The sequence below is a fragment of the Lynx canadensis genome, chromosome B4, assembly GCF_007474595.2.
Source record: "Lynx canadensis isolate LIC74 chromosome B4, mLynCan4.pri.v2, whole genome shotgun sequence".
Taxonomy (NCBI): domain Eukaryota; kingdom Metazoa; phylum Chordata; class Mammalia; order Carnivora; family Felidae; genus Lynx; species Lynx canadensis.
In genome coordinates this window covers 21,232,350-21,376,528 of record NC_044309.1, presented here as the reverse complement: position 1 = coordinate 21,376,528, position 144,179 = coordinate 21,232,350, and the positions used below count along the sequence as shown (strand labels likewise).

At 42.9% G+C, this 144,179-nt stretch overlaps 1 protein-coding gene across 1 annotated transcript; it reads right to left on the bottom strand.

Moving 5' to 3' along the window:
* Window positions 1–28,712: 28,712 nt before the first annotated feature.
* ARMC3 (armadillo repeat containing 3) lies at window positions 28,713–129,581 on the bottom strand. The gene is given in 20 exon segments (XM_032593841.1): window positions 28,713–29,951; window positions 34,603–34,765; window positions 37,156–37,356; window positions 45,389–45,484; window positions 46,183–46,284; window positions 46,989–47,089; window positions 50,907–51,075; window positions 52,721–52,857; window positions 56,335–56,422; window positions 56,424–56,572; window positions 74,215–74,321; window positions 74,423–74,575; window positions 85,620–85,803; window positions 89,067–89,261; window positions 93,636–93,811; window positions 94,049–94,117; window positions 100,131–100,256; window positions 111,385–111,502; window positions 125,892–125,940; window positions 129,516–129,581. Coding segments are annotated over 19 exon segments (2,592 nt in total). The 5' UTR covers window position 125,940; window positions 129,516–129,581; the 3' UTR covers window positions 28,713–29,741.
* Window positions 129,582–144,179: the final 14,598 nt, after the last annotated feature.

Sequence of the window (144,179 nt, the reverse complement as noted above, 5' to 3'; positions counted from 1 at the left end):
AAATCATGTGCTAAAGTGGGCAGTCTAGAAAATAAAGCTATCGTCTACTTCTAAATCTCCTTCCTTGCTTTTGAATTGCTGCATTTAGATCTTAACTCTTTGCTTTTCATTCTTTGTCCCAGATATCTTAGCGATTCTGCTGACTGGGAAAATATTCGGTGTATAGAAAAGGAGAGAAAACAGTTGAGTGTGACTTTATTTGGCTCAAATGCCCTCAATGTGGTGACAGCTGTTACTGGAAGGCAACCCATTTCAGAATCTAGTATTTTCCTTATTCCCAGTGATAATCTCTCCGGGGCACGAAGAAGGCTAACAATGGAAACTCCCATAGGTTATAAATGAGGGGTCTCTAGAAATTCTCACAACTGCCTATCTCCTTCAGTTATAAACCAAGATGCTAGTTCCCTCCTCAGGAGAGAGTAGTATCGGCTGTGTGCCTTGATATGCAAAAGTTGGGAAACAAAAGCTAGCCCGAGGGGAAGATTTCTTTAGATTCTAGGTCAGTGGTTCTCCAAGGGTGGCCCCAGACTGGCAGAGTCCGTAGACCCTGGGAACTTGCTGCAAATGCAGATTCTCAGGCCTGACCCCAGACCTACTGAATCGGGCCCTCCGAGAGTGGGGCCGGTCGCGAGCAGAATGCAGGCAGTTCTGATGCCCGCTGAAGTCTGAGACCACCGCTCTCTCAATCCAGTGGGAGAACGAGGGCCTTGAGTAGAATCATGCCGTGCGAGCAATGAACACACTTTAGCTTCCTGTGTCCGAGGCATACCCTGGTTTAGCTAATGCAAGGTGGTAGTTAATGACGGGAACATTAAAGATTGCTTTTCTTTTAAAGTGGCTTGTGGTTTGGGGGGCATAGCTCCTTAGCCCGGTTAATGGTGTAATTACTTGACTGTTTACAATTAGACACTGATGTCAACAAATTGGGTAGTTGGTAGCTAGTCTTCTGGAGAGATGTCTGAATGTGGGCAGAGCCCACAGCTGGTTACCCAACCATGACCAAGGGCGCAATGGAGAAAAAGAAAAAACTAGATCTACGTGGGGTGCATTATTTCTTGAGTTGCAATCAACGGACACTGCAGACAGCAGTGTTTTAGCACTCGAATTACCAATCCTTGCCTCCTCTCTCTTTTTCCATGTGCTTGAGACACAGCCTCGATGGCTCTCGTCTTAAATGTATGTGCGGGTCTGCATTGTTTTTCTTTTTTTTTTAATGTTTATTTGTTTTTGAGAGAGACAGGGACAGAATGAGAGTGGGTTGGGGCAGAGAGAGAGGGAGACACAGAATCCGAGGCAGGCTCCGGGCTCCGAGCTGTCAGCACAGAGCCCGACGCGGGGCTCGAACCCACGAGCCGGGAGATCGTGACCTGAGCCGAAGTCAGACGCCCAACCGACCGAGCCACCCGGACGCCCCATGGCCTGCATTTTACAATGGTTTCTATGAAACTGACAAGAACTTTATATCAGAATGTGCCATTAAAAGAGCAGTGCTGGCCTCAGCGTTCTTAAGAGATCTTTCTGGGTTTAAACCGCTAGGAATGGCCAGGAGAGTGTATATACTCGGCCCGACCAGGAAAGAGTCTTTTCCTTTCGTTGAGCTTTCTTCGGCTAACGAGATGGGTAACTACTGAGGAAAAGGTTGGTGCCAGAGTATAGGAGTCCCTGCCCACCTGCCCCCAGTTCCTCCCTGTGCCTCAAGCAGCCGTCACCACCATATCCTAACCGTGCCCTGTTCTTCCTCTGGAACATGTGTGGGAATTGTTCTTTCTCGGGAAATGTCATTATGTATTCCTCCTAACTTCCCTGCTATCACTGTAAGACCGGGGACCTCAAATCAAATCAGTTCGCACAAGGTAGGAATTAGCATGTGTCAGATAAGACCAAGGGGTAATCACTGCCTGCGTGAACCTGTTAAAAAACAGTCGCACTGGTCACATATTTATGTCCTGCCAATTGTCAGGAACCTCCGCGTGTCTACTAATGTTACCTAAATGGAAATACCATTCCCAGCTGACTGTGAACTTGAGCCTGTAGCTGAGGAGAGGTCTCTCCAATCTCCCAGAACAAGCAGACAGTTATTAATGGAGAGGTTCTCCGAGCTTATGTGTGTACTGAGATCTGTTAAAATTGCATTTGCCCCGGATTGCATGAATGATTGATACACGAACATATCAGTTGGCTAAACACAAGCTTTATGATTTCATGATGATGTCTCCTAGAGTCCCAGGTTATGACAAGCTGACTTTAAAAGTTACAAGTTAGGGGACCCTGGGTGGCTCAGTCGGTTGAGCGTCTGTCTGACTTCCGCTCAGGTCATGATCTCAGGGTTCGTGGGTGCGAGCCCCTCGTGGGGCTCTGTGCTGAGAGCTCAGAGCCTGGAGCCTGCTTCGGATTCTGTGTCTCCGGCTCTCTCTGCCCCTCCCCCACTCACACTCTGTCTCTCTCAAACATGAATACACATTAAGAAACAAATTTTAAGTTACAGGTTAGAGCAATCTGCTTCGATCCTGGGCTAACTGTACAGGAGGGATTTTTTCAGTGGGAACAATCTGCCATTTAAAGAGAATGGGGCGGGGACGCCTGGGTGGCTCCGTGGGTCGAGTGTCTTGACTCTCGACTTCGGCTCAGGTCACGGTCTCACGCAGGGGTTGGTGGGTTCGAACCCGCGTGGGCTCCGTGCTGATAGGGTGGCGCCTGCTTAGGATTCCGTCTCCCTCTCTCTGTCTGCCCCTCTCCTGCTTGTGCGTGCAGGCGCGCTCTCTCTTCCAAAATAAATAAATAACCTTTAAGAAATATAAAGAGAACGGGGTCTCAGCAATGGAGAGAGCAGAGTCTGGGGCCGGGAGTCCTCTGGGACCTCCAGGGGTGGGTGTGGGGCCTGGCACAGTGTGGTTCCTCAAAGGGGGTGTGTTAAGCTCAGAGCAATGTTCCCTATCGGGGTCGGGTCGTAGGTACTGCCTGGGGTGGGCAACCGCGGGCGGGGAGGCGGGATGCCCAGCGAACAGTGACCGGCTCGCTTGCACCCCCCCCCCCAAGGGCACCCTCCGCGCCCCTGCCCTCACATCTGGGTGTAAACCAGCAGGCTCGGAGCGCCCAGGAGTCAAACCCCAGCCACCGCCGGAGCCACGTGACTCCGGCCCGTGGCTCCTTCCAGGCGCGTCCCCGCATCGCGCTTTGACTCCGCGGCGGGCGTTTCGCTGTGTTTCCGTGCGGGGGAGCCTTCCCAGGTGCCCTGGACAAACGGAAGGCTGCAGGAAAGCGCGCGAGCTCCCGGCCTGACAACTTTCCGCTTTGCGCCGCCGTGCACCTTCTTAGGAAACCGTTTTGGCGCGGGAGGGAGCAGAGGTGGTTTTGTCGTGGGCTTAGAACGGGATCCGTATCCTCTGAACCTTCTTTCCCCCGGAGGGAAGGCGTCTTTCCCCTCGGGAGAGCGAGGTTGTGGTGTCTGCGGGGTTGGCGTAACGAAGGGCCCACTAGGGGGCGCCCAGCGCCTCGGAATGGCTCACCTTTCTGCAAGGAGCCGGCCGGCTGCCAGCCCCGGTGTTGGGATGCCCCCCACTCCCCCGGAGGCTCTGGAACTGTTCCTGGAAGGCCTTCATCTGGCGGTGAATGGGTTTGACAGAGAAGAGCCCCGCCAGCCCGCGGATGGGAGGGTGAGGAGGGGGATCAGGGAGAAGGGAGTGGTAGCTGGCGAGCTAGTGAGGGGGAAAGGACAGGAGGAGGAGGAGAAGGAGGAGGAGGAGGGAGAGGAGGAGGAGGAGGATGGGGGGGGAGAGGACAAAGGAGGGGAAAGGAGGGAAGGCTGCATGCTGTGGGACTGGGGAGCTCCAGGGCCATTGGGATATGGTGTTTTTGTGGAGTGAATGGAGGGGCAGTGGGGGCGGGGAGGTTCAAGGAAGGAGCCAGGGTTGGCCTTAATTAGGGGAGCAGGATGTCTCCAGGCCCAGAGGTTGTGGGCATCCGGTGGGCCTGGCCGTCTGGGCCTCTCAGGTCCTCCCGGGCCCCTGTGTCAACCGCAGCCTCACGATTTTTCTCTTGCCTTGGAGTCACGTGTCTTCCTCACATCCTCTTTCGGGAAAACAACGATGATCCACTTTGCCTTCAGGGCCGGACCTGATGGAAGCAGGAGGTGATGATGGTGCGGAAGGCCAGTTCTGCAGTGGCTTTTGGAGTCCCACGTCGTGACTGACAATGTGGAACCGTGAGCTCATGAAAGAGGAAGGAACTTTTCCTGTTGGAAGGTGTTTCAGGCGAGCAAATCGCGGCTGGCATTGACGGGGCTCTTGCTACCCTCTGGGAACAGGTGTAAACACTTGGAAAGGATCGTGCCGTGTAATCCTCAGAGCAATCTGATGAACCAGCATTCTAGTTACCTGGGTTTACCAAAGTGAAACGACTCGGCCAAGGTCACACTGCCAGCACGGGTGGAGCCACATTACGACCCCACACAGTCTGACTCCTACCTCCCTTAGGTATCTTTCCTAAAATCAAATTCAGAGAAGTGACAAAACTGGAACTCGGATTCAGAATCCCCACCTCCAAACCCTGTGGTGCCCTTTTGTCACCGTTCCCAAATCCTCCTGTCTCAGGACCCCTTTATATTCTAATATTTTTTATTAAAAAAAATTTTTTTTAACGTTTATTTATTTTTGAGACAGACAGAGACAGAGCATGAATGGGGAAGGGGCAGAGAGAGAGGGAGACACAGAATCGGAAACAGGCTCCAGGCTGTGAGCCATCAGCCCAGAGCCCGACGCGGGGCTCGAACTCACGGACCGCGAGATCGTGACCTGGCTGAAGTCGGACGCTTAACCGACTGAGCCACCCAGGCGCCCCATAATATTTTTTAAATGTTTATTTATTTTTGGGAGCATGCAAGCAGGGGAAGGGCAGACAGAGAGGGGGGCAGAGGATCTGAGGCAGGCTCTGCACTGACAGCAACGAGCCCAACGTGGGGCTTGAACTCACCAACCTCGAGATCAGGACCCGAGCCAGAGCTGGACGCTCAACCAACTGAGTCCCCCGGGTGCCCCTACATTCTATCATGAAGGACACCAAAGAGTATTGTTTCTGTAGGACATATCTATTATGATTTACTGTATTAGAAATTAAAACGGGGTGCCTGGGTGGCTCAGTCGGCTAAGCGTCCGACTTCGGCTCAGGTCATGATCTCGCAGTTCCTGAGTTCGAGCCCCACGTCAGGATCTGTGCTGACAGCTCAGAGCCTGGAGCCTGCTTCGGATTGTGTGTCTCCCTTTTTCCCTGCCCCCTGCCCACTCACACTCTGTCTCTCAAAAATAAGAATATTTTAAAAAAAAACATTAAAGGGGCGCCTGGGTGGCTCAGTCGGTTAAGCGTCCGACTTCAGCTCAGGTCACGATCTCGCGGTCCGTGAGTTCGAGCCCCGCGTCGGGCTCTGGGCTGATGGCTCGGAGCCTGGAGCCTGTTTCCGATTCTGTGTCTCCCTCTCTCTCTGCCCCTCCCCTGTTCATGCTCTGTCTCTCTCTGTCTCAAAAGTAAATAAAACGTTAAAAAAAAGTTTAAAAAAATAATAAAATAAAAATAAAATAAAATAACATTAAAAACATTAAAAAAAGAAATTAAAACTGAGGAAGTTAAATGTCTGTTAATACATTAAAAATAACAGCAATAAACCCACTCTGTGTTCATAAGTAACACATTTTTATGAAAAATAACTACTTTCCAAAATAATAAAAAATGAACGAGAAAAAGTGTCAATTTTCTACTCAACGTAAATGTAATATTATTTGATACAGAAAAGCACAAAGAAAAGTAGAAACAAAAATCACCTGAAATCCCACTACCTAAGAGAGAACCACTGTGAATATTTTTGTATATTGGTCCAGCCTCCTAGAAAAACTGTATCTCTCAGATGTTGTGCCTTCCAGACACTAAAATAGTAACCTTAAATTGTAGCAATTTACAAATTCCTGCGAAATTAGTGTAGGAGACCTCGAGGCTCAGCTAAGACCTGGAGGGGAAAGTGAGAGACTCTTGACCACATATTTCTAGATGGAATCAAGGACCCCCCCCCCCCCCGCCATTCATTATCCAAGTAACCCTGGGCTTGGACAAGTTCTCCAAATTTCCAGCCTCAGGTTTCATCTCTAAAAGGAAAATAATAATAGCATCTTCAAAGGATTGTAGAGAGAATTAAATGAGCTGTGAATGTGACTACTTGGAACAGTACCTGGAAAGTAAGTATTCAAAATATTATGCTGCCCATTTAAAATGAGTTCTTGGCCCCCTTTATATTCCTTAGTAAATCATATGCCCCCTTTGGCCTTAATATCTATTGTATATTGTTACGTTTAATCTTAAATAATCAGGCAATTCTGGAGACGGAGATAACATCTAACCTGGTACAATGTTCAACTTCAGAAGATCGTGATTTCTATTCGAACTAGTATCATTTGAGGTTGTCTTCCCATACCCAGAGTTTCTGATAAAGTCGTAGCTGCTGTGGATCCTCAGGTTGGGCAGAGAAAACTCTGTTTCTCCTACGATGAATCTGTTATATGTGATACGTAATCTCTGTGTACAGGACGGGGGATAGCACTTGCTCGGCACGGAATACTGGATGCATGCTCATTAAATGGATACGTTAACGGACTTGATCTAGCCCGTGGCTCGATGAGCAGCTTTCTTCAAAATCTGGACGCTGGAGATCATCTAAATGCACTACACAAGGCCAGGACACCGCTGCTGTGGAGAAGCTGTCTTCTTTGCAAGGTGCGCATTCAGCGCGGGTGATGCCGGGGGAATGGAACACCTTCCACAAACAATCCATACACCTCGGCAGGCTGGCGAAGATTCCTGCTTGTGACCTACCCGTGAGACGGGGAAAGAGAAAGCGGGTTTCCCAAGGGTCAGTTACTCTACCTACCAGGGCAAGTAACCATTTTTGGCTCTGGGATATGGACGCACACAATAGATCTCAAAGTTTTGAGTGACGTCGCCAAACATTCCATCATTAGCAAGCCAGTCTCTCTCCCTGAGCACATAGTGTGATACCGCGTATCGTTGTCCCCAGACCGTTCCCCCTCTCTACACTCACTCCTTTCGCCCCGTGACTTTGCGATTTTTTTCCACCAAAGGAGCAGAGTACATTTCCCAACCGCTCGACCTTGTGTTTGGCCGTGGAACTTGTCTTGACCAAAAGAGTGGCGTACAAGTGAGTGTGCAAGTTCCGGACCGAATCCTAAGACATCTTGGGTGTTTCCGCGTGCGGCTCTCGTGAGGTAGCCGTTTCCCGGGGAAGCACAGGCTTGGGCAGGCCCTCTGGGCTGAGAAGGGGCTGAGGGCCACAGAGCACAGCCAGCCCAGGGAAGGCCCGCCTAGATCAGCCGCCCTCAGCATGCCCACCGGCCTGTCAGCTCAGTAAGTGCTCAAAGTTATATGCCGCTAGGATTTATAGTTGCTGGTTACACAGCAATCGCTCGAGGAAACACCAGCTCATCATGAGGCTGGAGTAAAGAAGGCAGATGTGAAAGTCAAAGGAGCATCCATTCTCTCCACTGGTGGAGGGTGGGAGGTCGGAGAATAAGTAAGATGAGAAGGTCAAATGCCAAGCTTCGTGTCCTTTCAGCTCTTGAGTAGGAGGGACAGGGTAGACAAGAGGCGTTCTGTAGATTTTGGAAAACCTGAGCACATCAGGAACCAGCGGCCCGTTTTCCTGGGTACAGGATGGAGGAGGCTGTAAGCCTCCAAAGGACGCCGGCATTTTGCTCAACACCCTGCCAGGGAGCTGTCGTGCAGCTTTGGAGGTGGGGGGACACGCGTGTCTGGGCCAGTGGCCATAGCACTTAGTGCTTCTGGCTTTGCCCAATCTTTTTTTTTTTTTTTTTTTTTTTTAACTTTTGTATTGTTCATTCATTTTTGAGAGACTAGGAGACGCAGAGCATGAGTGGGGGAGGGGCAGAGAGAGGGAGGCCCAGAATCCGAAGCAGCAGGTTCCAGGCTCCGAGCTGTCAGCACAGAGCCCGACGCGGGGCTCGAACTCACGAGCTGCAAGATCATGACCTGCGCCGAACTTGGATGCTCAGCCGACAGAGCCGCTCAGGCACCCCGAAGCTTTGCCCAGTCTTTACAGAGTCTGTGGGGGGATCTAGAACCTACCGCATGCTCCAGCAAGAGGGGCCGGAGGGCGCAATGGCTGACAGAGGCTTGGAACAGAGAAGCCAGAGAACACATGGAATTTGTGGCCAGAGGCTAACGGTTGTGACCCCGGTGACAGCTTAGTGTCCCCACCCCCCCTGCCTTGAAAGGCAGGCCGGGAGCCTGCCGTTCTCCATGATCGATCTCACAGACCCGGTGGCTCTGCAGACCACTGACCTCCCGGATGTCATCTTGGGGAGAAGTGGGACGGGAGGGGATGTGGAAGCGAAATCTGTCACGTCAAGCATTTAACTGAAAGATGCTGGGATTCGCGCCACCCCCCCCCGCCCCCCAAAGTGCCCCATCAAATGGCAAGTGGCAAATCTCAGTTGTTTCTTTGCTGCTCCGGGTGTTGGGGCGAGTGCTCTTCCGAAGTTCAAACCCGCTCCCGAGCGTGGTTTATTCTTTCTTAGAAGCTCTTTCTTTACGATATTGTTTTCTCCAAACGGTAACAAATGTCAGGTTTTAGTTTCCAAAGAGCGTCGAAAATGCCGTCACCCATCTAAGACCCCAGCACACAAACATCTGCTCGCCAGGACCAACCAGTTGAAACGTCCTCCTTCAGCTGTTGGCTGTCAGCAGCTCTTTGCAGGCTGGGTCAAGTTGGACAGGAACAATTGTAAGGGCGGGCCGCGAGGTATTACCCATATGCCATGTAACCCAAACTGTATTTTCACGGCAGAGAGAACAGAAGCAGGACTCCAAGCGGATTTCAGACCCGTTCCTGATTCTCATGCCCGTGTCCCATATCCAGTTTCCCCGCCTCGTTTTACGTTTCGACAAAAGGCAGCGCCTTGCAATCCCAGAGTTTATTTGGCCAGTGTCATCTAAGAATGCAACGGGCTGATTTGTGGTGGTAGCGATGCGTTCACGGGGCCCCAGCCGCTATCCGACACCACCCCCAACGTAAACCTCTTCCTGGGGGCTGAAAGAGGAGCTGGGCCTTTTCGGCCAGTTTACCTTTCATTTTCTGAGGCCTTCCAGTGGCTTGATCGCAGCTGGGTGTGCTCTCAGAGCACAGGAGATGTTCTGGGAAAGAAGAGATCTCCCGGGTGGCGCAGCCCGGCTGGGGGCAGCGAGAGCTGGAGCCTTCCCGGGAGGGGGGGCGGGGGGGACAGTGAGCCTCCGTCCCAGCTTGGCCGCCCACGGAGCCCGGGGGCTCAGCCCGACGTGAAAGAATCCCAGGAAGAGCCTCACACAACAAAATCACCTCATACGACACGATTACCTTTCCACTCCTACGTGTTTTATTTTCCCAGCCAAGCACCCTTCCCCAGGCATTCATTAAGCATGAGGCAGACACCGTGCTCAGAACTCAGGACCCGTGGGCCGGTTATTCCTTCAGAAATAGCTTTCGGGCAAAATGAGATGGTTGATGATTAGCAACAACCCTTCCTTCTGGACCATGCTTCTTGTGATCAGCTCTCGCGTGAAAACTAGTTTTGTGACTTCCAAACCGACGCCCGGGGTTCACAGGTCATGAGTAGAGTGCTTGCTGTGTGTTCCAAATACACTTGAGGGCTGAAGGGATTTGTGGGAAACGTAGCTTCTACTTCTTTAAAAATATATATTTTTTAATGTTTAGTTTGGAGACAGAGAGAGAGAGAGAGAGACAGAGTGTGAACAGGGGAGGGGCAGAGAGAGAGAGAGGGAGACACAGAATCCAAAGCAGGTTCCAGGCTCTGAGCTGTCAGCGCAGAGCCCGACGCGGGGCTCGAACCCAGGAACCGTGAGATGGTGACCTGAGCCGAATTCAGATGCTTAACCAGCCACCCAGGAGCCCCAAAACTATTCTTTTTTTTTTTTTTTAATGTTTATTTATTTTTGAGAGAGACGGAGAGACAGAGCATGAGCAGAGAGAAGGGCAGAAACAGAGCGAGACACAGAATCTGAAGCAGGCTCCAGGCTCTGAGCTGTCAGCGCAGAGCCCGATGCGGGGCTCGAACCTGCAAACCATGAGATCATGACCTGAGCTGAAGTCGGACGCTTAACCAATTTAACTACTGAGCCAGGCGCCCCTGTAGTTTCTACTTTCGATGCTTCCTTCCCCTCGATAACTGGGAAGAAGTTACAACTGGCAAGCGGGAGTCTCCCCAACTGGGAAAGAGATTGCTGGAGGTGGGGGTGGGGAACAAGGCCCAGGTCCTGGCACCCGGGCTTCCCGGGAGGCATTTGGATGACTTACAGCGAGGGGTACCCCGCAGCCAGTGGATGGCTGCAAATTTATCTCCCTGAACCACGGCCTCCCCATCTGTTCCAGCCTCTAATTACAAATGCAAAAAATAGCTAATTTGCAATGGCATCATAAAAAGGGAAAATATAAATGATTTAAGAGCTACTCTACACTATGCTGTTCATGTTTTACACACTCCAGGCAGAGAGAAATCGTTCTCTTCCCACGTCGCGAGAGTGCCCTCACATCAGCCAGTTTCTGATTCGGCCAGACAGTGGGAGTATTCCCATGAAGTTACCAGGAGGAGGGAGGTGTCCCAGGACGGGACATTCCCCAGGGGATTCTGCCAAGGAGGCGGCGGGTCACTGGGGTACTGCTCAAGTCGAGGAATTCATCCTGATTTCTGGATTATTTGAACTCCTTGGGGAAATCTATAATGTGGACACAGTCCTAGGAGTCTAACTATGGTCACTATAAATTATTTTTTTAACTGTACCAGTGATGGAATAAGGAGGGTTTATCATGAATCACTGTGGTAAAAAGATTTAGAAAGGGGACACTCGGTGGTTATGTAAAAACCTCCCCGAGGGGCGCCTGGGTGGCTCAGTCGGTTAAGTGGCCGACTTCGGCTCAGGTCATGATCTCGCGGTCCGTGAGTTCGAGCCCCGCATCGGGCTCTGTGCTGACAGCTCGGAGCCTGGATCCTGTTTCAGATTCTGTGCCTGCCTCTCTCTGACCCTCCCCCTTTCATGCTCTGTCTCTCTCTATCTCAAAAAAAAAATAAACGTTAAAAAAAAATTAAAAAAAAAAAAACCAACAAAAACAAAAACAAAAAAAACAAAAAACCTCCCCGATCCGAGGTTCTCTCTTCGCTTCTCTTAGGTGTGGATGGACCTGCCTCCCAGGTGTCTGTGGCCGTCCTGTGGAGTCCCATGTGACAGTGCTTGGTAAGCCAGAAAGACCTGGTCCGGCCTTTTCATCTCACAGGTGAGACACGAGTCCTCTGCAGAGTGTAGACAAGAGCCTCACCCTTGCACTTGGGCCCAGCACTGACCTCACCAGGGGTGCATTCGACACTCTCTTGGCACCCAGGGCTGGGCTGACTCCTGGAGGAGGGGACTGGGGCCTGGAGACAGGATCTGGTGGAGGCCACAAAAAAGAAGCCATTTTCTTTGCTCTTGAGGGGCCAGTTGGTCGGGTTTCGCACCTCCCTCAGGAATGGAAAGCCAACTTCCCTGGGAGTGCGGAGACCTGTATTCACGACGAGCATTGCCAGGAACTTCTTAAAAACCTTGAGCGAATCACTTTGCTTCTCTGAGTCTTAGTTTTCCCCTGTAAAATAAGAAGGTTGAACAAGATGGTCTCTAGGAATTCTTCAAGCTTTAAATCTCTCTTGTCATTATTGAGTCTAACTAGGGCAGTGGCTTTTATCAAGTGTAGATTTGAAATACTCATTTTCTCTGGCACGCTTTGGTTGCCTTAAAGATGTTACGACTCGTCACTTCCTTTTTTTTTAAATTTTTTAATGTTTATTCATTTTTGAGAGAGAGAGAGAGAGAGACAGAGTGTGAGTGGGGGAGGGGCAGAGAAAGAGGGAGACACAGAATCTGAAGCAGGCCCCAGGCTCCGAGCTGTCAGCACAGAGCCCGACGTGGGGGCTCGAACCCACGAACCGCGAGATCATGACCTGAGCCAAAGTCGGACACTTAACCAACTGAGCCACCCAGGCGCCCTGACGTCACTTCCTTCTTTAACAATGGCATATGTGCAGCCAGAAGGTAATATATAGAAGTTCTTTCAGAAAGAATAAAAACAGAATATCAATGGGCTATTCATATACATAAGGTCTAAATAAGCTTGAAGTACTCAGCTATTTGGGTTGCTAGGAAAAAATCATTCTGGCATTTGTTAAAAGGATAAGAAAAGGTTTATTCGGGACTATTGCAAGGTGTCAAGGCTATCGCTGAGAGGTAGGGGAGAGAAAATCAGGCTGACCTCCAAATACAGTAAAGACAGCTAGAGATTTATAGCCAAGGAACAGAGTGGGGGGGGGGGTCAATGGATGGCAAATCACTAAGAAGAGACATCAAGGGTAGGGGGTGGTAAAAAGCAAAATTCAAATGCATAACTTTTAAAGATCTTATTGGCTTATTGGCTTAATGCAACGATCCATGAATCACATCGCATCCCATCTAGCAGACAGAAACAATCTCCAAGGAGTTGTACAGAATGAAGACTCTCACAGGTTTGGCGACGTGAGTCTTAGCACAAGCAACTCCATTTTGGACCCACTGTCTTGTTTTTAAGAAGGGATTCTTGCTAAACCCATTTGACCGGATGCTCGATGCAGGCAAGATACCAAGGATGGGAGAATCCTTACCAAACCGACTCGGCAGGCTTTTTTGCTACAACTGGACGAGGCAGGTCAAAGACAAGGTCCAAGGATGAGACCTACTTAAAAGAGGGAGCGGAGGGGCGCCTGGGTGGCGCAGTCAGTTAAGCGTCCGACTTCAGCCAGGTCACGATCTCGCGGTCCGGGAGTTCGAGCCCCGTGTCGGGCTCTGGGCTGATGGCTCAGAGCCTGGAGCCTGTTTCCGATTCTGTGTCTCCCTCTCTCTCTGCCCCTCCCCCGTTCATGCTCTGTCTCTCTCTGTCCCAAAAATAAATAAACGTTGAAAAAAAAAAAAATTTAAAAAAAAAAAAAAAAAAAAAAAAAAAGGGAGCGGAGGATCCTGTCCCAAGTTTGGTCAAGGAAAGAATCTTCGTCAGCGGGAGCAGATCTATTTTCTAGGACGGTGGAACCCTTTCTGGGTGAATTTTTAGTATGATTGTTGGATAACAGGTTCTTCATAGTTGTTTTGTGAATGAATTAAATGATGGAGGAGGGGAGGACGGTATAGAGGAAAGATAGGTTCCGCTTTGGTTAGGGAGGCACAGTCCTCCGATCACCAGTGTGGTTGACACTCATCTTGGCAGGAGAGCTTCGTATCTTGGGGGGAAACTGAGTCAACCGCCTCTGAAAATAGCTGCCATTACATTATGTTTACCATGGAGAGATAACTGCTAGACTATTTCTTGGATTTCTCATAATCCCCTCATTTTGTATAGAAAAAAAGGTTTTAATAACCCGGTGTACTCTTGACTGGTGTTCGGAACGTGCTAAGTAAATATCACGGTGTAGACCCATAACACATTGTCTACACTGCATGCTTCTACACCCTGCCCTCTTTGTTACTGTTCCACCCCCACGCACCACTGAGGATCCCTGGTTCTGGGAGGACAATGCAAAAAGGTGAACGAGTCTTTTGGGTCCCAATGCATGATTTTAATTCAAGATTTAAAAGGGTAAATAATTTTGAGAGAGAGATTTTGAACTAAGAGGACAAGAAAGTGGGTAACCTGTGTGCTCCATTCAAGTTACGAGGCTGGTTTGGACTCAGGATTAGGAAGGCAGGCACACTGACCTCTGCCTTGCCGGAGGGAGTTTTTGGTGAATGTGGGAGTGCTGCCCCTCTGACACCACTGGTGTGTGAGAGAACATTCCGAACAGATGAGACATTGGCACAAGTAGGAAACCAAGTCAGAGCATAAAACACCACCGAAGACTTAAGAAAAATGTCCCCTTCTATTTGGCGTTCTTGGGGGTTTCAAAACCTTCCAGAAGGAAAAGAGAAAGAAAAACAAATAGCAAAACAAAAGAAACAGAGCATCCTCCCGCAAAGGGAGAAGGAAAAATGTTTCCCACTCCCCTCAAATATATAGAGAATGGAGAAAATTAAGAAAACCAAAAAGCTTTTTGCTTTTCATTTGTATGTATGAACACTTTGCCGTTTCCAGGGGAAGAAAGCAGTTTTCAAATTGTGTTCGCAGATTGATTTTGCTGAATAGATGTCGCTTCATTTTATTCAATCAGAGAATAATTCTTTTCAATTATCACCCTATTTGAAAACAATGTATTTTTAGCCATCGAACAGAACCTTTGGAGCTGTGACTGAGTGCTTCTTTGCAGCGGTCTGTGAGTTTTGATGTTTGAGTTTTCTCCTATTCAGGCACACAGACTTTGGAGCCTGGGTGAAAAGGCGTCCCTAGGCTGTAAATGGCACAGAAACAAAAGTGAGCTGTTTGCTGCTCACGGTCAAACCAACTTCGAGAGACCGGTCTCTGGTTCATCTGGACACGACGAATCCAACTCAAGCGGATTCTAGAAATGACTTTGAACATAAATCGTACTCCAGTTGTTTCCGTCAAAACCGTTCCCTGTTCCTGGGCTCCTAGAATTCCGATTTAGCATTTCCATAACACCTCGGTGAATTTGAGGGCTTTCTGGGTAATTAGCATGCAAATGTGCATTTCAATGCAAGATCTAGACAAGCTTTCACTCTCCTGCTGGGGGATTGATTTTGTTAGAGGGCCCGAGAAGGTGTGTTTTTCATTTAGACACGCTTGTGTGACTGCGGAAACACAACGGGTAAATTCCACGTAGGCTGTAATGGATAAGGAACCTTATGAGAAATGAGATACATCCCCACAGCAAGTGAAAAACATCCGTGCCCTGTACTGGTCTGCATATACTGGCTGAAAGATGAGGCATCAAGGAGCGTTCATTTCCAGCAATTCCTGCTTTTTCTGGATTTAAAGTGTTGTTGCAAAGGGGCTTTAAAGAAAGCTTCAGTCATTAACTGCAAAATAACTGTATTAGAGGACTTTATTAAGTCTCTCAATCTGACTTCATTTATTATTTCTAAGAATGACTCCCGTAGGAGTGAGGGAGCAAAGCCTTTGTTCGATCTTCTTTTCCTCCCAGGAAGGAGCCCCACTGGAGAGAAGTCTGTAAAGGTTTTCCCCGGGGACAGTCAGGAGAGCGGCTTGTCATTCTCTCTGGCAAACGTCTCCGCCTGGAGCGCCTAAAATGTGTATCTTTAAGATCAGATTTCCAAGTTTTTCGTTTTCTCTTTCTTTCTTTCTCTCTTCTTTTCTTTCTTTCTCTCTTTCTTTCTTTCTCTCTCTTCTTCTTCTCCTTCTTCTTTTTGTAGTGGAATGTTCTTTTCTGCCTGGGTGGACATTTTGGGGGTGGTATGGCACAGCCTGTAGTGTCTGGAATAAGACTGAGCAGGGAGGACTCAGCATGTCAGCCATCAGGGCAGCTCGAAGCTTCTGGAGCCATCTTGTGGCAAGACAGTGAGTGGTTGCCGGACATTTGCACTCCCCGCCTTTTGAACGAGGGAAAGATGAATTGGCCCCCCCCCCGGTGGTGGGGAGGGGAGGGAAGCTTTGTCCTTGAATGGGTGGTGATGGGGCCAGAGGATGAAAATGCACAGCTTTGTAGCATCCAGGATTATGGGTATACCATTTTTTGTAAGCCTGTAAGGGGACAAAATGTTAACAGAGGTTAGTTACCCCTGGTCACGGGACTGTGAGTGACAGTTGCTTCTTTATATATTTGTCTAACCTTTTAACAAGTCTCCACAATGAGACTGTATTACTTTCAGAATCCTGAAACACTAATTACAAAAAAATTTTTTTTTTTTTTTTTTATTTTATTTTTGGGACAGAGAGAGACAGAGCATGAACGGGGGAGGGGCAGAGAGAGAGGGAGACACAGAATCGGAAACAGGCTCCAGGCTCCGAGCCATCAGCCCAGAGCCCGACGCGGGGCTCGAACTCACGGACCGCGAGATCGTGACCTGGCTGAAGTCGGACGCTTAACCGACTGCGCCACCCAGGCGCCCCCCAAAAAAATTTTTTTAATGTTTGTTTATTTTTGAGAGAGAGGGAGAGTCAGAGCGCGAGCTGGGGAAGGGACAGAGAGAGAGGGAGACACAGAATCCGAAGCAGGCTCCAGGCTCTGAGCCGTCAGCACAGACTCCGACACGGGGCTCGAACCCACGCACCGTGTAGATCATGACCTGAGCCGAAGTCGGATGCTTAACCGGCTGAGCCACCCCGGTACCCGCTAATTATTTTTAAACTCCCCATGCAGGAGAAGGTCGCGAGAGATCACGGAGCTGACCATAGCGGGAAGGCACCGAAGCAAGACCTCAGCCCCATTTGGGCTGGAACCCCTCCTGAGGCCGCCCGAACCCTGACCTGGCAGCCGCAGCGTGGCAGGAGCGGGGGGCACCCGCTCCCCACGTAGGAGATCTCCATTCTCCGAAAGGTGCTCCAGAGGGGCCCTGCCTCTGCTCCCCGTCGTCACCTCGCGGGGCTGTGGGGCCTGCATTCGCTGAGAGCTGCCCTTGACTGTGGTACCAGCTTCTAGCGCGGTGATTTATGGAGCTATTTGGTGTCAGGTAATTGCCCATCAATATCCTATTTATCACCCAGCTTGTCACGGGTTGTGGCTGCTATTCCACAAAGCCAAGGCCTTTGAGAAGGGGCCAGTGGCTCAAAGCACAGGAAGAGGAGGCAGGAAACGTACCACGGCCAAGTTCTTTTCTCCCCACTTTGCTTATTGCCGGGCTTTCCCTTGAACAAGGGGAGGGACGATGGCAGGTGTCCGGGGCACGGAGCTGCTGACTGTAGCACGACTTCTGGACGCCAGAAGGATCCCTCTTGTTCCAGCCCTTCTCCCCCAGTGTCCTTCCTAAATAACTGTGATCTATGTTGGATAGGAACAAAATCTGCATATTCAGTAGGTCATTAAGGTTTTTAAAAAGTACAGATTAATAGGCTGGAAAGAAACCGATCAAAACACAAATACTCTTCTTGATAGAAAACTTCTTTGCTCCGTTTTCCGTATCCCCTATCACGAGCACGTATTTCTCAAGAACGAAGGAATGCACTTGAGGACATTCACTGAGACTTGAACTTCCACAATTAAGGAGTCACTCATTTGGCCTCAAGTTTTTTATACGTTTAAAATGCAGATTCTGGGGCACCTGGGTGGCTCAGTTGGTTAAGCTTTTGACTTCGGCTCAGGTCATGATCTTGCCGTTCATGGGTTCCAGCCCCGCGTCGGGCTCTGTGTTGACGGCTCGGAGCCTGGAGCCTGCTTCGGGTTCTGTGTCTCCCTCTCTCTCTGCCCCTCTCCCGCTCACACTCTGTCTCTCTCTCTCTCTCGAAAATAAATCAACGTTAAAAAAAAAAAAAAAAGTAAAACAATGCAGATTCTGAAGAGTTCATCATTCTAGAAAGAAGGCTTTGGAATTAATGGGCCTCCAGAGAGCAGGCTCTGATGAACCTGAGGGTGTGTGGGGGCGGAGGGGGGTGTGCTGGGAGAAAAGGGTGGAAACTGGGCTGGGAAACCAGCTTTTGCCCCCCACGAGGTTTGCCACGGGTGCACCTGGTGAGCCAGCACACTGGGAATCTCAAGTACAGACATGAGGACCCTCCCTGCTTTGCAGGACCGAATTCCTGGAAAGCCCAGCTGTCGTCTGCAGCCCTGGAGATCAGGAAACCCTGGACCTTCCGGGCCCACCCTTGCCCTTGAGTTTCAAGGGCTCTGCCCAGACGCCCTCGCCTCCTCCCACCCGGGGCTCTGCAGGGGGAGCAAAGGAAGCGGGAGCTCGGGTTATTTCACAACAGAAAGTTCCCGGCTCCTGACACTGAGTGATTAAAAGTGATTTTTCTTTTAAGAAAAAAGAAGCCTTTTATCATACTCCTAGGGCTGTCAGAAACCACGCGGGTAGATTTTCCTAGTCTTGTTTTTTCAGATGCAGAAGTGGGAGGGAGTAGCTGTCTTCACCCCAACTCGCCCTTACACACCCCCGGGAAGGAGAGAGAGGTTTTCAGGTTTGGTCAGGGAGGCGATTTGCGCCACGGTCCTCCTTCCATCCAGGGCGGCCCGCACTGAATGAAAGGAGGCTGTGGATTGTTTCAATCCGCAGATTCCCCTTTATGCGGATTATGTCTGAAAATCTGGGTCCCCAGGCATGGTGTGAAGGGGCTGAGGAGAGCGGACATTCACCGGGTTCATTCTCTGTGCCAGGCACCGTTGTTGACAGCTTGGTGTTTATTCATCTGTCCGATTCTCACAACAACCTGATGAGAAGGGATTATGGTCATTGCCATCTTCTGGGCAAAGAAACTGAGAGCCAGAGTCGCCTGCCCAAGACCACTCACTTAGTAGCAGAGCTAGGCAATGAACCTGATGACCACGGTATCAGCCGATACCCCAACACACGTCTCCCACGATGGTCATTTCGGATTTTGCTTACAGCTGTGCATAAAACTTTAAAAAATTATAATGAGATACCTTTCCAGGCGTTATGCTAATTATAATGTGCTCACAATTTACATCCATAATTAGGAGACTGGGGAGTGAGTGATTCTATTGCTCCAAAAGGGAGGGTACAGATATTACTCCCTGTGGAAACCACATACCCAAGTCCCAAGAATAAAAATATCATACCAACGGGCACTGGGAGCCCATCATCTAAATATTCTCAGGGTCCAAGGATTTCAGTGATTACGTGTCTCAATGGCATGAATCTAAAAACACAAGGAGGGGTGCCTGGGTGACTTGGTTGGGTGCCCGACTACTGACTTGGGCTCAGGTCGTGATCTTACCGTTCATGAGATCGAGCTCCGTGTTGGGTCAACAGCGCAGAGCCTGCTTGGGATTCTCTCTCTCTCTCTCTCTCTCTCTCTCTCTCTCAAAATAAATAACCATTTAAAAACAAATAAACAAAAAGACGAGGAGATGAGTCAACCAACTCAAGCCTGTCCCGGTTCAGTGCAGGGGAGGGAAAGGTCTTTGTCCACCTACCCTCGTAGGTTCTCTGGCTGGAGCTCCGTAGATGGGACTCACAAAATTCTGGTTCACCAGACAAAAGGACACAAGTGTATTTAACATAAGCTTTACATGACACGGGAGCTTTCATAAGAAAAAGAAACCCGAGAAAGGTGAACCCTGCGTGTTTTTACACCAGGCTTGGAGGACGGTGGAAAGTTGTGGGAGAACACGATAGGACAAAAGGATACGAGCTAATTGCAGTAAACGTGGAGGAAACTTAGCGAGTCCTCTATGTTTGAATTCCTCTCAGCACCCTGTTCCGTTGTTTTGGGGGCCACCGGGGAGGTCGGGGAGACCTTCCCGCACCTGCCGTTACTCAAATTCCGTCCGCTAAAAATTTTCAGTGTGCCAAGTTGCCGTGAACCCTGTCATCAGCAAACAACGAAACTGGAATAACAAAATGTTAAAGCCAATGGCATCTTGTAACCTAGGCATTCAGCGTAGCGTGGGTGACAAATTTCTTAGACAACTTATTTCTTATATTTTTTAAATTGTCTCCTTATGGAAATGAATCCATTCATTAAAAAAAAAAAAGTTTGGGGGAGGCTGGCTGGTTCTGTCAATAAAGTATGCAACTCACGACCTCTGGGGGGGCATGAGTTCAAGCCCCATGTTAACGGTAGAGCGTACTTAACAAAAAAAGTTCCGTTCTTTTGTTTCTCTTTAACTTTGAAGAACGGTAACTTGCAAATCTCTGCTTGGATTAATGTCTTCGTATCCACACTTAACCCTTGACATTGAAACCTGAGCTGAGGGAACACTTTGGAACACTTGCTAAAGATCCACTCTGACCTTCTCTGTGGAATTTTCTAGTTCGTAGCTGACCTCTGTGGGTTCTTGTGTCCTTTTTACATGGTGTCTCCGACAGAGATGCCAACTGTACGTGAAAAATGATAACAGAACATGTCCTGGGGGAGGCTACTCTCCGAGTGTCCTCTCCCAGGCTCTGAGGCTCGGCCAGCGACAAGCTAAGGCAAGATTTGGTTTCTTCCCTGGAGTGATTTACTTTACGGCTCTGGACTATGTTCCCAGCCAGACGCCATCCCCCAGATGGGGGGATAGAGAGCCCAGGCCTTCGGGACTCTGTCAATAATGGAACGATGAACCCCACACTAAGCCTAAAAGGAATCGGATGGCTAGGATTTAAGAGATATACCAAAGCCTTCCTCATTTCTCCATTTGCTTTCTATGGGATTTCATATCTGTGAGCATATTCTCTGAATGGCGCCACATGGCAATCCTGAGTCCCAGGGCACTCATTTAGTAAAGAACATGAGCAAGAAGGGAGCGTTTGAGTTATCCCATAAATGTTTTTAACTCACCAGTAATGTCTACGTAGCTAGTAATCATGGCTCCCGGGCATGGAGAGGGCTTTCCTGATGCTAAATTTTGTGCTAATCCCTAAAGCCTGCTAGGGTGGGTTCCATATTATTACCTCTGAGTGGGGCACTGATGTCCCTCTCTGGCAATTCTGAGCTCCCTTTTTACGTTTTATTTTATGATTGTCCTACTTAGCCAGGGGAAATTCAAACTGAATAAGGAAAATCTCATCTCATTCAGCCAAGTTTTCTCTCTCATCCTAATTCTTAAAGGAATAAATAATTGCATAGAAGGGATACAAGTCAAGCTTTCTGTTCTGTAAGCGTCTATCCTATGTACCTCTCTTTCCGCATTTCTCTCTTACGCGTATTAAAAAAGTTAAAAGAGGGGCGCCTGGGTGGCTCAGTCGGTTGAGTGTCCGACTTCGGCTCAGGTCATGATCTCACGGTCTGTGAGTTCGAGCCCCACGTCGGGCTCTGGGCTGACGGCTCAGAGCCTGGAGCCTGTTTCGGATTCTGTGTCTCCCTCTCTCTCTGACCCTCCCTTGCTCATGCTCTGTCTCTCTCTGTCTCAAAAATAAATAAACGTTAAAAAAAAATTTTTTTTAAATAAATAAATAAAAAATAAATAAAAAAGTTAAAAGAGATTAAAGATTTTTTTTTTTCTGGGAAGCCAATAAATGAAATCGCTCAGTGATTTAGCAGATAAATGACTTGATAATATAGATATAAATGCATTCGTCTGGGTTTGTCAAGGTTTTTTTTTTTTTTTTTTCCTCTAAAAGTAAAGACTATGGAATAGCAAAAAGGAAAGACAGACATTAAGATTTTTCAAAGAAAGGAACCTATAAATAACTAATTGGACGATCACTTGATTTGTATGTCAGATGTGTAAGTACTTAGAGAGAGCACTGTTTGGTTCAGCTGTTCTCATCAGTATGATTAATGACTACTTAAAAGTGCTTGATTCCATTTGTATGCCAGCTGTTGTTGTGTAAAACAAACTGGGACTTTCTCAAGATAATCAGAGTCCGACTGTCTGCAGGATTTGGGGGCTGATACCTAGGAGCTGGAAAAGGAAATTGATGGCTCTCAGCTCATCGCCCTGAGGTCAGACCCAGACACTCGTGCCTGAAATAGACCCAAAGCAGATGCCGATTACTGGGGACGTGTAAGAACAAGGGCCTTCTCCTGTGCAGGTTTCCGATGACGGAAAAATCTGAGCCAACCTGGAGCTCTACGCACGGTTAGCAAGTTAACAAGGACCTGAGTGGTCCTCACGACGCAAACGGTACGTTGGAAGGGAAACGTGCGAGATGAATCACTCGCAGTCGCAGACGAGCTGGGCCAAGCAGCAATACAAAGTCATTAAGCCGTGGAAGCCACGCTCTGTTCTCTCCCAACGAAGCAGCCACGACAGGTTGCATCCTGCGGGTAGGCAAGGGGCGGGTTACGTGGGAATGCACGCATGCGCGATGAGGATGGTGTGGGGCGGGGGGGGGGGGGGGGGGGGGCCGTTCCAAAGACCGCGAGCCTTTCTGAATTTTCACTCCCTGTTGCACAAATTCACAAGCGGCTGTGCGGTCGTTGCCTCCCCTACACCGAAGGGGAGAAGGCATTTTACCTGGAAATGAGAGTACTCCTCCTGACCGCACCGCTATTTTCGAAGGTATCCAGGGGAAAATGAAAACGGATGAAAAGCCCATTTTTAGTTTTTAAAGTCAGCTCGTTTCAGGCATCAAGACAGTCAACAAATACCGCTCACCTCATCTCGTGCTAGTAAATCTGCCAGTAAGGTGTTTGTCAGACGCGAAATAATCTCCCGTTTCGTTGGGAGAGATCAAAGCATAATAGCTAACAGTTGTCTGCTTACCGTGTTTGGCCCTGCACTGTGCAAGTTACAGGCACTTGCTTATTATTTCTTCCGCAGGGCAACCTGGTGAGGTCGCTGGTGTTATTATATCCTCATTTAAAAATTTTTTAAGTTTATTTACTTTGAGAGAGAGAGGCAGAGCATACAATCGAGGAGGGGCAGAGAGAGAGGGAGAGAGAGAGAGAGAGAGAGAGAGAGAGAGAATCCCAAGCAGCCTCCACAGCACTGTCGGGGCAGAGCCTGCTGTGGGGCTCGAACTCATGAAACCTTGAGATCATGACCTGAGCCCAGACCAAGAGTCGGATGCTTAACCGACTGTGTCGCCCAGGCATCCCTATTACATCCTCATTTTAAAGACAAGAAAACCAAATTTGCTCAACATCCCACAGCTGAGAATGGTAGAAGGAGGGCTCGCACCCAAGTTCCTCTGACTCCCAAGTTTCTCTGTTGCTCGGAAACAGTACCTGATGTTTCTTGCTTTACGAAAATGGTGGGCCCAGGCAGTGAGCATACGGGGAAAAGCCAGAGTGAGTGCCAAAGACAGCGTTATAGAGGTCATCAGAAGAGCAAAAGGCATCCGGGGAAGCTCAGGGGAGAAAGTGAGGCTTCTCTGAATTTGAACTTGTAAACAAAAGATTAGGGGGGATGATATGGAGGATAACTACCACACTCTCTCACCAACACTCCTTTAGAAAGAAAATTGGACTCACGAGTCATCGAGCTGATATATAAGTCATTGAGCTGATATACAATTACGGATACATAATAAAGTTTTATGTATTTATATAAAATGTCATAAAGGGGTGTATCTCAGGGTGTCTGAGTGGCTCAGTCGGTTAAGTGTCCGACTCTTGGTTTTGGCTCGGGTCACGGTCTCACCGTTCGCGAGTTCGAGGCCCGCATCGGGCTCTGTGCTAACAGCGCGGAGCCTGCTTGAAATTCTCTCTCTCCCTCTCTCTCTCTCTCTCTGCCTCTCTTTCTCTCTCTCTGTGCCTCCCCCATTCGCACTCTTTCTCTCTCTCAAAAACAAATAAATAAACTTAAAAAAATTTAAAAAAACATACATATATATATATATATATATATATATATATATAAAACTATAGAGATAATGGCTAGGGTAGGTTTCCATAACCATGTGTCGACTATCTCTCTATTTTATAGATAAGAAATTCCATAATGCCTTCTATACCGTAAGAATTGATCAAGTGCCTGGGAGAGAATTCTCCGTGACTCTCCTTTGTTTCTGCATGTCTTACACTCAGAGGCTTCCTGACTGCCTTTGTTCTGCCTTGACTCTCTTTTCAAGGATGTTGGCACACAGCCTGGGAAGATAGAGATAGCGTCTCCCTCTGGTGAAAGGGCGGCTATGCTTACTGCCCATTACAAAAGACTGGGTTCTGTAAGAGCACGGTCCCTCTCCCGACGCACAATCCACTGCACTTGCCGGCATGCGTCTGGGTCTATCCAGGTCGTCCCCACGAGACCTGGGAGCAGAGAGAATGGACACACTGTGCTTGGCTCATGCTGCTTGCTGTGCGGTGAGTAACGAAGTCCTTTGTCTTTGACCCAGGAGTCTCCTGTCTGATGCCCGCAGCCAAGAAACTGTGGCAGTTAGCTTGCCCCTGGAGTAAACCCTCAGACCCTTCACCCTCCAGAAGTTAGGAACATTTCTTTCCTAGACGGGCCACGTTTGTCCTCATCCTTGTAGAAAAATAAGGCCACTGCTCTGGGGTCCATTGGATTAACATCGAGTAGGTCCATCTTACAGCCTAAAGAAACCAAGGAAGACAAAATGCCAGCGTGAGAGTCTCCCCTAAATTTTGAGCCAGGTGCTCGGAGACTAAGTGAGGTAAAGCATAACTGCTTGCCTGTCCATACCCTCAAAATGCACGTCACTGGAAGTGAGGGCTGACGGACCGGCCCGGGAGCCAAATAGAATAAAGAATTCCCTCAAAATGTGCTAAAGGAAGAGGTGTGAACAGAACACTGTGTGAGCAATGTGAGGAAAACGAGCTATAAACACACCCACGTACACACACGCACGCACACACGGGCGTGTACTCCCATATCCACACCCCTTCCTGCCCCTAATCACACACACATCGGTCATTTGCACCACGGTCGCCTTTCATCTGAACAGCGGGATTATTAGGCACATACTATTGGGAGCGTAGCCTCTGGAAACAAATCAGGTTCAAATTTAAAACTTTGCTGCTTCTTAGCCGAGTGATTTTTGGATGAGTTACTTAGCTTCTCTTGGCGCATAGGAAACGATATGCACATATTTGTTATTGTGTCTCCCCATTTTCCAAAAGAGTAAACTGAGGAACAGAGAGGTTGAGTAACTTTGTCCAGGTCACACAGGTAGAAAAAGACGCACAACTTAACTTCAGCTCTGACCCGAAAATCTGGGCCTTTACCCCCGCTATTATATTGCTTCTCGATAATAAGGGCCTGTTGAATTCATTAGTAAAATCACAGCAGAATTTCTTTACCCTTTCCAACAATACTTAATATTTTAAAAATGGTTATTTGTGGGTTTATTGGCAGATCAGTACAGGTCTCCTGTACTGCCTGAGTTCCGTGAGAGCCTTATTTGAATTCATTATATTAATATATTCCCATCTCACACTTTGATGGCTGTCTTTTGAAGTCAGGTCCACTTTTATTATTAAAATAATTATATTCAGGGTTTTAAGAGTATAAGCCCGAGCAAAGCTTTTGCTAGTTATCAATATAAAAATATTCAGGTAATTTTAAAGAAGAGTACTTTTATTTTTTTTTTAAATTTTTTTTTTTTTCAACATTTATTTATTTTCGGGACAGAGAGAGACAGAGCATGAACAGGGGAGGGGCAGAGAGAGAGGGAGACACAGAATCGGAAACAGGCTCCAGGCTCTGAGCCATCAGCCCAGAGCCCGACGCGGGGCTCGAACTCACGGACCGCGAGATCGTGACCTGGCTGAAGTCGGACGCTTAACCGACTGCGCCACCCAGGCGCCCCAAGAAGAGTACTTTTAAATGTTAAATTGTAGATAAGTGATTTGTTACTATTGTATTGCTTTAAGATTACACCCCAAACAGTGATATTTTCCATGTAATTTTCGTAGAGCCTGTTTATCCTACCTTATTAGTGCTGAGTTAGGAAAAGAAAGAAAGCAACTAGTATATGTATTACAGCGTTTCTTTGAAGAGTTCTAAAGGAGGGGCGCCTGGGTGGCTCAGTGGGTGAAACGTCCGACTTCGGCTCAGGTCATGATCTCACGGTCCGGGTTCAGCCCGCATCGGGCTCTGTGCTGATGGCTCAGAGCCTGGAGCCTGCTTTGGATTCTGTTGTCTCCCTCTCTCTCTGCCCCTCTCCTAGTCATGCTCTGTCTCTTTCTCTCTGTGTCTCTCTGTCTCTCTGTCTCTTTTTCTCTCAAAAATAAAAACATTAAAAAATTAAAAAAAAATGGAGAGTTCTTTTTTTTTTTTTTTTTAATTTTTTTTTCAACGTTTATTTATTTTTGGGACAGAGAGAGACAGAGCATGACGGGGGAGGGGCAGAGAGAGAGGGAGACACAGAATCAGAAACAGGCTCCAGGCTCTGAGCCATCAGCCCAGAGCCCGACGCGGGGCTCGAACTCACGGACCGCGAGATCGTGACCTGGCTGAAGTCGGACGCTTAACCGACTGCACCACCCAGGCGCCCCAAAAAATGGAGAGTTCTAAAGGAAAACACACCATCATCTCCTGATGCATCGTATCTCCAGATTACACCTTCTGCAGAGGAATATCACGGTGATAATCTGGTTGAGAAACAAGTTACCGTATTTGAAGAATTCTGTGGCAATAAAAAGAAAAGGTCAGTATCCATTTGACTTCGCATAGTATTTTGAGCATCTGGAAAAGTATTTTTCATGGACAACAATGGTGCTTCTTTGACAAGGAATTAGTGCATTTGAAATCTGATGCGTACTTCAAAGTGCAGTGTAGACTCGAATCCTCATTTAGGATACCTGCTCAAGAGCCGGGGAGGGAAGCCTGGGGAGAGGATTCTATTTACCTGTCCATTTCTGTATTCAATTAATAGCTGCTTTTAAAAGTTAGGTATTAATTTTAATGAAATGGTTTGACCTCCAGAAGAGAACAACACACTACTTTATAATACATTGTTTTGAAACCTCACAACCACAACGCCTGTGGGGTATTCACAGCTTTTAAGTGACAGAGTAGGATTCCAACTCACATCTCCTTGGTTCCAGATATTTCCCCATATTTCCTGGGTCTAGTTCTGACCAAATAACCTGTTATTTCAGCCCAAAGCACCTAATTCCCGAAAGAGATCCTCAGCACTTTCTGCCCCCACTGCAGTGGCTTAGACAGTCATGTGTTCCGGGTCATACTGCTATAAAGCAGAAGGGCTGCTGTCAGCGTGGGTCCTTGGGTGACTGTGTGAAAACAGAGCCTCCTTTACTGACCTGTGTTTGACATGTAATACGACAAAGGACAGGCTACTGAGATCTGGCGATTGTTTATTACCACTGTATGGATGTCCCTACTTAAACACCGTTGTCTTTGACTATTCTCTGAGTGGATTATCTTTTGCTCATTGGTTTATAGAAGCTCTTTGTTTGTTAAGGACACTGACATGATGTCTGATACATATGCTGCAAATATTTTACTCCCTGACTATGATTTTGCTTACATTTTATTTTGCTGAAGTATTTTTGCTGATGCTGTATTTTTCTACACAGGAATTTGAAAGATTTACAGAGCCAAACTTGTCAGATATTTTCTTCTGTGGCTTCTCATTTATCTGTCATTATAGAAAGGATCTTCCCTTGGGAAAATTATTCCCATTGTCACTTACTGAATAGGCTATCATTGTGCCCTGTTCCTGGTGGAAAAGCGATTTTTATCAATACTAAATCCCTCTCTCTCTCTCTCTCTCTATATATATATATACACACGTATATATATATGTATATATGTATATATATACATATACATACATACATATATATATATATACATATATATGTATCTGTGTCTGTACTCTTAATATTTTTCTATTTTTATGTCCATACCATACTAATTTATTACTGCCTTTTTTTTTTTTTTTAATGGCAGTGGCAACCCTTTTTTAAATTTTTTTTTTTTTAACGTTTATTTATTTTTGGGACAGAGAGAGACAGAGCATGAACGGGGGAGGGGCAGAGAGAGAGGGAGACACAGAATCGGAATCAGGCTCCAGGCTCTGAGCCATCAGCCCAGAGCCTGACGCGGGGCTCGAACTCACGGACCGTGAGATCGTGACCTGAGCCGAAGTCGGATGCCCAACCGACTGAGCCACCCAGGCGCCCCTATTACTGCCTTTTAATATATGTCCTGGTATATGATGAAACCAATTCTTTCTTGTTTTACTTTCAAATATTATTGGCATGCATATGCATTCATTCTTCCAGATAAAGTTTACTATTTGTCAGTTTCCAGAAAAGAAAATGTGTCGGGATTCTAAATGAGATCCTAAATGCATATATTAATATGGGAAGCATTAAAATCTTTGTACTGCTGACTTTCCATCAAGGAAAATGGCGTGTATCTTCATTAATTCAGATCTCGTTAAAATTTTATAGTTTTTCTTGTGTATTTCTTATTAAATCTATTTCTAGGTATTTTATGCCGTGTGTGGCTATTGTGGATGTATTGTCTCGTGGTAACACAAAATAGATAAACTTCAAAGAACTGTCTGAAAATATAATTGAAACTCATTCCTGTTCAGTAATTACCTAGAGCCTCGCTGAGAGAGACATTATACACAAATGTTTCAAAGATGAAAAAAAGGGGAGAGGGGGGTAACCCTTGGCCTGTACCAGGCTGGAAAATGTAATGTCTACCTGGACCGTAGCACAGGGACTCTGAATGGAATCCATTTTGATGTTAGGCCATCGCCTACGAAAACCCTTTTCAGAACTTACTAGGAGGTTGTTTTTCAAAGATGTTATTTTCTATATTACATTTGTCATCTGTATGAAACTCCCAAAGAGGAAATTCCCTGGTCTTTGTTCCTCCTGAGAAACCGCTTTGTGCTTTTAGCGAGCGGACCCTATTATAAATCATGTAACTGATAGCATTTCCCTCTGCATTGTCTGCTGGAGAGCTTAGCGTCAAATTTTCACCCACTGCTAACAAATGCATGGGATTTTCATGGATGCGTTTGAATTCTAAGCTTATTCCTGGCCCTGGTGAACTTTCTTTCCGACACTTAGGCCTGTTTTTCATTTATTTTTACCTTGTTACATCTTATATATCTCTGTAATCCACTTTAAATGCGTTCTGGATCAAAACAGACTTGAAAATGCTTAGACGGGTTTGCATCCTATAATCTATGCTCCAGTTCATGAAATTGCATGATAAATGTAATTGCCCCACCATTTGATATAAAGAGCTTTATTTTGAAATAAGGAAATACAAATTCTTTGAAGTTACACATCGGCTCATACAGAATCATCTCAGCCTTCACTTCTAAAATCAAGCTGACTTTTAAAAACCTTCGAGTAAAACGGTTACAATAAACGTGAGACTCAAAGCCAGACTAAGATATATATATTTGATGAGAGTCATCCCATTACTAGTTTTTATTCATCATTTGAAATGTGTCTGTTCCCCATTTTGTTCTGAATACCGAAAACACAATTTCTGACACAGATTGACTCGATTTCTACATTTAGAAGTTTCTAAAGAAAGAATTTTTAAGCTAAATACATTCAAAATACTCTTTTCGTGACCCAGCATTAAAACGTGTAAAAGGAAATCAGAATTGTTTTGAACTGGAGGTATAGTTTCAAGTAATCCAAGACAGGACAGGAGACAAACAGTTCACGGGAACAGGTTTGAGAAAGGTTTTCGGGTCGGTGAAGGATATTAAATGGTGTTCTTAACAGACATACACTTTAAAACATATGAACACAAATTTTTAGAAAGGAATTTGTAGTACTAAAATCAATCTAGAAATGTTCGAACTATCAATAATCCTACTTTACAAAAGTGAGACAAGGTGACTGAAGACATTGAACACCACTGAGTGTATTTAGCCAAGTGCCCCTGAAGCATTCTGGGCATGAAGAATGACAGTCATGAGGCCCCGGTATTGTCCCGGGAACAGCAGCTGGGTGGTTTTACACATGATTCCCAAAGGGCACAGAGGCTCCTTAGGAAACAGTGGAGAGGATTAATTTTGACAATAATAAACTTTACATGAGGGCCAGGGAGCATAAAATGATCCAATCAGACTGAACTCTTGCCAAGAGACTGAAATCAGAAACACAACCAAGTTCAATCCCAGTGTCCTCATTTCTACGCAGACAGAAAGAACATTTCTCATACTTTTATTTAAAGAAATAAAACCAATTGGTGAACTTCAGAGAAAGCGTATCTAATGGACTTCTCCCGTGAACCCCTGTTTGGTCATTTGATCGTTTAGAGGTATCTGTAAAGATCTGCCTCTCTACTCCTTAACTTCATCAGCCCGCCTGGATGGAACATGAGGTCAACTATGTAGACCTCAGGAGGAGGGAGAGCCCCGATCAGTCCCTTACGAGATTCATTCATCAACTGAACTTCATTCCAAGCTCTGCCATACTCCCCACGAACCAGAGAGCAGCCGATGCCAATTTTATCAGCCAGAGCCTGTGGGAGAAAACACAAGACCGACCAAAAGTGAGGAGGGAGAGGAGGGGAGAAAAAAAATCCTGAGCTCTAAGACCCATCTTGTTGAAGGTGAAATCTACAACTCTTGCAAAGAAGTGCTTAGAAAGGAGGCTGGAAGAAAAAAAAAAACAAAAAACACGTGGAATATTGTGATAGGAGCCAATACAATGTGACAAGTTCCCTTCTTCCTCGAGATCCTGTAGCCTCAACGATCTCTGTGTAGGTCCTGCTGGGAAGTGACATTTTTCAGGCAGTTACACGGCATTGTATCAGCACAAGATTGATAACGTCATTGGAGAAAAGCTATTCCGCGGGTTTTCAACACTAGTGCATCTATCAATCTTTCCGTGCTTCTAGGCTGCTCTGGGGGTGTGATACGCAGTGGGATTGAATGGAGGGATCAAATTGGTGGGAACCTGTTTCTTGCCGATTTGTTCTGTGTGATGGAAATCGTGCCGTGAGCAGGAGGAGCTGGTTGGCCGGGGACGGTCCTGCTCTGCTGGGGCTGTCTGCTGCCACTTCCTGAGTTGTGTAATGTTCCTTGGAAGTGGTCTCTTCAGTTCGTCCTGGTTTTGAGGTTATTTACAAAGTACCTGCAAAATAATCTGGAAACTGGGGCGCCCGGGTGACTCAGTCGGTGAAGCATCCGATTCTTGACCAGGTCACGATCTCACCGTAAGGTGGGTACGAGCCCCACGTTGGACCCTGTGCTGACAGCTCAGAGCCTGGAGCCTGTTTCAGATTCTGTGTCTCCCTCTCTCTCTGCTCCTCCCCTGCTCACACTCTCCATCTCTCTCTCTGTCTCTCTCAAATTAATAAGCAAACGTTAAAAAATAATAATCTGGAAACTTCTTTGCCACATCATGATGGATTGAGAGAGCTGGCTCAGACTTGCGTGGGTTTGAATTTCGGCTCAGCCACTCCCTGGCTGCTGTCACCGCAAAGGACTCAGCCTCTCTGTGCTTCCGTTTCTTCGTCTGGGAAATGAGGATAACGGTAGAACCTCCTGCTTAGCAGGTTGTAAGGATGAAGTGGATTAAAACGTGTCAAGTGCTTAGGGCTGTGAGCCCCGCACAGAGCAGGTGCTCAATAAATGCTCCTAGCCAGAGGAGGCAGGAATCGCGTTGTTTTAATCACCTGTTTATATATTCATGTGACTTACCGATTACGTACTGTGTCGTGATGGCACCAGGCAGTCTTGGGTGGACCAAGACGATTAAGACATGGTCGTCATTCTTCGGGCCTTACCTCCTATCTAGGCTGAGCCTGCCTGGGAAACCGTCAACTCTCACGTAACAGTATCCAAATGTATGGCACTCCGTGGTGTTGTCATTTATGATACGAAATACATGTTTGGTCTTCGCCCATTTCCGCGCTGAACTCCTAAACCCTTGGGATTTCCTAAGTGATGAGCGCCATAAAAGTGTCTTTTCTCAATGAGGTGGCTTTTGGACCACACCTAAGGGTGGGGATGGTTTGGCAGGCGAACCAATCTTGCAACTGGAGGGTTAGAACTTTCAGCCCCACCTCCCGACCTCTGGGGAGGTGAGGGGGTTGCAGGTTGAATCAGCCCCTGGTGGCCAATGACTTCATCAATCATGACTATGTAATGAAGCCTCCATAAAAATCCAAAAGGAGAGGTTCTGGAGAAGTGCCGGGTTGGTGACCACATGGAGATTGGGGAGAGTGGTGTGCCTGGAGGGGACACGGAGGCTCCAAGCCCTCTCCCCATACCATTCTTTTTTTTTTTTTTTTGAGATTTTTTTTTTCAACGTTTATTTATTTTTGGGGGGGACAGAGAGAGACAGAGCATGAACGGGGGAGGGGCAGAGAGAGAGGGAGACACAGAATCGGAAACAGGCTCCAGGCTCTGAGCCATCAGCCCAGAGCCCGACGCGGGGCTCGAACTCACGGACCGCGAGATCGTGACCTGGCTGAAGTTGGACGCTTAACCGACTGCGTCACCCAGGTGCCCCTCTTTTTTTTTTTTTTTAATGTTTATTTTTGACAGAGAGAGAGAGAGAGACAGAGCATGAGTGGGGGAGGGGCAGAGAGAAAGGGAGACACAGAATCCGAAGCAGGCTCCAGGCTCCGAGCTGTCAGCACAGAGCCCAACACGGGGCTCGAACCCACGAACTGCAAGATCATGACCTGAGCCGAAGTCAGATGCTCAACCGACTGAGCCACCCAGGCGCCCCAACCCCATACCATTCTTCATGCGATTCTTCCCTCTGGCTGTTCCTGAGTTACATCCTTTTCTAATAAACTGCCGATCAAGTCAGGAAAATGTGTCTGAGTTCTGGGAGCCGCTCTAACAAATTAATCAACCCTGAGGGGGCTGTGTCCAGGGGAACCTCCAATCTGTTGGTCAGAGGCACAGATGACAACCTGGGTGAAGCGTGTGTGGCCGGGAGGGGACAGTCTTGTAGGACTGAGCCCTTAACCTGTGGGATCTGACATCATCTCCAGGCAGGTAGTGTCAGAATCGAGTTGAACTGACCCAGCTGAGGTCGGAGGATTACCTGAATGCATAGGAACTGCCCACCCCGATCCCCGCCACCCCTCCCCCATTGGAATTGGTACCAGAATCATCTTACATTCACTGTCTTGCAGGGTAGAGAGCCAAAAATAAACATGCTTTCCAAAATAATAGTTACTGATCTCTTAAACTCCACGGCAAGGCACTTTAAATCATCACAATAATCCTGTGAAATAGATACTATTGCATTTCCCATTTTATGGAGAGTAAAACCAAGGTCGGATAATTTTCCCCAAGGAGGTCACAGTAAGTGGTGACCTAACGTGGAAGGCAGGGGATCTGTCTCCAGAGTCTGAGTCCTAACCTCAGGGTGACACTGCCTCCCACTGAGTTGAATGAGTTCTCATCTGAAAGTCTGGATTTTCTTTGTGAGGTGGGAAACAAGGTTGTCTGCTCAGAGAAAGAGGTAGAGATGAAAAGTGTTAGTAGGAGGAAAGACAGATGCGGGGGCACAGCTGCTGAGGAAAAAAGAGAAAAGCCTGTGACCAGGAGATGGAAAAGGGTGACACCTGAATGTCCACCTGAGTTGGGCACCCTGAGGTGGCTGTGGCGTCCCCCCACTGTCCTGTTCCACAGCCTGGGTGGCACAGTGGAAAGGGCAAGCCATCAGACTGGCCCAGGGTGGACTGGCGAGGCAGGGGAGAGGAAGGATGGGGTCAAGAAGATGAGGGAAGTTAGCGAATTCTAAGGTCTATGGATGATTTCTCTAGGCTGCTGTTCTTCTCATGCAGTCCCTCACACCGCCCCTAGGCAGACGCCAATTGCTTTCAGTTTCGCTCTTAAATCTCTGTAAGTTCACACCTCCTTTCACATCTTCATGGCTATGGCTATGGCTTTAGTAGAGGTCACCTGTATTTCTTGCTCCACTGACCTTCCAACTGGTCCTCCTGTCTCCAGTCCTGCCCCTGCTCTAATTCATTCCCCATTCGGCTGCCTGAATGGTCTTTCAGAATCACGTTACTGCGGGGTACCTGGGTGGTTCAGTTGGTTAAGTGACTTTGGCTCAGGGTTCGTGGGTTCAAGCCCCGCATCCGGCTCTGCACTGACAGTGTGGAGACTGCTTGGGATTCTCTCTCTCCCCCTCTCTCTCTACTCCCCCCGCCTCCACTTGCTCATTCTCTCTAAAAATAAATAAACTTGAAATATATACATATACATACACATATATACACATATATGTATTTTTTATTGATTGATTGATTGACTTAAAAAAATTTTTTTAACGTTTATTTTTGAGACAGAGACAGAGCATGAACAGGGGAGGGGCAGAGAGAGAGGGGGACACAGAATCTGAAACAGGCTCCAGGCTCTGAGCTGTCAGCACAAAGCCCAACGCGGGGCTCGAACTCACGGACCGTGAGATCATGACCTGAGCGGAAGTCGGACGCTTAACCGACCGAGCCACCCAGGTGCCCCTATATAAGTATTTTTTAAATCATGCTCTCCCTTTAACAACTTTCAGTGGCCACTCATAGATTTTAGATCAAGTGCAAACTCACAAGGAGCTTTATACTCTGGCCCTTTAGCTGCATCTGACCCGTCCTCTTTCCTTTTTCCAGACAAACTATGCTACATTCCTCAAGTCGACCATGGACTCTCCTTCCTGTCATCTTGTATAAAATGTTTGCTTTGTTTAGAATGTTCTTGTCTTCCTTCTTTACCCGATGAAATCCTATGTATTCTCTAATACTCAGGCTACACATCACTTCCTCCCCTGAAACTTTCCCTGACATCACCTGAGAACCCACAAGTCTAGCCCTTGTGTGTATGCAGGGGTTATCGCTTTAGGAGATCCATATTCCCAGACCTTAGAAGAGCTCTTGACCTGTAGTAGGTGTATGATAAATATTGAATGAATATGCTTCCGGTAGTCTGACAAATATATACGCGTGTGTGCGTGTGTGTGTGTGTGTGTGTGTGCGTGTACACACACAAAACTAAGTGTGTGTATACACACACACACACACAAATAAGTAAATCTAGGTGGCAGGATTAATATTAGCCAGTTAAATGTTAGCAAGTGGCTCACACTATTATGAGAAAGACAAACATCTTTACCTAAAGGCAAATGAGGCAAAATATCTCAAATACCTTGAAAAGCAACGCTCGATGATAGAAGATTCCTTTTTTGATCTGTCCAATTGGCACAACATTGGATTTAAGTTGAAATTTTAGTTCACTGATATGGAGTTCCCAGCTGAAATTATGGAGTTTCTCCTTTGACATTTTACCACCCATTTTTTCTGCCACGTACCTGTGTCAATGACATTGAGATCAAATCGATCGAGTTTCATATCCCATTTTAGACGCTTTGGGTGTAACTCTATGTACAGTTGTATGTGTAAAAGCTGCATTTCCTCTGGCTTTCTTATTTGCTTTACTTTTTAAACTTATTATAAGTGGGTTAACATTAGGCTCACTGTATTCAAACTATCATATAGAGACTGAAACTCTCACAATTTCATTCAACACAAAGGAAGAAATGAATGCTAATCTTCACAATATTTATAACAAGAAACAAATCATATCACACAAAGTTCCTATCAACACAGTTTTAAAGCTTTATCTTGCCCTTGAAAAAATATTCACAAATGCTTCAATCTGAAATCCAAGGCATCGTGCTAACATACACGGTCCTTCTTTTAACGAATTTGAACTTAGAGATAACATGCACACATTGGAAATTTTTCCTTTGGATTCCCAAATATTTTCAAGTTTTCTAATTTTTCCCTGTTAAATTTTATTATTTTGGGGGGCGCCTGGGTGGCTCAGTCGGTCAAGCGTCTGACTCTTGGTTTTCTGCTCAGGTCACGGTCCCACAGTTCATGGGTTTGAGCCTTGCACTGGGCTCTGAGCACTGACAGCGCAGAGCCTGCTTGGGATTCTCTCTCCCTCCCTCTCTCTACCCCTGCCCTGGTGGGGCTCTCTCTCTCTCTCTCTCTCTCTCAAAATAAAAACATAACCTTAAAAATATAGATGTATTTGATTAAATTTTTTTTTGATTTAGAGAAAGATGGCGTTTAGGTAACACTAAAGTGAGAGGAAGAGAGGAAGAAGGCAGAAGGAAAAATAAGTTGGGTGAGGAGTTGGAATGGATGTGCCGGGGCGTTTCTCCTCATTGGAGGCTCTCCCTGAAGAGGTCAGTAAACACGTCTACAAAAATCCTGTCAACTAAGGCTATACTGCATCTTGGAGTAGAGGCAGAGTTGCACATTTTAAGAAAAACTTTCGTCTTGGCGTGCAGAGAACCAAGCGAGGAAGGACAACGGCCGAAAACAGGAGGAAAGGTGGGGGAGAAAGCTGTCGCACGACCCAGCCAGGCAGACCGTGCTCAGTGTTGGGGACCAACAGCTCGGGGGCAAATCTCAGCATCCCCGTCTTGGTGCGGGCTCAGGTTTAAAAAAAAAAACAACAACGAAAAACCCACAATTATTTGGGAGTGATGAAAAGTATTCCCGATAGGAACAAAGCACGAGGACGTTTGGCAAACGCTGAAATGAGCTAGATCAGAGTTCTGCTTGAGTCATCACTTCTCAAGGACACCCGAAAAACGCCAGCAGCCAAAAATGTTCTCTTCCGGTTCTGGCTGACGAGAAGTCAACGATCTGGCGGCTGTTGTTTCTTGCGGTTGTCACATCCAGGTTTGATGAGTGCAGTGCACTTCAACTTGGAGAGGGTACAAGCTCCCGCGGAGGCCCCAGCTGTTGCAGGATCCACCTGCTCACCTAACTCACCTGCTCCTTCTTGGTGCCAGTGGCGAAGGCCACCCTCCACTTGAAGTGATTCCTAACCCCTCACAGCTACCACGTCAAGTTCTCAGGTTTCTCTTAGCGGACTCACACTAAATGCTCCAATTAAGAAGGCAAGATCGGGGCGCCTGGGTGGCTCAGTCGGTTGGGCGCCCGACTCCGGCTCAGGTCACGATCTCACAGTTCATGAGTTCGAGCCCAGCGTCAGGCTCCGTGCTGACAGCTCGGAGCCTGGAGCCTGCCTCGGATTCTGTGTCTCCCTTGATCTCTGCCCCCTCCCCGCTCCTGCTCTGTGTCTCTCTTTCTCTCAAAAATAAATGAACATTAAAAAAAATTTTTTTAAGGAAAAGAAGGCAGCCTCACTGGCGTCTGCAGGGTGTTGAGCCTGCCCAAATAGCCATCCCTCAGAACACTCACACCCCCACGTTAGAGCAACGTGCAGTGCAAAATATCAGACATAGGACATAAAAATCAGTGATGGTTGTTTGTATTAGAACATAATTTTTGAGTCTACAAATAATTCACAATACGATTCCTTTAAATTGTGAGCACCCCATCTACCTACGGAGTCATTTAATTTTCACACTTGATTCATTCCTTAGGATCACATTGAAGGATGGCTTTAGTGGTTTCGCTGGAGAAAATGACAAAAGCAAAAGCATTTTTCTTGAAGCAATTTCCAGCTCCTAGCTCTGATTCTTGGTGGAAATAGGACGTAAAATAGAAATGGAGCGTTTTTTCAATTGATTGTGTTTCTGCTTCAGAGTCAGCGGTGGGGTGCAGTTATTATGACGGAGTCGCCTGAAAACTGGCTAAAAAATGCAAACCGCTAACATCAGAAACTTTTTCTCAGAAACTGAAAATGTGCATGCATAGACAGAGACAACTGACTTACCTTGCAAGGACCTCAATCTGTTCCTTAATATTGGTTATGGGAAATATTGATTTGGTCACTTCATACACGTAAACACGGAAGTCAGGATCGAAGGGAGGATACCATTCTTTCTCGGGGCTTCCTTCTCCCATCAATTTTGGTAATGTCGAAACCTCTTCTTCCTCCTTCATTTTTTCCTCCTCTTTTTTCCCTCGGCCTTTCCTTTGAGGGTACACAGCAGCAATCAACGTCACAAAATGAACCACACCAACTGTGCTCTGAGTAATCTAAAGAACCCCACAGAAATAGATTATTTTAAACCTCAATGACCATATCATATGCCGTTTTCAAATTTTCGATGACAGGGATGGAGTTTTATAGCCTCTACATTATGCAGGAGAAATTAACTTTCAAGGTAACACTGCCTGATTGGTACATACGAAAATCGTACGTTGGTCTTCCGTATAATTGCTTAGCAAGATGTCTGGTGCACAGTAGGTATGCAAGAAGCATTTATTGAATTGGGAGAAAATAGGTTGCTTCCTCAGGGAGTCGAAGCCAGTCTTACATCATCTCTTGCTTCAGTTGGGCCCTTCAGCAAGAAGAGTTTGCATCACCATTTTTAAGAAAAATTCCCCAGGGGTACCTGGGTGGCCCAGTCCCTTAAGCGTCCGACTTCAGCTCAGGTCAAGATCTCACGGTTTGTGAGTTCAAGCCCCGCGTAGGATTCTGTGCTGACAGCTCAGAGCCTAAGCCTGCTTTGGATTCTATGTCTCCCTCTCTCTCTCCGCCCCTCCCCTGTTCACACTCCCGTGTGTGTGTCTCTCTCTCAAAAGTAAATAAACTTTAAAAATTTTTTTTAAAAAATTACCCAAAACATGGAAAAAAGCAAACCAAAATACGGATAGCACAGAATTTCCATGTCATGCAGGGGTGAAGACTTACCTGAAGTTTATCTAAAGAAATGTACTTAGTTCTGCACTTACGAAAACTGAAATGTACTTAATAAACAGTAAAGATACTGCTTAATTAAAATCTACTCTTAATTAATAGTTTCCACCCGAGAGAATTTGCTAGTTAACGTGTGTAGCAGAGATGCAAATGATTCCTGTCAGTGGAAAAGGCATTGCCAGCGGTCACAGCTTATTGTCCTGGAGGCTGTTAACCAGTTTTTGAAACGTAATTCTTTGTGTTCCTTCACTGGGGAATGTCTTTACCTCCCCCTCTTCATTGTTAAAGGATAGTTTCAGCCGAGAGAGATCACGTGGTTGATGCCTTTGGCAGTTGAGACACGTTGTGCCACTTCCTTGTGGCCTCTGAGAAATGCACCGTCATTCAAATTGCAATTTCCCGATATGAATTCAGATCCCACGATTCAGGTGCACTTCCTCGGGTGGAGCTACCTCACAAGAAAATTGCAGCCCTTGTTACGCTAGCAGAAGTGGAGGAGGGGACGAGGAAACCTCCATGTGAACTTCTATAGCCTTTGCTTACGTCTATTTTTTTCCTGCTGTTCCTGCATTGTATCTTTTACTAAAATAAACCTTAGCCATAATTATATTATATTATATTATACATAACATATATTATACATAACATATATTATACATAACATATATTATACATAACATATATTATATATAACATATTATATAACATTATATATAGACAATATATTACATATTATGTATTACATATTATATATTACATATTATGTATTACATATCACATCACATATCACATATCATATATCATATATTATATATAGACACACACAGACACACACCCATCCCCTAGCTAAGAAAATGGGGCCCGGCCAGGTGAATCTCCTAAATTGTGTCTTTGCAACTATTTTGCATTTTGTTCCACTAGCAGTAAATTAGAAGCAGGAATTATCTTTAAATATTTCTCGAAGTACAGGATGAAAGGGGGGGGGGGTCAACCAAAGGCCATGTGAGTTTTCTCTTTAATTCATTTGGAGGAAGAAATACAAAAAATAGTCTTATTAATTGCTTTTGGAGCATTACACAAAACTCTATAATCACCACAAATACCCAACGTTTTGTATTTTTTAATTCAATATTCTATTTACTGCAGCTAAGTAGGGTCTAAAATGTACTCCCCATATATTATGATAAAATTTCTAAGCAAAAATTAATATTTCCAGCTCTATCATCTGAATACCTTTCTTGGGGCGCCTGGGTGGTTCAATTGGTTAAGCGTTGGACTTTGGCTCAGGTCACGATCTCATGGTTTGTGGGTTTGAGCCCCACGTCCGGCTCTGTGCTGACAGCATAGAGCCTGGAGTCCACTGCAGATTCTGTGTCTCTCTCTCTCTCTTTCTCTCTCTCTCTGTCTGCCCTTCTCACGCTTGCACTATCTCTCTCTCAAAAACAAATAACACAAAAATTTTTGAACACATTTCTTCTTTTGCAAGACAAATAAATAGAACATCTTCACATACATAGTAAGATTTTAGTAAATTGGGAGCCACCACGAGAAAGGTCAATTAGAATGGCGAAAAGCATATTTAGATTTACCTGCTCCTAAAGTTACAGGGTAGCTTTATAAGATTGGACAGCTTGACTCAGAGCACCTATAACACAAAGCAGGTGTACTTCTGAGTGTGTTGAGGTGCGAGAGGGGAATCATTTGGTACGTAGCAGACGAGAGCCAGCACGCAGGACTTAGCACATCATGGAGGGCAATCCTATTGAATGATTAAAAAGGGATAATTTACAGGAGCCTCCGAACTGTAGTTTCCTGCTGCTACAAACAGAAGTACTTCATTTGGACCTCTTTCCCATGAAGCCTGCCTGGGTATGTCAATAAGGGCTTCAATACTTAAATGGATTTTATTTCTTCTTCTTCTTTTTGTTTTTTAAACATTTATTTATTTTTGAGAGACAGAGAGAGACAGAGCGCAAGCAGGGGAGGGGCAGAGAGAGAGAGGGAGACACAGAGTCCGAAGCAGGCTCCGGGCTCTGCACTGACAGCAGTGAGCCTGATGTGGGGCTCAAACCTACGAACCGTAAGATCATGAACCATGAGATCATGCCCTGAGCTGAAGTCAGATGCTTAACTGACTGAGCCACCCAGGCACCCCAAATGAATTCCATTTCTAAATCACTATGGAGACAAGTGCTAAGAAATTACAAAATTAACTCTCGTAAAATTAACCCTCAGAAAGAACACCAGTTTGCGATTAAAGATAGTGGCACTTTTACCTTTCTTACCAAGACTTTAGCAAAACTACCTCAGAAAACAGAGAGTTACTGTGGGAATCCAAAACAATAAGGATATTTTCTATGTTCATCGGTGGGTGAGAAGGCAGGTAGCTAAACAGAAAGAGACATTTGTCTGGCTCCAAACTGTGTACTGACATTTTCAAAGTTTAATCACTTGCTCCTTTTTGATTCCATCAACTATTTGGACATAGAAGTTATAAGGCAAGGCTGCTGGGAGAAACGGAAGTCATGAAGCTGGCCCACGTGGGGTTTCAATTTAGGCAGGAAGATTTTGGTCTATGAAAAATTATCACAATACCAGGTAGTATTCGATAAATTCCACATGAGTGGTAAAAATAAGAAATTTGAGATGTTCCAGAAATCTATCCCAGTTGGGTGTCCTGTTCCCCCGAGTCTATTCCAAAAAGATGAGGAGAGAGTATTGTATAAAGTGGACACACAATGTATTCCGGGTTTAGAAGGATGTATGTGTGCATACGTGTGTGTGTGTGCGTGTGTGTGGTTTATTTTCTTATTTGTCAGTGTCCCCAGTAGGATGTAAGTTCTATGAAAACAAAGGTTTATGTTCACTGCTGTATCTCTAACGTGGGAACAACTCCTGATACCTAATACGATAACTATTTGCTGAACGAATGAAAAAATTCAAGAAAAGAAGGTGAGAAGGTATTTAAACGTGATTAAGATGTTAAATGTGATTAAGAAACAATATCTATTTCTGAAAGACTTTTGCAGTTAGTCAAGATTTGGGAGGAAGGGGGAAAAAATGGCTAAGCGAAGGTTAAAAAAAAAAAGCGGTTGAGGGAAATTCTTCAAAAAATAACAATGTTTTAGGAAGTCGTTATGATGAGGATCAAGATTTGAGCGGCAGAAATGTTTAAGTATATGTTGTAAATTTCTAAAAGACTCCAGAGATGAACAGACTGGAAGGAAACAAAATAGAGACAGGAAAGCAATAAACTTTTAAGTGTGTATAATAAACTCATGTGCAATCAAATATTTATGAAATCTGGTCTGAATACAAAAATATGCTACAGATAGAACTTCTGATACACTCACAAATAGGTATAGTAAGTGTTTATTGTGAGGGGAATGGTCTTTATAGAGAAAAGCTTTAGAGGGCATATTAGGTTGGTCGGATTCAGTGAAGGCTAGGACAGTATCAAGATGGCGGCTGGATAAAGGCGAAACCAATCACGTCTCCTTTTTTTTTTTTTTTTTTTTTTTTTTTTTTTTTTTTTTTTTTTCAATGTTTATTTATTTTTGGGACAGAGAGAGACAGAGCATGAACGGGGGAGGGGCAGAGAGAGAGGGAGACACAGAATTGGAAACAGGCTCCAGGCTCTGAGCCATCAGCCCAGAGCCTGACGCGGGGCTCGAACTCACGGACCGCGAGATCGTGACCTGGCTGAAGTCGGACGCTTAACCGACTGCGCCACCCAGGCGCCCCACCAATCACGTCTCCTATGAGTGTTTTCCTGTGAAGGAGGGAACAGCTGAACGCTTCGCACAGAAGAACAATATAGTTGCTAGTCACCCAGCGAGAGACTGTCGCTTAAGGATTTTAATTTACATGGTACATGGTGATAATATTCATGAGGAGAAAGAGACATATCATACTTCCCCTGTCTGTATTGGGCCACCACACACATAACTGGTTTGCCTATTTCCTGTCCCCTCTCTTCCTTTCAAGACTTTGGCCACTTTGTGGTTCTAGATGTCTCGTCATTTTCCGCAGTACCTCTCAGTAACTTTTTGTTAACATCGCATATTCTCTATGACATTATCAGATGAGTAGAGTTAAAATGTGTTACTCTATCGTCAGGGGTCCAAAGTTCTCATAGGAACAAGACAAGAAGGGCTTACCAAAAGATAGACAACAGGGCAACACGATTATGACCAATCTATCCCCCCAGTGGACCCAGGAATAAGGAGGGGAAAGGGACTGGACGTATATGGGTCACTTAAGTATGCCAGGCAATGGTTTAGGCACTCGACACTTTCACTTACTCTTACAGCACCTCTGCGAGGAAGGAATCATCACTTCCATTTTAGAGATGAGAAAACCAAGGACCAGTGTTGACCGAATCCAAATGTATGTTCTCCTGTATGCTAACAACCTGTCTGAATGTTAGGAGCACGTCAGGGCTTATCTCTCAGTGGGGAGTAAGAGGCAAGAGTATGCAGAGACAAGGAGGAGACCGGAAATGGTGTGAGAAGAAATAATGATCCTCACTTATTTATACTTATTCTCCCCGGGGCATATTGCCAGGGAGTCAAACCGCTATTCCTTTCAACAACAAGCCTTCAATATTTGAAAGAATTTGTGAGTATCTAATCTATAAATTTTTTTTGGTTATTATTTTTTATTTTTATTTTTTCAGGCGTTTGCCATGCCTACACAATTGCTGTTTGGACTTCATCTGGAGGATGATAGGAAATCATTGTTTTGGGCAGAGTAATATGATCAGCCTTTCACTTTGGGAAGTTAATTCGGTGGGGGGGGGGGTGGTCGCATGGAGGATGGGTTTCTGGAAGGCTAAATAAAATGCAGGAGGATCTTACAATAAGGGGGTTAGTGTGCTGAGATATAATACAAAGGCGTGAAGAGGGGAGGTAAAGGTGAAACTGAAGGGAAACAATGACTTAAGAGGCACTGAAGACATCGAGTGCATAGGGCTGAGGCTCATTCAGTGAAGGGGAGTAAGGAGAAGAAGGATTTTAAGATGATGCCAAAGCTTGAGCAATTGCATGGGAGGTGACATTCATCAGCACTGGGAACAGAGGAGGAGAAGGAGGTTTGGGAGTTGGGGGAACAATGAGTTTTGTTAGAAACTCACTGTTTCCAAGCCAGCAGGATAGAGAAGCCAGGACTCAGGAGAGGGGCACATAAATGTCAACGGTAGCTTTATTTAAAAAAAAAAAAAAAAAAAATTTTAATTAATAAAAAAAAAAGAGCCAGACAGGCTGTAAGAAAAATAAGATAGTGCGAAAGAGCCAAGAACAGCAGAATCAGCAAAGATTTAAGCTGATGTGATATCAGAGATATCAGAGGGAAGATACACTTTGATGGTGATAGGTACAGTATACGCATAACAGTCACTCATCAGACAAGTGCCTACCCTCCCCGATCAAGGGGGCAGAAAGCCGATTTTTCCCTAGGGCCATGGCTGGGTAGACCAAAGGGAGACACCTGCCCCAAAGCCAGCCAATGCTTTGGCCACTGAAGAGAAGGTGGTCCCTCTTACAAATTTGCACCTGATAGTTGTTGGGCTTTAGAACGGAAAGTTTGTTTGGAACCGGAGCCAGGTCTGTCCCATGGCAAACCAAAGTCACATACGCCACAGTTATGGGTGAGGCAATAACCAACAGAGGGTCAAAGAGGATAACAAAGGGTCTGTAAATAAGATACCACGCACGTGGAGAGAGGAAGAGAGAGAACGAGAGGGAGAAAGCCAGAGAGACCCTACAGTTATGGACTTCATCCCAGCTCCTGTCGTTCTGGGGATGGCTGCATTTCCCACATTGGACCCTGGAGATTCCTCTACGTCCCTGCAAGGGTTGAGTGGATTTGGGCTCCTTGTAACTGTTTCGCACAACAGTACTAGCATTTGTTGAGTGTTTACTTTGTGCCAGGCACTGCTCTACGGACTGTTCATGTGCTAATTTATTTAATCGTCACAACAGCCTAGGTTACGCCCCTTTCACCGATGAGGGGACTCGGGCAAAGAGAAGGTAACCAATTTGTTCAAGACACACGGCTTAGGCGGGTGGACCTTGTCAAAAATAACCCTTTCCTGTCAATTTCAGATTCTGTTCTCCTGAAAAAACACGGAGGCCTATGTGTGCCAAACAAGCGCTAGGCTAAACACTGGGGATGAAAAGGGAAATACTCCAATCAGCCTATGTTCTTGTCCTCAAGGAGCTGCCTGTGCAGTAGAGGGGAGGCTGAGAAGCCTAAGGAGGAAAGGAAAGCCGGGAAGAAAAGGGAGGGGGGAAAAGGGAGGGGAGGAGAGGGGAGGGCAAAAAGGCCTAGAACGACAGGCGCAGATTAGAAGCAGAGATGAGAAGAATGAGCCACGGAGACTCGCAGTAGAGAATGAAGTCCGAAACAGAAAATAAACAGCTCTGAGGTCTGAGGAAGAGAGCAAACCGCTGACTGCACCTTGGGAGACCTTCGGGGGCAGTCCCCGTTTAGAAAGCGGATGCTGGACATGTGTGCTACATGGCCTCCAATACCACAGTGGTTGTGAAGGCTTAAGTCAACAATAATTAAAGGGTCACGGAGCGTGGCAAGAGGTCCACGTGGGTTTTTGAGGAATCCAGGAAAGTGCTCATTAGAGAAATAATATGTTTAAAAATACGTACACATACAGAAAGCATGTTTAAAACATGCCAGGCCTAAAAAGCATGAAACCACACTGTAATCGTTCCATCATGTAAACACTTGATCCAATGTCCCTCTCCCCCCTCTCGCTGCCTCCTGAAGGGTCAGAGGTTTCTCTGGGTGAGCTGGATGGGGAGGGGAGGTGGAGGCATAAGGCAGAGAGAGAGAGGAAGACGGAGAGAGAGAGAGGGAGAGAGAACCACACGCTAGCGTGTGTGGCTCACCACCCACAAAGGCAGCCGTGGGGGAGGGCACAGGGTTCATTTTACATCGATCTCTACGCCGGGCTGGACTTGTAAATGAGTCACTAGGACTGCTGTTTCTGTGGTCGTTTTTGAATTAAAGTGCCTGTAGGACTGTATAGTGATCAAAGTGACCCGAGTTCTCACCCAGAGGCAGAAGAAGAAATTCCCTCCGGTTAAGTTTTAAAGAGGTTGCAAGAGACAAAAACGAAGGAAGTTACTTTTTAATTACAGCTCCTGAGTCTCGCTTCGCACAACGTGCCGATTCCAGAAGCAAAGCTTCCTATTTAAAAGCCACCCTTCCATTCCCCAACTCTGCTGGGGAGTCAAAGCCTGACATGATCACAATTAGGAAGAGAACGTAATCACACATCCCCTACCTTGATCCTCTTTCTTTTGTGGTGCCTTTGCTAAGAGCAGTATTTCGTCCAGAAGGAGGCTCGGATTTCTCTTCTGTGGGAGATCCAAATCCGGTACTAAAATGATAACTATTTTTTCTGATTGTATGAAAAAACTCATGATCGATTTCAGTCACATGAAAAATAAGAAAACATTACATGTGCAAGGCGTCTCATAAGTTAGAAGGCATTTGTCACTGCCGTGACATGCCGCGATCCCTTTCCCGTCAAGGCAGGGGTGAAGCAGGGCACGAGGAGGCACTCTTCCATCTACAAATAGTAACACAAAGCCTGCCCACGGCCACTGTGTCCCGTGGTCCAGAGCTCAGTGTATGTTCGTGGCACACAGGACGTAAAGCCAGTCTCACTAGCTACTTTTCCAGAGATGTTTTCCGTGGCAATTTGAAAAAGCAATTACGAGGGGCACCTGGGTGGCTCAGTCGGTTAGGCATCCGACTCTTGATTTCGGCTCGGGTCGTGAGCCTGGCTCACAGTTCGTGAGTTCGAGCCCTGCACCTGGCTCTGCGCTGACAGTGCAAGCCTGCTTGGGATTCTCTGTCTCCCTCTCTCGGCCCCTCCCCTGCTTGCTCTCTATCTCTCTCTCTCAAAATAAATAAACATTAAAAAAAAATTTTTAAGCAATGATGGAATTATATTACTATAAGGATGAAAAGAATTATGTTGCCAAGATCTAAAACCTAAATTTTTTTTTTTTTTTTTTTTTTACTCCCACGTTGAGGGGAGAATTGAGTCCAGACAAAATACCATTTTCTTACTTGGTCTTTTCTTTGCTTGCTCTTCTAAAGGAAGACGAAGAAGAAATGCTCCGACCATAACCAACATCTGATGATTTATCTTCCGTAGATGGAGGCGGAGAACTAAAATTTTACATATTTGAAATTATACACAAGTTAAAATACTTGATTTGTCAATATTGGATCTGCCTACAAAAGACAGGTTTTTTTTGTTTTGTTTTGGTTTTTTTTTTTGAAAATCATATTTGGAGCTGACTTTTAACAGTGACCCAATAAACGCATAAAGGTAACACAAAGAATATTGTAAAGGTTTTCATGAACTGGAACAGGAGATATTTTTATTAAATGTGTCCCATAAAATATGTAGATATATATAGGTATCCGTGACCATTTTTTAAAATTCTGAAGCTTGCGTTTTTAGCTTTATTATTTACTTCTTATTTTATGTTTTTTAAAAGCCCGGGCAGCATTATAGTCCTGCATACAGTTCTGGAGCCCTGTAAACACAACTCCTTTCGGTTTGCTCCCGTCTATTTATACTTTCTTCAGTTAACTTCATGTTACCGGGAAGGGAACAGGCACTGACTACAGAAATACATCTGGAATTGAGTGGTAACGGGGAGTCAAAAGAAAAACCACATTGGTGGTGATTTCATGGTCTTTACTAGGTCAGGCTACAAATTTACGGACCAGTGTTGATTTTCAGGGTGACGCTAAATACAGGGGACAAAAAGGTGCCGTCCTGCGAATCTTTACATATTCATGTGGTGATGGACAAACAAAAACCATTATGCTTCCTTGCATCCTTCCACCCCCGAGAGACTCACACATCAGATGATTTACTGTTCACTAAAAGTACAGCACGTTGATCACTTGGTTCTTGTAAGCAGAGATCCTTCAAAGGCAAAAGTTTGGTGCCAGGATTTATCTGTAGATGATTTAAGAACTGATCACTCTGGGAGAATTTGTTGTCTGTCAGAGTAACTAATTACTAAAGAGATCACTAAAAATATTGCGAGGATATCTAAAAATAGGCTAGACAAAGTCCTATATTAGCAATTTCACCAGCCTAGTGAGGCGGGTTAGACCACACCATTTTCTGAGGTCTTTTTCCAATCATACTATAATTAGATCCCTCTCTCATCCAAGACACTTTTTAGGATCCTTTAAAGACCAGACAGATCAGGGGCGCCTGGGTGGCGCAGTCGGTTAAGCGTCCGACTTCAGCCAGGTCACGATCTCGCGGTCCGTGAGTTCGAGCCCCGCGTCGGGCTCCGTGCCGACAGCTCAGAGCCTGGAGCCTGTTTCCGATTCTGTGTCTCCCTCTCTCTCTGCCCCTCCCCCGTTCATGCTCTGTCTCTCTCTGTCCCAAAAATAAATAAACGTTGAAAAAAAAAAAAAATTTAAAGACCAGACAGATCATGGGGCGCCGAACTGGTGGTTCAGTTGGTTAAGTGTCCGACCTTGGCCCACATCATGATCTCATGGTTCGGGGGTTTGAGCCCCGCGTCGAGCTCTGTGCTGATGGCTCAGAGCCTGGAGCCTGCTTCTGATTCTCTGTCTCCTTCTCTCTCTGCCTCTCCCCCACTCATGCTCTGTCTCTCTCTCTCTCTTTCTCTCAGAAAGCAAACAAAAACATATATATATCAGACAGATCATGTCATTTTTCTGCCCAGAACTCTGTCTGCCAAGTTTTCCCACTTCATTCAAAGTAAAAGCCAAAATCCTTCCAATGGTCTACAAGACTTAACATGATCTGGTCTCTCTGTATCTCTCTGATTTAGTCCTCACTATCGTGCTCCTTGGTTCATTCAGCTTTATACTGACCTTGCTGTTTCTCAAATCTGCTAAGCATGTTTACATCTTATGGCTTCTGTACAAGCTGTTTCTTCTGCCTGGAAAGCTCTTCCCCGAGCCATCTCCATGGCTCAATCCCTCACCTTGTAGTTTTTGCTCAAGTATGACCCTCCCTGTGAGGCCTACCTGATCACGATTTCTAAAATTATGAACATCAACCCCAGCAACCCCCAGCACTATAGAGCCCCCCTTATCTTTTCTCTGATCTATTTTTGCCCCCAATGCTCTGATCATTTTGATCGTGTGATATAATTTATTTATTTGTTATGTTTCCTATTTATTGACTCTTTCCTCTCACCGGTGCCACGGAAGTAGAGATGTGTCTCTTTTATGCACTGACTATTCCAACCTACAATATTAGAAACTTAATATTTACTGAATGAATGAACCAGAGAATTCTCCTTTATTTTTAAAATAAATTTTTTTGAATGTTTATTTAGTTTTGAGAGACAGAGAGAGAGAGAGACAGAGCATGAGCGGAGGAGGGACAGAGAGAGAGGGAGACACAGAATCTGAAACAGGCTCCAGCCTCCGAGCTGTCAGCACAGAGCCTGACGCGGGGCTCGACTCGTGAACCGCGAGATCACGATCTGAGCCGAAGTCGGATGCTCAACCAACCGAGCCACCCAGGCACCCCAGAGAATTCTCCTTTATAAAAAATATTGTTTCATTAAATTTTTTTAAAACTCGTGAGCAAATACATTTTCTCACAGTTTTATCTGATCCGTGGCAACATTTTCCTGGTAAGTGTTCTCTGTTGGTTTTTCTGCCCATTTCCTCATTTTTCTCAAAGCATCTTTGTACTAATAATGTGCTAGGGGAAGTCAGAAGGAGGACCAAGAGTCCAGTTTTAGGCTAGCCATTTTCATTATTCGAAATGCCTCTAGGGGCACCTGCCTGGCTCAGCCGGTAAAGCACGTGACTCTTTACCTCAGGAGCATGAGTTCGAGCCCCACATTGTAAAGACTACTTTAAAAATAGGGGTGCCTGGGTGGCTTAGTTGATTGAGTGTCCAGCTCTTGGTTTCAGCTCAGGTCATGATCCCATGGTTTGTGAGTTCAAGCCCCATATCGGGCTCTGTGAAGGCAGCGTGGAGACTGCTTGGGATTCTCTCTCTCCTCTCTCTCTCTGCCCTTACCCCACTTGTGTTGTCTCTCAAAATAAATAAACTTAAAATAATTAAAAATTAAATAAAATGATAAAAATAAATAAAATAAAATAAAATACGACCGACTCTAGATTTCTGTTCAGGTCATGATCTCATGGTTCGTGAGTTCAAACCCCGTATCAGGCTCTGCACTGATGGGATTCTGTCTCCCCTTCTCTCCGGCCCTCCCCTGTTTGCTCCCCTCCCTGCAAAATAAATAAACTTTGAAAAAAATTTAATAAAATAAAATAAAAAAATTTTTAATATCTCTAGAACTGTTAGCATGACAGAGTGTTTCTTGCAAATACGGCTTGGCCATGTGATTCCTTCATGGCCCTGTCTCCTCTGCCTTTCTGAACCACACTGACCCAAGAAGGCTTCCGCTGCCTGCCTTGCTCATCCCAGGTGCTCGGGTCCTGCACCTGCCCGGCAAACACAGCATTTGGCTTGTGCACCCCTGAGCTCTCCCATCACCTGAGACAGTATGGATTGCTGATGGTGCTTTCTGAGGCCTGCCGCCGCTGGCTCCCTCGTCCCTCTCTGTGCTTACTTTTTTCCCCTTTTCATTTTTCTCCTGTACCCCTTCTGCTTGATCTCAGGGAATTTCAGTAACTCCTACTTTTTTTTTTTTGTAATTTTAGAGAGAAAGAGAGAGAGTGCCAGCACACACACAGGTGCAAGAGGGGGGCGGTGGGGGGAGAGAGAGAGAATCCAAGTAGCCTCCACACTCAGCACGGAGCCTGACGCGGGGCTCAATCCCATGACCCTGGGATCATGCATGAGCTGAACACAAACCAAGAGGACAACGCTCAACTGCCTGAGCCACCCGGCACCCCCTTATGGTTTTGTTTTTTTTTTTTTTTTGAAGTCTGTGGATCATATCTGCTTCCTAGGTTTGCTTAATATGGGATTTGTAGATTTAAAAAATTTCCCCTATTCTCCTCATTGCTGTTGGTCTCCAGAAGAAAGGAAGATGCTAACTTAAGCCGCAATGCCAGAAAGTCCTCAAGATTCTAATTTTCAGCTTCCCATTTCTCTGGACGTCCACACTGCATTACACTGTATATTGGTTTTAAAATCAGAATCAGAAATGCAGCTTAAATAACATTCCTCTATATTACATTTTAAAATCTGGTAATACACTTTGGTTAATTTCAATTAGATTATGACTAATAAAACAAGGGGTGCCTGAGAGGCTCAGTCGGTTAAGCCTCTGACTTCAGCTCAGGTCCTGATCTCAAGGTTTGTGTGTTCGAGCCCCATGTCGGGCTCTGTGCCGACAGCTCGGAGCCTGGAGCCTGCTTCGGATTCTGTGTCTCCCTCTCTCTCTGCCCCTCCCCCACTCACGCTCTGTGTCTCTAACTCTCTCAAAAATGAATAAACGTTAAAAAAAATTTTTTTAATTAAAGCAAAACACTTATACTTCTATTCTTATCGCTGAGCTGAGCCCTGGAAATAACAGAACCCCCACACAGAAAGTGCTCCTTCTTTTATATTTTCTCTGAAACTCGAGAGTAGCATTAGCAAGCTGATTTCTACTACAGGTAATCAGATTCTAGGTAAAACTGTACATAAATGCAAAATCTTATAGCAGACAGAGTTAAGAGTAAAGCTCTGATTCCCAAGTTTCTGTCTATAAAAATATACATTCTGCTAGGTGGTTATAAAATTGCAATGTAATGGCATCGTGACTAAAGAAACGATCGCACATACTGAAATACAAATTAGTGCTGTCACTTACCCGACCGTAATCATAGAATCCATCACTAATTATGTTACTTGATGACAAGTAGCCAGTCAGGCTATATTTCAGAGACAGGTTGTTGTTGAGCAATTTGTTATAAGCTGCCTCACTGAATTTATTTTTTCGATTTACTGATAGATTAACTTCTTCAAGGATATCTAAAGCCCTGTCAATAAAAGAAAAGAGCATTATTTGCTCTAAACAAGCAATCCAACATTAAATTCCCATGTATATCCGTAGCTAAGACCCTGAGTGAAGAATTGAGATGGAAAGGTTAAAGACACCTAACCTTTTTTTCTATTTATTTATGTTTTAATGTTTGTTTTTTGAGAGAGGGACAGAGCATGAGTGGGGGAGGGGCAGAGGGCGAGGGGGAGACACAGAATCCGAAACAGGCTCCAGGCTCCGAGCTGTCGGCACAGAGCCCGATGTGGGGCTCGAACACACAAACCTTGAGATCATGACCTGAGCTGAAGTCGGATGCTTAACCGACTCAGCCCCCCCAGGCCGCCCCGACATCTCACCCTTTTAGATAAAGTAATGTTGACAGAATTATTAAGACCAATCAGTCCTTTCTGAGAATACATATGCCATGTAGTGCCTCATGTTCAAACAGTTGAAAAGGATACTCTGCAGGGGGAGAAAGGTCTTCATTTAAAGCAAAAGCAGTATCGGGCTCCAATTTCTCCAGCTAAGCAGGCAATATATACATACGAAAATAAAGATGGTTGGGGGGCACCTGGCTGGCTCCGTCTGTCAAGTGGGTGACTCTTGATCTCAGGATCCTAAGTTTGACGCCCCGTACTGGATGTGGGGGTTACTTAAAAATAAAATGTTTTTTAGGGGCGGCTGGATGGCTCAGTCGGTTAAGCGTCCGACTTCAGCTCAGGTCATGATCTCACGGTCCGTGAGTTCGAGCTCCGAGTCGGGCTCTGGGCTGATGGCTCAGAGCCTGGAGCCTGTTTCCGATTCTGTGTCTCCCTCTCTCTCTGACCCTCCCCCATTCATGCTCTGTCTCTCTCTGTCTCAAAAATAAATAAACGTTAAAAAAATTTTAAAAAGATGTTTAAAAAAATAAAAAATAAAATGTTTCAAATAAATATTAAATATAAATATAAATGTAAATATAAATATAAATACAAACAGAAATATAAATACAAACAGAAATATAAATACAAATATAAATAAAGATGGTTAGAAATGGGGAAACCTGTCAGTGGAACCTTAAAAAGCCTTGTTTGTCGGTTTGGTTAAACGCAGAATTCTGAGGCGGTCACGGCTCACGCATTTTATTTTGGCTTCCAAAGTGGAGAGACAGGGGCGCCTGGGCGGCTCAGTCCAGTAAGAAACGGACTCTTGGTTTGCTCTTAAGTCATGACCTCACGGGTTGGTGAGTTCGAGCCCGGCGTCAGGCTCTGCACCGACGGCGAGGAGCCTGCTCGGGATCCTCTGTCTCCCCCTCTCTCAAAATAAATAAATAAACTTAAAAAGAAAAAGAAGAAAAAAAAAAAAAAGTAGCCAGGCAGAGGTGTCGTTTCGCGATTGCAGAGTGGAAGAGAGGTGTTTATCAGGATGAAAAACGGACAGTCAAGATGGTTTTGTCGCGGAGGGGGGGCGGGGAGGGAGGTCTCCAGGGGTTGGGAGGAGCCCAGATGATCCTGCTCCCACCAGGCGGTCCTTTCTGGGAGGAAGGCTCGCGGTGCCCAGCCCAGCTCCCCAGGGCCCTGCCTGCCCTTCCTTGGGCCTGAAGACTGTCCGCCTTCCTCCTCTGCTCTCCATCTGAGCCGGAAACTCGAGGCAGCCCCACTCACCCGAGCTTGCAAAGTTCGACAGCCGTGAGCTCGTCGTTGGCGCAGACCGTCACGGCCCAGCTGGCGTGCCTTCTTACTTCATCATGCTTCGAGCGCAGGAGCTCGACCAGCGGCTCCAGGCCACCTGAATTCCTTAACTGAAAGTAGAAACTGCAAGTGTACGCGTTGGGAGGACACAATATAAACATTCGTGGGGTTTTTTTGTTTGTTTGTTTCTGTAATCGCCTTGTTTGGTGGTGAAGAGATTTTAACTATGTACGAGCATTTTAGGATCTGTGCATAATTGGAATTTTTACATCCCGGGGTGAAAGATCTCCTGTAAAACCTTATAGACAGGAGCCCAGATTTCTGTGCAAGGTCAAGAGGAGGCCCCCAGGGAAATCATGGAGGGAGGGCGTCCTGATCTTTGGTGGGATGGAGACTGGGCGGACAGCCTATTATCTCGCCGCTGTACTTCCATTGACTCTGCTCCTCAACCTGAATGTTCACGTGGCCCTGGGGGAGGCAGGATGATGGTCCCCCAGAGGTGTCCTCTTCCCTGGAAGGGATTTTGCAGATGTGACAAGCTAACAATTTTGAGATGGGGAGACTGTCCCCGATCAACAGGTGGGCCCAATTTAATTACAAGGGTCTTTAGAGGATGGAGAGGAGGGTGCCTGGAGGCAAGAAAGGGGGTGTGGAGAAGCAGCGATTGGACAAATACCCTTTGAAGACGGAGGAAGGGGCCACAGCCCAGGGATGGAGGTGGATGGTAAAAGCTAGAAAGGGCCAGGAGACACATTTCCCCCCAGAGTCTCCCAAAGGAACACGCCCCTGCCAACACCTTGATTTTAACCCTTAAGACCCGGTTTCGGCTTCTGGCTTTCTAAACTGTAAGATGATAGGTTTATATTACTTTAAGCCACAACGTGGTGGTTACAGCGGCAAGAGGAAACTAACACGGTCCCTAAGGCTGGGCAGGGGGAACTGATACACTACGGGCCACCCGTATACTACCACCAGACCATCAGTGTGGCCAGGGCAGTGTTGTAGCAATTCCCTAGAAAAAGAGCAATTTTTGTTATCACTGCACAGTGTCTTTTCGTCATTTCTCCAAAGAGTGAAAAAGAGACGAAGAAAAGAATAGAATGAAAATCGGGCAGAACTAATCACGGTATTAAAGGAAATGCAAGGTACTGAAGGTATTACTCATGTATAGAATTAGTCCAAGGAGGGGGGAGAAAAAAAAAAAAGATCCGACAGAGCTCTTATCTACTGCCTGAAATGCAATATTGCATTATCTGAGCCTAGAGGACCAAAGAAAAAGAATAGTCTATCAGTTTCTGTGTGCAGTATCTGAAGACGAGAGCCCTTGTGGGAGAAGAGCTACTTGATTCGGTCATTTTCGGTCAGTGTCCAGTGGTAGTTTCCTCTCAGAGATGATACTTTAGCACGTGCAACATGCACGGCTTAGAAAAGTTTCCCTGAAGCATCTCACGCAAGTCAAACTTCGGAACATCTTTACTTCCGAGTGTAACACACGATGGTCTGCGTCCGTGTGTTCTTTGGGCAAAGATCTCATTTATGAATTCCTACATGCGTTTCCTCATTCATTCAACTACTGCTTATTAAGCATGCACTCTGCGTCAGATATATGTTAATGACGTCGACACAGGAAAGAAAAACTCTCAGTTCCCTTCCCCACAGCCTCGAGGAGCTTATAGTCTTTCACACAGGAACCATATATGCGCAACAGACAAGGGAAGCATGCATGGGGGTAACGGGAACAATAGCAGAGGATACTCCTGGGTTCGAGGGCTGTCACGGAAGGCAGGATGGCGGAGATGGGTTTTGCGGGAAAAGCAGGATTTTAGCAGGCGGACAAAAGTGACACTGGTTTTCCAAAGGGAGAAATCAAAGAGGTGAAACTAGGAGAGCAGAGCATATGGACAGAATTACAAATGGAATGGTATTTCTGGAGTATGGAGTTCTGCCTGGGAAGACGCGTTAGGTGCAGGTGGGTAGGTGCGGGTCAGTGACCGCCGTTGCACATCCCGCGAAGCAGCTGAACTTTTCCCCCCGGGGCGGCGGGGACTTGCAATGAGGCGATGAGGGTCACAAATTTGAAAGATCAGCCTGGAGACAGTGTGGGAAGCAGGAGCCCGTAGCGGGGGGGAAGCGGTAGACTGATCTGCAGTATTCCAGGAAATGGATGGACTGTTCTGCAGACCGCATGGAGGTGTGACCAATACGCTGTTAACGTTCTGTTGCCGAAGCCCAGCATAGTACCCGGCACACAGTAGACATAAAACAAATATTCGGTAATCTTAGTGCCTTGATGGATGAATACAAATGAACCGAATCAATGGGAACAAAGACACAGGATAGAATAGATACCTAAGGGACTGAGGAGAAAAGATTTGTTAGTTGTCTGGGCAGGGAGCACAGTGCAGCAGCTTGGGGTCTAGATCGCATCCCTGATCTTCCAACTTACGAACTCTGCTTTGAGCCCACTACGTCTTTAAGCCTCGTTTTCCACATCTGTAAAATGGGGATTACGAATCAGCCTGTCATGAGGGAGGCTAAATGTCTGTCAAGTGCTGAGCACAGTGCCCACCGCATAGCAAGTGTTAGCTGTTGTTATTTGTATGATTGGCAGGAGAGGAACAAAGTCTTAGGCTGTTTGAGTGAGTGCCAGGTGACAAGCAAATACGGGAAAAGCAAGAGAAAAATAAATATGATCCACTTGTAAAAAAATGAAATTCTAGGTTTCAATACTTTGAAATATACAAAAAACACAAGAGCGTGTGGAATTCATATGTATGATATAAAGCGTCATAGTAAAGGCATACCTGTCTAACGCTCAGCTTAAGGAATGACACTTTCAAATGACCTTGAGCCCCTGTTTGCTCCTCTGAAGTGCGTCCACTCCCTTGAGCCCCCAGGAGGATTTCTTGCATTGGGGGTTAATCATTCTCTAGCTTGTCTCTATAGTTTTAACTTACGTGTCTGTTTACCTAAACAACGTATTGCTTAGATCTGCATATTTCCGAATGCCACATAAATAGAATCTGAGACGTGTATCCTTTTGCAATTTGATTTTGCTCAGCATTGTGCTTGAGATGCATCCCTGTTGCTGTCTGTAACTACAGGTCGTTCATTCTCACTGACGTGAAATTCCGCTTTGTGAATATACCACAAATTTATTTGACCATTCTCTTCAAAACTGGACAACTGGTGTGTTTCCCGTCGTGTAGATATTATAAACAATGCTTCCTGGCGCCTAGATACTGCCGATTTGTTTTCCAAAGTATTGCCCCGATGTAGCAGATTTTGGTCTTTGTGGAGCAGTTTTAGGTTCACAGCAAAACTGAGCCGCGGGACAGAGATTTCCCACACTCGCCGCCCCACACGTGCGGCTTCCCCATTATCAAGTCCCCTAACCGGATTGGGACATTGGTTACCACCGGGGAACATACACTGACACGTTATTATCACCCAGAGTCCATGGTTGAAGGGTTGCACCACTTTTGAAGGACCTAAAGGATGGGTAGGTTCGAACCCTTGAAAGTGTTTCAGAATAATCCACCGATGGGTGGAAAAATGAGAGACTCCGGGTCAGCAAAAGCTCTCACCTCTGTCCGGGCCTCCACATCGCACGCAGTTGCGGCCACGGTGAGAGCCGCTTTGCTCTGCACGACCGTGTTCGCGGAACGCAGCCCCCAAGGCGCGCTAGACGCCGTGGCTCCGGAGGCCGGCGCCCTCCTGCATTGCCACGTTCGCTAACACTGTAGCCGCGTTGGCGACGGCTCCGTCCCGTCTGCTCGACAGGATGTTTACTAACGGATCAACACCGTCAGCTTCAGCAACAGCCCTGGGGAAACGGAGGAGAAATGAGCGTCATTCATCCGAGTTCAGGACGTGGTCCTTGGCGTGTACATCTGAACCTCTGCCGCAACTGAGTCCCGATCAAACCGTTTGGGAAAGAAATTAACTTGCGCTGCGCTGAACCCGGCATGGAGGTGCTAGTGATGTCGGGAAAATGTCGGTTAAGAATGAATTTCAATTACCCCTTTCCTACTTCTGCAGCTTGCGGTTAGAGAAAAAGGCATAACGACATCTTGGAAATCCTCTTACCGCTGTTCATTTTTTAACTCAGTGATACTTGTAAGATCAGGAAGTTCTATTCGGAGAAAGTCGATCAAGATATTCCCATCCGGTAGGAAAGCAAAGCTTTTAATTTTTAATTTTTTTAATGTTTATTGATCTTTGAAAGAGAGAGAGAGAGAGAGAGAGTGGGGGAAGGTCAGAGAGAGAGAGGGAGACACAGAATCCGAAGCAGGATCCAGGCTCCGAGCTGTCAGCACAGAGCCCCACGCAGGGCTCAAACTCATGAAGCATGAGATCATGACCTGAGCTGAAGTCAGATGCTCCAATGACTGACTCACCCAGGTGCCCCGCAAAGCTTTAAATAGTAGGAATGGTCTCACGGTCCATGGGTTCGAGCCCCGCCTCGGGCTCTGTGCTGACAGCTCGGAGCCTGGAGCCTGCTTCGGATTCTGTGTCTCGCTCTCTCTCCGCCCCTCCCCCGCTCACGCCCTGTCTCTTTCAAAAATAAACATGAAAAAAAATTAAAAATAAATAAACAGTAGGAATGAGTGTGGAGGGAATGCTCCTGGTTTAAGTTAAGATTCTTTAGTTCATCTTCCCTGTATTTAAATGAGGCTGTTAATTGTGGGCAGAGGGTAACACATTTGGAGCCAGCAAAACATTTTGGAGGTGAATGTTGCTTTTACAGATTAAACATCAAAGATCAAAGTCATACTCCTGACATGATAACTACTAACTACTGTCAGTAATGTTGGCATATTCAGTTGGTAAATTTCCTATTTCTGCTATAAAGAGACCACAGTCATCCGTAACGATATTAACAGTCTGACAAGTAATAAGCTGAAATCTCTTTTTAAGAATGCCATACTTTCTATAGTCTTTGCTTTCTAATTACTTAAAAAGCTCATAAAGGAGCAAAAATAAAAAAAGAAATCATTTTAACAAGTGGACGATGATTTAATTATGCTCCTTAATATTTGGAACTGCTTCAGACGAGAGATGTTCCAAACAGCAAGATATACAGAGCAACCTAGTTTCAAAGGAAGACCCCGAATTCTTGTTAAAAATCCGCTTGCATCATCGTGGGAATGGAGGTAATCAAGACAACAAAAAACATACCTGAGACTTCAATAATGTGAACATCTCTTTAAGGTTTATATTTGACACATTCCACTTAGGATCATATTAAGAACCAAAAATGGAAGAAAAAAAAAAAAAGTGAGGCCATATGATTCAGCCCATCACCCTGTATTCTGATGAATTAAGTTTAATTTGGTCGTCACTTAAATTTGCTGATTGTGAAGAAGCGACAACCTCAAGAATAGGAGTTATCCGGGCACCTGGGTGACTCAGTCAGTTAAGCGTCCCGCTCTTGGTTTGGGCTCAGGTCAAGGTCATGATTTCACAGATTGTGAGTTTGAGCCCTGTGTCAGGTTCTGTGCTGACAGTGTGGATCTTGCTTGGGATTTTTCTCCCTCTCTCTCTGCCCCTCCCTAGCTTGCTCTCTCTCTCTCTCTCTCTCTCTCTCTCTCTCTCTCTCCAATAAATAAATAAATATTTTAAAAAACTAAAAAAAAAAAAAAAAAAGAATGGAAGTTATCACAATTGCCCAAGAGAGTACAGAATGTAAATGAAATATCACCGAGGAGAAAAGAAGCTATGATTGTCACACAGACCAGCTCAGAGGTGGATGAAACCGACAGCAACTAGGTGGGGACAAAATGACTAAGGCTCTGGAGAATGCCGGGTCGGTTGGTACTAACCCTCAAGGCACCTCCCACCCCTGGTGTGAATAAATCCGGGAAACACACCATATTGATACGAAGGCAAAGTCAAAAGTGTCTGTTTCCACTTCTACCCATGCTCTAGTCCTTGGTACATATTTAATCCTTCTTGTGGTGTCTCCCATTCTTTCTTACTGCCAGCAAGCATTTGAAATTACGCATATTTTCTAATCATTAGAGACGTAAACCTGCTCCAAACTCATTTTATTTCTATGACTTGTTTTTCAGGCACCTAATGCAATCGTTCAGTCCCTTCAGCCGAATTACTTTGTAGTTTTTAATCATTGCAAACTGTGCCTTGGTGAGAATGCACAATTCCTTTGCCACTTGGCGATTTTTCCTTTGACGGGATTCACCTTTTAAAACATCCCGGAGAATAAAGGAGGAGCCGACAGTGGAGGTATTTCAATGGCAACCGAGACAGAAGGTACAGTATTTTAGGTAAACGCATACCAGTCAATTCTCAAGGGCTTTGTCTTTTGTATGGGAAATTTAAGTAAATACATAGCATCACACTCCATCGTTTTGATTTCTCTTATTTGTTTAAAAAAAAAGGGGGGGGGCTACAAGATACAGGTATTTTCATCATCGGATGTACCTCTGCCCACAGCCTTTGTGTTTCATTTTGGCTTCTTCCTTTTTCCTGGACAAAGGCATATGTTGCCTTGGTTCCTTTGTATCTCTATCTTCTGCTCTTTTCTGTGCTCTTTATGAGCCAGTAAAGAGAAGTACATAAAATCCTAGCTGTTTAAGAAACCAAAGATTCTAGTACACAGTGGAATAGAGCTTTTACTAAATGGAACATAACTGTCAATGCTGAGAGACAAATCGCACGCGTGCAGCTGGGAGAACTACTTGCATTGTGGGTAAGATCCCTGCCTGTAATGTGCTGTGTGCACTCCGTTCAAGTGTAAAAAGCGTAACCGAGATGAAATTATTATGGTGAAAAAAAAATCCAGCTTATTATTCTTACCTAAAAAAAACCAAACCAACAAACCTTAATTTCATTTATAGAAATAGAGCACAGAATTTATATTTTTCTTAAAAAAAAAAGAATGGCATTAATTTTGTGATTCAGACCCAAGACGTTCTGTTTTATTTTTCTGTGTCTAATGTGCACACAAGCTGAAGCCTGTCATATTTTAAAAACACATTTCCGTTTCCTAGATAGTCTATAGCATTCTCCAAATGAACGGGACGGAAGTCAAACTGCTTTGTTACAAAATCCAGAATTGTAGGGCCATATGTCATCATGATAATCCGAAAATATTTTGATTCTTACTATCATTAACCTCCACCGGTTGGAGTTTAATCAAGTAAGAGTTTAAAATGGGCATAAAAAAAATAACTAAAACTCAAATATGGGAATGTATAAAAACATCTGTTTGTATCACTTGATATATGTAAACAGAAGTGAAGTTCGACACGTCATGTGTATCCAATTTATTACCAAGTCCTGACTGGTTTCCTCCCCCATATTTCTCGAACCTCTCTCTTTTCTCCAGCTGTATCTCTCCGATCCAATCCAGTCCACATCCTCTCTTGTGAATTGATGTGCTCTTCTAAGCGGTCTCTCCTCTCCCCCTCCAATCCTTTCTCCAATTTACAGCTAAAGGGAGCTTTTAAAATAATAATCCAGGACACCTGGGTGGCTCGGTCGGTCAAGTGACCAACTTGGACTCGAGTTATCATCTCCCGGTTCCTGAGTTCGAGCCCCCTGGGCTCGCTGCTGTCAGCGCAGAGCCTGCTTCGGATCCTCTGCCCTTCTCCCCTCCTCTCCCTCTGCCCCTCACCCACTCACACTATCTCTCTAAAAAATGAATGAACATTTAAAAATAGATAAGTAATCGGATTATTATATTAAACATACAGTATATACATAATACATAAAATCAGAATCAGGTTATTTTTTTTTTTAATTTTCTTTTTTAACGTTTATTTATTTTTGAGACAGAGAGAGACAGAGCATGAGCGGGGAGGGTCAGAGAGAGAGGGAGACACAGAATCGGAAACAGGCTCCAGGCTCTGAGCCGTCAGCCCAGAGCCCGACGCGGGGCTCGAACTCCCGGACCGCGAGATCATGACCTGAGCCGAAGTCGGACGCCTAACCAACCGAGCCACCAGGCGCCCCAGAATCAGGTTATTATAATTATATATACAGTGAAATATATAGTACATACAATCAGATGTCTCCCCTACTTAAAATGTTTTTGGTTTCCCATTGCTCAGGATGAAGTTCCAAATTTCTCACTTTGCCTCCAAGTCCCTGCAGGAGCCAACCTGCCTCCCCCACCGCTGCCAGAGGCCTCTCACCTCTTCCTGTGGCTCTGTGCTCTGGGCCTCGCTGGGGACCTGCATCACGCTACCGCCACCGGGCTCTGTCACCCCTCTGGATGTCCCAGAACGCCGTTCTGACTTCCTATCAAACTCTTCCCCCGGAAAATTCCTATTCACCTTGCCAAGTTCAGCACAAATGCCTCTTCCTCTAGGAAGCATAACCCCCCGACTGGATCAGTGCTCTTTTCCACGTGAGCTCAAGGTCATTTGTTTGTTAAACATAGACACATTTTTTAAAATGATGTTTTGGCACAAATGGTCACACAGAACAGCAGCAATCTTGAAATACTATTTTAGAGAAGCTTGTTGTGGGAAGGAGCTTAGCACAAAGTTTCTCGTTTAAATCCTGGAGCCCCGGGGCGCCCGGGTGGCTCAGTCGGTTGAGCGTCCGGCTTTGGCTCAGGGCACGACCTCACAGTTTGTGGGTTCGAGCCCCGCGTCGGGCTCTGTGTTGACAGCTTAGAGCCTGGAGCCTGCTTCAAATTCTGTGTCTCCCTCTCTCTCTGCTCCTCCCCTGCTCATGCTCTGTCTCTCTTTCTCCTTCAAAAATAAATAAAAACATTAAAAATAAAAATTTAAATCCTGGAACCCCAAGATGAAAAAGCACTTACGGGCACGGGCACTAAGAACATTGTGCTCAAATAAGTGTCTCTTTATGGCTCCCTGAAAATACCATGCTATTTCATGTCTGTGTGTCTTTGCACTCATGTTTTCTCTGCCCAAAAGGCGGGTCTCTATCCCTCCACACCTCTGCCTGGGGGACTGTAGCTCACCCTTCAAAACCTGCTCAACTGTCCCTTCCTGTGTGGAGTCATTCTTGTCCGTTCTTGTCCATCGCTGCCTCCCTTTGTTATTCACTCCCTCCTCTTGCTATGTCCACACCTGGCCCCCCCTTCTTAGAGGCAGGGCTTGCGTCCTATTTATATCCCCAGGGCTGAGAAGATCAATATATCTAAACTGACTTGACTCAGCTCAAGGGGAGCAATGAAGAAAACCTCAGCAGGAGTCGCGAGAGGGTGAGGGGAAAATGCCCGGCTCAGCTTTAAGTTTGCAAGAAGGCATAGGACCCAACCAAGTTGAGGTCTCTGCTCATATCACCTACGGCTGCCCTCCCCACCCCCAATGCTACTCTAATTATTTCCGTGAAGTAATTATCATGTGGGGTTTAGCACATGGCATCTTACGCTTTAGACAACCTCTTAGGGATGTATCCATTTCATGTGCCAAAGGGTGTCTACGTTTTGTCTTTGCAGACATTGTTGACCTGTTTGCTCGGGTCCCATCATCAGATGACGCTATTTGGTACTTCTCAGAAAACCCTCACTGCAGTTTGGAGGTTCACGTTTAACCCGTCTGCGAAGGCTGGTTACGTGAATCAAGGGTGACCTTGGGCAGTGCAGAAATCTGTTTAACAGAGCCCACATACAGGGTAATATGTGGAACCCGATGGAACAGATGGTGATATTGGCAATCAGAACCTTGTTTGTTAACAGTGATTACAACCATTCTCACCAGCGTGACTTTTCATATGTCTCTGCGAGGTTCGTCACACCAAGGAAGACATATTGGCAACAGACACACCGCAAGTGGTCAGGAGAGGTGCCTATGCCGCCGGCTCAGGGCTGGCGCGGTTAAGCCTTGCGGGCTCCCAGTGAGGCTGTACAGGTGCCTGGGGATGGGACGCTGGCCATTATGCTACACAGGTCTCTCGGGTATCACAGCCAGATCTGGAATGCTGTGAACAGGATTCCTGACTCTGGTTCCAGCCAATTTTTCAACAAAAGTAATGATCCAAGAAGTCGAGCGTATTCGTGAAGTTGATCGATTTCTGAGCGCATCGAAAAGAACTAAGACCCCTCTGCAGCCCCACGGTTGCAGGAGAATGGGATACGTGCCCCAGCTCTGGGTGAGCTCCAGGATAGACAAAAGTAGCCAAGAGAGTTCTCCTTTTAAAGGAATATTATTTTGGGGCGCCTGGGTGGCGCAGTCGGTTAAGCGTCCGACTTCAGCCAGGTCACGATCTCGTGGTCCGTGAGTTCGAGCCCCGCGTCGGGCTCTGGGCTGATGGCTCAGAGCCTGGAGCCTGTTTCCGGTTCTGTGTCTCCCTCTCTCTCTGCCCCTCCCCCATTCATGCTCTGTCTCTCTCTGTCCCAAAAATAAATAAACGTTGAAAAAAAAAATAAAGGAATATTATTTAAAGAAGCTTATCAGCAGTAAGGGAGAGAATCACAATGAATTGTAGGCAAATGCTCAAAGTGAAGGGTTTTTAAGCAACATACAATTATTAAAATAAAACCCAGCCACAAAAACAAATGCACGACGTTTTACACGCCACAGCAAAATAGGAAAAACGCAAAAAAAAAATTTTTTTAAAGGATGCGAAACCAAATTGCTTCTATCACGTTGGTGTATCTGAGTGGCATAATTTTGAGACCTTCAGAGTGTGCTTTTCTGCTCTAGTTGCTATGACATCATGGTTTCCAAAGAGATAATGGCTAGTTGCAAAGCACCTAGTAGAGGCTGACCCAGCACCTTCAAAACAGCATGCAGGTTTTTGTTACCAATTACAAGGCAGTCAACCAAAGTCTAGGGATTTCAAATGCAATTTTCTTACGAGTGACATGGAATCCTTATTGACCTATCTGTCCAATCACAATACTTCCTTCCATACATGCCACCTTCTGTTTCAAAAGCTGGAATGGCTGCCAATAATTAACTAGCTGCCATCAGGAAAGAACAACTGTCTTCATTTTACATGGCTGACTTGTCTCCTGATAAAATAGGAATAATGGTCAAGGTGTTCGAATATTCGCAATAAATGGCTTTTGCGGTTACCAAATGTTTCTGTTTAGCCTGGAAATCAGTCTCTTTGCATATCTGCACATGACAAGGGACGCAATCCCAAAGTAATTAGAGGTACCGTGTTGTTGGTTTTCTTAACTAAATCATAAGGACGCTGCGTGCTTTCGTGTGACAGCACTTGCTGGGGCTGCCTTATTCTCATCAGCTCTAATGTCACCTTCTTCTGGAGAGGCCATCTTTGACGATCATTATGTCATTCCCTCGACCCCTTTCACAACCCTGGTGTCATGTGTGCCCCTCTCTCTGACATTGTGCTGTTTTATTTAACTGATGCTGTTATCACTTCTGAAATTACCTTCTTAAAGTTACTCGTATATGGTCTCTGTCTCCCATCCAACACGTACGTTTCACGACAGCAGTTTCGTGGAACCTTTGTTGTGTTCCCTACGGTATCCCTGCAGCTAAGAACAGACATAAAGAACACTTGGGTACCGGTGAGAGAATTACAAAAGAAACCTAAATTCATAAGTAATAACCTCCTTCACCTTTGAGATAAAACAATAAAAGAGGTCAAGAGCAATCCCATCCTTCCTAGTGGAAGCTTTGTTCCAAACGCCCTAGGATACTAGACAGAGGGTAATTATTCAGATACCCAAAATATAATAGGTAATCTAGGCTCACTTTTCTTTGTTTTATAGTTAAGAGAGAGAAAATTTAGAGAGACTAAGACTTAACCACCAGGCAAGTCAATCAACGAAAACAGGATTAAAACTATGGTGGTCTGACTTATAGTCTATAACCTTTTATAACCATCGATCTCTGAAGCTTTAAAAAAGTACGGTGGGGTATTTTTTCCAGGAAAAAGGAAAAAAAAAAAAAGCACCAAGATCTACCTGGTTCATTTCATCATTCCTCAGTTAATGAGAAATGAGGTGGGCCATGGGCCATTCTGATATGTAGCATAGTGGGAAATTCTCAGTGACCATTGGATATATTTTTTCCCTTTTCTTTATTCCCTTTATAGAAGGAGGGGGAAGAAGAGGAAGTGGAGGGGGGATAACAGGGAAAGGAAGCTGGGAGAAGAGGAAGGAGGGGAGGAAGGAAAGGAGGAAATGAAAGCTCATGCCTCCCAAGCGCCCTACTGGAGTTCAAGGAGTCACAGCCGTTCCAGTCTGGAAGAATTCAAAGAGATCAGGAAAGCAAAGAAAAGCATTTCAGTGACGATCTGGAAAAGTTCAGACTCAGATACTGAGCAGGAGGCAGAGAGAAAGAGCAGTTGCAGGAGTGCAGACTAGAAGTTTCCACTGTGGCAAACTCCCTAGGGATGTACAGAGCAGTCCGCCTCGGCGTAGCTCGACCCCACCGCCGTGACCCTGAGCAAAGACCGTGCCTCTGTTTCCTCACCTGCAACGTGGACCTAACAATTATCCCTGCCTCATGGCACTGCTTCGAGGATTTAGTAATATATTCCATTTCGGGAACTTAGCTTAATGCCTGGCCCAACGGTCATCACCACCATTGTCTACTCCTGTTCAGTGAGCCTCGGTGCAGGGATTTTCCCATATCCTGTCTCGATTTCTCAGACCACGGAAAAACACCACATTTCCAAATTTGCCCGTGTGTATGAAATTCTCATTTTCAAACAACTTTTCGGCTAAGTGGTCAAATCTCCAACACTTGCAGGGCTGGAGCTGGGACATTCTCGGGATCCCACCCAAGCCTTTCCCAGTTAGGTGCGGTCAATGATCAAGAAAAGCCATTTCCAGAGAAGAAGAAAACACACAGAAAATGATTAATATGAAACGTCAAGGATAAGTAAAAATGGAATTTATGTAGGTTTTAACTACTGCTTCAAACTGAGAGGGCAAGAGAAAAAAAAATCGCACAATAATTTGATAGTTTCCTAGGAAAATCAGTACTGCTGGGAATTAAACTGGAAAGAGGTACCAGCAACTTTAAAATCAGGTTAATGCAAATGTTAGCGTCTGCTCTCTGGGTAATAAAAGCAGCATAGATAATTTTCTAATTGATCACTTCATGGGATTCACAGAGCTTCACAAAACTGGTAGCCAATAAAGTTTAAACCATTTGTGAAAGTTGACTAGACAACAAGGAACACAAAATGGGGATATGGCATCAACTTGGTTTACTGCAAAATCCAACTTTTCATTCTTTCTTCAAATCCAGTATGATTTTTTTCCGGCCAGAGAAGGAATCAAGGCAGAAAAGAAAAGTATCCATTCAGTAAACTTGGATGGAAATAACACAAGAATAAATATTAAGGGGCGCCTGGGTGGCTCAGTCAGTTAAGTGTCCAACTCTTGGTTTCAGCTCAGGTCATGATCTCATGGTTCCTGAGATCAAGCCCCGTATTAGGCTCTGTGCTGTCAGCATGGAGGCTGCTTAGGATTCTCTCTCTCCCTCTCTCTCTCTCTCTCTCTCTGCCCCTTCCCCGCTCGTGTTCTCTCTCTCAAAATAAATAAATAAACTTTAAAAAAAAGAAGAAATTTTAAGTGTACCTCAAAGACTCTTCCCATTTATTTCATCTGTTAACTTCAGAAGTCTTTTAAAATGGTAAATAACACATTTAGTTCTTTGAGGGATCAACCTTAATACAAAAGTTTAAAACATCCTTATGCACAAAACTGAATTTCCTAAAAGGTTATGGGGCGCCTGGGTGGCGCAGTCGGTTAAGCGTCCGACTTGAGCCAGGTCACGATCTCGCGGTCCGTGAGTTCGAGCCCCGCGTCGGGCTCTGGGCTGATGGCTCAGAGCCTGGAGCCTGTTTCCGATTCTGTGTCTCCGTCTCTCTCTGCCCCTCCCCCGTTCATGCTCTGTCTCTCTCTGTCCCAAAAATAAATAAACGCTGAAAAGGTTATGAAACTAGCTTATTTATCTTGTAGGTCGCTCATATTGTGAGCATTCTAATTCAAAGGAGGTAGCATCTTACGACAAAGTGATACTAACAGGCATTTTAAAACAAAATATTCTTTTCCAGGGTACACAGTCAAGAGCGAAAAATCAACTCTAGAGTAATTACGATACCGATGCGATTAACTGATGCTGTCCAAGCATATTATATTAATCCTGTGTGGTTATATAGCACGGCACATACTCAGCCACCAGAACTATGAATGTGTCAGAACATTTTTAAACGACTGCCCCTTACAAAGGACCAAAGACAAACTCAAGCATGAACACACTGTTAGTGGTAGAATATTCTCTTTAAAAGCAACACAATGAAATGCTTGCCAGATCACAATATTTTAATAATGCTTTAAGCTATTACTTTAGGCACACCAGAGGGTGTTTCAAATTAAATTAATGTGTCTTCCACTAAAATACAGAGCAATCTTTCCGTTGCCAATTTTTTGCCCCTCCCCCAACTTCCTCCTTAAGCACCACTAGGGGTCAGTATAAAGACACGGTTCCCTTCACTGCTCGGCAGGGAAAACAGAGCCCTGGAAACATTTTCCCAGGGAAAAACCCTCGCGCAATAAAGACAATAACTGTACAGCTGCAGCATTCTTAAGTCTATCTTAGACTGGACACATCGAGTCTATGACATGAGTTTGCATTTTTCATGAGACCGCATTTTAATTTTGTAAATCACAGTGGATTCGTTCTGTTGTCAATGTTTCTTTAGTAACAAAGCAGTCACCGTGACAAGATTACTTCTTCTAAGTGAACCTGTATTGGGCACAAAGTATGCTCTAGAACAGACGTTAACATTTCAAAGGGTGAGGGGCGCCTGGGTGGCTCAGTCGGTTGAGCGGCCGACTTCAGCTCAGGTTCGAGCCCCGAGTCGAGCTCCTTCCTGACGGCTCGGAGCCTGGGGCCTGCCTCGGATTCTGTGTCTCCCTCTCTCTCTGCCCCTCCCCCGCTCGCATTCTGTCTCTCTCTCTCTCGAAAGTAAATAAACATTAAAAAAAAAAATTTTTTTTAATTTCAAAGGGTGGAATGATACAACTCCAGCCATCCCAAAGCCATACATCCCACCTCTTCCCGGAGAAGGGCAGAGATGGAGGTGAACTTTGTGGCGTTTTGCCAACTTTAAGAGAGACTGTTTTTCCTCCTTCAAAAGGACTCTCGTCATTCGGGGCAGCCCCACATGCACAACACAGGCCATTCTAAGAAACAGCGTTGGTCTATACTTGAGTCTACAAATAAAGAGGTATTTATAAAAATAAATATGTATTACCTTCTCCTCACTCTATTTAATGGGACGGGAATGGAAAAAAAAAAAAAAAAAAAAAAAAGCTTTGAAAGTGCTTTTTATACACACTACAGAGATTTAACATTCCAAGAAGAAAATCACTTCGGGCCAGACTCTTCCCTGATAACGCCGATGCCAAATGACTGACAGGAGTCGGGTCACTGTGAATAAATGAAGTCCTTTCTTGAAGTTCTGTGTTAAGTTCTGTCCATGACATACCTTTTAAATGGTTTCTCTACACGTTACATGGCTTTCTTAGGCACGGTACTCCACGAATAATTCTGCTAGGCCTTAAAAACTATTCAGTCAATGCTTTATTTCTCCGTTATGAAGAGTAATACGAAATGACAGGTTATCCACAGATAATAAAAAACACATTCAAAAGTTCCCAAACTACTCAAACATACACCCGTACAACTTGGGGGCACTGTGGCTTTTTCTGGGATCCCTTTGGGTATACTCCTTACTTATAGGTCACACGCAGTAGGAGGGTCCCCACAGAAGAGTCTTGACCCCTCGTGTCATGGAGACCAGCAGGGGGCCCAGTAATCAATCATTTGGGGCCGGCCGGGGGAGGGGTGGGTAAACCATCATATGTTGCTGTCATTTAGACTCTCTTAAGTCACTGCTGTTGTGGAAAGCCCAAGAATGGGGTCCAAAAATTAAAAAAAAAAAAGAAATGGAGATAAGAAGGTCTCTAAGCTTAAGGGAATCACCTGGTTCTTCACGGAGGTAAACCGAAATAAGCAGGAAGAATCAGGAGTTAGTACGATCTGTGAACAATGGAGACTATAGATTATGTGTTTTCTATGGCAAAAACTAGTTATTACCTACTTATCTATGGGTATTAATTGTATATTACTTTTCATATATTTTTTAATGTTTTTATTTATTTTTTGAGAGAGAGTGCAAGCGGGGGAGGGACAGAGAGAGGGGGACAGAGGATCCTAAGTGGGCTTTGTGATGACAGCGGAGAGCCGGATGCGGGCTCAAACCCACGAAATGTGGGACCATGACCTGAGCAAGGTTGGAGGCTAAACCAACTGAGCCACCCAAGCGGCCCCTACTTTTGTATTTTATTCCTTGTCTTATTCCTAAATAACTGCATCGTTTGAAAGCTATCCTGCCAACAACCATACTATTTTCTAATCTTTTCCTAGTTACTAATAGCCAAAATTCACTTCGTGTTGGAAAGGAACATGAAAGAACATGAAAGTCTTTTTAGTCTTCAGATAACTCAAAACCTCTAATTCTGTCAGATCCAAAAGATGGCAGTGATGTTATCAAATTAACAGCTTAAAATTTCTTGTAATGTGTGGAATCTGCTCCTCAGAAGAATGTCAAACCACGGGTAATAATTCCCTCACTATTTGCGTAAATCATGTACAACTTTAATATGAATAATTGGACAGGAGAGGGCAAGTAAAGATCACCTGAAATTTTCGCTGAGATTGCTATTTCCTGGATCAAAAATCAACAACTTTCTCCTTTCCACGAAGTATTACAAATGGAGAATTGTCGAAAGATTAGCAGTGAACGAAGCAAGGAGAAGTGCCCAAGTGACTAAATGGGTTACCTTTTCATATGGAATTCATTATTGCTCTTAGGTTCTATTTTCATCTATTTCTTCCTAAAAGGGTTGTCTTAGCCTTCTCACTTTTTATTTATTCGCTTAAAAATGATTCACTTTTCTTTCTCCTTCTTTTTTTAAATTTTTTTTCAACGTTTTTATTTATTTTTGGACAGAGAGAGACAGAGCATGCATGGGGGAGGGCAGAGAGAGAGGAGACACAGAATCGGAAACAGGCTCCAGGCTCCGGAGCCATCAGCCCAGAGCCTGACGCGGGGCTCGAACTCACGGACGGCGAGATCGTGACCTGGCTGAAGTCGGACGCTTAAACCGACTGCGCCACCCAGGCGCCCATCTCCTTCTATCACTTTAAATAAGCAAATATGGTTAGGGGCACCTGGGTTGCCCCGGGCGGTTAAGCGTCGACTCTTGGTTCAGCTCAGGTCATGATCTCACGGACCTTGAGATTGAGGCCCACATCGGCTCTGGGCTCACAGTTCAGAGCCTGTTGGGATTCTCCTCCCTTTCCCTCTCTCTCTATGCCACCCCCCAACGTGCTCGCTCATGCTCTCTCTCTCTCTCTCTCAAAAATTAATAAACATTAAATAAAATAAGTTAATTTGGCTGTTCTTGTCCTTTTTTTTCCTAGCCTTCAAATTGTTATTTTTTTTAAATGTTTATTTTTGAGAGTGAGAGTGTATGAGTGGGGGAATGGGTAGATAGAGAGGGGAAAACAGAGGATCTGAAGAAGGCACCTACACTGTCAGTACAGAGCCCGACACAGGGCTTGAATTTGCCAATGGCAAGATCATGATGAGCCCGTCGGTCACTCAACCAACTGAGCCACCCAGGGGCCCCTCAAATTGTTAATTTTTATTTGTGTTCATGGGCCTTTCCATATTTTTATCCACTTTAAGTGATCTTTACCCTGCAGATAATAAAGAATGAAAAGTACCAATAGAAAAGTCTTAGAGGTAAGTTTCCACTGTTGCTTCTGTGACCAAATCATGTAAAAAACACAACAATACAAACGAATCACTTTCTGTTCTCAATTACGGGCATTGGTTGATGTCAGACCTTCTGGTTTTTCACTGTCCTTTTCACTTTCCATCGCATTTTCGGTGTACGTCCACCTTTCCCCCAAAATCCATTGTTACATAAAGGAAAATTACGCCAGCATTAAGTGTAATCATAACATACCAGAGATCACTCAATGCATAAACGGGCCTCCAATCCAGAAGGTGCCCTGACTTTAAGAATTAGAAATCCAGGGGCTCCTGGGTGGTTCAGTTGGTTGAGCATGTGACTCTCCATTTCTGTCAGGTCGTGATCTCACAGTTTGTGAGTTTGAACCCAACATCAGCTCTGTCTGCACTGGCAGCAGAGAGCCTGCTTGGGGTTCTCTTTCTCTCTCTCTCTCTCTCTACCCCTCCCCTGCTCTCTCTCAAAACAAATAAATAAACTTGAATAATAAAAAATTAAAAAAAAAATAGAAATCCACTTTAGGCACATTGAGATATGAATGTCAGAGAAGAGGTTGTCTTCTAACAAACAAAATTAGTATTCACAATGCTTAATTGCAAATTTTTCTTTTTAATTAGGCTGGCAATTATCAGGTATCTGACAGCTACCCAGTGCACCTGGAAGACAATTAGCTCTGGGTTTTTGCCTTTCTACTACTTAGGTTGTGGCAGAAAAGCAACATTCTTTCTACCCCCAATCTCACCCCCCCAGCAGCAGTCACAACTCAGGCCTTCCCTTCCCCACGTGCCCCCCATGACCTCATGCGGCGCCCCCCACCCCCCCGCCCCAGCAGCTAGGGAAAGTGATCCAAGGCCCTGCTTCTAAAACGTGATGGCCAGAAATATCACCAATGCAGAGTTTAAGCTAATATGTTTTTAAAGAGAATCTGAGTAGAATACACTTTTGATTAAAAATAATCAATCATGGTTATTGTCTCTTCTGTTTTGGTTCTAATTAATGCTCTAGGAGGCCTGCTAGAAGGATGGGCAATGTGGTTTATTTGTTTTCATTCCTTTTGGTTGACTGTAGAACCTTTGCCAACTCCAGTCTTCAGCATTTGGCACAAATATGTCAAATCTGACTCCATTTCCTCCCCCCCAAACATTCATTTTCAGTATCTTTTAGCTCAAAAAGTCCAAAGTAAAAAGTATCTAGGTCTCAAGAGAGACAGATATCCATAGCCATAAGAGATATCTCAAGAGACAACCATTTTCATTCACATCCCATATCCCATTCCAAACACATATTGAAAAAAATGATCAGAATGGACAGTATATAATAGGTTAAAGAAACACCTGCCATTAAAATTTTATAAAAATAAAAATAAATCACAAAAATAAAGAGATGCGTGGCATCATTTAGTCTTAGTTGACCTTTCTATGTTCACAACATGGAACCATAGAGCCGGATGACAAAGTTCTGTGTAACAGATGACTGAATTGCAAGAGAAAGTCTGAAGCAGCCTCTTTCAGAAGCTACTTAACATCCTAATTTTCTATGATTTTGTATAAAACTGTGAAATTATATAAGCCAGGCAAACTCACATCAAATTAAGACATCTACACACTCTGGAGGCCTATTAAAGTATTTTAGATAATATATCAATCTAAATGCACCCAAGATAGAAGTGTTTTAATGTCACTGGTAAGACTTTTCACTGGCACCACTATCCTGGAACAATGCTATTTTCAAATTGCTACTTATTATGACTCAATATTCTAGAAATTTGTGTACTTTCACATAGATAATGATGACCCTGAATTTAGGAAATTGCTATGTCAAAGATTGGAGCTATTAAAGGAACACAGTTTTGTTCTGATGCTTATCCTATTTTGGCTGTATTTTAATCGGGCATTGTTAGATTTGTAGTCATTCCATTAAGATCTCATAAAAATACTGTGTGGGAGTAGAGAAAGGAAAGAAAGGGTAGGAAGGGTAAGAAATAGATTAAGTATATGATGGAGGTAGAGGAAGGATCGATTTCAAGTTAGAAAAGAGTAATCTTCAGCCACAATGCCATAAAGCAATAATACACAAAGTTAATAACTTACGTATTGTGATGGTGGATTTTATGTGGTCAACTTGACTGGGCGAAAACATATACCCAGATAGCTGGTAAAATATTATTTCTGAGAGCATATGTGAAGGTGTTTCTGGAAGAGGTTAGCATTGAGTCAGGAGACTGAGTAAAGGGGCCCTCACCAATGGGGGTGGGCATCATCTAACCCGTTGAGGGTCCGAATGGAAAGAAAAGGTGGCAGGTGAATCGCTCTCTGCCTAAGCTGGAGCATTCATCTTTTCCAGCCTGGGACACCTGGCTTCCCCGGCTCTCAGGCTTTCAGATTCACACTGAATTATACCAGAGATCATCTTTCTGGTTCCCCAGTTTACAGATGGCAGATGATGAAACTTCTTGGCCTCCATAATCACATAAGCCAGTTCCTATAATAAACCTTCTCATATCTGTATATTATGTCCTATTGGTTCTGTTTCTTAGAGAATCCTTAATAATAAACATACCAAATGAGATACAGGGAGGGTAAATAATTATTTTATTTATGAACGTTCTTTCAAGAAGTTCTCGCTCTTTTATAAGGCAATCTTCTGTGGGGAAAGAACACAGATTCCAGATTAATTTCCAGCTCAGCCATTTTAATAAATGTGCGTACCCAGGAAAATTAGGTAACCTTGCAGAGCCTCGGTTTCCTCATCTGCTGACAGATTATCTTGGTAATTGAAGTTTGTGCTGAATAAGATCACATACCACAGTGCTTAGAATATAGAGGGCACTCCTTTCCAATCTTTCCGCATAGTGTTTACCCATAAATATATTGCTTTCCGTAAGACTTTTTTTTAATTTTTTTTTAACGTTTATTATTTTTGAGACAGAGAGAGACAGAATATGAATGGGGGAGGGACAGAGAGAGAGGGAGACACAGAATGGGAAGCAGGCTCCAGGCTCTGAGCCATCAGCCCAGAGCCCGACGCGGGGCTCGAACTCACAGACCGCGAGATCGTGACCTCAGCTGAAGTCCGGACGCTTAACCGGACTGAGCCACCAGGTGCCCCTCCATTGACTTTTTAAAAATGTTCTAGATTTACCTAATATTTATGTCCTTTAAAATGGGTCTTGTAGGGGCGCCTGGGCTGGCTCAGTTGGGTAAGCGTCCAACTGCAGCTCAGGTCATGATCTCACAGCTCGTGAGTTCTAGCCCCATGTGGGCTCTGTGCGACGGCTCAGCCTGGAGCCTGCTTGGATTTGGATTCTGTGTCTCCCCTCTTCTCTCTCTCTCTCAAAATAAATAAATAAACTCTAAGAAAGAAAGAAAGAAATAAAACGGATCTTTTAAATTTTCTCTAGATTGTCAAATGTTCTACAAAGTTGCCTTTAAATTTCCGTTTGTTTCTTCTGGAATCGTCCACAAAAGTTAGACTGTGAGCTGAACCAGATGGCTCACCCATTTTCCCAATCAGCCCAGAAGAGTCAAGATTTTGTAGCATCTTTGAAAATCAGGGCCATCTGATGACTCGGACTTTCATAAGGATTCCTGAGGAGTAACCCAAGAGAGAACATCTGAAAGAATATGTAAATTGCCTGGAAAGCCAAAATATTAAAATGAGAACATCTTGGACTGTTAGATACCCCTAAACAAGTCAGCGTTGAGTTCTCCTTACTTGCATTAGCGGGATGGCATGTGGTTAGATTGGCCAGGGCCAGGGAGGCGGCTTCCCTCACTTCTTCACTGTCACTCTTCAGCAGCAGGATTAACTGTGGAATCCCTACAGAAAAAGAGAGAGGGAAGATGCGGTTTTGTGAATACCCAGCTAAACTACAACTGGGGACCTAAAATGTTCGAATGGTTTTTTTCTGCTTTGCTTACCCTGGTTATTGAAAAATTCCTTGCTGCCCGTATTCTCACACATTGCCGAGATCGCTTGGGAAGCGGCAATTTTAGTTCCGTCGTTTTCAGAACCCAAAAGGGCTACGAGGCATTTTTCAACCTCTTGTTCGTGAAAAAGTTTTCTATTTTCAGCTTTCATAAACCAAAAGGAAAAAAATTAATCAGGATTTTGCCGCAAAAAAACCATGCAAGGGTAACTACTCCTCATCTAAAATGGGACAGGAGGTTCCAACTGTTTCTTAGCCTCAGTCACAAAGCTCTACACTAAATAAATATTCCCCACTCGACCTCTAGAACACAGTGACTATGCAAAGTGACTTATGAATATTTAAAACTTAAGTTCCTGTTCCCTTGTATGATATCAGTACTGGGGCAAAGAAAATTCTACGATAAGAAAGAGCAAGTTTCAGATTTAGCGAACATTTATTTAACGCCAGTCATGCTGCCTGGCACGGCGCCGTGTTCACACAATGCTGTCTTCTCACTAAGGACAAAACCCCTGTTTGGGGCGCCTGGGTGACTCAGTCGGTGAAGCGCCTAATACTAGATTCGGGCTCTGGTCACGATCTCCCAGTTATGAGTTCGAGCTCGGCACGGGGCTCCGTGCTGGCAGGGTGGACCCTGCTTGGGATTTCTCTCTCTCCCTCTCTCTGCCCCTCCCCAGCTCTGTCTCTCTCTTTCTCTCAAAGTAAATAAATAAAGACTTTTTTTTTTTTTTTTTTTAGAAAGGACAAAACCCTGTTTATTTGATGTTTATTTTTAAATACAAAATCAACATTTGAAGATGCCTAAGACATACAACTGGCATGCTGGAGACTCAAGAGAAAGGAGAGAAGTAGAGAAAGTAAAAATGAGTAAAAGAGAATGAGCCCAAGTCTTCGGGATTTATAATCTTATATCAAAAAATCATAATCATTTTTATCTCAAGTTACAATAAATGCTGTTGCAGCAAAAATTACAATAAATATTTAATGCTAAATTACCATTGATATAACCTAAACATACATTAGGATGGTTTTTTTTATTTGAAAACAAATAAATTGTGACTCTAAGAACATACCATGATATTCACCCCATTATGAAACACTTAATTAAAAATCAAAGTATTTTCAATGTTCTTTCTGTTCCCTACTGTTTTTCTCTTGATTTCCTTTCATTTTTTTAAATAAATGACAACCTCATTACTATACTAAGCAAGCACCGCATTAAACTAAATTAGAACGTTAAAACCTCATTTTTTTGTTTTGTGTTCTCCAGCTATTTTTTAAATTTAATTTTTATTATTTTAATGTTTTTATTTTTAGAGAGAGAGAGAGAGACCGCACAAGGGGAGCAGGGCAGAGGGGGAGAGAGAGAGAGAGAGAGAGAGAGATGAGAGAGAGAGAGAGAGAGACGGAATCTTTTTTTTTTTTTTTATTTTTTTTTTTTCAACGTTTATTTATTTTTGGGAAAGAGAGAGACAGAGCATGAACAGGGGAGGGGCAGAGAGAGAGGGAGACACAGAATCGGAAACAGGCTCCAGGCTCCGAGCCATCAGCCCAGAGCCTGACGCGGGGCTCGAACTCACGGACCGCGAGATCGTGACCTGGCTGAAGTCGGACGCTTAACCGACTGCGCCACCCAGGCGCCCCGAGAGAGACGGAATCTTAAGACAGAATCTCCATGCTGTCAGGTCAGAGCCCGACGTGGGACTTGATCTCACAAACCATGAGATCATGACCTGAGCCAAAATCAAGAGTCACATGATCAACCAACTGAGCCATCCAGGCATCCCGTAAGTTACTCTTTATTAAAGGCATGTACTAGAAAAAAGATATATTAAACCAAACTCAATTTTAATGCCGTAAGAGGAATCAGAGACTAGTTTGAAAAGAACCAGCTTACACATAATTCTTTGCTAATTTGTTTACAGTCCTCCAAAAAGCGTCATCGTAGGTTTGACTTTCCATTAATACCCTTTGAAGTCAATTTACGTGGTTAAAATAGAAGAACGTGTAAGAAATGCTCTTAGGATGTTGATATACGTAAGAGGAGACTATTCTGTTAGAATAAAAAATCTCTGCAAAAACCGCCCTACTCATTTCGATCGTATGTGACTTCTGCACGAGGAACTAATTCATCGTTTACATATATTACAACTAACTTGTGTTTCTAGGAATATTCTCAGAACTTATCATAACTGCTTGTCCACTTTAAAGTTAATAGAGGATCTCTGTCTTCTTTTAACCGTGAGTTTTTTCAAATTGCCCCCTTTTGCGCGGAAGCGGAACCACACTCACATGTCACCACCTTGGCAATCACTTTTGGCCTCTGTTCATTCCAAACACAGCAACCTGGTCACAACTGGCATTGGCTACATCACTAACACTTCTGTTCATTTGTCTTAAACCAATTATGAACCATGTCCTGTAATCCTATCGTTTTAATCCCTTGCTCCTTTCACTTAAACTGAGGATTCAGGCAGGTCATGACTGTTTTACTCTTGTAAATGGTGCGATTAATACTTAAATCTCAAGTATGTGGCTTCTGAAAGGTTTTAAAATATATGTAGTCCTGATTAGTATTCCCTGAATAAAAAAAGATCTGAAACTCTTCTAGAGTCTTTGACCTAAAATGCTTAGATTTATAATTAAGATTTCCCTGATAGCTCTAAATTAACTTTACTAAACAGAACACTCTGAGCATAAATTCTACCAGGAAAATCAGCCAGAAGAATTAATTTGTCAAGACTAACTTTGGAGTATGTGGTTGTCGCATTCAAAAACCAGTATATACGCAATTCTTGGAAATATTTTTTTTAAAAATAATCTAAATACCACGGGCAATTAGTTTCTCAGCCCTGCTGGGAGTGTTCTCAAAATCCAGCTGCGTTCACCAAACCTCAAAAGTGCTGACTGCAGTGTGGCCATAATAGATTTAAAAGATGAATTAACATATTAACCAAGTACCTTCACTGAATTGCTGCACCGAGAAGTAAAGTATTTATGTTTTAATTATACAGATAATAAAGATGGCAAGGTAATTATGCTACTAATAGAGTAATGTCCTTTAAAGATAACATTTGTGCAGTATCACTAAAATAAAAAGCGTGAGGCTTTGTAACTGGAAATAAATCTGCACGTAATGATGCTTTTCTTCACCCGCTCTCGGGAAGTTGCTATGGCGCCACCTTTGCTCCTGCTGAGATGTTAATGTCCGTTCATAAACCTCCTGGCAACGTGGTAATTAACACCTTCCTCCTCCCGGTCCCAGGTCAAAAACTGACTGATCTGGGCTTTCGACTGTGGGGACGCATGTTAAAAAGTACTCAACAAATAAAACTTAAAGAATGTGTATTAAGGGGCGCCGGGTGGCTCAACGGGTTAAGCATCCGTCTGACTTTGGCTCAGGTTATGATCACACGGTTATGAGTTCGAGCCCCCCATTGGTCTCTGTGCTGAAGCTCAGAGTTCAGAGCCTGGGGCCTGCTTCGGATTCTGTGTCTCCCTCTCTCTGCCCCTCCCTTGCTCTCTCTCTCTCAAAAATAAATAAACATTAAAAAAAAATTTTTTTAAAGAATATGTATTACGTGTCTGTGTGTTTTTTTTTTTTTTTAAATTTTTTTTTTTCAACGTTTATTTATTTTTGGGACAGAGAGAGACAGAGCATGAACGGGGGAGGGGCAGAGAGAGAGGGAGACACAGAATCGGAAACAGGCTCCAGGCTCTGAGCCATCAGCCCAGAGCCCGACGCGGGGCTCGAACCCACGGACCGCGAGATCGTGACCTGGCTGAAGTCGGACGCTTAACCGACTGCGCCACCCAGGCGCCCCAACGTGTCTGTGTGTTTTTGACGTGCACTGACAATGCATTCCCTAACTTACAAAACATTTTTGATGAAAAAGTAAGAAAGAAAGTTTTACGTGAATACTGATGGCTACATTATTCTTAATAACAGGATAAGGAGCAATATTTGTGAAAACCTACTTATAAATGGAGTTCTCTAACTGTGCAAATATCTTCTCTCATTCAGTAGGTTGTCTTTTAGTCTTGGTGATTGTTCCCTATGCTGTGCAGAAGCTTTTCATTTTGATGTAGTCCCAATAGCTTATTTTTGCGTTTGTTTCCCTTTGCCTCGGGAGACATCTAGAAAAATGCGGCTACAGCTGATGCCAGAGAAATTACTGCCTGTGCTCTCTTCTGGGGTTTTCTAACTGTGGAAAATTATTTTGAGACTTCATGATTATTTACTTCCAATACAGAAATATTAGGAGAGAACTTTGTTACTCCTTAGTAAGTTTTTAGTTTTTCATTGTCACTAGTTAATATAAAATAAAGCATCCTAGATCTGGCTGGGTCTGGCAGAGAGAAGTCAAGGCAGGCAACATTTGGTATAAAAAGGGGTAGACAAGAAACACAGGTAGGGCTTGAAAAGAAGGCACAGTATAGAAGGGAGGCAGGGAAGAAGAGGTACTTATTGTCGATCTGGCCAAGTAAACAGCGTAAGGAAGTAAATAAACAACAAATAGAAGAGATCATCAGGTAAGCGATGCGGCTGTAGGATTTAGGAGTTGGGAAGTCGATGTCAAATCCTACAAGGACTGTTTTGGCAGAATGGGAGAAGCTGAAGTCTCATGCAGTCGGTCGAGGGATGGAGATGAGATGAAGAGGTGAAGTTATTTAAAATTAACTAGTCTTTCAAAGAAGTTGATTGAGAAGAAAAGGGGGGAAAGAGGGGGCCGTGGGTCAGGGACAAGTCGGGAAGAAACAAATTTCTGTAAACTACTCCTGGTCAATGAACAATTATGGGCTCCTCAGAATGTTCTAAATTTGTATCAGTTTCCTCCTATACAACCACTAGGACCAGGAGAAAATAGCACCCCAGTGTTGTAATGCCACATTAGTGGGAAAGCCTCATCATCATCCAAAACTGGGTTAAAGGACTCCATTGCCGTCTCAGTTGACGGGGTAAATAAGCAAAGGCATCCTGCAGGTCTTGTCTGATTATTGTAACTAGGCCTAGTTGATGAAAAAAAACCCATCAAAACATTAAAAACCACAATTAGGAATGTGTAATAGGTATGGAAGGAAGAGAACAGAGACGGGCTAAAATAATAAATATTCCTGGGGAAAAAAAAACAGTAAATAAAACAAAAGTAATAACCAAAAGTATAATAGGAAAAATGTTTCCTGAGTTAGAAAACAAAAAACAAATCCCAAACCACGATTCAGTAGATGACAAGACTTTTCTGTTTCAGGCAGAGAGAGAGGGTGGGTATGTGTCAGACACATTTTGACAAAGTTTTTTTTAACTTATAGGATAAGGGATTCAGCACAAATACAAAAAGAAAATATTTTCTATAAAGAAGAATGGAAATCAGACTGCCCTTAGACTCAGACGCGACAAAAACAAGGTTCGTAGAAAATTGGAGAAAATGCTGTGATGTAACAGTTCCAGACCCAGCCAAACTGTCCTATGTGCTTTTTTCCTAAATAAAATCTTAAGAATGGGTATGTTTTATCATGAGAAATTTACAATGTACATTGAAGTGGATTCAATATGTAAATAACGGTAAGTGTGGAAAAAATTGAGTGTATAACGGCAAACTGATTCATAAAAAAAGAGAATTATACAGATTTTTAAAAATGTATTTATGTATTCATTTTTTACAGAAAGAATGCTTGGGGGAGAGAGGCAGAGGGAGAGAGAGAGAAAGAGAGAGAGAGAGAATCTCAAGCAGGCTCCACACTCAGCCTGATGCGGAACTCGATCCCACAACCCGATCGTGACCTGAGCTGAAATCAAGAGTCAGATGTTCAACTCACCGAGCCACCCAGGTGCCCCCAAATTACACAGATTTTTAGAGAAGAGAATCTATAACCCCCCTATGAAATTTACAAACATCAGGAAAGGGAAGAGTTATGGAAGAAAAAAAGTTAAATGTCTTCAATAACTGTAGCCACTCTATCTTTAAAAAAGTCATTTAAAATTTCCTTTCATCTATATAACAAAAAAAGGAAGAAACCAAAGAAGACAACATAGAAAAATGAAAAGCCGAAAACAGCAAACACGGTCAGGAAGAAGGTGAAACAAATACAATAGTTGTAGAAATAAACCTAACAATGGTTCATCCCTTTGCCTCTGGATCTAGCGAGTGATGGTTTCACAATATTGCTAATCTGTGGGGACCTTGCTATCCCTTGTTTGTTCCCTTAACCCTGACTGTACTTCTGAAAGTAGTCCCTTCGTGTGTCTCTTTATTTAACTCATCTGGAGTTTAAAGAGCTGGTAGTACACCTTTTTGTGTAGTCAACAACTATCCATTCCCTTATTTTATTCATTGTTTACCTTTATCTTCTAGAACAGTGCCTTGCATATAGCAGGCATACAATAAATATTTGCTAAGTAGTGGGCAAAGAGCATACTTTTTCAAGATCTCATAGAAGACTCGTATCCATAGATCATATACTAGGCCTCGGTGACAATGCAATATTATTTTCAAAGCAAAACTTGCATTTTTTATTTTTTATTTTTTTTTCAATGTTTATTTATTTTTGGGACAGAGAGAGACAGAGCATGAACGGGGGAGGGGCAGAGAGAGAGAGGGAGACACAGAATCGGAAACAGGCTCCAGGCTCTGAGCCATCAGCCCAGAGCCCGACGCGGGGCTCGAACTCACGGACCGCGAGATCGTGACCTGGCTGAAGTCGGACGCTTAACCGACTGCGCCACCCAGGCGCCCCAAAACTTGCATTTTTTAAACTACAAATCAAAAAAATGTTAGAATTTAAAACGGGAGACTTTGAACTCTGGGTCCTGCTGGAGAAATGGGATCTGGGGCTCACTGTAGGTCTTTCACTCAAGGGTTGGCCCAGTTTGCTGATATGGTCAAAAGGCTGATTAAAATCCTTGCTTCATAAAACTGAAATTGAAAATAATCCTACGATAACCAAATCTTTATATTACATAAAATGATGGTGCATGTTTCTAAAATGCTGTTCATAATATACATCACTCCACTTCAAAGAGGATATCATGAATAAGAGAAAATCCAGAAAAAGTAAGAGAATGATTACAGGATAGCATAAGGACATGATGTATGGGGAAAGGCTAACTGAAGATTCTTCAGTCTGGAAAAATAACGGTTAAAGGAAACATGAAAAAAAAAATCACAAATGGCATAGATGAAATCAATACAGATTTAGTCATTTGATTCTAAAATAGTGAGGAGACACAATTTGGAACTGGGATGTAGTCATTTTAGAACTAACATAAGGAAGTAGATTCATAAAACATTAAGTGCCAGATGGGATTTAAAGACTATCTGCTTGAGTTTCTTTGTATTACAAATAAAGAATGGATTTCACCAAATGGTGCTAGGAAAACTGGATTTCCACACGCAAGAGAATGAAGTTGGACCCTACCACACCATACACAAAAACAACTCAAAAATGGATCAAAGACCTAAACATAAGAGATAAAACTATAAAATTCTTACAAGAAAACATAGGGGAAATTTTTCATGACATTGGATTTGTTAATGATTTTTTGGATATAACACCAACAGCATAGGAAACGAAAGAAAAACGAGAGAAATTGGACTCCCCCAGAATTAAAAACAGTGCATCAAAGGACACGATCAATAGTATGAAAAGGCAACCCACGGAATGGGAGAACATGTTTGCAAACCATACATCTGATAAGGAGTTAATATCCCGAATATAGAAAGAACTCCTACAACTCAATAACAACCTGGTTTAAAAAAAAAGGGGGGGCAAAGGATTTAAATAGACCTTTCTCCAAAGAAAATAAGCACATGGAAAAAAAAGCTCAACGTCACTGATCATTAGAGAAATACAAATTAAAACACAGTGAGACACCACTTCACACACATGAGTATGGCTACTAACTAACTAACTAACTAAATAAATAAATAAAACAGCAAGTGTGGGTGAGAATGTGGAGAATTGGAACGCTTGTGCCCTGTTGGCGGGCGTGTAACATGGGTGCAGCTGCTGTGGAAAACAGTATGCAGTTCCTCAACATATTTAACACAGAATTACCATATGATCCAGCAATTCCAGTCATGAGTATATACCCAAAATAACGGAAAGCAGGGACTTGAAAAGCTATTTGTATATGTATGTTCATAGCAGCATCATTCACAATAGCCAAGCAGTAGAAGAAACCCAAGTGTCCATTAACAGATGAACAGGTCAACAAAATGTGATGTATACATACAGAATACTATGTAGCCTTAAAAGGGAAGGAAGTTCTTTTTTTTTTTTGAATTTTTTTTTTTTTTACGTTTATTCATTTTTGAGAGACAGAGCACAAGCAGGGGAGGGGCAGAGAGAGAGGGAGACACAGAACCCGAAGCGGGTTCCAGGCTCCCAGCTGTCAGCACAGAGCCCGACGCGGGGCTCGAACTCACAAACCACGAGATCATGACCTGAGCCGAAGTCCGATGCACAACCGACTGAGCCACCCAGGCGCCCCGAAGGGGAAGGAAGTTCTGATGCATGCTGGAACATGGAGGAACCTGAGATGGGTCACGCAAAGTGAAATAAGCCAGTCACCAAAGGACAAATATTTTACAGTTCCACTTGTATCAGTACTTAGAATAGTCAAAATCACAGAAACAGAAAGGGTGGTGGTTGGTGGGGACTACAGGGAGGGAGAAGTGGGGAGTTCTTGTTTCATAGGTACAAGCTGTCTGTTCTGCAAAACGAAAAGAGCTCTGGAGATGGATGGTGGAGACGGCGGCCCAACAGCGTGAATGTACTTAATACCGCTGAGCTTAAAAATGGTTAAGACGCTAAATTTAACATTATGTATATCTTGCTACCATTTTTTTTTTAAAGAGTAGAACTCATTTCCTTTCCTTTAATCAAAACCAGCTTCTCTTCTTGAGTTCCCCATTTCTGTGAATGGCACCATTCTACTCTCAGCTGTCCTAGCCAGAAACCTAGTCTTGTCCTTGACATCACCTTCTTCCTCCTCCAACCCATGTGGTCACTCATCGAACACTTATGGACCCTCCCGATGTGCCAAGCACTGTCATGGGGGTTCTCCTTGCAAATGTCTGTTTCAGGAAACTTTCACCTTCCACCTAGATGACCACAGCAGTCCTCTTCCTGGTCTTTCTGGGTCCGGTCCAGCACACTTCGAATCTCTCCCCCGCTTTGCAGCAAGAGAGCTCTTTCTTTTAAAAGTGAGCATCTGCAATGGTCCCTCACCTTTCTAAGCCACTTCAATGGCTCTTTGTTGCCATCAAAATAAGGTCCAAAGTCCTTCCTTGGCTTATATCGCACATTAGCATCTGGCTCCTCATTACTTCCACAGCCATCACTTTCAATTTTCTGCTGTATTCTATTCACTAGCCGTTCTGAAAACTTTCAGTTCTAGAATTTACCATGCTCTGTCCCTCCTCTGGCCTTTATACCCTGTTCCTTCTCCTTAGAGCACTGGTGATCCTTCCCCATCCCACCAGGACCTTCTTTGCCCAGACAATAATCTTCTATTATTTACTTTATGTCCTGGCTGGTAAATTACTCATGTCGGGAAAACCTATCTGATCCAACCTGACTTTAGGTGGCCCTCCCAGGTGATCCTGTCCTTCCACCATCAAGCACAGTGTGATCATCTGCTTCCTTGCCCCTTCTGGGTTTATTGACCCAAAGTGGGGGGCTCAATAAATAATTAGTAAATGAATTAGTAAATAGGTCCAGAGAGGCTGTGGTTCATTCATAGTTACAACTTAGGTCATTGCACTGCAGGTAGCGGGACCAGTGGTAAAACTAGACCACCAGGGACTCCCCACCCAGGGCTCTTCCCACTGCTACGTCACACGATGGGTCATAACTTCATGAAACTCACTATCCCAAGAGGGGCTGTGACCGGCTTTAAATGGTCCAACCACACAAAAGAGAAGTCGCAAACATTTTCGCTTGATATCGTCTGTCTCTTGCCATCGTCCTCTCTTTCGGTCTCAGACAGCTAAGAAGACCTGGGATAGCTGGAAAACAGAACTGACCAGGCACAATAAGGTCTAAGTTCCATTTGACAGAACACCGAGCCAAGCAACTTTTGCCAATATTAAAAACCTTGATTTTACAACCTGTCTAGATTTGGCATTCATAACGCAACTCACAAGTCCCCTCTATATTAACTCCGTACTGGACGGTGACATTCGGCTTACTGCTGTAAAACTCTGCCTTGAAGAACTGAGTATGGATTGAAAAGGAAGTGGGTCCCATAATATACACATAGGCATATATATGTACAGATGTGGGTGTCTATGTTTAGAAACAAATCATTTAAACTAGTCAAAACTGTCATCATTTAGAAGAGGAGTGATGTGGAAGGAGGAAAATAAAATCACATCTTTTATTAAATAAAATACTCCAAATATACATAAATTAAAACTATAATTTCATCTTCAGTGCTTGTGATGTAATTAATCTCTCATATTTTACAGATTTATGCCAACATAGCTCGCCACTGAAATGAAAATTGTATTATGTATACAGTGTGAGCATATTATTTTTCCCAGCCATATCACATGGCTATATCACTGCCTGTCTCCAGCCGAAGTTGAAATTACTGTACAGATATCATTCCGAATGTGGGTATATTGAAACGTTTTTCAGGATCACAAGCAAGGCAGGGATTCTGTAAAATTTCAGAGTCAAGGGGAAATAAAGGCTTAACTTAGGAATGAATTGCTTTAAAAAAAAGATTCATAATTAAATCATATTGAGTTAATTATGTCCCTGACAAAGCAATTTCTACTTTTACTAATTGGCATTGAGATGAATCTTGACCTTAAATAGTAAGCACTATTCTCCAACGCTCATTTAAAAGCCGACAAACACTGGGGTGCCCGGTTGGCTCAGTTGGTTAGGCGTCCCACTCTTGATTTCGGCTCAGGTCATGATCTCATAGTTCATGAGATCAAGCCCCGTGTCGGGCTCTGTGCTGACAGCACGGAGCCTCCTTGGGATTCTTTCTCTCCCTGTCTCTCTGCCTCTCCCCCACACGTGCACGCATGCACACGCTCTCCCTCTCTCTCACAAGAAATAAACTTCAAAAATTAATTAAAAGCAGACAAATACTCTAGTGCTTGTTAGTACTAATCAAAACCAAGAATACAAGAGGAAGCACGTGTGCTTAGTTCATATAAAATGAGACATACGATCATAAGCTGCTTTAGTAATTGCTTTTGCTGCATTCTTCTGAATATCAGGAATTGTAGAATTTTCTGCAAAGGACAGGAGCTTCTTAAGACCCCCGGTCTGCTGAATCAGCACCAAAGTATCCATATCTTCAAGGCAATTGGCTATCACGGAAAGTGCTTCTATATGAAGGTCATTCAATTCCTAATAATAAAAGCAAATACAACCTCAGAAAATTGTAGTGAAAGAAACTGACACTTCCCAAATTTTACTACAAGACGAAGGTCAGTCAGAACATAACCTTGTTAACGTTGTTGTGACAGATGCCCAAGGAAACAGTTCTGTTTAATTATCATAACATCACTCTCCCTCACAGTTTGCCCCATCTCTTCTTGCTCCCCCTGCTCCAAAATGTTTCACAGATACAGGATCATTTTTTCACAGACAAAGACGCTTGCGGCAATAGTAGCCAAGTGAAGTTGCTCATACAACCTCGTACCGCCAACGATTTTAAAATCCGAAGAAAATATTCTTTGAAAAAGCAGACAGGAGCTGAAGGAAAGCATACTCCCTAAAATCTCCGGCTGGTAGAGGGAGGTGTTGTAAGTCTGTGACTTCTCGCCTCCACTAGCATGGGCTCCAACACAGCAATGCTTCTGGTCAAGGAGCTCTCTTCACAGCAAACCAAGGGTGACAGTGGGTCCATGCCCATATCCCACCATCCCGAAGCAGCCGGCTCAACAGAGTGGCCTTTTGAAGACAGTTACGGTGCCAGTGAAGTGGGTGGCAATACCTGGCAGGGCCGGGGCAAGGTTCTCCACTTTATATACGTTCTGAATCAGTGGCCAATATACGGTGCTGGATCTCCCATAGCCAGTGATGGTGGGTCCAGGAATCAGGGGGTGGAAACGGGTGTGGTAGCATTGTTACCCCCTAGTGGCCCATTAGCCATATCTTTGCTTGCTCTCTCCCAGAACTCATGCTCTGTTGGCCTAGAGGTCTTAGTTCCAAAGGAGAGAGTGCTTCCACCAAGAGGCACGACAATGGTTCCACTGGACTAGAAGTTAAAACTTCCCCCAGCCACTTTGGCCTCCCCATGCCTCCACATAAGCAGGCAATGAAGGAAGTTACTGTGCTGCTAGGGGGGCTGATCCCAACTACCAAGGGGAAACTGGACTGCTACTCCACACCAGAGTGTATCCGGGATACAGGAAGAAGAGCGTATCCGGGATACAGGAAGAAGAGCGTATCCGGGATACAGGAAGAAGAGCGTATCCGGGATACAGGAAGAAGAGCGTATCCGGGATACAGGAAGAAGAGCGTATCCGGGATACAGGAAGAAGAGCGTATCCGGGATACAGGAAGAAGAGCGTATCCGGGATACAGGAAGAAGAGCGTATCCGGGATACAGGAAGAAGAGCGTATCCGGGATACAGGAAGAAGAGCGTATCCGGGATACAGGAAGAAGAGCGTATCGGGATACAGGAAGAAGAGCGTATCCGGGATACAGGAAGAAGAGCGTATCCGGGATACAGGAAGAAGAGCGTATCCGGGATACAGGAAGAAGAGCGTATCCGGGATACAGGAAGAAGAGGCGTATCCGGGATACAGGAAGAGAGCGTATCCGGGATACAGGAAGAAGAGCGTATCCGGGATACAGGAAGAAGAGCGTATCCGGGATACAGGAAGAAGAGCGTATCCGGGATACAGGAAGAAGAGCGTATCCGGGATACAGGAAGAAGAGCGTATCCGGGATACAGGAAGAAGAGCGTATCCGGGATACAGGAAGAAGAGCGTATCCGGGATACAGGAAGAAGAGCGTATCCGGGATACAGGAAGAAGAGCGTATCCGGGATACAGGAAGTCCTCCGGGTATCTCTCAGTATTACCATGCTCTGTGAATAAGGTTGAAAGAAAACTACAATAACCTAATCCAAGCAGGCCTCCTGAATGGCCCAGACCCTCAGGTATGAAGCTATGGATCACCCCACCGGGTGAAGAACCACATCCGGTTGAAGTCCTTGCTGAAGGAAAAGGAAATGTGGAATGGGTATTGGAGGAAGATGGTTATCCATACCAACTACCACCATGTGGCCACTTGTAGACAAGAGGGTTGTAACCGCCATGAGTATTTCTTCCTTATTTTGTTACGAGTGTGTGTGTGTGTGTGTGTGTGTGTGTGTGTGTGTCTGTGAAATAGTGTGGGTATTTTTTCCCTCTCTCATCCCCTCAGGCAACATAAGATGTATTGACTTTACAAGTTAGTAGTTATTCTTAATTTTACTTCATAGTACTTAAGTTACAGGATATCAAGGAGAAGACTAAATATCCCCCAAGGACATTGCATCCTCTTCTGGGGAAAGGGTTAGTATATTCTGGTTGTACACAGGATAGTTATATCATGCTAGGCATGCAAGGACCTTGCTATTGCCTTGATTTTGAGATTAAGTAGGATTTAAGGAGATATGTAGGGATGCCAAATTGACTCATGATGATTAATTTTCATGTTTTAACTTGGCTAGGCCACGGTATCCAGATATTTGGTTAAACATTATTCTAGATGTTTCCATGAAGGTATTTCTCTAGATGAACATACTATATAAATCAGTAGACTAAGTAAAGCAGATGATTCTCCCCAATGGGGATTAAATAACCCTTCCTGCTTTATCCTAGAGAAAACTATGGCTGATAAAGCCTAAAAGACTAATTCTAGGTATTTCAGGAAAACATGAAGAAGATCCTAAACAAGAATTTAAAAATCTTAAATTTCTAAACCGGAAGAATAAAATTATTTTATTTTTTTAATTTTAATTTATTTAGAGAGCAAGTAAGGGAGGGGCAGAGAGAGAAGGAGACAGAATCCCCAGCAGGCTTTGCACTGTCAGCATGGAGCCCGATGCGGGTCTTGAAGTCACAAACCGTGAGATCCTGACCTGAGCTGAAGCCAAGAGTCAGACGCTTAACCAATGAGCCGCCCAGGTGCCCCTCAAAAAAAGTCTTTTTTTTTTTTAACAGTTTGGCTGCTTCTTTTTTTTTAATTTTTTTTTTTAACATTTATTTATTTTTGACACAGAGAGAGACAGAGCATGAACAGGGGAGGGGCAGAGAGAGAGGGAGACACAGAATCGGAAACAGGCTCCAGGCTCTGAGCGCTCAGCACAGCGCCTGACGCGGGGCTCGAACTCACGGACTGTGAGATCATGACCTGAGCCGAAGTCGGACGCTTAACCGACCGAGCCACCCAGGCGCCCCAAAAAAAGTCTTTTATAATGGCCTCTATCATTAATCTGATTTAATCATGCTGATAAACAATGTAGCAATAAACAAATTAATTAATCCATTTTACTGAACACTATGCTTAAATATAATAAAATTTTATTTTAAAAAGCATTCTACATTCGGATTTTATAGCAACATGTAGGAGAGATACATTTCCTCATAGAAAGTTGAATGAAAGTGTCAAATACCTTAGTTTCTAGGATTTTAATAAGGTGGTCCACTCCTTGATTGTCTCTCAGCGTCGTTTGTGCCTCCTTATCATTTGTAATAATACCTAAGGTTTTGAGAGCCAACAACTGAATAACTGGATATTCTGACTTCAAGAGATCCAATATAGGGGGGATTGCATTTAGTTCTTGAAGTGCAGCTCGACACTGAAAATCCTGCCATGGGATACAAATGATCAAATAAGTAAAATTTAAAGCAAAATACAGTCAGTCACAAGAATGGAGAACCTCTATGGTCTAACAAAGGACATTGTAAGTTTTAAATTTCCCATCTTTTATTCCAGATTCGCTTCCAAAGTCACTCACAGAGTAAGTAAGAAAAACCCTCCATCGACAACACCTAAATATTCATTTTAACTATGCAGACATTGTCAATAACAGGAAGTAGATGTGATCTATGGTTTTTGCAGTACCTATTGTTTCTTTATTATCCAGCAAAGTCCTTTCGTTACTAACAGCACTACAATAAATCTGCGCATAATCAAATTCTTTTCACACTCTATACCCTGTTTCAAATAGTATTTGATAAAATGAAATGATGCCATCAATTCCTTATTATCTTCATCCAAATGGATTATTTATGAAATGCTTACATGCACACAGTGCTGCTGGCAGGCCCTGTGCACGCAAATTTATACCAGGTTGAGTTCGGACACATGACCTTTATACAAGACGTTTATAATATCAAGGGGTCGTTAGAGTCTAGGTGAGTCGCTCTCCCCTGTGTGTCTGCAATTCTGTGTATGTGAGTGGTGGGGAGAGGGCTAGTTGGGGTGAGCAGTGGAGAAAACCAAGCAAAAAGTCATGAAAAGCCCCCAAACTCTGACTACTAATCATGACACTTAAAATCAAAATATCATAAATGTCAAATAGTATTAAGGTGGAAAAGGTCCCATTAACAGCTTAGCTTTTCTCTATCCATCCTTCAGTGCATGCTTCCTACAGGCATAAAAACTGTAGAAAGTTGTTTGCTGTGGGTTGAATTGTGTCCCCCCAAAATGTATGTTGAACTCCTAACCCTTGGTATCTCAAAACATGACCTTATGTAGAAACAGGGTCAGTAGAGATGTTATTAGTTAAGTTAATGTCATAGTGGAGCAGGGTAGGTACTTAATGGTGTCCTTACAGGACTGGGGTCTTTAAAAGAAGAGGAAGCATGGGGTGCCCTGATGGCTCAGTTGGTTGAGTGTCCGACGTTGGCTCAGGTCATGATCTCAGTTTGTGAGTTCGAACCCCGCGTTGGGGCTCAGAGCCTGCAGCCTGCTTCGGATTCTGTGTCAACCTCTCTCTCTGCCCCTCCCCTGCTCACTCCCTGTCTCACTCTCTCTCAAAAAGAAATAAACATTAAAAAATTTTTTTTAAATACATAAGAGGAGGCACAACAGAGGGAGAGACTGCAATGATGGCAGCTGTATACCAATGACCGCCAGGGATTAACGGCCGCCACCAGAAGCTAGGAAGAGGCCGGGAGGATGCTTCCCAGAGCGGCCGTGGGGGCAGGGCCCTGCTGACACCTCGAGGTGGGACCTCCAGCCTCCAGCACTGAGAGAAATTCCTGTTGTTTTAAGCCGCTCCGCGTCTGGGGTAGTTTGTTACGGCGGTCGGAGGAAATTAACATGCTGTTTTTAACCAGTAATTCTGTTGTGAAGAATAGTGAAGGCAAGTCTTTTCATTTCTCTTTGATTAAAAAATTATAGGGAAGTAAGAGCTATGAGGAGTCTTGGGATGAAAGATACTAACCCACTGACCGCGTTACTTAGGCCTGTGGGATAAGAGAAGGGGGACAGTGGAGCAGGGAGGAGCCAGGGTAGAGGCCGGTGAGTGCCCAGCCTGGGGCAATGACTCCTGAGGCCGGGAATGCTCTTGCCGCCTTCCGGCATAGCCCATTTGTCTCTCTTTCTATATAATTTGTCTAGATACTCCACCTCTCGGTGAACCCTCCTTTACTTTCACTTCACTATCTCTTCCTTTTATATTCTACTGCTAGCTCTTTCAAATGGCATTTTGGTATTTTCACTTGATCTAAGCAAAGCTAATCAAATGTGTGTGCGAATTGTTCAGGAACCTGAGCAGCAAAAGAAACAGAGAAGGCTGTTCAAAGTGTCAGGAAGCTGACCTGCTGTGGGGAGGGGGGGGCGGTGCCTTGAGGGGCTGAGGGAGGGGTGGGGACACAGGACAGCACAGGTAGGAGAGGCCAAGGCAGGCTGTTTCTTTCCATAACAAAGGAAAAACAGTTCAGTGACAAAGCACCTCACAATTATAAACAATGAGCTCTGTTCAGCATACTCAACTCATTGGGTCTTCACCAATAAATAAGTCTAATCCAAAAATCTTGGTACACTGAATACGGTATGCATTGCATCCAATGTGCTTAGATCACCAAGGTTAGGTCAATAAGTCTGCGTGGGTGAAACCTTGTTCAATGTATTAGATTCCACGTTTCAAGAAGAAATACATTTATCTACTTTCATCCTGCCTTAATTTGCAAGCCATTCTATTCTTTGAAAATTTACATACACTTCTAAAATGCCCTTTCATAGACCTGTACTCTGAAAACGATGAAACATTGAAGGAAATTGAAGGCAACACAAAGAAATGGAAAGATATTCCATGCGCATGTATTAGAAGAACAAATACTGTTAAAATGCCTATACTACCCAAAGCAATCTCTACATTTAATGCAATCCTTATCAAAATGCCAACAACATTTAGAACAGACAATCCTAAAATTTGTATGGAACCACATAAGACCCCAAATAGCCAAAGCAATCCTGTAAAAGAAAAACAAGATGGGAGGAACCACCACTCCAGGCTTCAACGTATATACAAAGCTGTAGTAATCGAATAGGATGGTAACTGACACAAAAGTAGACACCCAGATCAATGGAACAGCATAGAAAACCCAGAAATAAACCCACAATTATATGGTCAATTCATCTTTGGCAAAGGATGCAAAAACATCCAAGGGGAGAGAGAGTCTTTTCAATAAATGGTGTTGGGAAAACTGGACAGTAACATGCAAAAGAATGAAACTGGGCCACGTTCTTACACCATACACAAAAATAAACTCAAAATGGATTAAGGACCTAAATGTGAGACAGGAAACCATAAAAATCTCTGAATAGAGCACAGGCAATTATTTCTCTGACACTGGCCATAGCAACACCTTTCCAGATACGGCTCCTGAGGCAAGGGAAACAAAAGCAAACATAAACTATTGAGACCACATCAAAATAAAAAGTTTATACAAGCAAAGGAAACAATCAACAAAACTGAAAGGTAACCTTCCGAATAGGAGAAGGTGTTTGCAAATGGCATATCCAGTAAAGGGTTAGTATCCAAAATACAGTATATAAAGAACTCATACAATTCAACACCCCAAAAACAAATAATCCAATTAAACATAGGTAGAAGTATGAACAGACACTTCTCCAAAGAAGACATCCAGATGGCCAACAGACACATGAAAAGATGCTCAACGTCACTCACCATCAAAGAAGTGCAAATCAAAACGACAATGAGCTATCACCTCACACCTGTCGGAACGGCTAAAATCAACAATACAAGAAACAACAGGTGTCAGCAAAGATGTGGAGAGAAAAGAACCCTCACGCCCTGTTGGTGGGAATGCAAACTGGTGCAGCCACTGTGGAAGGGAGTCTGGAGGTTCCTCAAAAAGTTAAAAAAACAGAACTACTCTCTGATGAATTAATTGCACTCCTGGATATTTACTCCAAATATTCAAAAACCCCAATTTATAAAGGGATACATGCATTCCTATGTTTATTGCAGCATTATGTCTAATAACCAACTTATTGAAGCAGTCCATTCACCTGTTGATGGAGATATAAATAATGAGATATTATTCAGTCAAAAAAAGAATGAAGTCTTGCCATAATGCAACAACATGGATGGAGTTAGAGCATTCCGCTAAGCAAAATAAGTCAGTCCGAGAAAGACAAATTCCGTATGATTTAAGAATTTAAGAAACAAAACAAATGAACAAAGGCAAAAAAAAGAGACAGAGAGAGACAGAAAGAGAGAGAGAGAGAGAGAGAGAGAGAGAGAAACCAAGAAACAGATTCTTAACTATAGAGAACTGATGGTTACCAAAGGGGAGGTGGGTGGGGGGTGGGTGAACTAGGGGACGGGGATTAAAAAGTTCACTTTTGGTGATGAGCCCAGAATATGTATATCATTGTTCAATCACTATATTGTATACCTGAAACTAGTATAAAACTATACGTTAACTGTACTGGAATTAAAATGAAAAACTGAATAAAAAAAAAGAAAATGCCCTTTCATGGGACACAATTGCTTCTAAAATGTGAAAGTTGAAAGGTATCTACACTCAACCTCCATTCTTTTTTTTCCCCAAACGATAACTCCTAAATAGTACCAGAAAAACAAAACAAAACAAAACGGTGAATCAAAACTGAGGAGTTTTTAACACCTTTTAGCCTTTTTTATTGGGCAAATCAATTCTATAAATAGCTTTGGTCAAAACCCGCTTTTAGAAATCACCCTCACCTGGGTCAAGTTGTAAATGCACTCAACAGAGTTCTTCTTCACGTCAGGGTCTGGGCTGGCCAGCAGTCTGACGAGTGGCTCTAACCCGCCGTGCTCCAATATTTGCACTTTGCTGGTATACTCCGCAGACATGTTCGCCAGGCAAAGACTGGCGAACTCATGAATCACCACCTCCTCTGCACATCAAAGATAAACAACACAAGTGTGCGAAAGGCTTCCACAACCACTACTTTAAAACACGTTTTGAAAACCAAAGCTTCACGAATCCTAACTTTGGTGAGAGCCCCTCTTGGCTTGAAAGACCTTAAGGACAATTCACAGTTGATATTACATAGGCTATTTCTGAGTAGTTTAATGAAATGTGAAAAACAAACCAGTCCCATTTTTGAAACAGATGCGTGATGCAAAACTACCTTCTGGAGCAAGCTGAGCGATGACGGAATTCATGACATCTAGTTCCCTTAACAATTTTTTAACATCGTCTGCAAAAGAAGAAACAGCGTCTTAATGTTTCTTATTATCAATAACAGCGAGGTTGTTTAAACAGTCCCTTATGAGATAGGCTTTATTATTACCTAATTTTACAAATAAAGAAACTGAGGCTCAAAATCAGCAAGTCAGTGGTGAGACCAGGTAGCATGGTCAGGTCTGTCGGACCCTAGACAGACTCTAGCCCCTCTCCTTGATCACCGAAATATACTACCTTCCGACAACACTAGAAAAGATAACTAGAAAAGTGCAAAGTGTACCTAGAACACTAATCAGTAAAGCCGAGTTACTGCGCCCTACATTTGTTTACCGTATAGTAGAAATTCCTTTTGGTGTTGTTTTGTTGGAAAGGGTATTTTTAAATTTTGATTTTAAGAAAACTTGTGCAGAATGCAAGTAAGAATTATCCTCAGCCTTTTCGATTACTATATCTTGGTTGTGTTCCATTTGATTATCAGAGATGCCAAAAATGATTAAAGACAAGTATATTGATTTGTTTAAAGTTCACTTCTGTACTAGTCACGTGAGCCTAATTAAGGCCGAGCAGACACACCCCTACTTCTCTGCTGCCATCCTTAACCCGTGTTTTCTGAGAAATAAGGCATAAGAAATAAGGTACTCATTTAGTTTTTGCAGTGGTTCTTGGTCAGTTATCTTTGTAAGCCAAAATTAGCATCATTAGGATTTTGGAAAATTTCACTTCGCGGCAGAGAGTCTCTGGATGGATTTTTCCTCATTAACCACTGGGTATACTTGACTTTTATTGGACACCTTTTGCTCTGTTTCTGTTCAAAATGGCGGAAGACGGCCAGCAAACTTATCGCTGGCTTACATGTATGTGAATAAGCTCGAAGTACAAAAGAATAGTAGAGCTTCTGGAAAGGGTAGCGTCCCAAAGTGAAGGGCATTATTTTACAGTCAACACTGGTTCAAAAAACGGGGGCGCCTGGGTGGTTTCGTCGGGTGAGTGTCCAACTCTTGATTTCTGCCATGATCCTAGAGTCATGGGATCCATGATCCTAGGGTCATGGGATCCAGTTATCCAGCCCCGGGAGATTCTCTCCCTCTCTCCCTGTCCCTCTCCCTGGCTCATGCTTTCTCTTGCTCTCTCTAAAATTAAAAAAAAAAAAAAAAAAGTATACCTTGACAGGGAATTAAACAAGTGAAGGCATCCTACTCAGATCTTTCCAAGTGTGCTGGTGCACCTTCTAGAAAACTTGTGTTCTTGGTATTCCTGCTCTGAGGAGTCCAGTGTCTGTATTTCCAAATGAGAAGGCCACACCCGTCTATTTTTACATGCTTGATGCAAAATATTTCTGGGCTTTTAGATCTCCAGTTCATTCTCCATTTGGTATCCAAAAGAACCTTCCATATATTTCAAAGTTTCTGCTGCAACACTGACCACGAGGTCAAGAACACCGATGCTCCATGTGCCCTCTGCTTCTCTCGTTTCCCTGCAGGAAGGAAATGCTCCCGCAGGCCGAGGCCGCCTGGCTGGGCCCGTATGTGACACCTCACGTTCTTCTGCCCTAACAACTCAAAAGTCTTCATCACAGAAACCCGTGCCACGAAATTCCCTTCTAGATAGGAAGTTAGCCAAATCTGTCCAGTAACAGATGTAGTAGAGCTCTCCACTAAACCATTTTTCTCTTGGCTCAGCGGAGGGCTCAGATTCTGTGGCAGTGCCTATAAATCAGTGGCATAGCGGATCAGTTTGTTATTCTGCTTTTTGACCCCAATTGTCCCTAAAGGATCTTTCTTTTCCTGAGGGTAAGTCAGCAAAACATAACGGATAAGTGCCTATTTTCGTCACTCGAAAAACAATATCGATCTCTGCCCCCTTCTTTCTCCACAGAGAACACGCTCATATAGGGCAACTGAATAGAAACTCTATCTATTGTGGTCGGTCCACGCAAATATGTTCTAGCTGGGGGCGCCTGGGTGGCACGGTGGGCTAAGCGTCTGACTCTTGATCTCGGCTCAGGTCACGATTTCACAGTTTGTGAGTTCAAGCCCCGCACTGGGCTCCGCGCTGATGGCGTGGAGCCCGCTTGGGATTCTGTCTCTCCTCTCTGCTCCTCCCCCACTTGTGCTGTCTCTCTCTCAAAATAAATAAATACATTTTTAAAAATTTGCTTTAAATATGTTCCAGCTAAACTCTAGGACGCATACAATTTTAGGTGGTTCAGAACTGCCAACACCTTCACTTCCTGGAGTAACTTCATGCAATCTGGGTTTTTTTTAAAAACATTTTTTTAATGTTTTTACTTAGTTTTGAGAGCGAGAGAGAGAGCAAGCAGGGGAGGGGCAGAGACAGAGGGAGACACGGAATCTGAAGCCGGCTCCAGGCTCTGAGGTGTCAGCACAGAGCCCGACATGGGGCTCAAACACACAAACGGCAAGATCGTGACCTGAGCTCAAGTCAGAGGCTTAACCGACTGAGCCACCCAGACATCCCATGCAATCTGTTTTAACTGCATTCTTATTTACACTTTCTGGTTGCCTAATATGAACCATCCAATTTATTTTTGACCTTATATACTCTTTTACATCAACCTTTTCTTAAGATGGCAAGCTCTACAGATTGCCATAAGTAATGTAAAATCTGGGCTTCAAGGATGGCAATGAACTCTCTCTTTAGCTGACTTCATTAAATGAGCCTCTGTTATACGGCCTCATCAAACTAAATACAAACCGGGGGCGGGAGGGGGGGTGCGTAAGAGACAGCAACTCCATTTTGATTAAAAGGTTTAACACAGTAATTTAAATGCTTGTCTTGAATGACCCAGGATTAGCATAGGCTCATAACTCAATCACTTTAGAAAAAAGACAAAGAAGAAAAATCAAGAATTTGTTTGCTCTCACAGCAATCCTTTTAGCACCGGGCATTCTGTTGGAACATCGTACTGGTTCATCCACTATGAACATAGTGAAAGCATTGAGTACGTGAAAGGCATGTGAAGATACAAATCTCTAAAGAAAAAGCGGTTATTTTAAGACAGTCTAAAGATGATTTAACCATGCGGCACCAGAGGTGCGTTTGTTTACAAATTAGTCTGGATACATGCCTTTTCATTTAAAAAAGTTTCTTTAACGTTTATTCATTTTTGAGAGGCAGAGACAGAGTGTGAGTGGGGGAGGGGCAGAGAGAGAGGGAGACAACAGCATCCGAAGGAGGCTCCAGGCTCTGAGCTGTCGGCACAGAGCCCGAGGCGGGGCTCAAACTCACGGACTGTGAGATCATGACCCGAGCCGAAGTCAGATGCTCAACCGACTGAGCCACCAGGTGCCCCAGGCCTTTTTGTTTAGAGTGAACGACTAGCTTAGTCGCCTTGGACATGGATGGACAGTGAAGCAAAAGCTATTCATGTACTGGCTGTACTGACAAAGCAGGAACACGAGCCATTGAGGACGCCAAGCAGGTTATCGTGTCATCAGATCGTTCACGTAGAAAATGAATCAATTCCCATAAATGCCTTGATTTTTTTTTTTTTTTTTTTTTTTTTTTTTTACCCAATTGGTGGAATCAAAAGAAAGCTCTTGGTCAGGGGGCGGGAGGGTTCATTCATCATATCTAAGACCCACGGGCTCCCTGGAAACCGCCAAGACAGCAAAACTCTTTCCAGTGTTATGCTTCGTGGTAGCAGATTGCACCCCAGCACTGGTCGCAGCCCAGCCAGCCGGCTCCCAGGGGGTGGCTCGATGGGTCTGAGAGCCATCACATTGTGCACTCAAATGCAACGGTCATTCTCAATATTTTAGGGTCACAGACTCTTTTGGAAACTCGTGAAATACAACATACAAACCCTGCTCGGGAAAATGTGGCAAACAATTTGGAGGGCTTCACAGATTATAAGCTCCTCGTGTATTGGAAGGTGCAAATTCTAAATAAAATGAATACGAGAAATCAAGAACAAAAGTAAATAGGAAAAAAAAGTCATAGAAACCTAGACACTAAGTTAGAAGACAGAAGTCTCAGCAGAAAATTATGACTTTTCCTTTCCAAAGGACACGCATTCTCCCCCAGAATCACGTAGCAGGAGAACCTGAGTTAGCATGTGCACTCATGTTACGGATCGGAGAATACTTGATGAATCCAGTCCACTAAAGCTAGGAGCCAGAGAGTAGAGTTCTAATTCTAGCTCTGATCTGATTTCTTCTATTAACCACCCGCATGAATGCACAAGGAACCTAATCCTTTCAGAGCTCTTTTCTATTTTTAAAACGAGGAGTTGCATAAGAGGTATTACAAAGCACCCCCGTTTCTCAAATTCCGTGGCGTGTAAACGGAATAAAACATAAGAAAAATTTTCATGTTCCCTTTTTTGATTATAAATACTTTCAAGGTGGCTCATTCAACATGGCGGAATTAGTACACAGACAATTAGTACACAGACAGTACTGAGACAAATTCATGAAGGCCCCACGATACAAATGATTACTACCTTGTTTAACTTCTCTGTACCTCAGTTGCCGCACATATAAAGGGAATGACCGTAGCACCGACCTCATTAAATGACTGAATGTACAAATAGCATGTAGGACAGCGCCTGGCACACTGTAAATGCTGTGTGAGTGTTGACTAATGTTACCAAAATCTGGGTTGGTAGAGCATCCACTCCCCCACGACTGTCCTCATCCTGCAGCCAGAAATACCCCCAGACCCCTGCCTTCCAGAACAGCCGCCATTAGAGCTCCCACACTTGCCTCTAGATCCCCTTCCACTAACAGCCCCAGCGGGGCCCCATCAGCCCCCCAGAACTGCAGGCAGTGTTCACGCAGTCTTGGCGGCGTTGGCTGTAAGGGCACAGATGTCACCTAAAACTCTCCTTCCCCGTCACTTCCCATCTTCCTGTCTGCGACATTAATGCCACCGTCCCTGCTGGACAGCGTGGGATAAAGAGCCCCCCTTCCTCTTCCGTCCTGTCTCACCCCAGGGTTCAGGAAAGTGAGGGGGGGGAGTCAGGAAGTTGAGGGAGGAAACTGAGCTTGGGCTTTTGCTGAGACTGGTGAGGGGGGGAGGTATGATAACTTTAGCCGCATGCCATGAGACAGACAGATATGTTGATTCCTAACTGCCTGGGTTTCGGTTTAGAGTTCATTCAGTCTTCACCAAGAACGTCATGTTTTATTATAAAGTCACGAGGCCTTTAGTGACTAACTCAGAAACCTACCATTATAACATGAAAATGACTTTCAAGTGAAACAGGCATCCTGTTCATTAGTCAGGGACTGCCTTTATTGGCAGAGTTTTCGTCAAACCGGTATTCTAACAGACATAATAGCATATTTTAACTAATACTATCATTTCACCATATTAAACATATGAAAATATTCAAGCCATAGGTCTGATTTAAGAAATAAATACATGTCTGAAATTATTTTTGGCAAAGTATATTTTGCAGTTTCAGAAAAATAAATGTATCAAACCTCTTCGTCCTGGGTTACTTTCACTATGAAATACATACGAAGTGTAGCTTACGTATGGGTGGACAAATTACGTCACGCTAACTCCAGAAAAGAGCTATTTTAAGAGACAATGAGTGCCCTTCAACTTGTTAGACTCAAACCTACCACGTCACCAACTCTGAGAGTTTTACATGGATATATTTGCATGTGTTTTTATATTTTAAAAATATCTCGGGGCTCCTGGGTGACTCAGTCTGTTAAGCATCTGACTTTGGCTCAGCTCATGATCTTTCAGTTCATGAGTTCAAGCCCTGCAACAGGCTCTGTGCTTTTAATGAAAAGCCTGCTTCCGATCATCTGTCTTCCACTCTCTCTGCCCCTCCCGCCACCTCAAAAATAAATAAACGGTAAAATAAAGAAGAAAAATACGTTCTTAAAATATGAAATCATAATCTGTTGTATTATATTTATTTAACTTTTCGTTAACATCAAAGTCAGTTCAAATAAAATTAAAAACAAACCCCTTGAAGTTAAATTTTAAAAAAGGATAATGCATTACATGAGGTTATGAGATTATGTCTGAGAGTTGATACTTACTATTAGAAGCCAGGATTCCAAATACCATGGTAGCATTTCTTCTTACAATTTTGTCTTCATGGGTGAGCAGCTTGGTTAAAGGTTCCACAGCTCCAAGTTCAAGGAGGGTAGCTTTGTTTTCTTCACCTGATATCACAGGTAAAAAAAAAAAAAGCATGCATGGATATCATCAGTCTCATCAAAACTCTCCCTCGTGCCATTTTAATTTCTTATTTGCTGTTTGCCTTTCACATTCCTCTTTGCTTCCGCATCTACTTGTCTCGGAATAAACTTTAGAGCGCAGGGATCCTCGACATTTGCTGCTTTCCTTCTTCCTGATGCTTATTTCAAGAGCTGGCTTCCTCTTGTCATTCAGTTCTCAGTTCACACTGCACCTGCTCAGAGGGTCTCCCCTGACCACCCTATCTAATGTTACCACTACGTCCAAGCCTTTCTTCCTCTTCCCTAGTCTATTTCCTTCATACCACTTAGCCACCTCCTTGCCTCGTTTGCCTGTTCCACTAGAACTTAATTTTCCACGAGGACAGATACCCTTTCTGTTCTATTCTCTCGTATCCTCAGCGCCTAGCATAGAGCCGGTCATATACTGGCGTAATTAATCACAAGACTTCATTAACATACACGGACCCCACTTCAAGTTAAAGTGGGATGGTGGGGTGAGTTCAGGGAGTTCGTTTTTCACCCACTGGGGTTACAGCACCTATTTTGTCATCCAAGATGTGTCTGCAGCTAGCATGAAGGTTCACGCACAGAGGGGAGCCGCCAGGGTAACTGGGGACTCCTTAGCTGTGGCAAGAAACCCCTGAAGGCCACGTAATGCCAGGGTCTTGCTTAACTATAGAAGCAATTTAGCTATATCTTGATGAATGGGATATCGTTCTACAAAGTCAGGAACAATGTTTAGGTCCTGATTAATTTCAGCTTTTTAATTTCATGGGCTACGAAAACATAGATCTCACTTTCAAAATTAATTTGAGATATAATAAAGTCCCTTTCACTTGTCTTGCCTCAGTTTTCTCATAAAATTAGAGTATTTTATATTTTAAGTTATAGGTCCATATTCTGATACCACACAGACTATATCTTCCTAATGAAATTGCCCTGTCTCTAAACGGTCAAATTTGTCGCCTGCTAAGAACATGTTGAAATATGCATTGTTGACTATCACAAACTTCTCTTCAAATCTTCCAATATTTGCGTCTTAAGGAAATTCTAAAACTTAATTTCTTAGATGAAAACATTTTGTCAAATGAATCTTTAATATAAATTTTAAGATACTTATGCTTAAATAAAAAAGATATTTTATATGTCATATTGTCATAAAAATTAAGTTTGTCTTTAAAATTTTTGTTCTGAGACTTTTATTACATAACTTGAATTATCTCTTCATCAAAATACATTTCTTCTCACTTTATAAACAATGCTGTGTATTATAATTTTATGACCAGCAAAAGAGGATTTGCAAAATTAATAGCTTGTATAATCTTTACATCTATTTTTATTCTTTTTTGACAGTTTTTATGAGGCATCATTGACATACAATAGACTGTACAAACTTAAAGAGAATAATTTGATAAATTTTGACCCATGTTTAACACCCATGAAACCAAACACCAACATTAAGGGAAAAAAAAACATATCTAACAGCCCCAAAATTTCCTCTTGACACTTTGTGACCTCTTCCTCCTGTTACTATACATTATTTGGCATTTCCCAGAACTCTATATAATCATAGAGTATGAATTTGTTATTGTCTGGTTTTGCTCAGTCTGATTATTTTGAGATGAATCCATGTTGTAGCACGTATCGTAGTTCATCATTTTTATTGCTGAGTCCTACACCATCATATGGATATACCACACTTTGGCTGGATCATATGGTAGGTGTACATTTAACTTTTTGAGAAACTACCAAACTGTTTTCCAAGGTGATGGTACCATTTTACGTCCTCATAAGCAATGTACGAGGGTTCCGATGTCTCCATATCCTAGCCAATATTTCTGTCGCTCTTTCTGATTAAAGTAATCCCGGTGGCTGTGAAATAGTATCTCATCATGGTTTTAATTTGTATTTCCCTCATGACTAATGATGTTGAGCCAAAGGCACTTTTTTGCCATCCATATGGCCCTTTAACCAAGTGGCTATTCAAATCTCTTGCTCATATGTATGTTTAAACTTGGTTTACTTTATTACTGAGTTTTGAGAGTTCTGGACACAAGTCCTTTATCAGATACATGATTGACAAAGATTTTCTCGTGATCTATAGCCTATCTTTAAAAAGAAAATTACTAGACCTTTTTTTGAGCAGTTTTAGGTTTATAAAAAAAAATGAACAAAACATACAGAGTTCGTATACTCTCCATCTCTCTTCCTTCCCCCACTTCCCTAATTATTAGCATCATGCATTAGTGTGGCACATTTGTTACCATTGATGAACCGATATTGATACGCTGCTATTAACTAGAGCTGGCAATGTACATTACAGTTCACTGACTGTGTGGTACAACTCTATGGGTTCTGAGAAATGCATAAGATTATGTTTAGCTTTCCGAGAAACTACCAAACGGTCTTCCCAAGTGCCTGTACTATTTTGGACTTCCACCAGCAATGAATGAAAGTTCCTGTTGTTCCACATCTTCACCAACACTTCATGCTGCCATGAATTCATGCTGTTTACAATTTTAGCCATTCTTCTGATAGGTGTGTGCGGATATTTCACTCTTGCTTTAATTTCCTGGTTAACATACGACACCTTTTCACACACTTATTTGCCATCTGTGTATCTTTTTTTTGGTTAGGTGTGTGGGTTCAGGGTAAATTTGATAACATCCGGTCAACTGTCCTCTTACGGATTATGTTTTAGTGTCATACTGAAGAAACTTTTGGCTAGCCCAAGGTCAGAAAGGTTTTCTCCTATGTGTTCTAGAAGTTTTATAGTTTTAAGTTTTATGTGGATATCTCATTCTAAAACCATTTGTTAAAAAGACTGACTTTTTCTACTGTATTGTTTTTTTACCTTGGTTGAAAAATTGTCCATATATATGTGGGCCCATGTATGGCTTCTTTATTCTGCTTCTTTGATCTATTTGTTTATCTTTGGGCCAATAACGCTATCTTACTTACTGTAGCTTTATAATAGTCTTAAATCAGGAAGAGTATGTTCTCAAGGTTGCTACTTTTTCAAGATTGTTTTCACTTTCAGGGTGTCTGGGTGGCTCAGTTGGCTAAGCATCTGACCTCGGCTCAGGTCATGATCTCACTGCTTGTGAATTTGAGCTCTGCATCAGGCTCTGGGCTGAAGCCTGCTTCAGATTCTGTCTCTCTGTCCCTCCCCTGCTCGTGCTCTCTCTCTCTCTCAAATAAAAATAACACAAAAATTTTTTTTTAAAGATTGTTTTGACTTTTACTAGAAGCTTTGCATTTCCATATGAATTTTAGAATTAGCTTGTCAATTTCTACAAAAAAAATTGCTCAGATTTTGGTAGGAAATGCATTAAATACATAGATCAATTTGGGGAAAAAATGACATCTTAACAATTGACATCTTCCACGCCATTAATACAGTATCTCTTTCCATTCATTTAGAACTTCTTTAATTTCTCCCAGAAATATTTTATAGTTTTCAGTGTACAGATTTTTTCCCACCTTTTGTCAGATTCATCCTATGATCTCATACTTTTTGGTGCTATTGTAAATAGTGTTAAATTTCATGTTGATTTCCAATTGGAAACCTGGAATTGGAACTTTGCTAAACTTCCAATTGGAACTTTGCTAATGTATTATTTCTAGCAGCTTTTTTGTAGATTCAATAGACTTTTCTATATAAAAGATATCATAGTCTATAAATCAAATATAGTTTTGCTTCATCTTTTCCGATCTGGATGCCTTTTGTTTCTTTTTCTTACCTGATTGCATTAATTAGAACTTCCCATACAGCCAAGAGCAGACATTTTTCTCTTGTTCCTGATCTTAGGGGGAAAGCATTCAGCCTTTCACTATTAAGTGTTAGTTGGCCATAGAGGAAGTCTGTAACTACTCCTACTTTGCTGAGGTATTTTATCAGGAGGAGACACTGGACTTTATAAAGATAATTCTTTGCATTTATTCAGATCATAATATGGTTTTTCTTTTTTTAAATATAGTCTATTCATATCCTAATGCTGCTATAACAAATTACCCAAAACTTAGTGGCTTAAAACACAAATATATTATCTATGGTCTGGAAGTCAGGAGTATGTAGTTGGCCAAGTGGGCTAAATTCGAGATGCGGACAGGATTATGTTCCTTTTTGAAGTATTAGGCAAGAACCCATTCTCATTTCTTCCCATGAACATTCCTTGGCTAATGAGCATCTTCTATTTTTAAAGCCAGCAATCACATCACTCCGATCTCTGCTTCTACTGTCACATCTTTTCCTCTGACTCTGACTCTCTTGTCTCCTTCTGCCACCTATAAGGACCCTTGTAATTACGTAGACCCCACCTGGATAATCCAAGATATTTTCCTCTTCTCAAGATCAGCTGATTAGCAACCTTAAATATATCTACAACCTTATTTCGCCTTTGCCATGTAACATAACATATTCACAACTTCCAGGGATTAGGGGAGTTATTATTCTGCCTACCACACATAGTAAAATACCTTGATTGATTTTCAAATGTTAAAGCAACCTTGCAATTTGGGAATAAATCTCGTTGGTCATGATCTTTATCTATATCTATATCTATATCTATATCTATATCTATGAGGTATATTAACCTGCAGATTTATTTTCCTATAATGACTTTGTCTGTTTGGGGTATCAGGGTAATAGTGACTTCACAGAATGAATAGGGGATTATTCCATCTTTCTCAATTTTCTGCAAGAGTTTATATACAACTGGTAGTATCTCTTCTTTAAGTATTTGGTAGAATTCAGCAGCAAAAATATCTGGACCTGGAGCTTTTTTTGTGAGACAGTTTTGAACTACAAATTTTAATTTCTGTAATAGATATAGGGATATTCAGGCTATCTATACTTTCTTTAGTGAGCTATGGGAGTTTATGTCTTAAAATAAATTTGCCTATTTCATCTAAGTTGTAGAATTTATTGGCATTAAATTGTTCATAATGTTAATATTATCCTTTTAATATCTGTAGGACCCAGAGTGATGTCCCCTCTTTCATTCCTGTATTGATAATTTGCCTTCTCTCTTTTTAGTAATCTGGCTCAAGAGTCATACACACACACACACACACACACACACACACACACACACACACACATTTCACTTGTTTATTTTATAATAGAAAGTTCTTACCTCTTAATCCCCTTTACCTATTTTACTCATCTCTCCACCCACCTCCCCTCTGACAACTACCAGTTTGTTCTCTGCATTTAAGACTCTTGTTTCATTATTATTGATCTTCTCAAAAAACCAGCTTTTCGTTTCATTACTTTTGTCCATTATTCTGTTTTCTATTTCATTGATTTCTGCTCATATATCCTTGTTACTAATAATTGGGTTTAATTTGCTTTTCTTTTTCTAGTCTCTTAAAGTGGAAGTTGAAGTCATTGATTTGAGACTTTATTTTCTTTCTTTTTTTAATGTTTATTTATTTATTTGAGAGAGGAGGAGAGGCAGAGAGAGAGAGGGAGAGAGAGAATCTCAAGCAGGCTCCATGATCAGCATGAAGCCAAATGCGAGGCTCGATCTCATGACTGCGTGTTCACAACCTGAGCCAGTATCAAGAGTTGGATGCTTAACTGACTGAACCACCCAGATGCCCCAAGACCTTATTTTCCGGCTGGCATTTAGTACAATAAATTTCTCTCTAAATACTCTTCTAGTAGCATCCCACAAATTTGTATACGTTGTGCTTTCATTTTCAATTTGGATTTTCCTTTTGAATTCTTTCAATCACAGATTATTTAGAAGTGTGCAGTTTACTTTCTAACTATTTGAGGATTGTCCAGAGTCCTTTGTGTAATTGATTTTTAATTTAATTCTATTGTGGTCTGACATATATTTTATATGATTGGAATCCTTTTAAATTCATTCAGGCTTAAAAAGAAATTTATTAAGGCTTGTATTATGGCTCAGAATATTGCCTACTCTCATAAATGTCCTCTGTGCGTTTGAAAAGAATGTACATTCTGCTTGGAGTATTCTATAAATATCCATTAGGCTAAATTCATTTATATCGCTCTTCAAATCTTTTATATCCTTACAGATTTTCTATCCACTTGTTCTTTCATTTATTAAGAGGTTATCAAAATCCTCAGCTATACTTGTGGATGTTTATTTCTCCCTGCATTTCTAACTTCACGTATTTAGAAGGTATGACATTAACGACATAACTGCTCAGGTTTTTTTCATGGCTTCTTGATTAATTGACTCTTTCCTTATTATTATAAAATGAGGTTTTTTATCTGATACTCTTCTTTTTGCTGTTTATTTTTCTGATAATTAATACAGCCACTCTAGCTTTCTTTTGATTAGTGCTAACATAGGATATCTTTTTTTTTTTTTTAGAAAGGCTGACTGCCACGTGCAGTGTCACATTTGGATGTGTCTGGAGTCATGGAAACTTGACTACCCTACGTTCTCCTACAAATGGACCTTGAGAGCCTGTTTACAGGTTCCAGGAGGGGAACACAGCTACTCGTATACCCTTGACCAAAGAACGGTCCTCTTCTATCGGGGAAGGGCGTCCTCTTCGACAGAGCTCACAGCTTCGGGAGGGGACACACGTGGAGCGGTGAGGCAGGAAGGGGACACCCGCCTAGCCAGCCAGATCAGCCGATTCAACCGTGGCGATCAATGGGGTGACAGATGTCGCAGCCAGATCACCCTCACGTCCCAGATACCTTTTTTTTTTCATCCTTTTACTATCATTATCTGTGTCATTATATTCTAAGTGCATTTCTTGAAGGCAGCATGTAGTCTGATCTTGCTTTTTATCCAATGTGACACTCTCACGCTGGTGACTGAGGAGCTCAGACATTCACATTTCGTTTGGTCATCTGTTTAATGTTTAAGTCTACCATCTATTTGTTTTTTGTGTCTCATTCTTTGTTTTACTCTTCTTCATTTCTGCCTTCTTTTTATGAACTGAAGATTATTTTTATGATTCCGTTTCGTTTCCTTTGTTGGCTTATTTGATATTACCCTTTGTTTTGTTATTTTAGTGTTGTATTGGGGTCTGTAGTATACGTCCTTATCACAGTCTACTTTCAAGTGGTGATATCCCACTTGACAGACAGTAGAGGAACCTTATAATAGTATACTTCCATTTTTCCCTTTTCTCCCTTGGTTCTGTTGTTGTCATATACCTTATTTATACAAATGTTTCATGCTGCACAGTATATGATTATTATTTTTGTTTGAAATAACCAATTTGAGGGGCTCCTGGGTGGCTCAGTCAGTTAAGCATCCGACTTCAGCTCAGGTCATGATCTCAAGGTTTTCGTGAGTTTGAGCCCCACGTCAGGCTCTGTGCTGACAGCTTGGAACCCGGAACCTGCTTTGGATTCTGTGTTTCCTTCTCTCTCTCTCTGTCTCTGCCCCTCCCCTATTCCTGCTCAGTTTCTCTCTCTCTCTCTCTCTCTCTCTCGCTCTCGCTCTCTCTCTCACTGTCTTTCTCTCTCTCTCTCAAAATTAAAATAAACATTTTATTAAATGTTTCATTAAATTTTTTTTCAGTAACCAATTTGATTTTTAAGTGACTTAAATAATAAGGAAAAACTTTATATGCTAAATTTCTAGTGTTCTACCTTTATTGTTATTGTATTGTGTAGATCCACACTTCCATCTGGTGTCATCTTCCTGAAGGACCTACTTTACCATAATTAGTAGTACGGTTCTGGTTGCAATAAACTACTTTGGCTCTTGAACGTCTGAAAAAGACTTTATTTCACTTATGTTTTTCAAAGGTATTCTTGCTGGGAATAGAATTCTAGGTTTAAAGTTTTTATTTTTTCTTTCAGTTTCAGCTTTAGTTAAAGATGTTTCTCCACTGACTTCTTGCTTGCATAATTCGGATGATAAATCTATTGTCATCCTTATTTTTGTTTCTCTGAATGTAATGTGTTTTTTCCTCTGACTGCTTTTAAGATTTTCTCTTTATTACTCTTTTTAAGCAATTTTGTTTTGTTAGACCTTAGTATATCATTTTCTTCATATTCATTGTGCTTGGGCTTTTATGAGCTTCTTGGATCTAGAAGGTTAGAGTTTTCATTAAATTAGAGGAATTGGGAACTATTATTTATTCTAATTCTTTTTCTGTCCCTCTCGCATTTTTTTCAAAGACTCCGGTTACACATACGTTGCGTCAGTTTTGATTTACTGATGATTTAGATCCTCATTATGGGTCGAATTTTCTTGCTTCTTTTCACGCCTGGTAATTTTTTATTGGATGCCAGACACTGTGAATTTTACCTAGTTGGTAAGTGGTTATTTTTATATTCTTCAAATTTGTTTTGGGACACAATTATCTGGAAACAATTTGATCCCTTCAGGTCTTGCTTTTTAAATATTCATTAGATAGTACTAGAACAGAGCTCGATCTAGCACTAATTATTTCTAACTATTGAAGTAAGACCCTTGTGTATGTTCCATACAATCGTCCATGAATCTTGAGTTTTCCAGTCTGGCTGATGGGAACGGGCCCTATTTGTGGCCCTGTGTGAGCACTGATCCTGTTAGGTCCTTTGTCCGACTTCAAATAGTTCCCATACATACACACCCTGATCAGTCTTGAGTTGGACCCTTTACCAATCTCCAGTTCTCCTTCTATGCAACTCTTTCCTCTCTGTTACCGTCCTGAAAACTCTTGCTTCCTTTGTCTCCCTTAACTTTCGGATCTGTCTTCTCAACTCCGTGTCTACCAGACTCTGTACAGGTTAACCCTTCCCGTGATGCAGTCTGGATATTCTCTGAAATCAATAAGCTGATGTAATCATAGAGTTCATTTCCTTCATTTCCTGTCTCTCAGTGGTCACTGTCCTTCATCGCCTAATACTCAGTGTTTTGCCAACTGCTATTTCGTATGTTTTTGTTTTCTCACTTGTTTCAATTGGGAAAGTAAATTTGACCCCTTACTCCTTCATGGCCGGCGGAAAAGTCCCATCATTTATCTTTAAAAAATAGAAAATACTGCTCTAGTATAAAACACCAGACTTACAATATCTTCTGTGTTGATTTCACATAATCTACCTGTATCTTTACCTCATGTCATATGCAAGGAGATGGTATTGGATGACTCTGTGGCTGAGTGAGACTCGTGCTGCCGTAACTGCATGATCCAGTCTCCCTGAAATCTAGCCCAGAATTCCACGCAATGACTCCTGGACCATTTCTGCCAGAAGCAATGATTCTGGTTTTTATCTGGATTCCCAACGATGACTAGAGTGGGATAGCAAGGAGAATATTTCACCATTTGCTAACAGAATGATTTGTTGTTCTCTCTGACAAGTCCCAAACATAATGTTTAAAGTATCATTTCCTTAAAAAGCAAATTGTGGGGCGCCTGGGTGGCGCAGTCGGTTAAGCGTCCGACTTCAGCCAGGTCACGATCTCGCGGTCCGTGAGTTCGAGCCCCGCGTCAGGCTCTGGGCTGATGGCTCAGAGCCTGGAGCCTGTTTCCGATTCTGTGTCTCCCTCTCTCTCTGCTCCTCCCCCGTTCATGCTCTGTCTCTCTCTGTCCCAAAAAAAATAAATAAACGTTGAAAAAAAAAATTAAAAAAAAAAATCAAATTGCTCCCTTCTTAGTTTAAAAGTTTTTGTTTGTTTGTTTGTTTTTAATTACAAAGTTACACTAAACTCTCCAAGTATTCTCAATGCCAGACTGGGTAGTTCAGTCGGTTAAGCATCGGACTCCTGATTTGGCTCAGGTCATGATCTCATGGTTCATGAGATCCAACTCCACGTTGGGTTCTGCGCTGACAGAATGGAGCCTGCTTGGGATTCTCTCTCCCCTCTCTCTCTCCCCCTCCCCCTTGCTTGCACACTGCCCCTCCCCCCCAAAAAATAAAGAAACTTAAAAAACTTACACAGTATAATAAAAGTCTCATTTTCTCACCACTTGGAATGAACTAAAATATAATTATCATTTGCATTTATAAACCCTCTATGAATAAACCTTGCAATAGAATCTAACCTGTAACATTTACAGTGTTTAAGTAAACTTTAGTTTTTTACGACAGTTTTAGTTTTACAGAAAAATGGCGAGGAGAGTATAGAGTTACCACATATCCCATACCCATTTTTCCATTATTAACATTTTACATTAGTAGGTACATTTGTCACAATTAATGAACTAATATGGATACGTTACTATTAGTTAAAGTCTATGTTTATTCAGATCTCCTTACTTCTAGTCTAATGTTCCTTCTCGGTTCCAGGATCCTACCCTGGGTCTCCTATGACATTCAGTCATCGCATTTCCTTAGCTGCTCTTGGCTATGAGAGTTCCTCAGACTTTTCTTGTTTTTGACGGCAGTGACCATTTTGAGGAGTACTGGTTAGGTATTTGTAGAGTATCCCTGACTTGGAACTGTTCTGATTTGAGGGTTATAAGTTTTGGGGGAACAAATAACGGAAGGGCCACTTTCATTACATCGTGTCAAGATCACCTATTATCAATATGACTTATCACTGTTGATGCTGATTTTGATCACCTGGCTGAGATAGTGTTTGTTAAGTTTCTCCACTGTCAACTTACTCTTTCTTCCCTGCTTCCATATTGTAACCTTTGGAAAGAAGTCACTATGCCAAGCTCATACCTAAAGACTGAAAAGTTATATTCTGCGTCCTTGAGGGCAGAGTACATAAATTACTTGGAATTCTTCTGCGTGGGAGGTTTGTCTTTTCTCTCCCAATTATTTACTTATTCAATTATTTATTTTTATCAGTATAGGCTCATAAACATTTACTTATGCTTTGGGTTATAATCCAATACGACTTTATTTTGCTGCTCAAATCGTGCCAGCTTTGACCCTTGGGAGCTCTTTCAGCTCCCGTGACTTACAATCTTTTAGACTACAATCAAACCTTCAACATGACTCTTCTATGCAGCGACTAAATTACTCCTTGAGATTAAGTTAGGCACTTAGGGAGATATATTACTTTCAGGTAATGCATTAAGTGATATTCTGGTTGTCTGAAAGAATTCATCTGACAAGAAGTGAATTAAAGACTAAGGAGAGTGCCCATTATGTAGTAAATATTTTAGGAAACTAATGAAATAGAAAAATAAACTGAAAAAGCCAAACCTTTTAAAGCAAATCTATAAATGGCTTCACATGCTTTAGCCAAAATTTCTTCTTCTGGAGAATTAAGCATTAACACCACAGTTGCCGCTTTTTTGCTCTCAATCGTTAGTGGATCAAACTGAAATGTAGAGAGAAAACGATCAGGTTCACATATGAGCTTTAAAAATCACACCAAAAAAGGGAATGGCGTCTAGAAACTTGCAGAGAACATAATCATACAAAAAGGATGTGGTCACTGCCCACTAAGTGCATTGTAAAGTTTTTATTTAAAAAAAACATCACTGATAGAGATACAGTTGCCAATATTGGTGGCTTTGGAATTCCTGGGGTGATGGAAGGAGGAGCAGAGTATTTTGGAATCTGACAGATCTAATTTTTCAACTGAGCCATGTGGAATCCAACAAGTTACTTAAGCTGCAAGAATTTCACACAGTTTCCCTTTCTGTATAAACAGCATAATAATACCTATCTCCTCAAAGAAGCAAGGAGAGGATTAGAGATCATGTGTGTAAAGCGTTTAGCACATTGTCGGCACAAATAGAAGGTCATTAAATAACATATATTGGCATAATTCTTAGTCAATACACAAGAAGCCTTTAGTACCTGTATAGATTTGATGCCCTGACAGTCTCCAGAATTAGTACCTGCTTCTAATCACTACTCTTTCTGAGAAAGCAGAAATTACATACGTGAAATCACTAAAAAGCAATAGAAAACTGCACATAACACAGTGTAAGACTGGATAAAATCTGAAACAGGGAAAATGGTAATATGCCATAAAGAAAAAGTAGGGGTGCCTGGGGGACCCAGTCGGTTGGGTGTCCGACTTCAGCTCAGGTCATGATCTCACGGTCAGTGAGTTCGAGCCCCACATCGAGCTCTCGGCTGACAGCTCAGAGCCTGGAGCCTGCTTTGGATTCTGTGTCTCCTTCTCTCTCTCTGCCCCTCCTGCCACTCGCACTCACTCTCTCTCTCTCTCACAAATAAAATAAAAACACTAAAAAAAAAAGTATAGAGCTCTAGGACGACCTATATCCCGCTCTGAGATGTTCAGAATTCACGGGTAGCCAAAATACACAATAACAAATGCATACTCCTGTGGGTTTTCTTTGGTCAAGGAGAAAACGAATTGTTACACTATTTTTCTTCCATTTCCAGAGACTGGTGAAGGTGGGTGTTCTGCTTATGTTAAAGACAAAAAAATTGAATTTCAAAGCTTTAGCTGGCTCTTCGTGTTGGTCCCTTTCTAAATGAACATCTTATTGTGTCTGGAGATATAACAAACATTGGTGTTCAGTTTCAGGCAGAGAATGGAGAGACAGATTACTCTGAGTAAGGAGGTATAATTGTGTGAGGCTGGAAGAGTACAAAAGACAGAGAAGGTAGCAGTAAGCTGTGACCTAAAAGGGCACAGCTGAGATAAAAAATACCCCTCGCAGGGGAAATGGCCATTGGATTTGGGGACAGCGTTGTCTAACATCCAAATTAAAGCCATTGTTTGTATATGTCTAACTCTCTACTAGAAACTGTGAGAGTTACAAAAGTCATGGTGTTTGTTCTCAAGCCTCTTAGACTCTTTCTGGGGAGACAAATCTTCGTTGAAAGTCTGCCACAAGCACCAAGCTTATAGTACTTGTGGGTTTCCAGTGACGTGAACCAATGGGACAAGATGGCCTCTAGCAGAGCAGAGAGCAGTGGCGGAGACACTGGCTCCAACACTGATCGGGAGAGCACAGCGACCTGGAAACCCAGAGAAATTTTAAGGGAGGAAAGCATTTGGGGATTGAGGCTTGAAAATCAGCAGGCACTCACAAACCCAACAAGTACATTAACTATATACTTAAAGAAATTACTTGGTAAATGCTCCAGCCAACACTGGGGAAGACAAGATATAAAAAACAATAGTACTATCTCAATAAATACAATGAGATATATAGTAAAATTGAATGATAATGATGTTGTGAATCATGACGTAATTCTTAAGGATTTCTGAAGTAGTGATAACACATTATAAGGGAAAAAAATAATTTGGAATTAAAATTCTAGATTTTTCTCAATAAAGCTCAGGTAAAGGAAACCAGATTGTTTTGGTAAAGAGAACTAGGTTATTGCCTAGTTATTATTTATTTTTTCCTTGATATAAAAAAACAGGTTTAAATATGTGTTTAATAGACTACAGAAAAATAGTAAAAGTTCCAATTTACCAAAAAGACAAGGTTACAAAAGAAAGTTGCTCAATTCAGAAAAAGGGAAGAAAAAAACAAGAGAAACACAACATGAAAATATAGCAAAGAAAAACCAAAAACCTAAAAATGATAGGAAGAAAACCAAATATTATCAGTGGTCAAAATAAACATCTGTAAGGCAAATAGATCTCAGTAACTAAGATTGTCAGCTTGTCAAAATTTGTTTTTTGTGTAGTGATATATACGTCTTCCACCTGATCTTACGGAATACAAATTCAGATCTATCTCTCTAAGACATAGAACATTCTTATCACTTCTGAATATTTCCCTTACGCTCCTTTCCCCTCCAAAAACACCCCCAGAAAGATAACCATTCTATGACTTTTAAAATCATCCTTTAGGGGCGCCTGGGTGGCTCAGTCGGTTGAGCGTCCGACTTCGCTCAGGTCACGATCTCACAGTCCGTGAGTTCGAGCCCCGCATCAGGCTCTGTGCTGACAGCTCAGAGCCTGGAGCCTGCTTCAGATTCTGTGTCTCCCTCTCTCTCTGGCCCTCCCCCCATTCATGCTCTGTCTCTCTCTGTCTCAAAAATAAATGTTAAAAAAAAAAAGAAAAATTTTAAAATCATCCTTTAGTAAAAAAAGTAAATAAATAAATAATAAAATAAAATCATCCATTAGTTTTTCCTGTTCTTCAACTTTGTATAAATAGGCTCATACAACATGTATTCTTTCATGTCTGCCTTCTTTAGCTCAGCACAATGTCTCTGAGATTCAGTCACATTTTTGTATTACTAAGTCATACTTCCTATGGCTATATATTATTCCATTTTATGAATATACCAGTTTAGGTTCTTGTCTTTCAGCTGGAGGCTATCATGCACAAAGCTGCAATGAATATTCTTGCACACGTCTTTTTATGGATATATGCCCTCATTTCCCTTGGGCATATACCTAGGAATGGACTTGATGAGTCATAGGGTAGACGCGCGTTTACCCTTGATAGACACTGTTGAACAGTTTTCTAAAGTACTTTTATCAATTTTCATTCTCACTAGTTAAAGATAAAGAGTTCCAGTTGTTCTACCTCCTCACCAATCCCTGGTATTATTTTTATTTGCTTTTTTTTCTGTATTTGCTTTTTCCACTTTATTTCTTATCTTGCTTAGATTATGATCTATTATTTTAATAACACTCCTGCCAAACCCTAAATAAACTTTTTTTTCATCCTTCTGTCTTGTCATCAAATCAATTCTAGAATATGGACAAACACTAGAATTTTCTTTCTTTGCATTTGTACCCCGACATCCAAGCATTCTTGGAGAATGTTAAGCTACAGGGAAAATTAGTATTGCTGTAAATTCAAGATCAATAATTTCACAAGAGTCTCAAACCTATCTATATCTTCTTCTGTTACTTTAGAGAAAATGTTTCTCCTACTGTCTAAGCCCAGTATCTAATGTGTGTTTTGGATTTTTAACCCATTCACCTTTAATTCTCTCATTGATTCAATAAACACTCATTCAACCCTAATAATGCCACACACTCAGAACAGCATACTAAACATGATAATCAAGTCCCCTATTCTCATAGAACTTACACATTGTCAGTTACGTCATACCATTAATCATTCTTTTTTTCTCTTGAGTAGTCAACTTCTTCCTAACAATTGGATTATTCCCATTACTTCGGAGTCCACTTTGCAGAGAGCCAATTTAGATTCAATAAAATGCACCTAAGTTTAAGTCTGATGAGTTTTAATAAATGTATAGATACCTCTAACTAACCCCCTCCAAACAATATGTGGAACTTTCCATTACCCCAAAATATTCTCTCCTGCCTCTCTGCAGCTGATTCCCTTTCCCATATCTCCTCTAGGCAACCACTGATCCGCATCCTTTCACCGTAGGTTAACTTCAACTCTTTAAATATGAAATTATGGCACAGGTACCCCTTACGTATGGCCCCTTTCACTTGGCAGAATGATTATGAGATTCATCCGTATTATTCCACGTATCCGTGGTTCATTCCTTTTTGTTTATCCGTTCAATTAGTGATGGACCTTTGGGTTATTTCACTTGGGACCATTATGAATGAAAGCTGCAATGGGCTTTCCCATGTAAGTCTTCTTGTAGATGTATATTTTCATTTCTCTTGAGTGAATACCTAGGAGTAGAATTTCTGGCTTGACTGGTAGTACAGGTTTTAACTTTCCAAAAAAATAAGTTTTTTCCAAAGTAGTTTTACTATCTTGGTTCCCACTAGCAATGTATCTGTATCCAACATAATATATCTCTTCGCTTATTTAGGTCCTCCTTAATTTGTCTTGGCAATGTTTTATAGTTTTCAGCATATAGGCACTGCATTTATTTTGTTAAACTTATCTCTGAATATTTTGTTGTTTCTGATGTTATGGCAAATGAGATCTTTTTTTCTTCATCTATTTTAAACAAGTGTCATTAGGTAAACAATATTTAGGACCATTTTTCCTCTTACAAATGAACCTTTTCATTATGATGATATGGGTCTCTTTTTCTCTGGTAATATTATTTGCCCTGTTATATAATTCATCTAGTATTAATATAGGCACTCTAGCTTTCTTATGATTTTAGTTTGCAGTATATCTTTCCATATTTTGACCTTTAACCTAGCTATATCTTTATATTTAAAGATTTCTTATACACAGCTTACAGTTTGGATCTTGTTTTTTTATTCAGTTTGACAATCTCTCACTTAAAAAAATTTTTTTTAATATTTATTTTTGAAGGAGAGACAGACAGAACATGAGCAGGGGAGGGGCAAAGAGAGAGGGAGACACAGAATCCAGAGCAGGTTCCAGGGACTTGAACTCATGAATTGTGAGATCATGACCTGAGCCAAAACCAAGAGACTGACGCTCAATTAGCTGAGCCACCCAGGCGCCCTTGTTTTCTCCTTTTCTGATTTGTTCCCTGGTTCCTTTTTCCATCTTCTTTCGGACAACTGAATTTTTTAGTATCCAATTTTATCTCCTATACTGGTTTATCAACTGAGTTTTCTTCTGAATATGAGTCACATTTTTCTTTGCATATATAATAATTTTTACTGGCAAGTGAACATTGTAAAAAATTATGTTGTTGAGTGTCTGGATTGTATTGGGGGCCTTCTCTTTTTTTAATTTTTTTTTTATGTTTATTTATTTTTGAGAGAGAGAGACAGAGTGTGAGCAGGGGAGGGGCAGAGCAAGAGAGGGAGACACAGAATCCGAAGCAGGCTCCGGGCTCTGAGCTGTCAGCACAGAGCCCAATGTAGGGCTCAAACTCGTGAACCCCAAGATCATGACCTGAGCTTAAGTCAGACGCTTAGCCAACTGAGTTACCCAGGCACCACTGGGGGTCCTTCTCTTAAAGGATGTTGAATTTTGTTCTGCTAGACGGTTGTCTTATTTATGGTTCAGCTTTATCTATGTAAGGCCTATTTGAAAACATTATTCCAGCAGGTCTGAGGAAGCCGTTGCTCTAGGGCTGGGTTAGCCATACTACAACTAAGGCATGACTCTGCTGGGGGCTCTACTTAATGCCCCAGATGTTCAACAAGATCTCTCCAATCTTTTGGATCAAAATTAGAATGTCCTCCAGGCGGGTCTGAATCTTAAAATTATTCTTGTAGCTCTCTGATAGTTGTTCATGCCTGTTCTTTGTCATGAACATGAGTTTCACCCTGTGCAGCTTAGACTTCAAAGAATCAAGGGAATCATTAACTAAATTTCTGGAGCTATTTTCCTATATATTTCCCTCCTCTCTGGCACTCTGCAAACTTCCACCACCTTAGCCTCTCTACACTCTGACGTCTCAAAACTCTCTTATTTTAAAACAAAGGTAATATTTCCCTAGATATTAATCATCTTCCAGGTGCTATCTTAGCTCTCCTTCCCTTCCACAGTCAAAAATCTTACGAGCTATTGGGGCGCCTGGGTGGCTCAGTCAGTTGAGCGTCTGGCTTCAGCTCAGGTCATGATCTCACATTTTCTGGGTTCGAGCCCCGCGTCGGGCTCTGTGCTGACAGCTCAAGCCTGGATCCTGCTTCAGATTCTTTGTCTCCTTCTCTCCGCCCCTCCCCTGCTCGCACTCTGTCTCTCTCTCAAAAATAAACATTAAAAAAAAAAAACTATGAAAAAATTCTTAGGAACTATTGATTTTCCTCCATTTTCTCCCCCTCATACTTCCTGCTAAACATCTCCACTCTGACTTTCATCCTCATTGGTTCACCAAAATATTTCTAAGACCATCAACAGTGAACACCATGTTACTTATCACTTCTTGACATTTTAATCTCATTTCTAGAGAATTAAAATAACAAACAATGCTTGAAACTGTAGAAGCTTATGGCTTACTTGAATTGTCAGGCTTGCATCTTTCTGGATGAGTTTTTTATTGCTTTTTTTCATGATAGTTTGGGTATTAAAAATCCTTGGTGGGAGTGCCTGGGTGGCTCAGTCAGTTGAGCGACCGACTTCAGCTCAGGTCATGATCTCACAGCTCGAGAGTTCGAGCCCCACGTCGAGCTCTGTGCTGACAGCTTGGAGCCTGGAGCCTGCTTCAGATTCTGTGTCTCCCTCTCTCTCTGCCCCTAACCCACTCGCATTCTGTCTCTGTCTCTCTCAAAAATAATAAACATTAAAAAGAAAAATCCTTGGGATGTTGTTGTGGTTGTGGTAGTTGTTGCTTTGAAGGTTTTGTTTTGTTTTGTTTTGTTTTGTTTTGTTTTGTTTTGTTTCACAGCTATATTCCTCTGAACTTCTCTGTAACAGCACTTAATGCATTGCGTTGTTTCTTGGGTTTACGTGTCTTCTTCAGTATGTTTACCATCATTTCCTGGGTTGCTCAAGCCCAAAACCTGGAACCATCTCCCACCTCCTCTCCTCTCACACCCCACATGCAATCCAGCAGCAAATCCTGTCATTTCTGCCTTCATTATGGCTGCTCACTCAGGCCACCGGGCTGCATAGCTCATCGTTCCTCCGTAATAGCCTCCATATTGGTCTTCCAGTTTCCACTTTTCCCGTTGTAGCTGGAATGATCTTAATGCTTTTCGTTTCAAATATAAATGAGATGTCACTAATCCTCTACTTGTAACCCTCCAATGGATTCCCTTTTTGCACATTAGGAAAACATCCAACCTCCTTACTATAGCGGAAAAGGCCGTGATCACCACCAGCCTCCCACCTTTAATCCCTATCTCCTGCTCCCTGCTTTCTGGTCTCCAGTCACATCAACCTTCTTGGCATTCACCAAGTATACTAAGTAAGGTCTTAGTATGGCTACAATGCTCTCTAGCTAGGGTGCTCTCTCCCAGATATTTGCATAGCAGACTTCCTCATTCCATTTGTCTTTCTTAAATGTGACCCCACTGAGAAAGCTTGCCCTGACCTGGATTCTATTTAAAGTAGCCCCATCCCTCCCCATCCTTATATCCTACTTTATTTTTCCCCATTGATCTTATTACTACCTGAATTATATTATTATTTGTTAATTGACTGCTTCCCCTAACTAGCATATAAGCTATGAACTTTGTTTTGCTCCCATGTATATGCCCAGGAGGTAGAAAAACACTTGTACGTGGCATTCACTCAATATTTGTCTAATAAGTGAATGAATTTCTTCAGGCAAAGGACTGTGTAATTTCTCTACCGCCATTACTTAGAATAAACCCAGGATGTGGAAATACTCAATAAATGTTTATAAAGAAGTGCATGAAAATACCTCTGGAAACTTCTGTTTTATGCTTGTGGCCTGAAAGGGCTTTAACCATGTACTGTCTCTTGATGTCAGAAAAGAAGGTTCTAAACCTGAGGTTCGTGGAGCCATCAATGGGCTTCAGGGATAGATCCTTCCACTAAAATTGTATGTAAAACTTTTGGTGGGCATTTTTGTGGGGAGGGAGTCCACAGTGACCATCCCACCCTCATAGGGTTCCCTGACCACACCCCTCCCAACCCTTGAGAATCACAGCCTTAAATCGTCTTTGCCGCCCACAACAGTTTCCCTGGCATTCTGCTGGCTGTCTTCTCTATCCACCCCCACTCAGGACAAAGTTCCCTTCCACTTCAGAACTTGCACTTCAGAGACCACTGATAGTTCAAGATTTTTAAAGCTGATTTTATAAGCATGTGAATAAATATGCTCTGTTAAAACATACTTATGTCACGATCTCCACACAGTGACTGCAGTTGTCAAAGGAGTACCTGAAAATATACTTAAACCGAACCCATCGTAAAGATTTGTAACCCTTCTTCAGTGGTGGAGAAAACACTTTGGTATTTTGACCTATCTTCTGGTCATCATTAAGAAAAAGGTAATATGGGGTACAAGAAGCTTGAAGGGAAGGTTCAGACTGTGAGAGTTACAGTCTAAAGAGCTGTTAAAGGAGGAGAAATACCAATATTTGGCAGAGAGCGGAGAAAACTTGGCATGACATCTGTTTCTCCTACAGAGCCTACAGCATTATAGTAATTTTTTATTTAAAAAGGTGCTGAGAATCAAATGATAGCTAGAACAGAATGCCACACAACTAAATAAATAATACTGTGCTGTAATTACATAGCCCATCTGCTTTCCCGTGAGGAACTCACAGTCACTCACCAGCAAGCTGGTTGTGAAATTATAATTTCACGCTGTATACAAAACAAATGATGAACCAAAGTTATTTACAGAAAGGGTGAAATAAAGGGGAAGCATTTTGGCTAAACTCTGGATTTTAAGTTCAGTCAATTAGCGCAGCCATAGTCTCACAGAGATACTTTTACATCTCTGTTAAGGACACAAGACCTTCTAGAACAATGCTGTCCAGCACAAAGTTCAACACTGCAAATGTTCTGATTCTGCTTTGCCCAATATAGCAGTCACAAGCCGCATGTGGCCTTTGAGCACTTGAAGTGTAAGGTGACTGAGGTGCTGAATGTTTCGTTTTATTTTTAGTTGTTAATTTCAATTACTATGCCTTTAATCATCATTAATTTAAATTTAAATAACCGCAGGTGACTGGTGACTACTACATTAGGCCGGGCCTAAAAGAATACAAAGTTGTAAAGTTGAACTCAGTGAAAATAGATAAATCATGAGAGTCTCGTAATTTGTATGGTACCAAGAAGGGCAAAGAAAAGGCTTTTCTGATGGCTACTGGAGCGTGTTTGCTACATCACTGGTCTCAGATCAGGGGGAAACCAATTATACATGAAAAGAGAGACAGATGAACAGAAATGGACTGTCTCACTCTAGTAGGGACTTTTCGTAGAGAGCATCTAGACATCAGTTAAAATCCAGTAAAAAGTGTAAAGGTTAAAATGAAAACAGCTCAAATGGCCTCTAGGTTTCTTTACAACTTGAATTAAACTTTTAGAGCAAGGTAAGCAAGATTTTTTTAGAATACGGTTTTGTGCATGTTTTTTAATTCATACTAATTTTTCTTAAATCATGACTTTTTAAAATCTGTGATGTAGGAGAAACGCCAGAAAATTAATTCCCATGAAGCTTCATTTCTGAAATAAGTCCAAGCAGTTCTGGCGGCCCGTGACAACGCGTTAAGGGTTGCATTCTGAGGTTGACGGGAGCGTCCGGGGAAGACAAGTCACTGGAGACATCCCACTCTTCCAAGGAACTGGGTTTGGTCACCCACGTGAGGAAGCAGATCCTGCTGTCGCCTGATGCTCTGACTCAACACTCAGCGAGCTTAGCTCCCCCCGTTTGCACCTAACTATGGACAGAAGGTGCAGAACCATTAACGTAAATACATAAACGTTCAGTTAACTTGACAGTGAGATTCCAGAACCAGGTCACAGTCCCTTGTGAGTTTAGATACTGTGGATTTAGTCCGCTGAAACTCAGTTGCCTCTGAAATATGAAGAAAATAAAAGTTCCATGCTCATGAACTTGAAAACCTGACCATGAAGCATGAGGGCCACACTCCAGGCCACCAGGAACTTTAGTGGCCAGCTGGTCTTCTGCAGCTGATCTCCCTGCCTCCTTTGACAATGCGCAAAACTTCTCAAGTTTTGTGGGATGATCAACAGTACCCTCAATTACATCACGAAGAATAACAACTTTGACCAAGTTCTCATCTATTGCCAAGCGCTGTTCTAAGCATCTCATATTTACCTAACCTTGCCTCCCCACTGTGAATAGATATGAAGTGGTTGTCGTTATATCCTCACTGGAGTATACAGAGTTCGGGAACTTGGCCTCCAGATGGAGTGAGGATTCAGTCTCTGGCGGTATAATTCCAGAGCCTGGATCCTTAGTCCCTAAATATCTTGCCTTATAGTAAATATTGCCTTCTAAGGTTGTTTCTATTAGTAATTCTCTTATGCAATCATTCCATAGAAAGTTTTCCTTTTGTTAAAGCATCACAAACAACCTTTCAGCCAGATGTGGAAATGTTTGGGGAGGTAGATTATAGTTGCATCGGTCATTCAAGCCGTTATCTTCCCGGCCTCTAAGCATCTTCTTAGCTAGTGGTGGCTTTCACGAGAAGGAATGGAGGTCAATAAACCACACGGGCGTACATTAAATGTGTGTTTTGACGATTCGAAAATTAAGAAAAGCAAGGGGAGCTTTTTGTTTTAACCATATAACTGAACATTCTTCTTTCTGTCCCCATTACCCATTTTAACTAGTATACAAAAGACTAATAGCAACACGAATCTTTGGAAATAAGAAGCCAGTTGTTATTAGTTGGCACAGGAAAGTTAATTTTTTAAAGCAGTTATACATCCATCTTTGAAATTTGGTTTTCTTTTATACTCTGTACAAGAACCCTTTCATAGACTTTGAAGAGGTATACCTTGGCACAAATGCCAAGTTCAGACAGTTGACATTGTGGTATACTGTTTTGAAGTATTTGAATTCACAAGATAGAAAGTGGTTACATAGTTTAACACTAATCTGCCAGCTTTATTAACATATAGTCAGAGTAAGAGAAGTATGGAAGGACTAAGAGGAAAGGCCATAGTCAAGGCCCATTGGTAATTGTTATATACGTCCTTTTTTTTTTGGATCACTCTACTTTTTTAAAAAGCATAATTAACCTACGGTGTTATACTAGCTTATGGTGTGCAATGTAATGATTCAACAATTCTATCCATTTTTTAGTACTCATCACAGTAAGTATACTCTTTTTTAATGTTTATTTTTGAGAGAGAGAGAGAGAAAGTGGGAACAGGGGAGGGGCAGAAAGAGAGGGAGACACAGAATCTGAAGCAGGTTCCAGGCTCCAAGCTGTCAGCACAGAGCCCAGCACGGGGCTCGAACTCACAAACGTCAAGATCATGACCTGAGCCGAAGTCGGACGCTTAACTGAGTCACCCAGGCGCCCCACTATAAGTAGACTCTTAATCTCTCCCATTCCCCACCTATCTCCCCTCTGGCAACCACTAACTAGTTTGTTCCCTGTATTTAAAGTCTGTTTGTTGTTGTTGTTTATCTCTTTTTTTCCTTAAATTCCACTTTTGACTGAAATCAGGGTATTTATTTTTCTCTGACTTACTTCCTGTAGCATTATACCCTCTAGCTCCATCCATATTATTGCAAACAGCAAGACCGCATCCTCTTTATGTCCAGGTAATATTCCATTGTATATATATATATATATACCACATCTTCTCTACCCATTCATCTATGAATGGATACTTAGTGCAATCCCTATCAAAATACCAACAACATTTGTCACAGAACTAGAACAAATAATACTAAAATCTGTATGGAACCACACAATATCCCCAATAGCCAAAGCAACCTTGAGAAAGTAGAACAAAGCTGGAGGTATCGCAATCCCAGATTTCAAGACGTACTACAAAGCGGTTGTCATCAAAACAGTATGATTCTGGCACAGAAATAAGGCACATAGATCAATGGAACATAATAGAGAGTCCGGAAATAAACCCACGCTTACACGGTCACACAAACCATGAAACTGGACCACTTTCTTACACCGTACACAGAAATAAGCCCAAAATGGATGAAAAGACGCAACTATGAGACCTAAAAGCATAAAACTCCAAGAAGAAAACATAGACAGCAATTTCTTTGACATTGGCCACTACACATGCTTTGGCTGTCCCTAAGGCTCTCGTGAACTGAGAAACAAGAGCTAGTTTTCTGTTAACGCTAGGTTTAAAACTGTTTCTCAAGCCCTTGATTGTGCCCCCCAAGGACTGGAATACGGAGGACAACCCAGCAAAACATTACAAAATTATAGGAAGTGTATTAGACAAATATATCTATTGTTTAACGGTCCCTTAATTCTAATTTTAATCAGAAAATGTTTGTCATCAAGTACTGTGTTCATTAGTCCACTTTCCGGTAATAAGATGTCAATAATGATATTGACCGGGGAAAATGGCTGGCTCAGTCGGGGTTGTGAGTTCGAGCCCCATGCTGGGGGTAGGGATTACTTAAAAATAAAATCTTTTTTCTAAAAATGCTATTTTGCAGCAAAAAGGGATAATTCAAACTTATGTGGCAATGAAAAAAAAATAAGAGAATTTGGAACATTTTAGGAGGATGTCCAAAAGAGAGCAACTGGAATGATGAAACTGTATCGTGAACCACAATGGCCATCTATCTCTGCAAAGCGTTCCTAGACCGGAGCAGACAGATGCTTCTCCTTCATCTCGTTTTATTTTTTTAAGTTTATTTCTTTTGAGAGAGAGAGTGCACAGAAGCAGTGGAGAGGGAGAGGGAGAGCGAGAATCCCAAGCCAGCTCCACAGTATCAGCACAAAGCCCGTCGCAGGGCCAGATCTCAGGAACCGTGAGATCATGACCTGAGCCGAACTCAAGAGTCAGACGGTTAACCGACTGAGCCACCCAGGTGCCCCCAGACAGATACTTCTGGAGTCTTCGTTCCCAACTGTATTGAAGGATCAAACATAGGAAGTTACATAGGTGTGTGTCTGTGTGGGTCTGTGTATCAGAGTCGAAAGGAGACCCGCAATATTAGGGCTTATTTACTAGCGTTAACTATGTGCCAGGCACCGAGAACCGTGATGAGCTTTACTTCATTTTAATTCACACAACAACCAAAACGAGTTGGGCCTCACAATTCACACTGAAGAAATTTCAAACAAGAACTGAAAGAACATGGCCACATTTGGCAACGCTGTGCCAAATAACACAGGTCATGAGACGCAGAGCTGGGACGTAGCTCACATTTGTAACCGCAAAGCTCCAGTGCTGTTGGAAAGACCTTGCACTAAGCCCAGCTTCCTTCAAACTATAAAATCCCTGTGAGTCTACTGACGGACCATAAACACTTTTTTTCAGTCACATTTTAGTTGAAGAAAATCACACCAAATGTCTGTTTCAAAATGAGTTTCTTTTCGCTCTTAAAGATTTTTCATCTCTTCATTTATTTTAATGTTTATTTATTTTTGAGGGAGCGGGGGAGGGGCAGAGAGACAGGGAGACACAGAATCCGAAACAGCCTCCAGGCTCCGAGCTGTCAGCACAGAGCCCGACGCGGGGCTCGAACTCGCGAACCGTGAGATCATGACCCGAGCCGAAGTCGGACGCTCAACTGCCTGAGCCACCCAGGTGCCCCTAAGATTTGATTTTTGAGTAATCTCTATACCCAACGTGGGGCTCGAATTCACAACCCCGAGATCCAGAGTCACATGCTCCACCGACTGAGCCAGGCAGGTGTCCCTCAAAATAAGTTTCTAATCTGAAAACTGTCCAAGTTCATTTTTTATTTTTAACATCATCTTTTGGTAATTCATAAACCTTAGAGAAATAAGATAAAAACATACTTTTAAACGAGAGACAGGGCTTTGTGTTTTCGGCAATGTATTACTCAAACATCTGGAACAGAAAAAGATGATGAACCCAGACTTTTCTCTCCATAGAACTGGAAAATACGAGCCTTCTGATGTTCAAATGGTCATTTCAGACAACCTCATATACAGAGCTAATAGCTATAGCATAAACTCCTAGTTATTTTTGAAAACGCACTTGGATGATTAACATAAACGAGGGACCAGCAAATACCAATTTAAAATATTTAAAAGAACAAACCAAAACTATTTGGTCATTAACTAGGCCCATAAACACGCCATCCGCATCCTGGAAAAGCTAATAATTACTCTCTAATTGTGCTGATTATGTAATGACAACGTTGTAAATGTTTGTTTATATAATGTTAGATTTCTCTGACTAATCTTATCATTAGTCAGACTTTGGACTTCTGCCAATGTGTACTCATGTATATGCTGGTACATGCCAAACAGTTGGAACAATTTATTTTTAAAACTGGTTGTTAACGTGCTACTAGTCTTAAAATCAGAAACTTACCACATCCTTAGGAGGGGGTTCCGCTTCCTTCTTTACCTTTTTACCCATTCTGGAAAAAGATGCAGTAATTAGTTAAAGTGTCATTTGTACCTTGTGTGTGCACAAATCTCTCAGTTACCTATGGATGCCCTTCGAAGGAGATTTATTTCCTCATTGAAATTTTACCTAAAAAAGAGATGATGTGATATAGGTAGAAATGGTCGTACCTGTACAAATATGTTACCTGCAGTCGTATTTCAAACGCCACAGTCTTTAAGGAACTTACTGTTAAGATTGTTGGGCATCAGTCCTGGCTTCCAGCTTGTAAGGAAGAGAACACATCCATGGCATAACTTTCACTTACATAACGGGAAACAGTTTACCATGCATATAGCTCACTGATGGGGTGCTTAGGAGACTAAATCCAATTTACTTTTGAGAGCTCCAAGAATGTTCTGCCACAAAGGGGTGGATTTTTGTCTGCTTTCCTGCACTGATCTATCCCAACAGTATCTGGTACATGGTAGGTATTCGATATGCATAAAAATCATTAACTCTGTTTTTCCTGGGAGTATGATTTTGTGACTGATACCCAAGACAAGGCAACTCCAAATGAATGTTGGTGTCATTTTCCCAGATAACCAAAAGTTTTCTCTAATATAATCCATAGCTCAATAAAAAAAAAAAAAGTAATTGAGAATCTGAAGAGATGTATTCTGGAGAAGTTGGGGTTACTGCTTACAAGACCTGTTTCTACCTGCCCTCGTATGTCCATAACTGTGCAGACAAAAAGTCAAAGGATTGGTACTGACAGCTGATAAACCACAGAGCAGTAACCCCATCTGGGTACAGAGTACTTTCCAAGATGTTGGGGACTGTTAGAATAAATAACTCTAGAAACCTTTCAAGTTTTCTCCAATGAGAGGTTATGTTTGGCATTTGGGCAATCTCAGATGCTACAAACCTGTCTCAGGGAAATTAGTACAGTTTCCAGAAAATTCTGGGAAGTCAAAAATCTTTGGTGAGAATCTACAATGTCAGGATTGGTTCAGATGGTCTCTCAAGGGACAAAAGCAACTCTTAGCATTAGAGGCACTAACCAGAATTTATCACATGTTTTAAAACGCCACATGTTCATAGAAACTCCTAGGGGCTTCTGAAAGACATCCAGATCCCTCAGTTCAGGTCACATAAATTTCAAGATCTTTGAGGGTCCGGGCAAGCTTACACTGTGATGCCCTCCCTCACATCCAGTATATTAAAACATTAAAATGTACCCACATTCCCCATTAAATACGATTTTCATCACATAAAGTTTTGAAATCAAGCATTTGAAATTATTCAGCAGGTTGTATGCCTCAAACTTCTTGCAAAATGAGAAAACTGTTCTCAAATATAACTTAATATTAAAACATTTACATTAATTTTTCAAGTTTCTTTTCAGATTTTAGAGGCAATACTTTTTTCAAAACTCAAACATCTTTCATAGGTGTTTGAAAAGCACACAGACCCTAGATTTTGTGTTTATGATATTCCAGGCAGATGGACAGAAACCATTCTGGACAAATGCAAATCTATCTTGCGATTAACCTCTAGGAAAAAGAAATTTTAGAGTGCTTCGTAATCGACTCCAAGGTAGAGCAGCCTTTGATTTACAGAAGAACTCCTTATGAATAATGTTTAAGAAGAACTGAATTATACTTGCATTAAATTACTGTACATCATCTGATTTTCACTCAGGAACTGATTTTTTTCCCATTTCAGGATAGTGGCTTTGAGTAACTGCATACTGAAGAGTACAGAGGTTAGAATTGCCTTAACACAGGACGACAGCAATGGAGTCGATCCCAGGCAGTACCGTAAAGTAGGAAGCATTTAGTTTGTGTTTTTATTACCAAATTGAGTATAGTAGTTAATGGGGGACAAAGTATTTAGCTGACATAGATCAGGGGCGATGAGCCTCAAAGATGACCGTAAGGTGTTTTTTTTTAATGTTGTAAATTCAACATTTCACTTAAAATCAACACGATACAACCACATTATCTTATGTTCGTTTATTCTTTAAAGATTTGTTTGCCTCTAAAGCTCCAGAGACGCCACATTAAGAAAACAAATCCTGGGGCGCCTGGGTGGCTCAGTCAGTTAAGCATCTGACTTTGGCTCAGATCATGATCTCTCAAGTCTGTGGGTTCGAGAGAACCCGCATGGCCCTCTGTGCTGACAGCTCAGAGCCTGGAGCCTGCTCCGGATTTTGTGTCTCCCACTCTCCCTGCCCCTCCCCTGTTCACACTCCGTCTCTCTCTCCTTCAAAAATAAACAAACACTTTAAAAATTAAAAACAAAAAATCCCTTTGACTTTTTGAAGCACACCTGCTTTCCTTGACTATTTTACCACCCTTCCCAGTGATGTTTTCGATTGTGCTAAAATATACACACCATAAAATTTACCATTTTAACACTGCTTAACTGTATAGTTCTGTGTCTACTGTCCAGTTATACAGAATACATTTCATTACAGAAAATTTGGAAAACAAGGAAGGGCACATGGAATAAAAAAAAAAAAATCACTCAGGAATAAACTCAGGGAGATTAGCACTGTTTCAGGATAGTTCCTTTTTGTGTGTTTTCTATAGGGATTTTACCATGCTACATGAGTTTCGATCTCCTATTCTCAACTTCCTTTCCTGGAACCATTTGCCTACCATATTCTTCTTTTTTTTTTTTTCTGATATAATTTATTGTCAAACTGGCTAACATACCGGCTGTACAGTGTGCTCTTGGTTTTGGGGGTAGATTCTCGTGCTTCATCACTTAGAGACAACACCCAGGGCTCATTCCCACAAGTACCCTCCTTTCCTACTGCTTTCTTACAATAATGGACAGGTTCGTGAAATCTCTGTGTCCATTCATTGCCCCAATCATCTCCAGTGAATCAGCATATCATGTCATTTAAAATACTATTGTAAAATCCACTGTGTATCTAGACAGTCCCCTATTGTTGAACATTTGTTTCTCATTTCCTGAAATTATGGATAAGGCTGCAATGAACCTCCTTAGACATAAAATGTTCATCCACGTCCTCAACTGCTTCTTTAAGAGAAAGGCAAATAACTGGATGAAAAGGCATGAACTTCACCGCACTGAGCACAAAAACAAATCTGCTTTAAATGGGCACCTCCTCCGTCATTAGAAAGGAGCCACGCTTTCCCCCCACAAATTTGTCGACCGTTTGCACTTCTTTGTGAGCTTTCAGCCTGTGCGATCTTAAATGTTTTCTGAGGAGGAGCCTTATTTTAAAAACTGTGAAGGAAGGGGGAAGACTACAGCCAGTGGGAACTCGTTTCCTGAGTTGCTGGGAGGCACGGAACGGAATCTCAGACTCTCAGATCCCTTCTCGGGGCCTGTTTCGTCACCTGTTAAACGGAAGGAGGCCAGGATGCTTAGGAAACCCACCCGGATCCCCGGCTGATACTGGGCGCACAGGGCAGGGACCGACAACCCCCAACGAGGCATTCGTTCCGTCGGTTGTGTCCCAGAGGTCCCCACGCGCTGGGCACCTCCCCCTTGCCCCAATTCTGCGGGGACCTCGGCCCCGGGCCCCTCCAACCCGCGGGAGTAGCCGCGCAGCCGCACGCCCGCCTTTACCTGCCGGCGGATCCCGCCGAGCGGCGGCCCCTCGCGCCCGGAGAACCGCACCCGCCGCCGTCCGCGCGCGCCTCCGAGGCCACTGTTGCCCTTGGTTGCTAGGCGACACCGGCCGCGCCTGCGCGCGCCTCGGCCCTGAAAGCTCGCGCTGGGCTGCGCGCGCGCCCCCCGTCCCGCCTTGGGTAAGCGGTCTGCAGCGAAGGCACCTTGAGCTCCGAGTCCAGAGCTTTGCGCGGGGTGGACACGGGAACCCTGCTCTTCCTAACTGTCGCGGCCAGTCCGGGTGAACACTGGAAATCAGCAGGCAGTCCAGCCTCAGCCTCTGGCCCGCGGACCGGCTCTGGATTCGCGTACTCTGGGATGCTAGCGCTTTCCCCCAAAGACAGGCCCCAGCCGGAATCTGCGCCGATGGCTGCCACATCACCGCCTCCTGTCCAGGCTCCCCTAAGCCGCACCCCTGCGTGGCCCACTTTCCAGGCCCTAGGGTGTCCAGTCTGCCCTCACGGCACTTGTGTTGGCCCGTCAAAATCTCCTCCTCTTCCACCTTTCTTTCCTCTTGATGCCACCCTTCCCAACGGCCTAAGACCTCAGTTTCCCTTCTTCGTCCTCCACCCTCCTCCACTCCAATCAGCAGTGAGGTCAACGGGCCCTCTTCATTTTGTCTCCTAATCTATTCCTCCTCTTTAATCCTTACGGTCACCCCAATCCGGGCCACCATTTTTGGCGTCTGATGGCTTCGGTTTCTCTCTGCCTCCTAGTCCTGCACCGATACGAGAGACCACACCAGAGGCAGATCAGCCTTCCGGAACTTCTCATTCTAGACGTGTCACTCCCCTATTCAAACTTCAGTCGGCTTCCCAAAAATAAAGTCTGAACCTATTAGCCTGGTATGCAAAACCATCTGCCCATTCCCTATTTGGGCCGCCCACCTCTCTCCCCCAACACAAGCCCCAGCCAAGCCGACTGTCACCCCCAATTTTTCCATACTTTTCTCCTCTGGATTTCGCTCACTGTCCCTTCATCATTGCGTCTATTCCACAAATATTTATTAAGCACCTACTGTTTGCCAGGTCATCCGCAACTCGTGTAGCCCCTGGAATACTCTTTTATTTCTACTTAACGAAGCCCAGCTCAAATGCCGTCTTCATACAAGACCCTTTGATTGACTTTAGTAAAAAAACAAAACAAAACAAAACTCTCCCTCTCCCGAATTCCTCTCATACTTTCCAAACTCCGTCCCTTGCCTGCCTCTGTCCGTCCCCCAGCCTTGGTCCTTTTTACTTGAACATATATGGCTGGATGAGTTTGGGCAAATGTTTACAGCTGTGTAACTGTTATCACAATGAAGATGTACAGCATTTCCACCCTCCCAAATTTCCTTCATGCCCCTTTGAAGTCAGACCTCTCCCTCCAGCCCTCTTCTCCGGGAAAAACTGGTCTGTTTTCTCTCCCTATAATTTTGTATTTTTTTTTTAATTTTTTTTTCAACGTTTATTTATTTTTGGGACAGACAGAGACAGAGCATGAACGGGGGAGGGGCAGAGAGAGAGGGAGACACAGAACCGGAAACAGGCTCCAGGCTCCGAGCCATCAGCCCAGAGCCCGACGCGGGGCTCGAACTCCCGGACCGCGAGATCGTGACCTGGCTGAAGTCGGACGCTTAACCGACTGCGCCACCCAGGCGCCCCATAATTTTGTATTTTTAAAATGTCTTATCGGTTGCACCATGCAACATGCTACCTCTTGTGTCTGGCTTCCTTAATTTAGCTTTTAAGATTTGTTCATGGTGTTGCATGTATCAGGAGCTTGTCCCTTTCCGTCGCCGAGGACGACTGCACTACGCGGATATACAACATCCAATCACTGGTTGACGGACACTTGGGTTCTTTCCAGTTTTGGACTGTTATCAATAAATCTGCTCTAAACATTTGTACACAGGTTTTTGTGTGAACATATGTTTCTCCTTCCTTGGGAAAATACCCAAGAATGGGATTTCTGGGTCTTATGCCATGTGTACGCTTGATGTTACGAGAACTTGCCAAACTGTTTTTCCAAAGGATCCATACCGTATTTGCATACTCACCACCAATGAGTGAGCCATCCAATTGCTTCCTATGTTCTACAGCACTTGGTACTGGCAGGCCCTTCCATTGTAGCCACTCCGGGAGCCCGGGTGGCTCAGTCAGTTGAGTATCCAACTTCGGCTCAGGTCGTGATCTCACGGTTTGTGGGTTCAAGTCCCATGTCGGGCTCTGTGCTGACAGCTCAGAGCCTGGAGCCTGCTTCGGATTCTGTGTCTCCCTCTCTCTCTGCCCCTCCTCCCCTCATGCTCGCCCTCTCTCTCTGTCTCTCTGTCTCTGTCTCTCTCTCTCTCAAAAATAAATAGACGTTAAAAAATTTATGAATTTCAGCCATTCTGTTGGATGTGTAGTGGTGTATCCTTCTGGTTTTCATTTGTATTCCCTTCATGACTAATGATGAGCTCATTCTAGGTTTTTGTTAACCATTTCTATAACTTATGTTGTGAAGTATTTGTTCAAACATTTGTCCTACTCATAACAGGTTGTTTGTCTTATTACTATTGACTCATAATAGTCCTCTATATTTCTGGGGACAAGTCACTTACCATACATAACTTGGAAAAATTTTCTGCCCGGGTTCGTCATGGTGGAAAATTAAATTTAGAGACCACAAGTTAAACACGAGGGCTTCTCATTGCTACTGGGTTGGTCGCTGCTTCTAGATCTTTTCAGAAACCTGGTGAAGCTATGAGTTCAGCACACATGATAAATCAGAAATCTACAGATCCAGACTGTGGTTACAAGAGATAAGATATCATCGTATGGCAGTCGTTGGAACTATCTGGTTCTCTGGCCATGGCTTAAAACTGAAAACTCTGAGGCTGTCATTTCCTGTCTCAGAACTACTAAATATAATTAGAAGGATTTCACCCATCTCACATCCCTGGTGGTGCTTTTGTCCATGGCCATAACTGTGCCATGTCAGGAGCGGCTTGGTCTGTCAAAATTGTCTCCAAAAGTTACTTCTCTCTAAGAGACCACATGTGAGTCCCATAAGACATCCTCTCAAGGTAAACTCAAGATCTCTTCACTGTTTTCAGATCCACTCAGATTAAACAACCAGTTCCAGATTTATGTCTTTGAATTTCTGAGGTCAGCAGCCACTTCTGGTACCAGTCATTGTATCATTTGAAGTTCTACTGCAGACAGCAAAATCCAGTCTAGTTGGCAGGGATTTAGAGATTTATAGGATTGTTGCAAGGGCTGGAGTGACAGGTTCTGGACTGAACTGTCAGAGATGACTTTCAAAACAGTGTTGCCAAGCACTATTCACAATAGCCAAGACATGGAAACAAACTAAATGTCCACGGACGGACGAAAGGATAAAGAAAGTAAGTGTATACAATGGAATACTATTCAGCTATAAAGAAGAAGGAAATCCTGCCATTTGCGACAACGTGGATGGACCTCGAGGGCATTATGCCAAGTGAAATAAGACAGAGAAAGACAAATACTGTATGATCCCACTTATATTTGAAATCTAGGGGCGCCTGGGTGGCGCAGTCGGTTGAGCGTCCGACTTCAGCCAGGTCACGATCTCGCGGTCCGTGAGTTCGAGCCCCGCGTCGGGCTCTGGGCTGATGGCTCAGAGCCTGGAGCCTGTTTCCGGTTCTGTGTCTCCCTCTCTCTCTGCCCCTCCCCCATTCGTGCTCTGTCTCTCTCTGTCCCAAAAATAAATAAACGTTGAAAAAAAAAATTAAAAAAAAAAATTGAAATCTAAAAACATTGAGCTCACAGAAACTGAGTGGAATGGTGGTTGCCAGGGTTGAGGGGTCGGGAAAAATGGAGAGTTGTTGGTCAAAGGGTACAGACATTCAGTTAGAAGATGCATGAGCTGCAGAGATCTAAGATAAAGCATGGTGACTGTAATGAACAATAACTGTACTTGAAAGTTGCTACGAGGACAAAGTTTCAATCTCACCACCGCCATCACCACCACAATAAAATAGTAATTATGTGAAGTGAAGGATATGTTCACTAACCTTGTGGTGATGTTCATTTTGCAATATGTATATCTATCAAAACATCACGTGGTACACCTTATACTTAATACAATGCTGTATGTCAATTATATCTCAGTAAATCTGGGGCAAAACACCGCAGACGTGGCCATCCAAGAAAGCCAAGGAATCAGGAGGCTTAAATCACTTTCACGCAGAATAATGAGGATTTATCTCAAATTCACATTAATGCTCTTCATTAATTCTTTTAATCCTCAGCCTTTTTTTTTTTTTTTGTCATGGAAAAATTATCAAATGAAGCAACAGTGCCTAGCACATCAGACCAGCTCCCTTCCACAAAGCTTATCTCTTCAAAGGGAAAAAGATTTGAACTTCTTAAAGCATCTGCAAGCTTAAATTTTTAAAAAGAAGACTTTTTTTATGACGTCAGTTACACTTGTGTGAGATTAGACTCAATTTCATAGCTAAAGCCAGCTCACAGACCGAAGTATAGGATTATTCAACTTAATAGCCTGTGTTAAAATTGTCTATGTTTGGGGCAAGCAAAGTAAAGGCATAGAAAACATGTCACTTTTGAGTAGTACCACAAATAGATGCATTTGTGACATGTGAGTCACCATGGAGCTAACACTAATCTAGATATCCAAAATGATTGCTGAATCTACAGGCATTACAAAGTGTGCCCAGTTAATAGATAGAGTTGGGCCACCTAATGAGAAACGCTACAACAAAACATTGTTTATTCTGCAAAGAGGTACCAAAACAAAGCGCCTGAGATAAGCTGCTTATAGTGCTGAGTCAATGTACCGAAGCAAATAATATATATCAGGTACAACGCTTAGATGTCTATTGACAATTTCATTGTTAAGCTAATGTTGGTCCCCCCAAATCCCATCAAGGAAAGCCTTCGTGTTTCAATTACAAATGCAGAGAAATGTTGGCATAAAGATTTTCCATGGTTCTCTATTCCACATTAAATGATATTTTCGAAACGGTGAATTCAAGCCACTACAGTCACACTTGTTTAGAGCTTTATGCAAGAAATTGAGATCAGAAACATATACTACCAGTTCATACCCAAGAGGATGACCAAGGAAAAATTTCTGGAGTCTCTGAGCTGAAAGAGCCATTGAAATTGTGAGTGTAAGTGTGGGTGTAAATGATTCTTACTTTGCACATATGAGGGTTGGTATGGTGGCTTCAAAATGTGTTAACTAATGTTGTTGAGCTTCTTAAAGAACTTGACCCAAGATTGGGAGGACCCCATGAAATAAATGAACGTGTAATGTCAATATTGATGCGTTCAAAGAAAAATACCATGACTGATGTTTAGTAACTGTTAGAATTCGAACTCAAAATTATTAGTAAGACCAGTGGGGCAAGATCTTTATGCTGGAAGAGAAACTTCATGAAAACTTTGAAATATTTAGTATGAGAACATTTTAAAGGCTTCAAAATCCACTCATTAACACAAAACATTTCAATGTTGCATTTGTCAAAGAGAAGGAACTTTCATTCTTTAAAAATGGTAAACCTACAAAGGAAGATTTTTAGGGTTTTTTTTTCAATAATAGTTTTCTAAGACCTGCGAAGGTTTATTTATTTTGAGAGAGACAGAGACAGTGCAAGCAGGGGAGGGACAGAGGGAGAGAGAGACAGAGAGAGAGAGAGAGAGAGAGAGACAGAGAGAGAATCCCAAGCCGGCCCTGCACCATCAGCACAGAGCCCAACGTGGAGCTCGAATCCACAGGCCCACGAGATCATAACCTGAGCCAAAATCAAGAACCAGATGCCCAACCAACTGAGCCATCCAGGCACCTGCAAAGTAAGATTTTAAAAGACCAAAGATCAGGGGCACCTGAGTGTCTCAGTCAGCCAGTCAAGTAGCCGACTCTTGGTTTCTGCTCAGGTCATGATCTCATGGCTCGTGAGATCGAACCCTGCATCGGTCTTCACATTGACAGGGAGGAGCCTGGTTAGGATTCTCTCTCTCCCTCTCTCCCTCTCTGCCCCTCCCCAACTCATGCTTTCTCTTTCTCTCTCTCTCTCTCTCTCAAAACAAATAAACATTAAAAAAATAAAAGATCAAAGATAAAGCGCAAGAAAACAGTTTCCATTCATGGAAGAAAAAGTGATAATCTGCTATTTGGTACCTCTGCTTCTGTAAACATAATTTCTGACCAAGGTAACTATGAAGAATATGAAAGGTTCGGATCAGGAATTACATGGAATGGTTTTGAGCTGCAAATCAGGTGTGTGTGTGTGTGTGTGTGTGTGTGTGTGTGTGTGTGTGTGTAAAATATTCTCAGGACCCAACTCCACTTTTCACATAAAAGAGTGAAGCCATTTTATCTGTAAGTTTTTTACAAACTCGATATTCAATATTTTCGACTAAGTTTTATTTTCTTGCCTTATCATCAATATGTAACATAAAGGGAATGCAATCGTTTTTGCACAAAGCCCCATAGTGACTCCTCACATGCCCTCAAGTTCACCTCACGGGGACTTACAAATATTATCATTTCCTCATATGCCATGATGTGGAAACGTTTGAGAACTGCTCATCTAAAGACTTGCTGGCCGATAGAAGTTCTGGGTTGAATGTATAGGATTTTGTTTTCAACAGTCCTGGTCCAGGAATTTGCCACTGTCCACACCTGCAGAGATCACCAACTGTGTCTATTAGACAGTTTGTAACGAAAACCACTGTCACTTCCTCTAAACCAGTGGTCTTCCTTTCATGGTCTTAAGGCACTTGAGCAGCAAACTAGCTATCAGAATATTGCGGGTGAACGTGAACTAGGGCCAGAGGAGATGAGACATCTAATGGATTCTCCTACCGTAGCGTAGACGACACTTCTTTTGCATCTGGATTATTACTCGCCTCAGACTCACCATCTTTCTTCCCTGGATGCTGTTACGGTCTATGTGGTTATTTCCGTGGCTAGGAGACGTTTTGTCCCTTCATATTATGTGCGTTCAAAAATCAGTGTCCTGGGGCACTTGAGTGGCTCAGTCGGTTGAACAACCTGCTCTTGCTTTCGGCTCAGGTCATGAGCTCACAGTTTGTGGGTTCGAGCCCCTTGTTGGTCTCTGTGCTGGCAGGGCGGAGCCCGCTTGGGATTCTCTCTCTCCCTCTCTCTCGGACCCTCTCCTGCTCTCTCTTGCTCTCTCTCTCAAAAATGGACAAACTTAAAAAAAAAATCAGTGTCCTTAGGTGTTATTACCTTCACACACTACCCGTAAGGACTGTGGTGTTGGATGCTAATTAAAGCACATGACATGTCAGCTCTCCCATGTTAACAACTTGAGAGTCTTAGCATAACAAACCTCATTTGATTCAGTGGATATATTCCACAAAACATGTTTTTGAAAAGGATTTTTGAAAACTAATTAGACTTTAAGAACATTAAGAGGGTTCACTATTTAGGGAAACCTGGAGATGAATCACCTTATACTGAAAAGGAAAAGAACCCGTCAGTACAAGAAAGCAATTATCTATTATAAGTCTGAATCCGTTTCAAGTGAGGGGGTACAATTGTATAATTTAGATAATTTCTCATTGTATGTTTCTTCTAATGTCGTCTTTGAATTCATTTCCATTCAAAGTGAATGAGTCATATGGCTGATTGTTGTAAATCAATTGAACTTGGTTGAAGATAAATAAGAAAAATGTAACTTCTGTCTGTAACCTTCAAGTCAGTGTTCTCGGTGAAAGAAAACCCATAAGCAGTGTGGTGACCTTCCGCCTTTCCTAGAGCCTAAACGCACACAGTTTGCCAACACTTTACTGTAAATAGTTGCTGTTTTTCTCAAAAGTAGATTGCCACAAGGCAGTTTCTTCCACCACATCGTGTTATTTAAAAGTTATCTGCTTTTTTGGCTGCTGTTCAAGGGAGTTCTTTGCCTGTAAATCCTCTTTATCTCATGCTATGGTTGAAGTAAAACCCGGGCACAGTTTCAGTGCATTCGTCTTGTTGTACCAGGAGAGGAAAAAAAATTAAGGACCCCAGAGACTGATCCTGTTCTGCAAATGGTCATGAACCAGCGGGGGGGCCCTGTTGGCTCTTCAAAAGGGTAATACTCCTGAGCACCCACTGGGAAGGTGCGATCCCCTCACGGGAAAGGCAGCCACACCATTAAAAAGATCATTTAAAAGCCTGAGAGCTGGAGTTTCAAAGTAAACAATACCCATTGTGTACTTGACTCCAGGCCTTTAAAATCAGCCTCACTTAGTGGTCGGGGTCCATACTCCCTTAGCTCTTAGTTTCGACTTGATAATCCTTCGACTCTGAACTCAGTTTCTGCCATTTGCACTATGGAGATACCAGCTTGTTGGCTAGAGGTTGCGAGGTTTAAAAGAAAATAGGATGCATCCCACTTAAAGAAAAAGATGGATTAAAGGTGTCTGACACAATATATCCCTTTGAGATGACATCTCATTCTGTGAAGGATGCCTTAGAATGACCTCTTTCACCACTAGCCAGCTCTCTACATCATATGTGGAACCTATGTTTGTGGATAAACAGTAGGAACTGTGATCTAAGCAACCCCTTGACGTGAAGATTCCCTGGTTTGGCTTCGGACATTCAGCTTATTTGGAAGAAGAAGACGAAGACGAAGAAGAAGAAGGGGAAGAAGCTAAACAATTGTGTCTGTTTAAGGATCTCAGTTGAAGGATCCCTTGAACAGAAAATAAGTGGGTTGATCTAAAATACAACTCAGATCAGAAACACCAAAATAAACTGTATTGAATAAAACGGGACTGTTGGTGGTACAAAGAATGGTTCTCTGATCTCTTCTTTTTTGCCTGTTATGGTGAGTGGAAAGGTAATCCAATAGCACATGGTATTATTGAGGCCAGGATCCTGGGTCAGATCTGGCCTTGACTTTCTTAACCAAGATGGGCCAAAGATTTTGGTTGGATCATGAGTGATAAATGATTACTGCTGGAAAAAGAGCTGAGCTCAAGCTTTTTGAATGGCAGGTGGTGACTATCATCCCGACTCCGGAGGTCCTCTGCGTCCTCCCTATTTGAAGGGCGGGGCCACCCTACACGGATCTGGTTCCAAGGCAGCATCATTCTAGGGACAGGTGGTTTAGTTTCTACACATCATTGGAGAGTTGTGTCTAATTTGGGACAGAGTTATCAGTCTTTCGTTTCCAAATTATTTTATTTTCCATCACTTATTTTAAGAAATGACAAGTAGGGGCGCCTGGGTGGCTCAGTTGGTTGAGCGTCAGACTTCGGCCCAGGTCACGATCTCGCGGTCCGTGGGTTCGAGCCCCGCGTGGGGCTCTGTGCTGACAGCTTGGAGCCCGGAGCCTGTTTCAGATTCTGTGTCTCCCTCTCTCTCTCTCTGACCCTCCCCTGTTCATGCTCTGTCTCTTTCTGTATCAAAAATAAATAAACGTTAAGAAATGACAAGTAAAACCAGCTTAAAAAACAAATGAAAATTCTTACTTAAATTTAACTAGAGTTAGGGGTGCATGGGTGGCCCCGCGGGTTAAGTATCCAACTCTTGCTTTCCACTCAGATTCTCACAGTTCGTGAGTTCGAGCTCCACGTGGGGCTCTGAGCTGCCAGTGCAGAGGCTGCTTGGGATTCTCTCCCTCTCTCCCTGCCCCTCCCCTGCTCTCTCACTCTCAAAATAAATAAGTAAACTTTAAAAAAAAAAAATAAAGTCTGATCTAAGTACTTGAACAACAGAAAAAAAATAAGCAAAAGAAGATGGTAATAATCACCTATAGTATATTTTGAAATAAGTAGATGGGGAAAGATCCCCATCGCTTGTTAATATTTTTAAAAATTATAATGGATAGATATGTCTACAGTGAATGTCTTAATTACTAAATATTAAACAAATAATTTATACTTTCAAGCAGAGTATAATCTATGACATTATAAGTGAAATTTTATAAATTCAAAAAAATTGTAATTCACAAATCAGTAGCATTACCTAAAGTGTATCTTTAACTTTGCCTACACCTCAAACTTCAGGGCATTTGAAGGAGCTAATGATTTCTTGAACAGTTGATTGTAGGGCTTATTTTACCCATGATTCCTCTGTAAGAATCAAAAAATTAAGGAGGGAGAATATATTCTAAAATCTTTACTTAATGGAAGACTGAGGCCAAACTCACACAAAGATTAAGTAACAATACAAACCCATAAATACAATGAGTTTCTCTATCACATTAATCTAATTTAATTTTTCACCATGGAGCTGATATATTAAAATAAGGAAATCTTCCAAAAAGAAAATGATACTAAAATAGATTTTGTTTTCTTCCATTCCAAATAGGGTGACTTCTTCATTTCAAATTTAGTCTCTACCTCTTACAAATGCATGCCTATCTTTGCAGAAAAGAAAATGTAGGTCTACATATAACCCACTAATCATGTAATTTGTTTCCACTGAAGTCATAGCATGCTACCGGGTACTTACCCTTGAGAAAGTTAGCACAAACCAATGTTGCTCTAAGCATTCACATTGTAACAGTAAGTGAAACAGTAGTGACTTTTTTTTTTTAACCCATTAATATTGATCACAAACATTATATTTCATGTAGGACTTCTGGATTCTGTTCATTACATTTTTGAGCATCTCTTTTTTTATTTTTTTTTTAAATTTTTTTTTCAACGTTTTTTTTTTTTTATTTATTTTTGGGACAGAGAGAGACAGAGCATGAACGGGGGAGGGGCAGAGAGAGAGGGAGACACAGAATCGGAAACAGGCTCCAGGCTCCGAGCCATCAGCCCAGAGCCTGACGCGGGGCTCGAACTCACGGACTGCGAGATCGTGACCTGGCTGAAGTCGGACGCTTAACCGACTGCGCCACCCAGGCGCCCCTATTTTTGAGCATCTTAATAAAATACAATCCAAGTCCAAAGCTGTCATTCTAAGCTTGGCATTACTAACTGGGAATCAATGTGACTAGAACGTTGCTATGCTTTATACTTTGTCAAAAGAACGTTGTTAACGAATATTACAGTTTTTGCAATGAGAAACATTTGCAATTTCTATTTCCTAACTGTACAGTTTTTAATTAATTGGTTCACCAGAATAAATGACAGAAGAACACTCCAGATGTTCTATCACTCACTAGTTCTGAATACTATGATTTGTGATTTGAAGGTTCTAAGGTGGTCCTTCATGTAGCTGCAATCAAGACAAAACTCATCTTGAAAGCCAAAATCAAGAAAATGATCTATATCGGCTAAGATAATCAGCTGTCATTCGTTACTCTGGCCTGAATAGCAAGGTCACTGGATTCCATTTCCATAATCATTTGCCTGTGACTCAAGTAAAACGTCTAGTGTTTTGCAGATATGTAACCGATTCAAATATTTAGATGCATATTTAAGCGTGAGTATGGATGTGCTAGTGTTGTGAGCATTGAAAAAATTACTTGATGGCCGAAGCTACTCTACAGAGCACTGTTGTGCAGAACAATTCGGCCAAGATAGAAAGAAAGAAAGGACATACAAGTTAAAAGGGAAGAAGTGAAATTTTCTCTGTTCACAGATAATACATTATATGTAGAAAACCCTAAAGACTCCGCTAAGAAACTATTAAAACAAATAAATTCAGTAACGTTGCAGGGTACAAAATCAATATACAAAAATCAGCTGTGTGTCTGTACCCTAACAATGAATTATCGGAAAGAGAAATTAGGAAAACAATCCCATTTACAATAGTATCAAAGAGAATAAAATACTCAGAAAAAAATTTAACCAGGAAGGGAAAGGTCTTGAAAACTATACCCTGAAAACTATGAAACACTGGTGAAAGAAATTGAAGAAGTCACAAATAAATGGAAAGATATTCCATGTTCATGAACAGGAAAAATCAATACTGTTAAAGTATCCACACTATCCAAAGCAATCCACAGATTCAGTGCAATCCTTATTTAACTCCCAACAACATTTTTCACGTAAATAGAGTAACAAATTCTAAAATTCTTACAGAACTACAAAAGAGCCCCCATAGCCAAAGCAATCCTGAGAAAGAAGAACAAAGCTGGAGTCATCACAATTCCTGATTTGAAACTGTATTATAAAGTTATAGTAATCAAAACGATATGGTATTAGCATAAAAACAAATAGATAAGTGAAACAGAATAGAGAGCCCAGAAAACCATACACCATACACAAAAATCAACTCAAAATGGATTAAGATTTGAACGTATGACTTAAAGCTCTCAGAAGAAAACAGGGAGTAAGTTCCTTGACATTGGTCTTGGCCATGAATTTTTTTGCATTCGACAACAAAAGCAAAGGTAACAAAAGCAAAATAAATAAGTGGAATTAAATCAAACTAAAAAGCTTCTGCACAGCAAAAGAAACTATCAACAAACTAAAAAAGCAACCTATGGAATGGGAGCAAATATTGGCAAATTACATATCCTTTAAGGAGTTAATATCCAAAATATACAAGGAATCCATACACCTCAATAGCAAAATAAAATAAAATAAAATAATAACCCAATTTAAAACTAGACAAATAGACATTTTCCAAAGAAGACATACACATGGCCAACAGGTACATAAAAAGGTGCTCAACATCATTAATCATCAAGGAAATGCAAGTCAAAACCATGATGAGATATCACCTCATACCTGTTAGGATGCCTACTATCAATAAAACAAGAGATAACAAATGCTGGTGAGGATCTGGAGAAATGGAAACCCTTGTACGTTTGGCAGAATGTATGTTGGCATAGCCACTATGAAAAACAGTATGGAAGTTCCTCAAAAAATTAAAAACATAACTACCATATGATCCAGCAATCCAACTTCTGGTTATTTAATCAAAGGAAATGAAATCATTATCGCAAAGAGATATTTGTACTCCCATGTCGATTGCAGCATTATTCACAACAGCCAAGATATAGGAACAACCTAAGTGTTCATTGACAGATGAATAAAGAAAATGTGATACACACATGCACGCACACACATACACGTACACACTGGAAAATTATTCAGCCTTTAAAAAAAGACAATAATCCTGCCATTTGCTACATCACGAATGAACCTGGAGGGCATTATGCTAATTGAAATAAGCCACACAGTGGAAGACACATATTGCATGGTACCCTTTACATGTGGAATTTTTCTTTAAAGTCAAACTCATAGGGGCACCTGGGTGGCTCAGTCGGTTGAGCATCCGACTTCGGCTCAGGTCAGGATCTCACGGTTCGTGGGTTCGAGCCCCACGTAGGGCTCGCTTCTGTCAGTGCAGAGCCCCGCTTTGGATCCTCTGCCCCCTCTCTCTCTGCCCTGCCTCCACTCATGTCCTCTCCCCCGCCCCTCAAAAATAAATAAACATTTAAAAAAATAAATTCAATTAAAGCAAAAAAGAAGAAAGAGAGGAGAAGGGGGAGAAGCAAGAAGAAGAAAAAGAAGAAACTTGGATCTGGGCAGCCCAGACCCCCAATGCCCTACCAGGCTTACACAAGCACAGGTATATCCAGCTGGCTCCTTAAGTCAGAGTTCAGGGTCCCCAACTATCGGACAGTCTGGGGTGACAGGATGAATAACCAGCCCCTTCCACTGAGCTCACTCCATTGGCCGCTGAGACCACCAATGCCAGTGCTCTACTCCAACCAGTGGAAAAAGAATTCAGTCCCTTGGAAACCTATGCATTTCAAAAACCAACCGGTGCCCACCTCTCTACCCCCCCCCCCACCATCCCACCACCCGAGTCAACAAAAATCTTTCCTGTTTTTCCCTCTGCAACTCAGGGGGATGGGAGGGGGAACAGAACTCGCATGTCTTTACTCACACTCCATCTCCGGAACTAGAAAATTAGTCCTTACTTACACTAATAGTGTCAGAAGCAAAATTTTGATGATACCGAGAAGACTCTATTGAAAAATACACATTTGATTGCTGAAATTTCTACCTCACTCTTCTATCCAGAATTTGGCCTATCGTGCATTTCACAGAGCTAAATGTAAGGCCCTCTTCCTTGGGAACACATAGTAAAGAATATAGTAATTAGAATATTTATACTAGTGCTTTATTTTTGTAAGCTTTTTTTATTTTAAAGCTGTTAGTGTTTCACAGATGTTTTCTACTTCGACTCCTGTGAATTGCATGAACAGGGGACACCTGGGTGGCTCAGTCGGTTCAGGTCATGATCTCACAATTCATGGGTTCGAGCCCCGCATCGGGTTGTGTGCTGACAGCTCAGAGCCTGGAGCCTGCTTCGGATTCTGTGTGTGTGTGTGTGTGTGTGTGTGTGTGTGTGTGTGTGAGTGTGTGTGTGTGTATGTGTGAGTGTGTGTGTCTGCCCCTCCCCGTTCACACTCTGTCTCTCTGTGTCTCTCAAAAATGAACAAACGTTAAAAAAATTTTTTTTAATTACATGAACAGGTTAAAAAATAGATGTACCGTATTTACAAAACGTGTAATTAGTGACTACAAAATCTTAGCTCTTTTGTAAAAGCTGCCAGTAACTCCCCAATTCTCAGCCTCCATGATTCGATATAAAAGGAAGCAACAAATGACACTGCCTCGTTCAGGAGAGAAGGAAGAAGAAAGCAGGACAGCTCCAAGCAGTGGACGATACAAGATGAATTTCAAGAAATGATTACATTTTAGCCAGAGACAC